We start from the raw sequence: 144,179 nt of genomic DNA, 5'->3' as shown, positions 1-144,179 counted from the left end.
ATCTTTTGAACCCTTGCTCTCCAGTGGGTTGCAGTGTTTTGCAAGGCCATGCAACCTTTAGTAGGTGTGGACTGTATGGTGATGTAGAACCCAAGGGCAGGCCTTTGAGGGTTATAATGCCATAATTCTGACTTCACCCTTCCTCTGCTTGTCTCTCTACTGCCGTGTGAACAAACCTCTACCTCCTGCTCTTGACATCAGAGATGGAACCTATGTGCCTTCCCTTACCTGCTTCCATGATGGACTGGAATCCCTCTGAAAGTGAAATAAAATAAACCTTCCCATTTTGATCCTGTTAGGCATACTGAAGTCACAATGTGAACGTTACTCATACAACGAGGTGGTAGTGGCACACATCTTTAATCCCAGAACTCAGGAGGCAGAGATAGGAGAGTTTGAGGCCAGCCTGGTCTATAGAGTGAGTTCCAGGATAGCCAAGGCTATCCAGAGAAACCCTGTCCTGAAAAAACAAACAAACAAAAACATGACTCATACAATCACTTTTCAAAGTTCTGGCAGTTTGAATTCCCATGCAACCTTAATGAGAGGAAACAATTCATCCTATAATGAACTCTAACCTGTTCTGCATGATTCTTTCCGCAAGCAGCCTCAAGGTGGAAGTGGCCGACAGAAATGCTTGCGTCCTGGTTCAGAATTGTAAGTGCTTTCTAACCTGTAAAAGGTTTTGTATTTGTCAGCTGTATGGTGGCCGGGGTTCTTCAGAAAACAGAGAATGAGGCTCCATGTGCAGACACTCCCAGTCTGTGAGGCCAGATGATAACTGAGAGTTTTTCACTATGCACAACCAGCCCTTGGCCCCAGGAGGGGATCAAGGAAAACATCCGATTCCCTTTTTAAAAATTAGCTTGATTGTGCAGCTGCTCAGTCTGCTTTTTCGCTGGGTGTGTGCTGAGGTCATACGTGTATATGTGGTGGCTTGCTTGCTTGCATGTGTCTGCACATGCCTGTGGAGGCCGGAGGACAACTTCAGGGGTCTGAGGCAGTTTGAATGAGAATGGCCCCCATAAGCTCACATATCTGAGTGCTTGGTCATCATAGAATGCACTACTTGAGAGGAACTAGGAGGTGTGAACTTGTTGGAGGAAGTGTGTCACGGGGGTGGGCTTCGGGGGTTTCAAAACCCCAAGCCAGGCCCAATGTCTCTCTCTTCCTACTGGATTCAGGTGCTTCTCCAGCACCATGTCTGCCTCCATGCCTCCACACTTCCCGGCATGATGATAATGCACTAAACCTCTGAACTGTAAGCAATCTCCAATCAAATGCTTTCTTTCATAAGTGTTGCTGTGGTCATGGTGTCTCTTCACAGCACTGGAACCCTAAGTAAGACAGTGTCATTTTACAGGAACTGTTCAACTTGTTTCTTGGCATGGGGTGTCTCACCAGTGTGAAGCTCACCCATTAGGCCAGCCTGGCTGGCCTGAGAGCCTCAGAGATCTTCCTGGATCCAGCTCCCCAGAACTGGGATTACAAGAATATGTCATCTTTGTAAATGTGAACTGGAGATGGATCCCAGGTTCTAAGGCTTGTGTTGCAAGCGTTTTATCAACAGAGGTACCTTTCTAGCCCTCATTTTTACAGCAATTATAGTCATCTATATCTCCCATATAGGATGTAAGGTGCAGGGACACCATAAATCCAGCAATGCCCATCAAGAAAATGCCTTGCAATCTTTTCTGCCCATATACATTGAAGATATATGTATTACAAAGATGAAGACTTTTTATTATCCTGTATTTTACTGAGAATCTGTCTGATCAAACTCGACCTCAGGCCTAGCCTCTGGATCTGAAATCCTGTCTCCTCCACATGACCTGCCGCTCACTGAAGACCTGATATGAAATCTTTCCACACAGCCGCTAGCATGCACAGGATAAGAAACAAGTCAGGTGGAAACCAGCCCAAGCCCAGATCCCTGGAGCCCTAGCAGACATATTTCAGCATGCTGGCTGCAATCCACAAATGTGACGTGTTCTTCGGGGTTCAATTAACCTCAGTGTTCCAATATAATAATGAGGCAATCAGAATGACAGCCTCCATCAGAGAGCCCAAGAAAGGGATGGGGAGACTAATTTCTGCAGGTTTCAAAGTGACATAAAGAACATTTATCATCTCAGCATCTGCCTCCCTGGTGAGTTGCCAAATCAAGTCAGCTGTAGCTGCTCATTCCACAAACTGAAGGCTCTTTGTGCCTCCTCACCACACACTCACCTGTGGTACACATGGCTTCTCATCTGTCTACTCTGCTGGTCACATTGATATGACAAGAGGGGTCTATGAGGCATTCTCAGTTCTCCGAATTCATGCCGGTTAGTTCTCGAGACAAGTATGTAAGTCTATATCAGTCCTGAATGAATAAATGATTTCCTCTCCCATTCCCACCTCTGTGGTCTCTTTCTTTTATAATTTTTCTTCCCCCTTAAGCTTGCCATAGTTCACTTGAACTTAACTTTAAATATATACACACATGTTTAAAGTGTGGGAGCAGAGACCATACAACTGCCTTTTAGACACACATAGGTGACACCAACCAGACACACCCACTCCTCACCCACTAAAGAAGGCCCTGGGGCTACTTGGAGTAAAACTATTCCAGTGACCTTTATTGAACATTCATTTTTTTTAATTAAAGGATTTATATTCACTAGCTCATTTAGTGTGAACAATAGCCTTATTTAGAAACTCTGGGCTTAGCACGTTGAACAACTTATTCAAGGTCACACAGAGGGGACTGAACCAGGAGTGGAGTTCAGATGTATCTGAATGGGATATTGTGTTTAAACAGCTCTTTGTGTTACCTGCTTGGAAGAGGCTTTGAGAGACTTCTTGGCTTCCTGGTCCTTCTGCAAGAGCTGTTTCCATGGTCTTCATCTTGCTATTCAGTAGCAGCATCTGAAACTTGATTTCTAGCCTCTTGGCTTCCATGCTCCCAGGTAGCTGCCTTCAGCAGCTGAAGGAACTGAGTCCAAGTTCCACCAACTATCGATCACTCAAAGCACCAAGAAATAAATTAACATGCAAATGCTTCTTCAGCCATCTACCCAGCTTTATCTGAGATGTGAGAAGTAAACCTAACCCTTAACTGGTGGTTCAGGAATTTCACAGGCACTGATGTTTGTAGAAGAACCCAAACACATTTTCTCTTGGCACTCAAAACCAGGTTCCAGATGGTAGAAGTGGATGAATAGCAATTACTTTTCATCAAGGACATTTGAAGATCATCTTTCTTTCCCCCACCATCTCAGTCATCTGTTTCTGAATTCCACTTTCTCTCAGGCTACAAAATAGCTAATAGACGAGCAAAATATACAGTTAGGGACAATTGACAAGATTTTCTCTCCTTTTATTTATTTGACAATTATTGACTGGATGTTTACAACCCTAGGCTAGATGCTAAAGAAAGGGATGGATCACACTTGGCATAGCTTCTCCCTCGAGGTGTTCAAGCCTAGAGAGAATGGGAAAGAATCAAATGATCTTACCAAGGACGACACAATCACATCACTGAGATTCCTGTAAGATATGGAAGCAGAGGGCCCAGTGAATGCACTCAAAGGGTCTAATGAAGATGTGGGCTGGGAAGACCTTCCTGGTGCCATGACTGTGAATGCATCCAGGACCACCTGGGTGAAGAGGAAATGGGGATACTTGTCAAACATGGGCAACACCAGTACGAAGATGTTACAAGTGATGGCAAGAACAGGAGCATCCACCCAGGCCAGAAATGTAAACATATGCAGAGGCAGGCAGATGTGTGAGTTTAAGGCCAGTCTGGACTATAGAGAGAGCTCCAGGACAGCCCTGGCTACACAGAGAAACCCTGTCTCGAAGAATTAAATATATAAATTTCATAAATAAATATAAAAACAATTGTCAGAGCATTGGAGATGCCCCAGTCAGTATAGAGCATTTCCTGCAAGCTTAAACACCTGAGTTCAAGTCCTAGAACCCACTTTTAAAAATCCAGGCTAGATGGTGTATGCTTCTAACCCCCATGCTGGGGAGGCAGAAACAGGAAAAGCTCTGGTGCCCAACAAACCTGCCTACTACGTCAGCTCCAGGAAATGAGAGGTCCTGTCTCAAAAACCAAAGTGGACTGATCCTGAGGAACAACACCAAAGGGTGTCTGTCCTCTGGCTTCCATGTACATGTGAGCACAAACCTGTGCACACAGAGAAGCATACACACACATGCTCACACATACATACACACATATACACACATACATGTAAGTCACGGCAGATGGACCTTGACTCTTACACATTCTGACTTGCATTCTGAAATCCAGGTATATATAACACCTCAGCCAGTGGCCAAAGACACAGTTCACTTAACTTCTGCCCCTGGGAATTGTGAGTCTTCCTACCTCCTCTCTCCACATATTAAACCTATTGATCCTCTCATTTCTCAGCATCAAGCCCTTCCCAGCTTCTATGTAGGAAGATTTTCCTACAGCAAAGGGCAGAGTCATGGTCAGCTGTACTGTCAGCAAAACCACGTCACACAGAAAACAACCAAACAGACCCGAGACCTAAAAGGAAGCACGGCTGGGGTTTTGTTTGTTTTGCTGGCTGAATGTTGGTTTGGGAGCTTTGTCCTTTCTCTTGGTTTTTATTTTTGTTTTCTGGTACAGCCTCAATTTATAGACCAAGCTGGCTTTGAAAGCAAAATCCTTCTGCCTTTAGCTTGTGTGCTGGGATTGCAGGCCTACACCACCATGTCCAGTTATAGTTTAGTAACCCTTCTGACACTGTAAATAGAAATGGTTCTGCAGTTTTGTTTTTATACATGGTCCAGAAAATACTTATTAGAGACAATACATCAATGTGGCCAATAAGCAAGGAGAGTCTCACTGCAAAGACGAGAGCTTCAGAACCGGGGAAGCTGGCATAGTAGGAAAAAAGCTGCACAAGAGCGATGACCTGGGTTCAGATCTCTAGCATCCACGTGTGTAATGGCAACATAATAATAATATAATAATAGAATCCCAAAGGTAAGCACATACTACAGGTAAGCACATCTCAGTGGGCCAGAAGTGGCACTGCCCACAGCAGGCTGAGCCCTTCCACATCAATCGACAATCAGAAAAAAAAAAAGCCCCACAGATTTGCCTACTCACCAATATAGTGGAAGCATTTGCTCAATTGAGGTTCCCTCTTGCCCTATGGTCCTAGCTTGTATCAAGTTGACACAAAAACTAGCCATCACAGGACTAGATTCAAGAAGGCAAAGAGTAAATACATACAATGAAAAAAGCAAACCCTTGAGCAGGCTATCAGAGTTATAAGCAATGAGAGGCCGTGCACTTTCAGAGACATATTTTTTATATAATACTCAAACTAGGATGCTTAAACAAAATCTAATCATGAGATAGGTAAGACAAAGCCTAAATTGGTAAATATTTAGTAAAAGAAGTGGCCTTCTTCAAAATTGTCCATATAAAAACAGCAAAGAAATCGTAAGGAATTGTGCTAAATTAATAATGAATATTAACACAAAGTACCAACACAATATGTATCCTGAGCCTGTACTACCACGGAAATGAGCCATATAGGACAATATTAAAACTCTCAGGGCAGGGCTCACTCAGCAAGATGGTTCAGCAGGTAAAGGCAGAAGCGTGAAGATCTGAGTTCAATCCCTGAGACCCACATGGTGAGAGAGGAAAAGCAGCTCCTTCAACTTGACCTCTGACCCCCACATATGTGCCATGATACACAGGCCTACATACTCGCTGAATAAATGAATGAATAATAAATAAAACATTTGAAAACACTGTGACACTCTATGTGAAATTGCATTACATAAAAGAATTTTGTCAAGGTTAAATCAGCTGAACCTGATCATTATGGTATGGTTATATGAGAGTCTCCTTGTTCTTGGAAATTTTACACTGAAATACTAAAAGGTAAAGCGGCTGATCAATGCAGTCTACCGTCAATTGGTTAAGTAAAAAGAGACACTTGGAAGTAATACACACACGTGAATAAGTGAAAAAAGTAGACGCTAACAACAGGATAGAGAAAATTCTTTCTTTGTACAAACGTTATATTTGGGGTTAAAAGTGAAAAGGGCTTCAACACACTATTGTAGCTCTTCTTTAAGCCTGAAGTTGTTTCATGCTAAAAATGAAATGCATGAGGTTCTGCAGTTAAGAGCACTGGCTGTTCTTGCAGAGGATCCGGGTCCAATTCCCAGCACTAACATAGCTGTTAATAGCCATATTCCAACAGAGTCATGTTTCAATGGATCTTCTGACCTCCAATGGGCAGCAGAACCAAATGTGGCAAATATACATGTAGACAAAACATTTATACATAAAAATAATTAAAAAATAAAAAGAGTATGACATATAAGATTATATAGGATGGATGGATGGATGGATGGATGGATGGATGGATGGATGGATGGATGGATTTGGAACAGGTGGGTAATTGTGTCAATGTGTGGGTGGATATGGGATAATATAATATAAATGGCTGGATGGATGATCTAGGATGGATGGGTATAAGGATAATACAGGATGAATAAGTGGAGTGAATTAAGAGTTTCTCCAATGTAAATCTTTCAGTTGTACTATCATGGACACACCTGCCATTTGGTTTTCTTTGCCCAGAACTTTGGCATCACTTCCAGCAAGGAAGTTAGAGACCATTTTTTTTTTTTTGCAGACTTTTCCATGTTCTTTCCTAGCTGATTATAGACTAGGAAAAAAGATTTTTGTCTCCAACATGTAGATAGCCCCAAGTAGAAGTGAGGAGAGACTTTATTTATTTAAAAAATGTAGTGGTCTGGCATGATTGCCAATTCTGACTTTAGACAAAACACGAGAGTCCTTTTCCACCCAGACAGTCCCCTGTGGAGAACAGAGGATAGACTAACAAACATCTAACAGTTACTCAAGCAGGAAGAGGAGGCAATAGGCTAAGAACATGTTTTCTGAAAGCGTAAAATGACAACCAGCCATCCGGAATGGAGACCGGTGTAGCCACAATTTCCAGTCCAGTATGACAGCTAATTGCAGACTTAGCATTTTGTTCATTCAAGGAAAACAACATCAAGCTCACCAAGTGGTTCCCACGGTCCACTCAGTATGAGCTGTCTGGTTTTTTGGACCAGTGGCAAAGAAGTCCATCAGCTGCCCGAGTGCACTGTCCCATCACGGGACTTTTCGTTCTAGTTATAAAATGAAACCTACAGGTTCCTGTGCTTCCACTCTTATTCCCCAACCTTAGCCCCTCCTGCGGTGACAGAGTTCATTTCCGGGTCTGTTTCCTTTCAGACTTTTCTTTTACATGCACGCAATCACGTATTTCTCATTTTAAAAACGAAACAAGGGCTGGAGAGATGGCTCAGAGGTTAAGAGCATTGCCTCCTCTTCCAAAGGTCCTGAGTTCAATTCCCAGCAACCCCATGGTGGCTCACAACCATCTGTAATGGGGTCTGGTGCCCTCTTCTGGCCTGCAGGCATACACACAGACAGAACATTGTACACATAATAATAAATAAATAAATAAATAAATAAATAAATAAATAAATAAGAAAAAAGATCAAGCTCAGGGAGACTTTATTTTTAATCAGTGCTCATAATGAGCTTTCCCCTGGACTAGGGCATGGCTCAGTGGGTGAAGTGTTTGCTGTGTAAGCGTGAGGACCTCAGTTTGGAGCCCGGATACATAAAAAGGCCGATAAAAAAAACTACATAAAAAGGCAGTACAGGTTAAACCCTCAGCTGGGTGGGGCAGAGACAAGTGGATTCCTTGAGGTCACTGGCTAGTCAGTCTAGCTGAAATGACAAGCCCCAGGTTCACTGAAAGACTCTGTCTAAAGAAAAAAATAAAGACATCCTGACATATACCTTTGGTATCTACATGTGTGTGCATGCATGTATGCTGTTACACATGCACGTGAACATACACACACATACACTTTCTATGATCATTCTCAGAGCCCTAGTTAGTTCATACTTTTCCATGGTTGCATAGTTAGAGACTCTGTCCCTTCCCCTCCACCCCTGTGTCATTTTAATATATCTTACCATCTCCCCCCCCCCCGCTTGCCCCCAGATTTTTTCAAGACCTGCCCTTGGGCCTCTGGACACATTTTTCTGAAAGCACCAAGAACTATTAGGAAACCCAACTTCTTGTCTCCAGTTGACACAGCTTGTACTCGAGCCACCAAAGGGATCGGGTAGATCTCAAGGCTTTATCTGAACACACACCCTGACTTCCCCTTCTGCCTTCATTTTCTGCATCCCTTTCCCTTTACTAGGTTGCCTAGAAACTCTTCCATAATGACCAGGTACACAGAAATTCTTATAGCAGGTGTGTCTGGGGAGATGACCCAAGACGTGTAATATTCCATGGTACAGAATGTACCGGACATGCCGTGATTTGCAGAACTGGTATCTTGTGAATGGTCTGTTTGCTTGTTTCTGGCTCTTGCCATGCTAGAGCGTGCTGGGCACACATCTGCACACAGTCCTCTATAAAAGAGTCCTTAATTGCACCCCCATCTTGGCCCCTCTAGTGAGCTGTATGGTCAAGTCAAGCTTGCCTTTCTGCTGTCATAGTTTCAAAGTAAGAATGCAAACACTGCTGCCAGGAACCCACTACCTTTATTAGCTACGGTGAAGAGAAATGAGTCAGTGTGCTCTGTTTATTTTTCCTGGAGTTAAGATCAAAAAGTCCAGCCCACGCAATTTCCCGAGCCACCCTGGTCTCGGATTCCTAGGTAATCAATGGTTATCACACACTCTAGACTCAACCGACTAGATCGTGCTGGAGTGGGCTGGAATATATGATCTGGCACACGTGTACATGTGTGTAGGTATGTGGGGAAGGCAGAGGACAGCTCCAGATGTCTTTGTCTTTCCTAGGGCACCATCCATTGTAATCTCTATGACAGGATTTCTCGCTGACATAGGGTCAACCAACTAAGCTAGGCTGGCGAGCCTGTGAGCCCAGAGATCCGCTGTCTCCTGCCCAGTACAAGGATTATGAGCATAAACCACCATACCTAGTTTTAAAAGGGGTTAGGGTCCTAGAGAAGGAACTCAGGTCTCATGGTTGCAGGGTAAGCAGTCACCAGTTTAGCCATCTCCCAGCCCCTAAAAAGGTTCAGTGTTTATTTTTGAAATGAGGAGTGGAGATGCATAGAAATCAACCAAGAACTGGGAAACCTCCGAAAACTATGGTTTCTCTTTGTCTCTCCTTCTGCTTCTGTCTTGCCACCAGGCTTCCTACACATGGGTCTTGGCAATCGGCCTTGTGCTCCCCTCCTTGTGGGCAGACAAGTGTGAGAAGCCTCCTCTAGCTACCGATTTCCACTCATGGAATAGGTTTCTTAGCGAAGTTTCAGGATTACGACAGCTTTGCCTGCATTAAACGTACCTGGGAGGAGAAACGCCTCGTCGTTGGCATTTTCCTTTCCAGGGCCAGGAATACATCTGCCCACGTACCTCACACAGCATCACGTGAGAGAAGAGGTGTGACAGTTGCCGTCCCTGACTCACACGGCAGTGTATCTGGGAGACAGACTCTGAGAAGGCATTACAAACCTGACGGCAATGCTATAACCCTGGGCCCAGTGGGGTCAGATGGAGACAGAATTTCCTCTGCATCTCATGCCCGACTTTTTCCTTTTCCAACCAGACATGGCAAAGACTGAAACAGATTGACTGACCTACATGTCTCATGGTCTCATAGAACTTCATCCCTTCCTATCATAAAAATAAGGGGGGGCTCAATTAGTACCTGGGACTTTATAGCCTCTGGTTTAAGAGAAATTGGGTCATGTCTTCCAGGAAAAGAAGAACTATATTCTCTCTAGAAAAGTATTACAGATGTGTGTCTGTGTGTCCATGTGTGTTCATGAGTGTGGACTCAGAGGAAAAAGGACAACCTTGAGTATCATCTAAATAGGAAGGCCTCCACCTCCTTTGACCTGAAGCTCACCAATTGGGTTAGACCGGATGACAGTAATCCCCGGATCCTCTTGTCTCTGCCTCCTTAGTTCTGAATTATAAGCACTGAGCACCCAGGCCCAGCACTTTCACATTGGTTCTGGAAACCACACTCAAGCCTTTGTGCTGACAAAAGAAGCCCTTTACAGACTGAGCCTCCCTCCCCAGCCCCAGCCTCCAGCACCGATACTGGCAATTAGGAAACAGAGTTCAAAGGTCACACATAGACCTTGGCCTCTTGAATTCAGAGGAGAGCCTGAGACTGAGTCATGATGAGGGGTAGTGAAAGACCAGCAATTTTTCTAAGTTTACAGGGCTCAGTCCGAACCAGCTCATTATTAGCAAGTCGGAGGCTGTAGCCTGCTTCTCTTACTCCTGGTCCTGGGGCTCTTTCCAGTAAACGCAGGAGCCAATGTTATTAGAAACACAGAGAGCACAGGAAGACAACAGACTAAATGTCAAGGCTGCCCTGCCATCCTTGCCAGCACCTTCTTTAATTATGTCCCTGCTGCCGCTGGACTGCTGGGGTCAGATTTGTCAACCGGGAGACCCTGAAGGAGAAGCAGGGGCACTGCCACGCGTGTTAGCATCAGAGCATCACCAGCATGACTGATGGAAAGAACGCAGTGTTCTCCACTCCCAAATGTACATCCCAGCAGGCTCAGGGCAAGGCCCGATCCATCAGTCACCACTGTAGCAGTCTTGGCAGGAGCTCGGACCCATGTGCACCCCTCCCTTCAGGTATCAGACTGTTGAAACAATGGACTCCAAGAACTTTACATTTCTCCATGAATCTCATGCTACGACCAGGAACAGTCCAGGACCTGGTGCCAGTCAGAGAGGCAGAATGTCACTCAGAAAGGATTTCACAGTCCCAGCAACTTGTCAGAACACCTTGTAAGAAAGACTAGGAGCTATGCTCATAATGGGTCCATATGGGCAGGACCATACTTGACCAGGACTGTTATATATATTTCTAGCCCTCTGCTGAGACCTAAATCTCATGTCAGGACTCTAGATACGGACTTCAAGGGTCATTTTATTTGCTCTTCTTCTCAGCGTCATCACACTGAATAAGGATTTTCTCTGCTTTTTGATAGTCTTTGTCTCTTGAAGACGACAGGCTGAGCCCGAGCTGTCAGGCCTAACAACTGTCAGACGCTAAGGGTTCTGGTAGCTATCATATGTTTGACTCGGCCAAGCTCTGGATGCTAAACAACTAAAGAATGACCCTTTGGGACCTGGGGAAGAGGTTTAGTAGGCAAAGTGTTCACTGCACAAGCATGAGGGGCTTAGTTCGATCCCACCACACAGGTAGATCCCTGGACAGCCTAGCTATACCACAAACTGCAATCACTGACTGCCCCCCCACTCCCGTCACTGGGCCGGGCAACCCTTCATTTCCTTTCTCATCACTACACCAGCAGTTAAGATGGGAGAAGGTAGAGAACACCCAGCTCGCGGCACAGAGCATCCCCAACACCTGCCTACTGATGCTACCACTTGGCCTGGATCCTACTCAGGCCCATTAGGGTACCATATCCCGCTGTCCAGGATGGCAAGACTGTTGACCATAACAGAACGTGTACCTCACTGGATAACCTCCTGATTACCACTAATGTTGCTTTCTAAGGCCAGTTTGGTTTTCTTGAAAAGACAGCAAGCTTATTTTCTGGCTTTCCACAGGGGGCCCAGCCTCAAGAGCAGATGTGTAAATGGAACTTGAAGTTCAAGTCTCCTTTAAAAGATGAGAGCCTAAGGTTTTTAAGCACACAACCGATGTAAATGCTCATACTATGAAAGATCCTGAGATACTTACAGAAAGCATGAAGGACCTCTAGCTAATGACTGCAGGGGGTGAGGAGTCAATTTCTTCAGGGTAAGTGGTCCGTGATTCAGTAAATAACCCCACGCTCTGCACGTACAAACAACCCTAACTAAACTTAGTAGATTATAAAATGAAGAAAAAAGAAATGAAATCAGGAAGAGGGGAGAAGAAGATTCAAATCCCAAAGGGTGTGGGACAGACATAACAGGGGAATGGTCACGAACGTCATCAAAATATATTACATACGTGTATGAGAGTAATGCACAGGATTATTTTAAAATACCCAGGGCTGATATTAAAATGGTCAACTTCTACAACACTAAATACATCTGCTGATAGCCTATATGTGCCTTCCCAGTCTTTTGCGTGTGCACTGCAAAGAAGCTGGAAGGATGTTATCTGCTCTGCAGTGGTATGTACTTCAGACGCTTTCAGGTTTGCACACGTGTGTCTGTTTCACTAGTTATAACGATAATAAACTTTCCATACTAAAATCACAATTTTTTCAGGTTTTTTTTTTCTTATAGCCCAGGCTACCCAAAAACTTGAAATCCTCCTGCTCCCTGCATCCCAAGGACTGGAGTTACAAGGATGTCCCACCCATATCTAGCTGTATTTTATTGTTGTTTGCTTGTTTTTTTTGGGGGGGGTTGTATTTTTTTTGGAGACAGAGTCCTATTTATTATGTAGTCCTAATTGTCCTGAAACTCACTCTGTAGACCAGCCTGATTGACACAGATCCGCCTGCCTCTGCCTCCTGGAAGCTGGGATTAAAGGCGTGTGTCACCGCACCTGGATTTATGCACCATATTCTTTAATCCAGTCCACATCAAGGACCATTTGAGGTGTTTCACATATATACTATATTTGTAAACCCAGACCTTGGGAGAAACACTAGAAGTTTGAGGCCAGCTTTGACTACATAGCAAGAAAGATTCTGTCTCTAATTAAAAAAAAAAAAAAAAAAAGCAAAGAAGGTTGCTAGAGCGATGACCTCAGCAGCACTGGGCACTGGGCTCATTTCCAGCCACCTCATAATGGCTCACAACTATTAGTAATTCCAGTTCCAAGAGACCCAGTGCTCACGGGCACCAGGCACACCTGTGGTGTACAGACATGCAGGTGGGCAAATCATCTATACACATGGCATAGATGAAATGTTTTTTACTTTAAAAACTTTCAAGTCATTTAAGATTTGTAGACTCAGATAACTCCAGAGGGGTGTACTCTTCCCAGGTGAGGGGAGTCAGGTGCTGTTCCCAGAGGCAATGCCCCATGGGATAGGTGTAGATGGCCAGGGCTACCACAGACTCAGAGAGAAGCTTTCTGGGAAGTAAGATCTTCCCACCCTCTCCCTGCCCTCTGAACATCTGGGATCTCCTCGTATTGACTTCAGTTTATGAAATATTAGCCCTGGAAGATACTTCAGGTTACTCCAGGGCAATGGCTGTTCACCTTCGTTGCATATTCAAATCACCTGGGGAACTTCTAAAAACACCCACGAAGCCGGAACAAAGGATCTACTAGACCAACCCCGACAGACTCCGTGGGGAAGGCTCACACTCTGGAAAGACCACAGATGACTCTGGAGTGTGACCAAAATGAAGAAGTAACTCAGGTCAACTCACTCCCGCCATTCCCCGAGGCCCCTTCTAGATTCCCTCTGTCACGTCCACAGCATGAAGCACAGTGCTTTCCAAGTAGCTGATAACCAGCAAATGTGCTAAGACATCCCCAGAGTCAGAGTTTAAGTAACAGACGAAATAATTTGTTGTTGGGTTTGTGTGTGTAGCTGTGTGTCTGTGTGTTGTTGTTGCTGTTTATTTTTGAGATAGAATCACTCCTCATCTCTGGCTGTCCTGAAACTCACTATGTAGACCAGGCTGGCCTCAAACTCACAAAGATCTGCCAGCTTCTGTTTCTCAAGCGCTGGGTTTAAAGGCTCACACCATTACAGCCAGTTGAAATTTAAAACAAAAACCTACAAGGTCTACACATCAAGAAAACAAAACTGCACATGTTGCAATCCCAGAACTCAGAAGGAGGCAGGAGGATTGCCAGGCGTTCCAGGCTAGGCAACAGAGTAAGACTGTCTCAAGACAATAATTAATAAATGAAAAATAAGTACATAAAATAAAAGGAGAGAATATAATTTCCAAACCAGAAAAGGTGACATCTTACACTTTTACATTGTCCTGGAATGTAAACTAGAAATGAATGATTCCCAGAGGATATTAAAAGAAGGAAGTCACAGACTGAGTGGAGCAGGAACACAGGGAAGGCCCTGGAGGAGAGGGACAAGCTAGATGTACAAAACTGTCACAATGAAACCCATTACTTCGTATGCCAATCTAATTTTTTAAATACATGAATAAACCTGAGGGTGTAGCTCAGTAGGTGAAGTACTTGCCTAGCATACACAAAGTTCTGGGTTCCATCATCAACACCCTATAAACCAGGGGAGGTGGTGCATGCCTCTAGTCCAAGTACTAGGGAGGTGGAGGCAGGAGAATCAGATATGAAAAGTCATCCAACATGATGAGTTTAAAGGCACCCCAGGGTCCGCGGGACCCCACCCCTACAACAACAATAATCAATAAATAAGTCTAAACAAAGAGGACAGTTCCCTAATCTCAGCAGACTCTGTTCCTTCAGGATTGCATTTTTGAAAACTTACTGACTAATCAAATCAGATCCAGCAAAACAGGGAAGACATCGACTTCATACTCCCCCAGTAGCTATGGTCACACGGTTTGTTTAGTGATGCACCTGCGATAACCTGTATGACCAGAAGCAACATTTTTTAAAGCCCTGAGCAAAGTCTTGTCACATCCTTAGATACAACAGGCTCGAGCAAGGGAGACGATTAGCTCATAAAGTTGCAGGGAACGTGGAACAAGGTGTTCCGAGACTAAAATACCTAGCGAGCAGCCAAATATTTATTATTATTCTTTCTCATTCTTTAAAGCCACTTCTTTCATCTCACAGGAAAGGCAAGGCAAGGTCATGAGAGATACCCCAAGGAAGAAGGGGATCTTGGGATTTGGTCTAGAAAGTGAAACGTCGCATGGGAGATGGAGAGGGAAGTGACCTGAAGCCAGTCTTTTCTCATACTGCAGGGAGAGCTGAACTCTTGAACCAAGTGCGTGTGTTTGCCTTTGTTTTGCCCTGGCCAGGGTTAGCCAAAAAGCTGTGGGCGGATGGATGTCCCTGCCTATTTCCTCCCTATTGTTTTCACAGAGCAACATCTTAGAAGGCTAATTGTTGGAGTCCTTTTCTCTCTTCCCCGACAAGAAGAGGGCTTTGTTGTGTGGTTAAAATCAGCCTGCCTGAGAGATGAAGTCTTCAGATGTGGGGTCATGATCTGGCTCTGCAAAGCAAAGAAATGTTGCTTCTTTTTAAGTTCGCTGACAGCGCTTCCTCCTCCAGGGGCTGAACTAAAGCTGTCCACCCCACACGAAGGCTGGCCACCATGAGGCGTGGCAGCGTTCAAACACCAGAAGTACGGGCTTGTCTAGGAAGCACAGAAGGAAGACTTGGTAGATCTTAGGATGGAGGAGGGAAGAAAAGAAAGGAGAGAAAGAGGGAGAAGTGGGGGGTACCCTGAAAGATAGATTGTCCTTCATGGGAGAGCTATATCAAGATAATTGATGGCACAGGGAGACAGGCAGCACCATGTTCGAATACATCTGTTGTGACATCTTCCATTAAATGAGTAAAGTCCAAGTTTGCCATGGCCTGTCTCTATAATTGCCTCAGCCCCCTACCTACTGTGGGACCTATGACGTTTCCATGTCTGTGCAACCAGATGTGTATCAGTCTTTGGGGTTCATCTGCAAATTGTTGCCATCCTAGGAGTTGGCACCCACCTTACAAAACTAACATGTTTCTCTGATCAGCAGCTGTCAAAACTGATTGTTCTAGGATTAAAGGATTATGTTCTGTGGTTTTCATTTGAACACAAACTGCTTCAGACTTTTCTTTGAGGAAAAACTGCCAAGCTTTCTTCATTAACGTACCATGACAAACTATTTATTTTTTTTAAGTCCCCTGAGATGGTGCAATGTTCTGGGAATCACTCCAAGACCAGGTCAGTGTGTGGAGTGGACACAGCAAGTTCCTTGTCCCTTTTTCCTTGTCCAAAGTCATTTAGTATGAACTGCGGATGTAGCTCAGTAAGTCAGTTCCTTGATTAACATTCTTGAAGCCCTGAGTTCGATTCCCAGCACAACATGAGTCCAGTGTGGTGGCTAATGCCTGAAGTCCTTGCAGTTGGAGATGCCAACAGGAGGCTCAGAAGCTCAACGTTGTCTTCAGCTAGTGAGTTGAAGGCCAGCCTGTGCTACCTCAGACACAGACTGAAAAAACCACGTTATCCTTGGACAACAGGCAGATCTGACTGATGTTAGACTAATGAGATAGGTATTGGCTTAGGGTTGTTGTTGCTGTAATGAAACACCATAACCAAAGCAGCTGCGAGAGGAAAAGGTTTATTTGGCTTACACTTCCACATTGCTGTTCATCACTGAAGGAAATCAGGACAGGAACTCAAACAGGGCAGCGGACCTGGAGGCAGGAGATGAGCAGAGACCATGGATGGGTCTCTTCACATGGCTTGCTCAGCTTGCTTTCTTATAGAACCCAGAACGACCAGCCCAGGGGTGGCTCTACTCGAAATGGGATGGACCCTCCCCCATCAATCACTAATTACAAAAATATCCTACAGCCAGATCATCATTTGAAGGCATTTTCTCAACTGAGGCTCCCTTCTTCCAGATGATTCTAGCTCTCTAGCTTATGTCGAGATGGAAAAAAAAAATACACAATTATTACAGATTACAGCTGACCCCAGCCAAAGGCCAGGAAGCAAATGCATATTTACTCTTTAAAAGAGAGATTTTTTAGCAACCTTGGGTCTAGCCAGGTGGACAGACACCATGGAAAAGCAACCATTTTCTCCGTCAAAGGGGAGAAAGAGGAGGCTGAAGAAATTTCATGGAGAGAATGAGAATCTGCTGTCCCATCATTGGGCGCTGTCTCCTCATTGGCCAATAGCTGTTGCGGCTCGGGGCACGGGACAGCTCCTGACCCATGGTGGGATACTGTTTCCAGGGAAGGTGCTCAACAAAAAGGGAGAGATCCAGAGTTGTCATTAAGTGACAGCCGCATACATCTGACCTGTTTCTTTGTGAGCCTTGGTTTCTCATCAGCAAAGGGAGACAGTTGCATTAAGAGATCTTGACGGTCTGATTTCCAGCCATCTGAACTTCTAGGACTAAGGAGCTCCTATGGTGAGTGTGGACATCTTACTGAGAGTTGATGCTTTTCTTCAAGCACGCTTCCTGATGATAAATAAGCCCAGCATGAAACCCCCGTGGGTGGCTCTAATTTTATTCTTCCAAGCCACACAGAAAAAGTACAGCCTTCTTATTTGTAAAAACAAGAGATTTCAAAATAAGTAATTTCTGAATGCTAAATTGCCCTAAGTAGTTAAACCTCATAAGCATAATATTTTATAGAAGTTTGCCATCTTATCTTTCTTGATGCATAAGCATCAGTTTTTTGTTTTTTTGTTTGTTTTGTTTTTTTGAGACAGGGTTTCTCTGTGGCTTTGGAGCCTGTCCTGGAACTAGCTCTGTAGACCAGGCTGGTCTCGAACTCACAGAGATCCCCCTGCCTCTGCCTCCCGAGTGCTGGGATTAAAGGCGTGCGCCACCACCGCCCGGCCATAAGCATCAGTTTTAAAGGCTTATATTAACCATAATATACAAATCAAATAAATGTATCAGGTACCACATAAACACACACACACACACATAAATACACACACAGAGTGGATACTTTGTTTCTACTCTCATTCATTTGGGGGAGTGGTCACATAGCCCAGGATGACCTTGAATTTCTGATCCTCTGGCTCCACCTTCTAAGTGCTAGGATTATAGGCATATACCACCATATCTGGTTTTATGAGGTTCTGGGGATCAAACCCACGCCAGGAAAGGACTCTCCCAAATGACCCACATCTCCAAGCCTTCTCCCGTCTCTTGCAAAAGTTCCTATTACTTAGGACAATAGCAGGATCTCCATAAATCCTGAATGAGTGAATCAGTAGACCTGAGGTAACCCAGCTCTTTGACTTCTTGGCAGTACCACTTTTGAGTGATGAAAGCTTCTCTCCTAGACTCACATGTCTTTGCTTAAACTGCCCTCTGCATCTTCTTCTTCAGTCCTAATCCCTTGTGAGCTCCTGACTTAAAGGACCAAGAATCGCTCGTCCAGATATGATAGAGCTAATTTATTCCTGTGTGAGAAGGCCGAGGTTCCCGACTGTACTGAAGTATGCTAACGAGTCCAGCCTGGCCCAGAACACCTGCTTTCACCCAGCCTTTCCTCGTTCTGTGCCCACAGTTGCGGGCCTGGTCAGAATCGGAACTCTGAAGACGAGTGAGCCATGGGGCTGGAGGAAGAACTGTGAAGAGCACACTCTTCTGGTCTCTCCCAGAAGACCCGGTTTGATTCCTACCATCCACAGCTGACAGCTGTCTGTAGCTCCAGTCCCAAGAGATCCAGTGCCTTCTGACTCGCTATATGCCTACTTACATACATACAGTGCACACACATTTGTGCAGGCAAACATTCTTACACATAAAATCTCGAAAAAAAATTTTTTAATGAGTAAGCCATAAATTGGTTCAGAAAGACCAGAATATCTGCAGCCATTCCCATCCACTTTGACCAAACCCATATTCCTGCGGCCTGTGGTGGGAAAGACATCTTGGTCTTTACTGACACTCCCTGCCCTATATTTGCCATGCCAAGAGTACCCACAGTCCTCCTGGGTGAATTACTACTTGCTCTGCGCTCCATACCTGAAGCCTGGAATGGCATAAACAGCTGAAAGAAACCCTCTTTTCCCTTCACAACCTTGGCTGTTGGCTTGAATATTTGCAGGGAATCAGCTAGTTGCCTACTTCTGACAAGGAAGTGCCACGTCTCTGCACATTTTCTGCCTCTAAGTTTTGGCACAATGACTTGCATGTCGCAGGCATTCCAAAGATACTTGCTGGTGGGGGACAGCCTCCCCAATCTCACTAGAATAACTAAAATTCACTCATCTAGACTGGGCAGTAACTGAGTCCGCAGGATGTGTGGGTGGGGGCAGTTACTTTTGTTTTTGTTTGAGACAATGTCTCACTACATGACCCAGGCTACCCTCTATCTAACTAGCTTGCCTCAGCCTCTCTTGTGCTGCGATTTCAGAGGTTTTCACTACATTTTGATGTTTTGTTATTTTTTAAAAGATTTTATGTGTGTGTGTGTGTGTGTGTTGTCTACATGTATACACATGCACCACCTGCATGCAGTGCCCATGGAGGTCTGAAGGGGGCGTCAGATCTCTTGAGTTACAGGCCCCAAAGAGCTACCCTGTGAGAACTGGGAATTAAACCCTGTGTCCTCTGGAAGAGCAGCAAGTTCTTAATAGCTGGGCCATTTCTCCAGCTTATTACTATGGCTTTAAACAACTGTTTTAGGGCATTTTAGTGAGACTATTTTTATGCCACCAGACCACCTCAACATCCAAGAGTGTCATAACAGAAGCACTGAAGGAAAGTCAAAGTGAGGCTTTGCTGTTGGCCCGTGGGTCCAAACAGAACTGGAGCAGTTGCTGTCACTCTGAGAGGTGACCACATACCCTAGTCAGGCTTTCTCAGTCAGGAATACACCTTAAATGCTGTGGATGGTGGAAGCTGAGATCCTGGAAGGCAGAAAGCCACGGAGCTGATTCGGGTACCAAAGAACCCATCAGCAAGAAAGAGTCACAAGTCCACAGTGACGTGCTTAATTCCTTTCCACTAACGAATAGAAAGATGAGACGATGTCCCTTAGGAAGAACTACAAGCGCTAGATGTAAAGAAAGGAAAAGGAAGCAGGGTGGTAGCGGCACACACCTTTAATCCCAGCACTCGAACAGAGGCAGGCGGATCTCTGTGAGTTCGAGGCCAGCCTGGTCTACAAGAGCTAGTTTCAGGACAGACAGGCTCCAAAGCTATAGAGAAACCCTGTCTCAAAAAAAAAAAATAGAAAAAGAAAAAGGAAACAGAAATCACTCAGAACACTATAATAAGAAGGTTCCTTCTTCCTGCTGCAGGAGCGAAGCTAACAGACATTCAAATCAGAGGGTGAGACATCAAGGAGTACAGGATATTTGGATATCCTCAAAGAAGACTCCTCTAAAATACGCACAACTGCAGTGGTTTTAAAAATATATCCACAGAGACAAACTGGTGGACATCTTTAATTCCAACAGCTGGGAAGTGTAGGCAGCAGGATGAGGAGTTTCAAGGCTAGCCTTAACTACGTAAGAAGCTTGGCGCTAGCCTGAGCTACATGAAACCCAGTCTCAAAAAAAAAAAGTGAATAAAATCCAGGCACACATTCTTTGCTACTGCCATATTCAGTCTTCAGATGGGAGAATTAATTGTTTTCTCCTTGACAATCAACTGAACTACACATGACTCGTTTCTAAAAAATGGGTGATCAGAGGGAAAATAAGGTAAAAACAATCAAAGTTCACACCAACCGTGAGGAGTTTGTCCCCCAAATATGACACCATAGGATGGCACGTCCCCTCTGTGGTAGTCTCCTCACCAAAATCTATACAACAGTATTTTGTCCCCACATGAGAAACTATGAGAAGCAAACTTGAACTGAGAAACCATATACGAAATGCCCGGCTGTTCTTCAGAGCAACAATGTCATGTAGGAGAAAAAAGACTGAGGAACTGTGGTCACATTTCTCGGGTTTCTGAAGAGAAGGGACAGCTCGGTCCTGGAACTGGAAAGCACAGAAAGAGGAAAAGCAAGGAAACCTGAATAAAGCTAGTGTTGGGAATAGGATTGCACTAATGTTAGCGCACAGTTTTGCGATACTCCTTTCTATAATGTATTACAGTACATGCAGGGGGCAGGCTATGCTGCAATTCATACTGTTTTACACTAATGTTAGCGCGCAGTTTTGCTGTACTCCTTTCTATAATGTATTACAGTGCATGCAGGGGGCTATGCTGCAATTCATACTGTTTTACACTAATGTTAGCGCGCAGTTTTGCGATACTCCTTTCTATAATGTATTACAGTGCATGCAGGGGGCAGGCTATGCTGCAATTCATACTGTTTTACACTAATGTTAGCGCGCAGTTTTGCGATACTCCTTTCTATAATGTATTACAGTGCATGCAGGGGGCAGGCTATGCTGCAATTCATACTGTTTTACAGCACTTCTGGAAAGCCACAATAATTTGAAAATAAGATTTTTAAAATACTGTTGGGGACTGCAGACCACCAGACACTGGATTTTCTGTAAACAACTTGTTTTCCTCTGCTCTGAGCAGCCTGCAGCTGCTCTGAGCACAAACCCTGATGGCAGGGGAGTAGTTTCTGGTGAGGCCTGCAGCTGACAATAAAGAGGGTATTCGTGGGGAATTCTAGGATGACCCGTGTCATTGTCTCACTGTCGCGCGTGTGTGTGTGTGTGTCTGTGTGTGTGTGTGTGTGTGTGTCTGTGTGTGTGTGTGTCTGTGTGTGTGTGTCTGTGTGTGTGTGTGTCTGTGTGTGTGTGTGTGTGTCTGTGTGTGTGTGTATGTCTGTGTGTGTGTGTGTCTGTGTGTGTGTGTGTGTCTGTGTGTGTGTGTCTGTGTGTGTGTGTGTCTGTGTGTGTGTCTGTGTGTGTGTGTCTGTGTGTGTCTGTGTGTGTCTGTGTGTGTGTGTATGTCTGTGTGTGTGTGTGTGTGTCTGTGTGTGTGTGTGTCTGTGTGTGTCTGTGTGTCTGTGTGTGTGTGTGTCTGTGTGTGTGTCTGTGTGTGTGTGTCTGTGTGTGTGTGTGTCTGTGTGTGTCTGTGTGTGTCTGTGTGTGTGTGTGTATGTCTGTGTGTGTGTGTCTGTGTGTGTGTGTGTGTGTGTCTGTGTGTCTGTGTGTGTGTATGTGTGTGTGTGTGTGTATGTCTGTGTGTGTGTCTGTGTGTGTGTGTGTCTGTGTGTGTGTGTTTGTGTGTGTGTGTGTGTGTGTGTGTGTGTGTGTCTGTGTGTCTGTGTGTGTTTAAATCTCCAGGCCTTTGCCCTGCCCGTGAATTGTCTCGTAGTGCAGCCGCCGCACTACAGGCGTTGTACCGTAATATACCTAGTAGCATGAACGAACGGTACAACTAACTAGTCGGATCCCTTTGTTTTCCACATTGACAATGCAGCGGTGAACTTGCGGGCCTGGGGCACATAGTAAGTTTGCTATCCTGTCTCAAAATAAAGCAAAACTGTAATATATTCGGTCTGAGTAGAAGATCAAGAAGGAATATTTATAATTATTTGAAATTCCTCCTTTTCCAACTGTCTGCAGGAGGCCAGGTCTTCTCCAGCTTCAGCCCCAACATTGATCAACACAGTGCAGACAAAATTAGTGTGAAAAAATACATCAGGGAGAGATTTACAAACATGTCTGTGATATTTCCCCCACATGTTTCTGTTTAGGAAATCATGGCTAGTTTCATAAAATTTGCATTTATAACACATGGTCATGAAAGACAAGAATTTATTTTCAAATAAAAATTAAGTAGATTTTCAATTGTCATTTTAATTTCATATGCACTAAATATAGAGATCTTCCACTTTGATTTAGTTCCTCAAGGTCTTTAATAGCCCTGAAGAGCGCAAGAGGGATTGGGGGTGGGGGGAAGTTCAGAGGAAGTGCCTACTCCATAAGCGTTAGGACCTGAGATCTGACCCCTGGCTCCAGATAAAAGGTAGGTGCAGAGATACATATTTGCAACCTCAGTGCTGGGACAGGAGGATTCCTGGAGCTCATTAACCAGCCAGTCTAGTCAAACCTATGTACTCCAGGTCCAGTGATGAAACGCCGTCTTCTAAGAGAAAGCTGGGTATGGCGGCTTTAACCCAGCTCTTGGAGACAGAGGCAAGTGGATCTCGGTGATTTCCAGGGAAGCCTGGCCTACACAGTGAGATCCTGTCTGAAAAAAATTAAGCAAAAAGGGAAGAAGGAAGAGGAGAAGAAGGAGAGGAGAGGAGAAGCCTGAAACAGAGAGCTATGTGAGGATGACATATGACCCACACATGTAACATCCATTTGAACATGCACATACAACACACAGTGTACAGAATCTGTATACCAAAAGTTCTAAGAATGGAGGCAATAGCCTTAGTGCTTCAGTTGCTCTCAATTAAACTATCTGGGCTTTGTCTTTAATAAAGAAGAGAAGACAAAGTCCCTGGGATTTATAGTGTTGGAATTAATAATGAAAGATTTGTCTCAGGGGGACTCTGACATTGGGAGCAATTCACTGTAGTTGGTCCTTCTGGGGTGAATGTGAGGTTTGTCTTTTTAAAAATCCAATTTTTATGAGTGAGGTAACCCAGACTCAGAAATACTATTATCACATGTACTCACTCATAAGTGGTTTTTAAACATAAAAAAAGAACACCAGCCCACAAATCACAATCCCAGAGAACCTAGACAACAATGAGGACTCTAAGAGAGACATACATAGATCTAATCTACATGGGAAGTAGAAAAAGACAAGATCTCCTGAGTAAATTGGGAGCATGGGGACTTTGGGAGAGGGTTGAAGGGAAGGGGAGAGGCAGGGAAGGGACCAGAGAAAATGTAGAGCTCAATAAAAATCAATTTAAAAAAGTTAAATTTTTATTACACTTCTGTATTTGTGTGTGTGTGTGTGTGTGTGTGTGTGTGTGTGAGAGAGAGAGAGAGAGAGAGAGAGAGAGAGAGAGAGAGAGAGAGAGAGTCGTGTGTGGAAACCAGAGAACCTGAAGAATCTGTTCTTTCTTTACACCATGTATGTCCTTGGTATGGAACTCAAGTCATCAGATTTGGTAGCAACTCCTTCACCCATTGCTGAATCTTTTTTATTTTTTATTTCTGCAAAACGGAGGAAGACTTTTCAAATATGGATGAAGTTCTCAGCCTGATTTAAGAAGGGGTTACTACAAAAGGTGAGGATACTCTTATACAGATGAACCCCTAAAAAGCATCCTAGAAAACCCAAGCCCCACGTGGAGGTATCAGAAAGGAGAAAACACCAGACATGGAGGGCAAACCTGAGCAAGCCCTTTCGCTTCACTTGCCATTAGCATTGATCTCTATCACCAGGCTGAGCCGTCAAACAGCTCAGCTCACACCAGCCTGCTCCCTGGATAGCTCTCTGGTAACCCAGTCAGACCACAGTAGCTTAAAGTGTTCTTCTGGAACATAGAGGCTATTTCTGCCTTTCTCAAACTGTTGAAACCATTTGTCCTTTGCATAAGCTTGTAATCGTGTCCCATGGGCAACCTTCTGCCAATAGAAAATCAAAACGGCCTCCACACCACACGCTAATGCTGACGGTTTCTCATGAGGCATTTTCTCATGAAGCTCGATTGCATGGGCCACCAGCTACCTGACTTCCCTGCCTGCAATCACCTCTCCTCATGCCTCAGAATGCTATTTCTTCACCCATAAATGCTCCTCCAAGCAGATAGGGTGTCTGCTTCCCATTGTCCACAATCTTTTTCACCTCAAGAAATAATAGATTCTTTCTCCTTGGGCTCATGCCAATGGCTGGCATACAGAAAGGGGCCGAACAGACTTGGGTCTGTAACACACTGGAGCACTGAGAACAGGTGACCTGGTCCCTGAGGTTACACGAGAGAACTGAATTACACCGCCGTTATGAAGAGTTCTTGGTCACTGGATTTCTCCGCAGCACCTGCTGCCACCACAAAAAGCCTGCTGCTGATGAAGGTGAAGTCGGCTCTCATCCCTGTGAGCTGGTGACTCATCGGGGCTGCCTAGCTGGCTGGGGTTTGCCTGGAAATACATCAGCCAGTCCGTCCGGGGATTTGCCACCAGATATGGCCAGATCACAAATAAAGCAGATCACAAATTCCACCTAGTTTCAAATGACATCTCTCAAGGGATAATTGTCTACCTTGGAACGAAAGCATTTGGCACATAGGATTAGGTTCTTAATTGTCATTCCAGGGCCACCCTCTGTGGGGAGATGCCCAAGAGCCTGTCATTCCTAAGATTCAGTCCTCTCTCTAAGTCTGAAAAATAACTTGATATTTTCTCCCCACTCCACTCCTCCCATATGCGGGGAGGATGGTTACCTGAACTTTGGAGGTATATCTGATCAGTGGCATTTAAATCAATATTAAAATAAAGTATTAAAGGAGGTCTGTTGAAGAATATTATTTTAAGGTGTGTTACTTTTGTTTAGGCTGCATTTGCTTAACTCTGTGAAGCTGTGTTACTGTGCCTGTCTAAAACACCTAATGATCTAATAAAGAATTGAATAGCCAAAAGTGAGGCAGGAGGGAGGAATAGGTGGGGCTGGCAGACAGAGATGACAAATAAGAAGAAAAACATCTGGGAATAAGAGAGGAAGGAGGAGGACTTCAGGAGCCAGCCATCCAGTCACCCAGCTACACAGCCAGACATGACGTAAGAAGGAAAGAAAAGGTATAGAGGAATAGGGAAAGATAAAAGTCTTGAGACCAAAGATAGATGGAATAATTTAAGCTAAGAAAAGCTGGTGAGAAACAAGTCAAGCTAAGGCCAGGCATTCATAACTAAGAATAAGCCTTCTGTGTGTGATTTATTTGGGAGCTGGGTGGTGAACCCCCAAAGAATCAAAAGACTAAAGAGCCAAAGAGTGAAACATTCAACAATAGAAGTCCTTGGATATCTGAGGAGAAGGTCAGGGCACAGTCTACTCGGACACAAGTTTAAGCCAATAATACTACACTCTAGTAGACAGTCGGTAACTACATTGAGTGTTCACGATCCTAGTGTAGCCCTGGGCCTTTTTCAGTGTGAACTTTGAAGCACAAAAGCCATGTCCTGGCTTAGCAAGAACAGTAAGTCAGAAGCAGAACTACAGAAGCCCAAAAGCAAGGCTTTTAGTACGTGTTGAGACTTTCTAGAACTATGGATTTTAATGGATCAGGTCTTTGTTTTTGTTTTGGCAGGTGATGCTGTCTATATGCTGAGTGTTATGACCTGAATGGTACTTCCATCATGGAGTCAGTTGTGCTAAGTTCTGGGGGGCCTATGAAAGTCTGAGAGCCTGTTGATACAGAGAAAGAAGGAGTGAACAGAAGATCAAGGTGTGGTGATACATAACCTAGAATCCCAGCATTCAAGAGGATTGTCATGAGTTTGATTTTGGCTTGGTTACATAGTCAGTTTGGGCCCAGTCTAGGTTTCAGTGTGAGATCCTGCCTAAAAGCAAAATTAAAATAAAAGACTAGATATAGAAATAGACAATAGTTCAGGGAGCAGATGGTGAGGTCTTAGATCAGTGGTTTTCAACCTGTAGGTCATGACCCCTTTGGGGGCGGGGGTTGAATGATCCTTTCACAGAGGTTACCTAAGACCATTGGAAAACACAGATATTTACATTACAATTCATAACAGTAGCAAAATTACAGTTATAAAATAGCAATGAAAATAGTTTTATGGTTGGTGGCCACCTCAACATGATTAGGTCACAGCCTTAGGAAGGCTGAGAATCGCTGTCTTAGATGAAAGCAATAACCTTTCTAATCATCTAATATGTGGAAGTGGGTCCACATAGGCTCTGGTTTTTTTGTTCATTCTGGTGTTTTGAAAAGGTTTATTGCAGCCCAGGTTAGTCTGAAACCCAGAGATGACCTTGAATTCCTAATCCTCCCACCTCTACCCCCTAGTTGCTGGGACTCCAGGGCTGCATCACCGTGCCTGGCTTCATTTAAGCAGCTGCAAAGTTGTCAACAAAACAGAACCTAGCAGAACCTGAGAGTTGAGCCTCCAGGGCATCCTATAAGGGTTGTGCTGATTATATTAATTGCTGTGGAAAGAACTTGACTGTGGGCAGAAACACTAGTTGAACAGGAGATCCTAGACTATATAAAGAACAACTGAATGTGTAAGCACGCATGTGTTTCTTTATTCTCTGCTTTCTGAACATTGATATGAGGTGACCGGATTGCTTCAAGCTCCTGGGGTCCTTTAGTTTCCTGCTATGAACCTTGAGCAATGAGCTGGAATAAACCCTGTTCCTCTGAAGTGACTTTTGTCAGGGTATTTTATCATGGCCACAGGAAAAGAAACTAAGACAACAGCCTTAATGAACTTGGAGAAGAATTGAAAATTGAGACATTGAAGAATAATCCCAAATTCCTGACCACTGACTGAAACAGAGTTTATGGATTCTCAGTGGAGATTGATTACTTATGTAGAAGACTCAAATTTCAGTCAAAAAGAATATATGTTATTATATTAATATAATAAGCTATAATCAATGTCTAGTATTATTTTCTTGAAGTCCCCTGAATTCTGAGCCTTTTCAAGCACTGATTATGCTTTTGTGAAACTCAGGAGTTTCTGTCCAGGAAATTCAAAACTGCTCAAAAAATAATTTTAAAGACAACTTAAAGAAAAATACTAGAACTGAGATTCCATCATATGCCTGTCAGAATGCCTAAGCTCAAAAACACAAGTGACAGCTTGTGCTGGAGCGGATATGGAACAAGAGGAGCACTCCTTCACTGCTGGTGGGGGTGCAAACTTGTACAACCACTTTGGGAATCAGTATGGCCGTTTTTCAGAAAACTCGGAATTGTTCTTCCTCAAGACCCAGCTATACCACTTTTGGGCATATACCCAAAGGATTCTCTACCATATCCCAAGGACACTTGTTCAACTATGCTCATAGCAGCTTTATTTGTAATAGCCAGAAACTGGAAACAAACTAGATGTCCATCAACTGAAGAACGGATAAAGAAAAATCTGGCAATTTACACAATGAAGTATTACTCACTTGTTAAAAACAATGACATCTTGAAATTTGCTGGCAAATGGATGGAACTAGAAAAGATCATCCTGAGTGAGGTAACCCAGACCCAGAAAGACAAACATGGTGTGTACTCACTTATAGGTCGATATTAGCCATATCGTAAAGGATAACCATGCTACAATCTGTACCAGGCTTTTGGGCCACCAACCAGCTCTCAAATCATGACATGGAGTCTTCTTATTAGTTACAAACGCTCAGCCTCACTTAGGCTCGTTTTGGGTTTTTTTTTTTTTAACCTGTTTCTCTTTATCTACCTTTTGCCTCAGGGGTTTTTTTTTTTAACCTTCTTTCTGTACGTCTTACATTAACTGCTTGTATCTGCTGGCTGGCGGCTACCTGGCCCTGGAAGTCTCCCTCATTCTCTCCTCTCTTCTTCTTCTCTTGTTCCTCTCTCTTTTGCCTAAATTTATCCTCCTATTTATTCTCTCTGCCCGCCAGCCTCACCTCTCCCTATTCTGCCTGGCTATTGACTATTCATCTTTTTATTAGACCAATAAGGTGTTTTAGGCAGGCAAAGTGAAACAGAATGCAACACATCTTTACACAATTAAGCACACATCTTTACATCATTAAACAAATGCAACATAAACAAATGTAACACACCTTTACACAAATAATAATATTCTACAACAACAACCCACATACCCAAAAAAGCTAAATAACAAATGTAAGTCCCGGTCTCTGGCCTCCATCTTTGGGGGCCCCGTCCCTGCCCACCCAGCTTTGACCCCTCCCTGGAGGAGTGTCAAAACAGCCCACCAAAATCTTGACCACTCCCCCAGTCTGTTTAAACTGCTTCCCTGGAAAGTTCCTTCATGGTCTTTCCCTGCCACCACCCTACCCCCCACCCCCCATCCCCTCCATCCCAACCCCCCCCCACCTCCATGGTCGTGTTCCGGGGCTTCCCAGTCCCCCTCAGGGCCATCTGAGAGAACAGAAATCCCATTAAACTTCGATATTTTTTTTTAATTTGGCTTGTTGTGATTTGGCTTGATTGAGATTTTTTTGCGTTGGGAGAGAGCTTGCATTAGGAAAATTTTTAACAACAAGGAAGGCTCAAGGGCAGGGAGGGGGGACACATGAATCTCACTGTGAAGGGGAACTAGAACAGACATCACAGTTGGACTGGGGGAGAGGTCTGAGGCAGGGCACATGGGAACAGAAGGGATCAGGTCAGGATAGAGGAAGAGAGTACTGGGAAAGACTACTGGGATCAGAGGCATCTCTGGGATGAGCTAAAAACCTAGTGCAATGGAAACTCCCAGGAATCTATGAGGGTGACCTTAGCTAAGGCTCCTAGCAATGGGGGATACAGAGCCTGAACCAGGCATCTCCTGCAGCCAGGCAAGACTTTCAGTTAGAGATTGGGACCCCAACCCAGCCACATAAACTCTGACCTCCAATTTGCCCTACCTGATATGCTGGGACAAAGGTGGTGCAGAAATCATGGGAGTGGCCAACCAATAACTGGTCCAGCTTGAGACCCATACGATGACACTGTCTGGAGAGCCAGGACCCAGAGGTTGAACATCCCAGAGACCTAGAATAGAACCAAACATGACTGGCAAAAGGGGGGGAGGGCTATGAAATGGTTCCAAATGATATTCTGCTATACTCAGGTGGTTGCCTAGCCCAATTGTCATCAGAGAGGCTCCACCCAGCAATTGATGGGAACAGATGCAGAGACCCACAGCCAGACATTAGGTGGACCTTGGGAAATCCTGTGGAAGAGGGGAAGGAAGGCTTACGGGAGCCAGAGGGTCCAAGGACACCATGGGGCGGGGGCACCGAAATAACTAACGTGGGCCCTTAAGGGACTCATGGGGTCTCACGGACCCTGAACTGCATGGGGCTGACCTCTGTCCTCTGGACATGTGTTGCAGTTGTGGGTCTTGGTCTTCTTGTGGGACTCCTGGCATTGGGAGGGGGAGGCTGTGTCTGGCTCTGTTGCCTGCTTTTGGGACCTTTTTCTCCTGCTGGGTTTCCTTATCCAGTCTTTTTTTTTCCACGTTTTTTTTTTTATTGAAAAAAAGGAAAAGAAGTTTCCGCCTCCTCCCAGCCTCCCATTTCCCTCCCCCTCCTCCCACCCTTCTCCCCCTCCCCCCACTCCTCTCCCCCTCCCTCTCCAGTTCAAAAAGCAGTCAGGGTTCCCTGCCCTGTGGAAAGTCCAAGGTCCTCCCCCCTCCGTCCATATCTAGGAAGGTGAACATCCAAACTGGCTAGGCTCCCACAAAGCCAGCACATTAAGTAGGATCAAAACCCTGTGCCCTCGTCCTTGGCTTCTCCCTATCATATGACAAGAGCATCTGTTCAACTATGTTCATAGCAGCATTGTTTCTAATAGCCAGAACCTGGAAACAACCTAGATGCCCTTCAATGGAAGAATGGATGAAGAAAGTGTGGAATATATACACATTAGAGTACTACGCTGCGGTAAAAAACAATGACTTCTCGAATTTTGCATGCAAATGAATGGAAATAGAAAACCTTATCCAGTCTTAAAGGAGAAGAGGTGCCTAGTCTTGCTGAAACTTGATATCCCATGGCTGATGGATACAGGAGGAAGGCCTGCACTTTTCTGAAGAGAAGAGAGAGGGAGTGGATGGGGGGAGTAAGAATGGAGGAAGGACTAGGAGGAGAGGAAGGAGAGAGTGGAACTGTGATGGAGCTGGGAAATTTTTAATTAATTGATTAATAATTAAAAAATTTAAAGAAAAGAAAAAGACTGGAAGAAAGCCAAATAGTGACATGTGCCTGTAGTTTCACATACTCAGAATGCCGAGGCAGGGGGATTACTAGAACTCAAGAGTTTGGGAAGAACTTAGAAACCAAGAGAGACTGTTCGTCCTGAGGGGCTGGAAGACGGTTTTATGCTTTGGGTTGTTTCAGCATTCTCTCTGCCAGAAAAGCATCTCTGGCCCACTGACTTCAAGATGCATGTGATAAGGAAACAGACATTGGAGGAGAGGGATGAGGTGGAGCTGTGTGGAAAGAAGAGGCACACTGGCCTTGCAAGAAACCATGTCCACACAGTGATGAGCTCCTCGAATGGAAGACAAGAGGTTGTTTTTGCACATTAGATCCTGCCTCTATCCTGGGTCCCCTAAACGGCTGACATTCATTGGCAAGAGAATCCAGTGAGTGTTTAGCAAATGTGTGTGTGTGTGTGTGTGTGTGTGTGTGTGTGTGTGTGTGTGTGAGAGAGAGAGAGAGAGAGAGAGAGACAGAGAGAGACAGAGAGACAGAGAGACAGAGACAGAGAGAGAGAGAGAGAGAGAGAGAGAGAGAGAGAGAGAGAGAGAGAGATACATGCTCGTGTTGTGGGGAGGGAACAGAGTTTGGCATCAAGTGTCTTCCTCAGTCTCCCCCCCCCCTTATTTTTTGAAGTGGGATCTGTTATTGAGCCTGAGGTTCACTGGTTCAGCTAGACTGACTGACTTTTGAGTCCATTTGTCCAGGCTCTTCTTATATAGACACTGGGGGTCCAAACTCCAGTTCTCAAGCTTGCACAACCAGCGTGTTACCAAATAAGTTATCTCTCCAGCTCATAGTCCATTTCCTTTTTGTTGCTGCTGTTTTGTTTTTTAACTTTGTGTATATCTCAGTGGGTTCTTTAAAAAGAATTTTTTTTTTACTGGTAATTGATCTACACCAAAAACTTTATCTGGGTGTGGTTGTGCATGCCTACAATCCCAACACTTAGGCTGAAGTGGGAGAATCACAAGTTTGAGACCAGCTGGGGTCACGTAAGGAAATTATTTCCACCTGCCAAAAGGTTTGCAGTCGTTCCTGGTACCACCACACTGTCTAAGGTGCCAAGTACACCCATCTCCTCCCAGACTTCCTTGTGCTCTTGGAGGGGGGGCAGGGGCTTTGCAAGACGTTCGCTTTGTTAGGATTTTCATGTGTGTATTAAGAAGTTCACCTGAACTTCTTAACATCTTCTTAACATATTTTAAAGTGCACGGTATGGGACTGGAGAGATGTCTCAGCGGTTAAGACTGTTCTTCCAGAGGTCCCAGGTTCAATACCCAACATCCACATGGTGGTTAACAACCAACTCCAACCCCAGTTCCAGTTCCTGGGGATCTAAAACCTCTTCTGACCTTCTCAGTCTCCTGTATACACATGGTGCACAGACATACACTCAGGCACATATACATACATAAAGTAAATAAATATAGTTAAAAAATAAAGTACTGGAATTTGTAGGCAAATAGGTGGAGCTAGAAAACATCCTATTGAGTGAGGTAACCCAGACCCAAAAAGACAATTATCATATGTACCCACTCATAAGTGGTTTTTAAACATAAAGCAAAGAAAACCAGCCCACAAATCACAATCCCAGAGAACCTAGACAACAATGAGGACCCTAAGAGAAACATACATAGATCTATTCTACATGGGAAGTAGAAAAAGACAAGATCTCCTGAGTAAATTGGGAGCATAGGGACCATGGGAGAGGGTTGAAGGGGAGGGGAGAGGAAGGGAGGGGAGCAGAGAAAAATATAGAGGTCAATCAAATAAATTTTTAAAAAAGTACACAATACTGTACCAACCATTGGCTTCAGAGACATCTTATACAGCAGCTCTCTAGAACTTTCTATCTTCTACAATAGAAATTTAACTCGACTGCCATAGTTCCCTACCCCCAGCTCTTGGCCATCAGGATTGTTATATGAACCAATGTTCTACGAATCACTCTAAATGCCTCATGGAGGTGAATATATTCCACTCTTTTTTTTATGAATTTGGTGCAACCCTCCACCCCCATGGCAGTGCGTGGCTTTGTGGAGCTTCTGCTGGTCTTGGAGCAGGCAGGCGGTCTGGGGACACAGGACTGGGGTTCGGGGCTGGCAGGTGGCCAGGGCCGCTGGCGGGACCGGGAACTGGGGAGTGGTGGGCAAGTGAGATGCAGGGTAAAGAGGGGCTGGAGGCCTAGTGGAAAGAACAAGAGTCCCTACCACTTAGAAGCAAAGGCGCGCTCGCTTGGACAGGGCGCGCACCGAGCTCTGCTCTATATATTCCGCTCTTACCTTATGTATAATGCTCATTCTGGACCGGTGATTGTCTACCAATCTCTCTCAAAATCACACAAGACTCCGCAAGTCCTCCTACAACACAGAATGCCTTGGCTCTTCACATTATAACTCTCAGCAGAGATTGGGGAGGTAGCTCAGTGGGTAAGGGTGATTGCTACACAAGCCTGAATACCTGAATTTAAATTCCCAGTCCCACATAAAAAAGCAGAGCACGCCACATGTGCCCTGTAATCCCAACACTGTACAGGGCAAAAAAAGGAGGCTCACTGGAGCTTGGTGGCTGCTACCCTATCTCCAGATTCAATGAGAGACCCTGGCTCAAGGAAACAAGGCAGAGTGATACAGCAGGACACCTAATGTGACCCTCTGACCTCTGTGCGCATGTACGTTACACCACACAAAATCATACACATAAATAAATACATACATAAATCTCCCTGGGTGAGATCTTGCCTGGCAACTGTGCTGTGCAACTCTGATTAAAAACAACTGAACTCAAACCGATGAGTTGTGGCATCTAACCACTCAGACATAATCCAGTTTGGCTGGGATCCCAGCAGAGAGGTCAAAAAGGCTGATCAGTGGGGACTGGCATAGTCAGGGCTGTCCCCAAGCAAGGCCCCAATAGCTATGGGGTAAAGCACTTTGTTCAAAGGACAAGGCACACATCAATCACCAGGGCAAATGAACAATGAATACTCTCACACACCCCCAGGGCAGAAACTCGTGTCCACAACTCGTAGCTGTGGCTGACAGAATAAGATGGGAAGGCTTCAGTGAGTCAGATGGAGTAAGCTCGTGGAGTAAGCATGGGGCTGCCTAGAAATGTTCATTGCAGGGAAATGAGTGAGTCTAGATGGTTTCCTGCCCCGAGCTCAGGAGAAACCTCAGGCGAGATTGCTGTCTCCTTGGGCTTTCCACCTCCCTTTCATCTCTTCACCGAGCACAGCTGAGACCACCTTTACCTGGACTTGTTTAACAGATCACTGGAAAACCTGGTCAACTATTTAAGGTAGTGGGGAGCATTGACTAGATCAGAATATCATATGACACACATTAATGTGTGTTTGTGGGATTTTAAAAATCGTATCAGCAGAAGGGTTGACGGGCAGGGTAGTGACATCTAAAGTGAGCTGCAGAAAAGATAGGAGCATCTCTGCATTCCCTGCACCCCTATACACTGGGTACCCTTGACCAGGAGTACAGTTGGGAACGGCTACAGAAACTGGAAAAACACTTCAAGATGGAGCCATACCCAGACCTCGAAGGGTCCTGGCCACCAGACTCAACCTGAAGGAGGAACAAGTTGAGACTTGGTTCATCCAGTGTTCCTTGAAGCAGGAGATGCGTCCTCACTTGGCTTTGTTACGGAAGTCTGGCCGCCATAACCTTTCTTCTGTTGCTTCCCTCAAAGCCAGCTGCTGTGGGACACCACATTGGCCGTTCAGGCTCATTCCCATCAATTCCTCGGAGTCCTCAACCTGCTGTGAGCACACTTGCTGACTCTGCCATCCAGAGAGTTTGTCGTCCCCCAGAGCCACTCCAAACCCCCTTGCCGCCTCCCGGCTTCACTGAACGCGCCAAAATGCTGGAGGCTTTCTAGAAACTGGGGGCTTATGAGAGCGGAGGGGTCCATTTGTAAACTCCTGGATGCCAAGACAGGGACAGAAATGACATGAAAGATGACAAAGCAGGAAGTCTCTGAGTCTCTAGGGGGCCTCTGGGAGACTCCACAGTGCCACACCCCACAGGGTCCCACCTCAGTGACTTCTGCCTCCTCTGGGCTGGGGGTTGTGGTTTTAATACTTTTAACACCCCTCAAAGGTTAACTGTATCCCAGCCTAGCTGTCAACTCAGTACATAGCTAGCATAGAATGATGTTGAACTTCTTGCCTCTACTTCCCAAGGGCTGGTTATAAGTCTGTACATGAGCATTTTCTTGCCTATGAGCATTGTTTTCTTTGACTTTCTTTTCCTGCCTACTAGTGCTTCTGAAATTGCTTTTTATGGACCTGTTTTGGGTTTTAGATCTGGGAGTGACAGGTTGATGTAGCTATTGATAAATAAAATTACTTTAAAAAAATAAAATAAATAAAAATCATATCAGACTATTGCTTGTTCTTTAATATTTTAATTGGCATGTATTCATAGTATATAGTCCTGGGTTGCACAAGGGCATTTTCATTTAAATGTATAATATACTTTGAGCATATTTCTCCCCTTACCCTCTCATTTTAAAGCTGTCACCTTCCCATTAGTTTTCTTTGTTTCCTTGAACAGTGTGACAATTAGTGTTGTCAAAGTGAAAGACTCTAGACTCACTTGGTAGATGATCCTCTGGAGATGTCTGCTAAGGGTTATCTTGGTTATGTAGGAAGATCCATTTTAATTGTGAGAAAAACCATTGCCTGGGCAAGGGATCCTAGATTAAATAAAGTGGAGAAAGCAAACCCAGTAAGCATCTGACTCTCCCTCTTGGCTACAGATACAATGTGACCAGCTCCCTCGAGCTCTGACCTGTGCAACACCCTGCTGTGGTGCACTGTAGCCTGGTTTGCTTTCTATTTCTTTGGTCTTTATGGCTGAAAAAAGAATTTCCAGGGGCTGGAGGGATGGCTCAGTGGTCAAGAGCATTGCCTGCTCTTCCAAAGGTCCTGAGTTCAATTCCCAGCAACCACATGGTGGCTCACAACCATCTGTAATGAGGTCTGGTGCCCTCTTCTGGCCTTCAGGAATATACACAGACAGAGTATTGTATACATAATAAATAAATAAATAAATTTCCAGTTTCTACAAAGCCATATTTTCTTTATCCATACCTCTAGGGGGGTATTGTTTATTCATTTTGACTTTTGTTAGACTCTCACTATATAGTCCAGGTCAGCCTCAAAATCATGATCCTCCTGCCTCAGACTCTCAAGTGCTGTGATTACAGGTATACTCCATCACACTTAGCATTTTTAAAATTTATGTTAAGCTGCATTTAATCAGGGAAAGAAGCATGCTAGAGATCAAACTTAGGGCCTTGCAGAAGCAAAGCAATCTTTTCATTCTCTCAGAAGATGACCTAAAAGATGGGACCAAATTACAAAGCTCTCTCCATCCCCTAGATCCAACACCGGGCTGCTTGGGAGTCAGAGAGCATGGAAGTCTACAGTGGTCTGTCCCATTACAGCTTCCAGACAACCCCAGGAGTCACTTCAGCATGAAGATGACCCAAGGTTCTCTTTGCTAGGGTTAGAAAAGTGGAAGGATTTAGACATCAGGGCAACTTCTGCGATGTGTACAGTTCAAAGTGGATGCTCATTCTCATTCTGTCTTAAACTTTCCTCAATCTGTAAAGAGCTTGACTCTTGGGAGGAAAACAAAACAAAACACCAAGCTCTTAACTTTTGACTATCAATAAGGACAAAAAAAGTTGCTGAAGTTTGAAAAGATCATTTATTTGGGGGAAGTGGGGCACAGGCACACTGACACAGCGTCTGTGGAAGCCAGAGGATTACTTGGTAGGAGCTGAGTTTCTTTCACCGTACAGGCCATAAAGCTTGATGGGAAGCATCAGTGGTCCAGCTCTGACCTAGCCTTCATGAATCCCTAAACTCAACCTCTAAATTCTAGAGGGACTGAGTCGGCTCAGTGAGGAAAGTGCTAGCTGCTCTCCTGTACCAACCTGAGTGCACATCACATTCCCAGACCCCACCGAAAGCTGAGTCTCAGCGCTCCTAGAGTGAGATAGGGGGTGGGGGGATGGGAATCCTAGGATTGTGGGTAGCTAGCTTAGCATACTCAGCAGCAATCAAGAGACTTTGTCTCAAGCAAGGTGGAAGGCAAGGATCAGCACCTGCAGTTGTCAGCTGACCTCTCCAGGTGGGCACTCACACGGAAACATAGGATTTTTTTTTAAATTGAGTCTAAGCTAGGTGTGGTGCTGTCTGCCTATAATCCCAACACTTGGGAGACCAAGACAGGAAGAAAGAAAAGGAAAAATAAACCAGCAGCAAAAGTCTATTAATTTAAAATTAACACGTTTTATTTATTTCCCAAATGTACAAACTTGACAATCTGTTGTGTCCTGTTTAAAGGAAAATAATCGGTGGTTCTGCAAGGAGCTGGCAGGTACAATGGCCATGAAGACACTTTGTGGCCGGCCAGGATGGCCGACTCATCCAGTAAAGGCACTGACAAGCCGACCACCCGGGTTCAGTCTCTGGAGGCTGGAAGAGACCGACTTCTGTCAAGTTTTCCTTTGACCTCTACATGTATGCATATGTGTGCGCGCGCGCACACACACACACACACACTCACACACACGCTGCTCAGAAGGAAAACTGACACTTGTGCCTGCAAAAGGCCCAGAAGTGAGTTTTGTTGGCATATCTCAACCCGGTTTTTATTATTCTAGCAACTGCAAAATATACAAATTTCTAAAAGGCGTATCTTGCTTAAAAGCTTGCATAGCTTCTTCCCAGGTCATGGAGAGACAAATACACACAGAACATGAAGAAGTCACCGATCACACACTAAAAGGCCCCAAACCAATGAACAATTAAACCCAATCTATGCAGCTTTCTATTTTTAGGCTCCCTTATACATATTAAATAAATAAATAGCACATCTGCTATCAAAATAATAAAAAAATAAATTTCAAGTATTACAAATGAAAATATCATTGGCGTGGTTCCAACAGTTTTTCTTCTCATAAATGAAGGGTGTTGCCCATGGTTGAAGGGAATGGGAGAAATTTATCCCCAAAACAAATATGCAAAGTTAAAAAACATTGGTCCCCATTTTATTTTGTTGCTTTGGGTGGAAGTGTGGAAGTTCGGTGAGTGACGCCACCCCGTCCATCCAGTCACTGCGTTTCAAATCAAGCTGTGTTCCACCCCCTTCAAGATCTCCTGAGCCCAATCTTATCCACCCCTTCACAGAAAGTAAAAACACACCGGGCAAAGCTTTCGCTTGATGTACTGACTTAGGTTAGTCACGGGTGACCACCCCTACCTGTCCCAGCCTCGAGAGTCTCTATGTTCTAAGAGTTAGTTCTGTAACTAGAGAGATGTGCTCAGAAGGGGACACCTAAGGAACTACCTCCAAGTGCAAAGTCACATTACCAGACATGGTGGCTCATGCTTATGACTCCAATGCTGGATTTGGGAACCTGAGACAGGCAGACTGCTAGAAGTTTGAGACTAGTTTGGGTTACACAGCTAAGATCCTGTCCACCTGCCAAATGCAACGCTGCAGGCCCCCAGGCCAAAGTATTACCTGCCTGTGCACACCCGGGCACAAGTCTGCACTACAGATATCCTTGTCAAGACTCACGTCACTAAGAGGAAACAGTTCACGTCTTATGTACATAGTCCTCTCTGGTGACCACAGATTTAAAGGGTAGTGGGCTGGACTGAGAACTTGAGTGGTTAGCTGTGAGAAGCACGAAATGACTTTGGAGCATCCAAAGCATGTCTTTGTGTCACCTCAGGACCTGTACCTGGGGAGGATAGGCTCCCAAGACTCACAGGCAGAAGGTGGGAAGGAAAGTAACCTTCAGCACCAGCTGTGGGGCATCCTTATAAAAGGCTCATTTGGGCAAAACCCACTGAGTTTCCAAACAGGCAGACAAAAACAATAGGTAGTTACATCAGCACTGCTTTCAACCCATGCAAAAATGTCACAGACATCATGAAGACGACAAGGACAATTTTCTATTCTTGGGAACTCCTTGAGATGCCTAGCAGGGTTGTATCAGGCATACAACAGACACTAGACCAAAACACGGAGACAGCTCTAGGAACAAGTGGCTTGGAACAAGCCTTACTTAGGCCACCATTCCTCTTGGAAACTGTGAGCAAAGTTGAAGACTCTGAGCCTTCCCATCTCACAGACACTCCGATCCCTCCCATTCAGCTGCTCCAAGCCTCCAAGGGCCAACACCCTGCCATCTTGGTTCCTGAAGTGAAGTGGGACTTTCAGGTCACACTTCTGTCTAAAAAGAAAAAGAAAAATGAAGGGAGGGAAGGAGGAAGGAAGGGAAAAAAAAGAGAGAGAAGAAGGGAGGAAGGGAAAGGAGAGAGGAAAAGAGAGAGGGAAGAAGGGAGGGAGGGAAGAAGAAAGGGAAAGGAAAGAAAGTGCAAAACAGCAAACAGCCAGCCACAGGATTTGCTCAGATGCCTCCAGGCCAAGGCTGGAGAACAGAAAGCCTAAGAGCCCAAGGGAAGAGGGAGTCCTGGTTCTTTTTTCAGCAAAATGCTTCCTTCCACACCGATGCAACCAGTGTGTCCCTTAAGTCGAGACCTAGAAGGCATGTGGATGCATGGAAGAGCCAGGGCACGTCACTGCCCAGCTGACCAGTGAGCCTCAGGAGAACAGCCACACCCGGTGCAGCATTTGTCCAAGTCCCTTATCTTTGAGGCCTCTTCCCAGGCCAAGATGTATAAAAGCCAGGAGAGTGTTTGAACATCCCTGAGCCTCTAGCATCTGGGGTCTAACTCACTCTGAACTTCAGGATTCTCTGCCAGTCTTGTCTCTCGGCTATCAACATGCCAGGCCAGCATCCAAAGAAACAAACCAGAACAGCATGGTGACATCCACTGAGAGGCCTGACCTCACCTCCTCTAGAACTACAGTCCTCCCCATTCTTCAGTCGGGTCTGTGAGGTCAGACACCCTGGAAGTCCCAGGAGAACAGAGTGTGGGGAGGGCTGCAGCTTTGCCATGGGAAGATGGGATCTGTCCAACTTCCTAGTTGTCTTTGCCACCCCAACATCTCAGGCGGTGTTGCTATTCTTCACCCAGCAGACAGACCTCCATTCTCCCCCAGTCCGGAAGTTCTTGGGATCGCTTGGCCTCAGGTAGATGAGCGGGCACAAGGCAGGCTGTAGAAATGGAACGGAACCCATGTTTCAGCTTCAGTGCTTCTGGGAAGAGTCAGTGCCGCTCCGGGGGCTCTTCATGTTCTGTTACCAGGAGAGAGAGGAAGGGAGGGTCAGGACCTGGTGCTCACTGTGCCGAAAGCAAAAGGCTCAAAGCCATGCCACAAGACACCTCCGCCCTCCATCCCCCGAAAGAACACACCCCTGGCAGAGGATAACCACAAACATGTGGAAGAGCCCAAGTAGGTCTCAGAACATGACAGAAAATACCCTAGGTTGCAGAAAGAAGCTAGAGACACAGGCCAGGCCTCTGCTTAGCACTGAGCTCTAGATTCCAGCCAGCAGGGCATGGAGAAGGACAGGCATGTTACTCGGGAGCCTGCTGCCACAGGCCTCAGTCAAGGCTGCTTAGAGAGGACAAGTGACCATGAGGCACAGATAGGAACGTCATGCACCCTTCGCTTTAGGAACTGGGGGCCACTCTCCATGCCACACAGCCCTCTCTCATTGGTCACAGCCAGGGCAAAATCAGCGGGGACTGTCTGGAACAGCAGGGCTGCTCTCTGGGATCAGTAAACAGAACCTTGCACTCAGCTACAAGGGGGAGGGGTGTCCCAAGTCTGGGCACAAAGCCCCACAGAATACAAGAGACAATGGCTGGCCGTTCAATGGAGGCCCAGCGGGGGCTGTATCACTAAAGTCTACTGGGTCTTGACCCGTGTACCCCTAGCAAGAAGTCTCATAAAACATTAGCTGGAATCAAGTTCCCTTTTAAAATGTTCTTCAGTCCCTTGCCTTGACTACTACCACTGGCCGGTAAGCATCTCTCCCTAAAACCCCCAGATCTAAGCCTTCAAAAAAGAAATGTCCAATAAAAGTATTCTGTCTGGGCCCTCCAAACTCCAGGGGTAGGATCACAGAGTGGTGGATTTCAGGTAGGCAGGAATGCAAGAACTACTCTCAGCCACAGAATGAAGGAGCCTAGTTGCAGATGTCAAGAGAAGGGACACTTAGTTCTGGTCTGCCCTAGGGTCACCACTCATCTGAGTGAGACTTGAGATCCAGGCAGCTGTGCCTTGTGTGAAACAGTTCCTTCTGGCAGGGCCCTGGACCACGTGTGTAGGAAGAGCCCTGGCCATGTAGTGGGCTCTAAGAGGGGAGGGGGTTACCACTTCACCTGCCACACCTCCAGTCAGGGGCCTCTAGCATTCACACATGATGACAATGTGACAATAACAAGAAGCCACATGGTGAGCCGTGTCCACATCACTCCCCCAGGGACCCCCGGCTTGGAACACACAGAGGCAGAGATGGAAGGACCCCACATCAATGGTGCTGCTTGAAAGACCACCCAGCACTGACACATGAGCCACAGGACTCCACAATGGCCAATCTGTGCACAGACCACAGTCCCCTTCGGCTGAAAGCCATGACCCAGATGCAGGAGGAAACAGAGGGACATGCACAGCTCCATTACCTTTCCCAGGTTAGTAAGGAGAAAACTTTGAAAAAATGTGACAGACACTTCGTCTTTCAAGCACAATGGGGGGAAAAAGAAAAAAAAAACAGGTTGGAAGGTTGGAAAAGGAGAAAGCAAAACCAATTTTAGTATTTTCTGTTTGGGTTTGAGATAAGGTCTATTTAGCCCAGGCTGGCCTGAGGCACTCTACGTAGAGTAGTTGCCCATCACCCATCAGGACCCTCCTAGGTGCCAAATTTTTGCTGTGAGTTGTATGCATATTTTTACCATGGAAGGTCCCTACAGGGTTGCAATCCCCATTTACAGATAAGGAAATTCAAGTCTTAAGACTGGTTTAACTTCCCTAATGTTCCAAAGGCTGTGGCAAAGTTGGTTTAGACTGGCTTTTAAAATAAATGCTGGAAGTCAGGTAAGTTGGTCCATGCATAGCTACAATTCAAGTCTCAGAGGGTGAGACAGGAGGATTGCTTTGAGTTTGAGGCCTCGGGTACACAGTAAATTCCAGGGTCATAGTTGTCTTATCTCAGTAAAAGAATAGTTGATTAATTTTGGTCACAGGATTGGGCTGGACTAGATTCTGGGTCTCGGGAATAGAATCTGACCCTACCTGGGGTGATGAGTCTTTAGGAGGAATCATTTTTGCTTAACTAAGGGATTCCAGTCAAAAGCACTATTAGATTCATCTTGGAGTGGACAAGCTGAGCCACAAGTTCCAACCCAAAGGTTCTGCAAGGAGAACCCTTGGTCCTCAAATTATAGACACTGGATGGTGGGTGATAGACATTGTTGCTTTCTGAGGGGAAAGTGGCAGCCAGGCCAATCCCCTCCGCTGGAAGTGGCTGCAAGAGAAGCTGTGGGAGCTAACCCACAGGCCAGCGGCTGCTCAATGTACCCTTCAGGTTTCAAGAACCAGAGAGATGCTGGGCAGCGGTGGCGCACGCCTTCAATCTCAGCACTCGGGAGGCAGAGACAGGTGATCTCTGTGAGTTCAAAACCAGCCTGATCTACAGAGTGAGTTCAAGGACAGGCTCCAAAGCTACTCAGAGAAACCCTGTCCTGAAAAACAACAAAAAACAAAAACAAACAAACAAACAACAACAACAAAACCCCAGAAGAATCAGAGAGAGAAAAACCATACCTAGGCCTTTGCAAGAAGCTAGCTTTCTGGGACACAAGGTCTCTTTGAGGCCTGCCTCTACTGCCTACCGGTTGGTGGGTGTGCAAGCAGGTCACTTGACCGTACTGTTAAACAGGAAAAGGATTGCCCTGCCAGTCTCTTATGTAAGGACAGAGATACAATGGCTGGGCCCTCCCGTTCTGTGGTTGCACAGCTCCAAGTGCCGGACCACTCCTCTTTCTCAAGCTTGACACAGCCGCAGTGGCGTCTGAGGATGCAGTGAAGCGGGATCATCAAGTAGTTTCTACATGGATGTCTCTCTAGAGCCTGTCCCCAGGTAGGACTGGCAGGCACACCTCCAGGCCATCACGGCAGGTCCCCATGTTTGGATATTAGGCTCCGGATAAATATTGCTTTCTGAATAAAAGGATGCTCCTCTGAGAGAGGGCAGGCAGGAAATGACAGCAAGGACTGGTTTCACTTTCCACCAAAAGCTGACCCCACCAGGGAAATCTGACATTACATAGGCCCCAGCCTGTGACCATTAAAGACAAAACCTAGAACCCCAAGAGGGACTGGGGAGTAGAACTCCGTGGCTGACAGTAGTGGGGTTTGCTGAACATTGTCAGTTTGGCTACAACACAACCCTTCTCTATCAACTTTGGGGATTCTCTCCTCCCATCTCTTTCTCTTCTGTGGACAGCCTCAGAGTCTATCCAAACTGTCTTCAGCCTAAATATTTCAACAGGCAGGACACAGACTGGCAAACAGGCAAGAGCAAATGCAAGCGACAGAATTATCGAGAAGGAAATACTTACAGACAGGCTTTCCCTAGCAAAGGCTGCAGGGAGACAAGGTAAGGAGAGAGAAAAAGTCAGTCAGGAGGCCAGATGGCAGCTGATGAGATGAGCCTACCCCCACACCTCCCATGTCTGACCCGGCCAATAGATCCCAGACATTTGTTTCTGAGGATCTGGCTATCCTGAAGGGCTATCCTAATAAATTCAGAGGCATCTGGGAAGTGGGGGATAAGACTGGACTCTTGCCAGCGTCCTCCTTAACCAGATCAGTGTAGCTCTGGATGTCCCTTGTCCCAGGCCCAGGTTAATCTCCTCAGGCCTCTGCAACAAAAGACTCCCACAATGCACCAGGACAAGTGGCATGGTGATGCAATTCAGTTCTGCTTGGCTATAACAGAAAACTCTCAGATCTAAAGGAATATCCACCAGAGTCTTCCCACCTAGTCCTGAGCCCATCTCCAAAGCTAAAGAGATTGAGCCTGGCCACTCAAATCTTACACCTGCCAGGCACGGCAGTGCACTTGGGAGCTGGAAGGAGGATCAGGAGTTTGAAATCATCCTCAACTCCATAGTGACTTTGAGGCCAATCTCTAAGCATCGTGAGAGACCCTGTTCTCCACAAAACAACAAAACCCTATGCTCGGGAGGCAGAGATAGGACGACCATAAACTTGAGACTACATAAAAGACAACGCCTGAACCAAGATCCTGTGGTCAGAGGGGGAGGGGGTATTTACACTCACATTAGTGGCAGAGCTACAACCCAAACCAGGTCTCCTGGTTCTCAGCAAATCTGTCATCTTACTGGACCCAAATCTTACTTCATGCCAGACCCCAATCACATGTACCACACCAATCACCTTGTCCAAGCCACTTTTTTTTGTTTGTTTGTTTTAATATTTATTTATTTATTATGTATACAATATTCTGTCTGTGTGTACGTCTGCAGGCCAGAAGAGGGCACCAGACCTCATTACAGATGGTTGTGAGCCACCATCTGGTTGCGGGAATTGAACTCAGGACCTCTGGAAGAGCAGACACTGCTCTTAACCACTGAGCCATCTCTCCAGCCCCTCCAAGCCACTTTTTGCGGGGTATATTATTCCCCAATTCCACAGATTAGGAAACCGAGGCCTGGGGTGGTTAAATGAACTTTGGAGGCCTCAGTGTTCTCTCCATACCACATCCCAGACCTCAGGAAGTCAAAGGAAGATCAGGGGTCAACAGTAGCGCTGGTAGGCAGCAGACATAGTGAGAGTTTGCCTAGCATGGAGATCAATTCAGCTAGGCATCGGGGCATGGTCTATATTTCATGTTTGCAAAGGTTCTTGGGTATCTGGTTTTCTGAAAATTTTCATGCTCAATGGCCAAACTCTTCCAGCCTTTGATCTTTTAAGCTAGCGAAATAGAAAATATTGTTGGGTTCTGTCTGTTTTCACTCTGATAATCTACCTGCTGTGTGAAAACGTGGCTATCCTGGCTGCCTGATTCTACGCATGTTATGTATACACAGACTGTGCATACGTGCACCATGTACAGGGATGCCGATGACCACAAGTATCACGTGAATGGACATTGAAGGACAATAGCAGATGTCAGTCCTCAGGAGTCTTCTACCTTTCCTTTAAAGGAGGTCTCTTACTGTCCTGGAATTTCACCGTGTAGGTCGGGCCAGCAGACCTGGGAGCCTCTAGGGATCCATCTGTTTCTGCTTCTCATGTCTACACCCGTGATTTTACAGGCACGCCCCTCCTCATTCAGCTTCCTCCCATCCACCGCCAGTGATTTTACAGGCATGCCCCTCCTCATTCAGCTTCCTCCCATCCACCGCCAGTGATTTTACAGGCACGTCCCTCCTCATTCAGCTTTTGCATGGGTTCTAGGGATCTGAACTTGGGTCTTCACAGTTGCATGCAAAGAGCTTTATCAATTTGCCTCTCCAGGTCTGGACTATTTCTGGTGGGGGGACAGTTTATGCTGGTTATGGAGAGGGGATAGGTTCTTCTATGGGACCTCAACTTTTTCTCTCCTAGAGGTGATTAGCTACGGGATAGGAAGACACGTACAGACTCCTGGATTGGGCATTGCTAAAGTACAGACTGTCCTAGAGGCAACTATTCACAAATATGCAGAACATTTTACAATTTCTTTTGCTCTGCCTGAGTCTGCTAATTAAAGGACAAAGACCATGACCTCAGAAAGGACAGACAGAGTCACTGTTGGCCAGGAAAGATCTTCAGAGAGGGCATCCCGCGTTCTGCCCACTGCATGGACACACACTACACACCCACAAACACAGTCTACTGCACATCACACATGCAGCCCACCCTAAACACAGGCACACATCCTCCCTCGCAAACGCAAACACAGTTCCCAGGTCTGGGGATCGTCTCCCCTGGAGGCAGTAATTAAAGCAGAATCACTGACTTGTCCAGGCAGCTGCGTGGGCACTTCCGGGGGCAGGCAGCTGGGCAGGGCAGCAGAGGTGGAAGCCACATGCTCCTCAAAGCTGTTGATGCGAGGCTTTTTGGTGGGCTCAGGGCTGGCTAGTGGGGTGACACTATTGCGTCTCATGAGCGGGTTAGGTCCCTTCTTTGCATCCTAAGCAGACAAAGACAAAAGAAAGAAGGCGACAGTTACAAGGAGTGGGGAGGGAGGTAGAAAAGCCACACATACACACACTCACACACACACTTCTTGCGGTTTGTAGGGGTACAACCAGAGGAACACCCAGGAGAGTGGCCTTGACCCTGAACTGTTGCTGGCACTGAACTTCTCGCTATGTGCAAAGCAGAGGAGGAAAAAAAATAATTACAACCACAGGAGAGAAGGGGGTCAAAATAAAGAACCTTATTCCCAGCTAACCCACCCACAGAGGGCCCAGGAGAGACGGTTGGCTCTGAGATCACAGGTGTGGGAGGGGGAAGATATGAGGGCCGACTGCCTTCCACCTGGGACTGCAGCACACACAAGCACCCATGAAATACACTGTGCTCCCCCAAACGGTACCCAGCCTCCATCTAGGAGGCAAAGCAGGTGACAGAAGGTGCAGGAAACAGACAGAGTCTGTCAGCCAGGATGAGATGTCAACCTTCCAACAAAGGATGGCAAGACAGGAAAGTAGGCTCCTGGGGTCCAGTGCATGGCCCACCACCTCAAAGCCCAGGACAGCTTCATCCCCAACACCAAGTAAGGAAGTATTCTGAGGCCCTTGGACCCCATCTCATGTTTAAGCCCAGTGTTGGGGTGTCCTCATTCAGCTAAAATGAGCACATCTTCCAGGTGCCTTGGCTGATAGGGGTGGGGCCAGGAGACAGGGCAAGGGAGCCCAGGGACACAGTCCTCTTCCAGTGAAGTCCACAGTGCAAGCTGGGCGGTGAACTGGCTGATACCCATGGACCCTTCCTACCAACGTCTGACGGCCAAGCTTCTTGGGAATGGGGAAGTCACCTGTTTTTCGGACTCCACAGACAGAAAGTCAAGTTCGGTGTAAGAGGAAGGTCTGACTACACTGGCAAAGTGTTGTATTTTGACAGCCTGCATAAAGCAAATTTAAACCCACTTTCACAACGCAGACCTGGACAGATACACAATCTGCCCAGTAAGGGATTCAACATGACCACACACACCCTCCCCGTCCCCCCCCCAAAAAAACTCAGACCTCCCTGACGTGGAACACAGTAACAGCCAGGCACTGAGTCTCCTGCAGACCACTGCTCAGCAGCCCTTAGGACTCCTATCCTCTAGCCTGGCCTAACTGTGAACGAAGTGCACACACATGGTGTTGCTGACCGGCTAATCCTGTTCGTGCCAGCCTCCTGGGGCTGTTGAGAAGGCAGCAACAGCTACGGCACTGGGGTCATGGTTGAGAGAAGGAACTAACTCCCTGTTTAACTCACTCTTCCCAGTCAAGCAGAAACAGGGGCAGAGAGAAAGTGTGGACAGAAAGAAAAGGAACCGATCCCATGAAGTCACAGGAAAGACAGGCTAGGAACAGAGGTATGGAGCATGGTAGCTGGCCAGTGGGCACCAAAGAAACTCAGTCAGAACCCTCCAGAAGAAAACTAGACCCAGGGTTTCCCAAGGGTCCCACACGCCGGAGCCTAACTCACCTCCGACCTCTCCCGGTGTGTGCTCACTGATTCCACATTCAAGTAGATGGACTCCACACGGCACCCTGAAGGTGAAAGACGGAGAAGACAGCTTCTGTTAAAGAGATCGTCCTCATCGGCAGCCCCACAGCCACCAGGAGCCTCAGGGTCAAGGCCCAGTAGGGGCTGCTACTCACCATACGCCACAGGTGTCAGTTTCAGGACCGTGTGAAGGGGACATTTCAGGTACGGCATCTCCTCTGAAACGAAACATAGGTTGTCATGTTAAATAAGAGACTTGACGTGAAGGGAGACATTCAGGGGCATCCCTAGGCTCACGGTGAGAGCCTCATGCCTAGCCCTGGGTCACATGGAGGCTTGAGGGTTCTCAGGCTGGTTTATGAAGTGATGAAGCCCACTGAGCATCACACTGTTCCGTAGGGAGCAGGTAGAGACCCCTTAGCAGGTTGTGAGGCAGATCTATATTTAGATACAAAGCAGAGAGGATGGGTCCCCTGCCACATGCACTCAAGGCCCATTTCCTTCTTCCTTCATTCCTGGGCATGGCTTGCCCTTAATACCTGCACTCTTGTCGAGGAAGTAGGCTAACAGGCAGCGTAGGACAGCCTGGTGACAGATGACCAACACATTCTCTTGGCGCTCTAATTCCATGATCACAGGCTCCAGGCGCTGGACCAGGTCCTGATAAGACTGAGAACGAAGGGATGGGATAGTACATTAGGGGAGGATAGGCAGGGAAGAATCCTGTAATCGCTCGCAGCCCATCCCCCCACCGCGCGCACACATCCACCCTTCTAAGTTTTCAGCTCTGCATGTAATGAACTACCATCCCAAAGAATCATGAGAGAAGCCTGCAATCCTGTCTGTCTGAGCTTCTTCCTCCTGAGCACTGGAGAAAGATCAGACTTTTGTCAGGCTATCATGGCGATTACTCAGGCAGCCATGAAAAGCAATGAAGTCCTGGCACATGCCACAACATGAGAGAATCTTGAAAATTTATATGTCAAGTGGAAGACACTAAGCATCACCATCTACATACACAGAATGGCTCCTCTTGTTCACCACCTAGCACAGGCAACTCTAGAGATGAGGAATTTGAGGTGAGCAGAGCTAGGAGACACTAGACTGACCACTAACACAGCTGCAGTTTCCTTTCGGATATGGCTGGTACGCATCTATATAATCCTCAGCACCCAGAAGGCTGAAGCAAAAGGACTGGCAGCAGCCCAAGGCAGCCTGGACTACACATTAAAGAATACTGTTTCAAACAACAGAAATGGAGCCAGGTGCGGTGGTGCACATCTGGAATGCCAGCACTGGGGGGGGGGGGGGGGGGGACTGCAAGCAAGGTCGGTCTGAGCTACACCACAAGTGCAAAGCTGCGACAGAAAAAAAGTAGCAGAAGTTCTTCCTTACACTGACTCTTCTGTGCCTTTCCTCCTTCTAACCAGAGTTACAGCGAGTGAAGACCAGAGAGAGATCAGAAAACAGCATGGTGGTCCACCAGGAATGGGAACTATGACAAAGGCTCAGAAGGACACCCACTAGGTGTCAACACAGCCACCTGGCTCAACGCCCAGAGTACCACATGGCTCAGCACACTTCATTCCAACTCAAGAGTAGCTGCCTGCTCAGTCATTCCTTCCACCGACATCGGTCCGGACCTGGCACAAGCCACCTAGCATGACATCCTCACAGCCAGCCTTCTATCATGTCTCCTGCCACCCAGGGGAAAGCTTGGTCTGGAGTGAATCACCTGCCATCCTCTTTGCTCTTTCCTGCATCATCACACACATCATCAGAGACAGATACCCAGACTTCTCATTATCCCGTGTGGGAGAAATACAACACGCTTCCCTTGGGGCTTTTTATGGGGTTCCCTCTAGTGAGCATTAAGACCAAAGTCATAGTAGAAATGAGCTCACAGAACTGGTGAGAGATGGGGTGGGTTGTAGAGGCCTTGTGGGGACTCACCTGGTCCTGCTGGGGCCCCCAAGGCCTTCTCTCAGCCACCTCCATACACAACACATCCAACAGCTCGTGACCATTATAAAGGCCAACAGACGCGCATGCGGGCCGTTCCTTGCTCACCTCGCCTGTGGGATATCGGTAGTAGTATTTGTCCTGTTCACGCAGAGCATACTCCTCAGGATAGGTGTCTCTGATCTCCTCATAGGTCAGTTCCTCACACACACCCTGTCAGAGAGACCAATATTCACACCAGGGAACTCACCCATAACGCCGCCTCAAATAAAGGGGGTCTCGGGAAGCCCCCAGGATTCCATAGCACCCTGGAGAGAACTTTCCACTCTTTGCCATGCCTCCCCACTGCCACATGGGCCTGGGACTCACAGCGTCAATCTCGTTGAGCGCCTTCCACTGCTCATAGGGAAGCCGCAGGGCCTCCGCGGTCTGGATGGTGCTTTTCAGCTGGCTTGTCCACACACGGAGGTCCTTCAGGTTCTGTTCCTCCACAAACTTGCTCAGGGCATTTGCAAACTGAGGAAATGAGGAGACAGGGGTCACCCCAACTCCAGGTCCTTCCATAGGTTATGTTATGTGGTCACCTGGGAGCCACCAAGGCCACCCAAACCTCCGGTGCCACTTAAACCTTATCAGAGTCCAAGAGGCCTGACTCTTATTTCCCCTTCCTAGTCCACACTCACATGTACACATACAGACACACGCAAATGCACCCAATACAGTAAGGCAAAAACAGCAAATAAGTAAATAAATGAACCACAACATCCTACCCTCCCAAAGAACCTCTATTCTACTGGTGGGAGCCAATCACCCAATCATCCTCCTGACTCCACTCAGTTCGTAGCCCATGTTTGTTTCTCTCCCCCCTACCTTCTTGCCTCTGCTGGACAGGCCCGAGTCGCCCCCGATCTTGCCCTGCAGGTTGTGCTCATTCTCCCCATGCCGACACAGGTAGATGGTGCGGGGCTGCACGTGGATGTTCATCAGGTAGTACACAATCCGGCTCTGGATGTGGTCCTGAACTCTGTTCACCAAGAACCTCCGGCCAACGTCAATCACTTTGATGAGCGACAAGTCCCTGCAAAGAAACATCATTGAGGACCACATTGAGGCCACCCTAGTTCACAGGACAGCACTCCTCACCCTAGGCCTAGCCAGCTTCTAGAATATTTGCTTCCTGGGGGCCCAGAGCAGGGACTGTTGTCTTCTCTAGGAGTCAGAGAGGAAATGAAGGCAACAGTTTCCATGGTCAGGCTGTTCAAGCCACGTAGTGCAACTGGACAGACAACTTCCCAGTGGTGCACAAGCATAAGTCTTATACATCAAGTTCAGGTGCACCTTCTTAAAAAGCTCTGCGTCTGTAATCCCATAGCTGGGGAGAAAGAGACAGGTTGTTGCCTGAAACCCACTTTTTTTGGCCAGTCAGCCTAGCCAAACCAGTGAGCTCCAGGTTCAGTGAGAGACTGTTCAAAAAGTAAGGCGGAGAGACTAGTGACATGGTTCCGAGTGAAGTCGCTTTGCCATCAAGTCTGATGGCATGGGTTTGATTCCCTAGGCTCACAAGGTAGGAGAGGAAAAGGCCTCTCAAAGGTTGTCCCCTGGCCTTCATGTGTGTATGCACGCACACACACAGGCACAAAGCACAAACACGAGCAAATAAATAAATGTATAGATGTTTAAAAAAAAGAAAAGCAAACCTAGCTGGCCATGGTGACACAGCTTTAATACCAGCGCTGGACAGACAGAGGTAGGCAGACCTGTGACTCTACATAACTAGTTCCAGCCCAGTCTGGGCTATGGTGAGATCCAATCAAAACAAACAAACACCTAGTATATATCTTTTTAAGGTAAAACAGTCGAAGAAGACACTTTCATACATTAATACTATTTTGGAGGAAAATGGGGTTGAGACCGGGTTTCCCTGTGTAGCCCTGGCTGTCCTGGAACTCATTTTGTAGACCAGGCTGGCCTTGACCTCACAGAGATCTGCCTGCCTCTGCCTCCAAGTGCTAGGATAAAAGGTGTGCGCCACCACCACCTGGCCTATACATTTATACTTTTAAAGACTTCTTGTTTTATTATTTTTAATTATATATATATATATGTATGTATATATGTATGTATGTATGTATATGTGCATGCATAAGTGCAGGAACCTGGAGGCCAGAGGCATCTGACCCCCTGCAGCTGGAATTACAATTGGTTGTGAGCTGCCTGATGTGGCTGCTGGGAACAGAACTCCAGCCATGGGGAGAAGCAGTACTGCTGAGCTATCCCTTATTCTGAACCTGCCCATCCACCACTCTCTCCCTCTAAATGTCCCCATCTCACGTGTTTTATTATCAGTGCAGACCTGTATGCACCATCCACTGGGTCATGGACAACTTAGCAGCAGTCATGCCCCCAAAGAAGAGGGACCCTCCCTCCTTCAGCCGCCAACTGCCAATAGCTCCATCACCAAAAGGCGTGGCCTCAGGGACCCTCCAAAAGCCATTTTCAGAATTTACAAACACATTTGGGAGCTGTTCTATGGGAACCTCAAGAAGATATTTCAAGCCCCTTGTGGACAATTGAGGGTGGCAGCCTCTGGAAATCACCTGTCATATTTATCAGGGTCAAGAGGCTGGTAACTGGCTTCATAGCAATTGATTCTCTTCATGAAGTCGTCCATGGCTTCTGCCGAGTTGCAGTCTTTGTAATCCGGGCTGGAGATTTTAACTTCCTGTAACATCACCAAGAGCAGCTGATGAATCATACTGGAAGGCTTTCTGCTTAGTTAAGTCAGATGTGGACTTTCAAACAGGAAAAGCCCAGAAATTCTCAGAATAAAGATTATCCTACCCAGTGTCTCAGAGGGAAAAAAAAGAGTGTGGGTTAGGAGGTTTGACTCATGGCCTTGTGGTTACATAAGACGGATGCCCGTGAAAGACAGACACGGGATACCCACAGAGACCCCATAAGGGACACATTTGGACCATACACTGAGGCAGGTCAGTCCAATAGCTGAGTCAGCCTGGCCCTCAATTCAGCAGAACCCCAGAGGCACACCAAGAGCAGGCCTTTGGTTAGAAAAGGCACAGTAAGTGTTGCTCTTGGGGAGGTCTCTCCAACCGTCCCAACAGAAGCAGCATCCTCCTGGGCTGGTCTCTGTGATGACACCGAACTAGACCTGGTGCCTCTACCTTTTTGGAGCTGCCTTTCTTGGACAAGGAGTCTCCTATAATTGGACAATTATGCCGAGAAACCCAGGTAGATGGGAAGGAAACTCTGATGGATTTTCGTCTTTTGAGACAGGGTCTTACTATCTAGCCCTGACTGGGATGAACCTTGCTATGTAAAGTCGGATGGCTTCAAACATTCCTAAAAAACCCCCTACCTTTCTCTGTCCATTAAGTGCTGGAATTATTTAAACAGGCACCATCATGCCTGCCCTCAGAATTGCTTTTAATCTTGTGATTCCACAACTAGAAGGCAGAGAGGGGGATGGAAAGGCCTGGAGATTCCCAGCGTTTTTGCTTCTGGTTTTCTTTTGTTTACTTGCTTTGAGACAGGCTCCTTTGTTCCCCAGGTTTCCCTTAAAAGCACTATGCAGCCAAGAATGATCTTGAACTTCTGATCCTCCTGCCTCCACCTCCTGAATGCTGAGATTCCAAGTATTTACTCCCATATCCAATTTATGTAGTGCAGGTGTCTGACCCTATGGCTTTGTATGTGGTAGACAAGCAGCCTACCAACAGCCCAACATCACAAACACAGTAGCCTAAAATCTGAATGTATTTGATGCTGCCAAATGGCACACAAAAAAATAGCTATAAAGGTCAGTTGTATATTATGTGAATTGTACAATAAAAACATAAATATAGGTTGCAAAGCCCTGAACCTAATCTGCAAAACTTTTGGTTTAATCAGAGAAAGATTTTCTGAATACAGAGGATCAGGGCCAACAGCTATGTGAATGGATAGAAAGCTACTACTAAGACAGCTCCTAAGTACGGGAATGACGACACCGTGGGGAAAATGATTTCACAGCTGCTTCACTATCAAGCAGAGTGGAGAAAACAAAACCAAAGAAAAACAGCGAAGCCCTCCCTCTGTGAGCACAGCCCTTCCTCAAGCTTTGAGCCTCCAGACCCGCTCCTCCTGAAGTGTGAGCTTGTTCCTTAGAAATGCTTGCAGACACCCCCACCATCTTGAAGAAAAAGACCAATGAAAGATGCTATAGATACTTAGCATCCCTTTAAAGGTAAGGTATATTTTGGGCAAGGTACACCTGTACCTTGGGCAGTGGTACACACCTGTAATTCCAGAACTCAGGAAAGAGGAAGCAGGCTGCCCTGAGTTCAAGGCCAGCCTGGGTTACACAGTGAGATCTCATCCCCAAATAATAAATAAATAAGCAAATGTATATGCAGTCACACCACCTGCCTCCCCTACCTATGAAAAACTTGTCTTCCTTATTAAATATGTCCTATTCCAATATGATTAACCTGGAAACCAGAAGTGATGCTCACACCCATAATCCCAGCACTGGAGGATCAGTGCAGGGGCCTCAAATTCCAAGATCAGCCTGGGATACACAGTGTCCAGGACAGCCTGGACTACAGTGTGGGAATCCTGCCTCAAACACACAGCAACAACAATAACGTTGAAAAGGAAACGATCTAAAAACATAAGAAGCTGTGAGTTCGTGAAGCGGCTCAGATGGCTACATTCTTACTGTGACATGTGTGCCCACCCCACCATGCACATACACGCATGTGCGCGCACACACATGCACACACAAAACTAACCTGTGAAAACATCTTTATAATACTCATTTCTCTTTGTGGTCTATTGCTATCAAGTAACACTAAGGCTTAATCAAATAATGGTGCCATTGACCTTGACTTATTTGGACAAGCTATCCTTGGCACAATAGAGTTGAGAGAGAGGGGTGCATCACTACACCGTTTCTGCCCAAATTCAGGAACTCTGTCTTTGGCATACTGAGCCTCGGAGGCTTTGGCCTACATAAAAGCATCGTTCCCTACCAGGGACCTGGAAAGCAAAAGTGAACATCTGGATGGCCTCCGCTGTACGATGGGATGAGCTGCCCATCATCCCTGGCTACTCCACCATCACTCGGTTTCTGCCACCAGGTGAATCTACTTCCTGTCTATCTCCTTTATCTACCATGTCCCAATCAAGACATACACCTGCTGTATGTCCTCAAAGTCCTTAGGAATGGATGACCCATAAGAGCGTGTCCAGGTCACAGCCTGTGCTGTGCTAAGTTAATATCCCCCATGTACTTCTGCCATCCCAGTATCCTCCTGAAGACACTCAACCACACATGGAGCAGGGTGGTCTGCTTCTCCGGGTTTAGTTCCTGTCCAGTCCTTGACCAAGACTGCAAATGGCCTCCCAGTATAATGACAATATACAAACAGGGCTTCCTAATTATCTTACCATGATGTTGGAGGCCACAACAGTAGGGTCGTCACATATGGACTCAATGAAAAATACCTGGAGGAAGGAAGCGAGGCAGACATGTAAAAACAACCCACGAAAGGCCAACCTGGATGTCACTGTGACACAAGAAAGGAAAACAACAGGAAAAGGATGGGACTGGGGAGATGCAAAGTGAGCCAGACTCAGACTCATGCTGCCATCTATATGCAAAACCTAGATTTAAATGTGTGGGGGGGGTATCATGACCGAAGACTAAAGGGAGGGGTGAGGAACGATAGGCATGGAATACATGTACCCTGAAAGCAGAATCCTAGGGGCTATTTGGGAAGCAGAAGAGGACCAGTAAATCAGTAAAAGTGGGTGGGGGGGGCGAGAGAAGAAGGGAGGGCAAATAGGAACAAAGTATAATGATGCCCATGTATGAAATGTCTCAGCAAAACCCATGATTTTGTGCTTTAGAACCAGAAGCTCTTGTCCCTGTTTGTTAACCAAAATATTCATAAGGAGGAAGAGAAGAACTGGGAAAGTATTACTCCATAAAACGTCAACTTTGCATGGCCACGGCCTTCACCCTCCGCCAGAGAGGGAGGGCGGGCTTCACTGTCCCTAGGCATCCTGCCACAAGGACGACCTTGTTTAAGGCAGTAAAATGTGGACAACGATGAGTGGAAGCTCACACCTGCACTCCCGATACTTAGCAGACGGAGGCAGGAGGATTGCTGTGAGTCTGAAGGCAGCCTGGGCTACGGAGTGTCTTTCAACAAACCTGGGCCACAGAGTGAGACCCTGCCTCAACAACAGCTCAAGACAGAAAGAGGCTAAAGCCAGAGTCAGATAATCAGCAGCTCCCAAGGTGTTTTCCACTCGGCATTTGCTGGGGGAGGCAAGTTTGGCTCACCTTGAAGTCATTTTCTTTGGCAAAATGAAGGATCATGTGTCTCCTCTCTCTAGTGGTGTTGGTAGCATCAAAAACCTGATAGAGAAAAAGGCAGCTCAGAAAAACCAAAAATGATTCTTACCTAAACCACAAGGAATTCAATCTGTTGTTTCCAGAAATAAGCCCCAAATTCCTCCCTCTAGACAGGGTGTCCTATCCCCTAACCCTCCATAATGCTCCCTCCTCATTCTTTGCCCTCAGCTCTCCAGCAAAGCAGGGAAACTGGGGAACTAGCAAGCAGTTACATACAATGAGGGACCAAGCAATGGCCCCTCACTGCTGTGGCTGGAAGCATCACAGTAGAGGTGGTACCCAGATGCCCACTGCACAGGTGAGTGACAAAGCTACATCCCAACATCCATCACAAGATAGACTCCTGAGCTGCTTCGGGCCACTTGTTCCCTCAGCCCTTAAAGCCATTCTACAGTAGCTCTCCATACTGCTAGAGCCCCCGAGGACAGAGGTGCCTGGGCCCCCCAGACTTACTGCAATCTGGCCTCCTTCCTTTGTCAGGTAACTTTTGACATCTCTCAAGGCAGCTAAGGCACACTGTCTGCAAACACACAGGAGGGAAAGCACTGGTCAGAGCAGGTCCAGCCGAGCAGTCACATCCCTTGTTGATACACACTGATGTTCCCGTTCCAAGCAGCTCACTGCTAACCAGGCCTCTTTAGATCTGGAGCCCTTGACCTGGGGACCAGCATAAACACCGACCTCCACACAGTTGAGGGAGGCAGTCATCATACCTGGCTTCACGGTGGGATCAATTTCCCTGAGAAATGTTTGTATTTGTGGATTGTTTTGTTTTGTTTTCAGACAAGACCGACTCCAGCTACGCTGCCCAGGCTGGCATTCAACTCCGTAGCCAAGCTGGCCTCAAACTCCCAACAATCCTCTCACCTTAGCCCCTCCAGTGTGGAGATTCCAGGCACCAGATACCATTCATGGCCTTCTTCTTTTTTTTTTTTTTAATGGTTTAACCTTTTGCTCTTTGTCTTTCTTCTGTGGTTCTGGGAACTAAAATCAAGGCCTTTGAACATGCCAAACAAGTGTTCTACGATGAACAACTCCAGCCCCCTTTTCATTTTAGTTTGAGATAGGATCTCACTAAGTTATCCAGTCTGACTTTGAACCTACTCAGTAGCTGAGGCTGGCCTACAACTTGCTGACTTCCTGCCTTAATCTCCAAAATTCTGGGATTATAGAAACAGTGAACCATGCTCTGCTTAAAAATTAAACCTAGGAGCTTTAAAGAACTGGTACCAAGGGCAAGAGATCTAGCTTACTTGAGAGAATGCTTGCCAAATATGCATAAAGCCACAGGTTCAGTCCTTAGCACTGTATAAAATCAGGTTTGGTGACACAGTCTATAATCCTCATACAGGGGAGCGGAAGCCAGAGGACCAGAAGTTCATCCTCAGCTACACAGAAAGCTCAAGGCCAGCCTCGGCTACATAAGGCCCTATCTCAAAAATTAGTAATAAAAATAAAAATCAGTGCTAGGCAGACAGGGCGCTAAATACTCTTATAATAGCTGTACTGCAGAGGCTAAGGCGGGAAGACAGATCGCATGTAAGGCCAATCCGAGCTATAAAAGGTAGTGCCAAGCCATCCAGGATTCTATAACAAGACCCTAACTTAAAACAAAACTAATAACAGTACTAGTAAAATAAAGACGGATGCCAGAGCACACACACAGAGCCTCACTGGGCCATGCCTAGGGCTGGGCCTGGCACCAGAGACTGGGACCTCTTTGATTCCAGCACCTGCAGAACTGAAAAGCACCACCCTGTCACCTGCAGCTTAAGAAATCTTTTGCAAATGCAAACTGATGGTTTCCAAAGAAAGGGGTTTTGTTCACTCCTGGTGCTTGGCTGCTGCTGAACCGCCTCAGGAAGGCTCAGTTCCTACTCCTGGGAGCAGTTCAAAGCAGCCAGTCGTAGAGAGGCCAAGAGAGTTGTCCTACTACTAGCTCGGTCTAATGGCCACCAGCAAAGAGCCAGCGTGCAGACTGGCCTTTTCTTCCTCTTACAGAACCTGGCTTTACAACAAAGGAAGCCACTGGGTGGGAAGAGAGCTCAGATCATAGTACAACCTGAGTTGGATTCTCAGAACCTACATGGAGAAGGAGGAGGGAGAAAAGGAAGCAGCGGATGCTGTGTTGGGGGTGTGCCAGGGAGGTGGAGAACCCTAGGGTTCACCGGCAGCAAGCCAGTCTAGACTACTTGTTAAGTTCTACAGTGACAGACCCTACCTCTCCAGAGAGGTCTGCAGAGCTGTTTCAGTTTTGTAAAGCACTGCTGGTTACATGTGCACAAGGACATGAGTTTCCATCTCCAGCACTCATCGAAACGCCCCACATGACGCCACTTTCTGTAACCCTAGAACTGGTCCCCAGAGCTCACTGGCCAGCCAGGCTAGTGCCAGGTTCCTCAACAGCCTCTGTCTAAGGGCTGGAGAGAGGACTGCAGTTAGGAAGACTTGTTGCTTTTCCAGGACCCGGGTCTGATTCTCAGCACTCACCTGGAACACTACAACCTCCTGCAACTCCAGCACCAGGGGATCTGAAGCCCTCTTCTGGCCTCCCCAGGCACCAGGCACTAACAACATACATGCTGGCAAAAACCCACACACATAAAACAATTGTTTAAAGAGACCCTGTCTCAGAAGACAGAGGAGTAATAGAGGAATTTATCTGGCGTCCTTAAGCTTCCACACACGTGGACACACATACACACTCACACTCACCTACATGTATTATTTTATTATAAAGTGGACAGTGCCCAAAGAACACGCAAGCTCCTCCTCAGGCCTCCACACAAGCATACACACACATATACACACACACACACATACACACGCATGCACACACACGCGCACACACACACACACACGCATACACACACGCACACACACACGCATACACACACGCACACACATGCACGCACACACATGCATGCACACACATGCACGCACACACATGCATGCACACACATGCACGCACACACACACACGCACACACACACACACGGGAAACCCACGGCAGCTCAGGCTTACTTTCGGACTCTCATGGCTTCCTCGTTGTCAGGGCGGAAGAAGTTGTAAGAGCTGAACTGCTTCACGGCCTCACGTCGATACTCTCCCACATTGAACACTGGACAGGAAAGACAAGGACAGTCCTGGATAAGCCATCAGGAACAAACGGCTTCTCAGTCAATACCTATCTGGATAAGTAATCTCATATGCAAACAGTGTGGACATCCCAGTCCAGGCTTGTCATCCCCAGGTCACAGTCTGGGAAACAAGGCCCAGACCAAAGGATAGCACCCATGACTCTTGCTGTACCAGAAGTGTCTCCTAGGGACCAGATCCCGATCCCATCTCCCAGGGTCCTCAACCAGAAACAGACTCCGAGAACAGTCAGAATCCAGGAAAAAAAAAAAAAGGTACTGTAGGAATCAGGAAGTCAGTCACTCAGCTGTTAGAGTCCTGTCTAGCATGGATGAAACTCTGGGCTGGATCCCAGCACCAACCAAAAGCATTGGTCATGGTGATACATAACTGTAATCCCAGCACAGAGATGTAGACAGGGGGATCAGAAGTTCAGTGGCTTCTGATATAGTATAGCTCATTGGAGACCACTGAGATGTGAAACACTGTCAGAGACAGGCAGACAGAAAGACAGACTGACAGATACACAGATAAGACAAGACAGGCTGGAGCGTTAGCTCAGCAGTTAAGAGCACATGCTGCTCTACAAAGGATGAGGGTTCAGTTCCCAGCACATGGAGGTTCACAGCCATCTATAACTGCAGTGCCATGGGATCTGACTCCTTCTTCTGACTGTCTGGGGCATGGGGCACACATGTACTGTGTGTGTGTGCACGCGCGCACGCGTGTGTGTTTCCACGTGCACAATCAAAGCACCCAGACATATAAAATAATGAAATAAATAAATGTTAAGACAAATAAGGTATCCAAACATAAGTGGGTCTCACTGAACAACCAGCCTTGCCTACTTGCTGAGCTACTAACTCTAAATTACCCCTGCCATGTCTAAATTAGCCATGTTCCTGCTGACACACCTTTGATGATGAGACCATATTTAATAGTTACTGCTTAACCTATGTAGACCTAGAGTCAAGCACCAGTATTAAAAAGCAGAAATCTCAGCCCAGTGAGGGATGCTAATCCCTCTCCTCAGGACACTTCCCATTTAGTTGGGAAGACAGGGCAGGGGTGTAAACAAATATCATCGATAGCATTCAGCGTGAAGCTGGGAAGAATGGCCACCCAAAGAAGGCTACAGTGACATGTGATGGGACTTTCCAAGAAAAACCATCCACAGAGCATGAGGTCACCACAGGGAGCTTGAAGAAGGTGAAGGTGAACTGAGCTACAGGACTGGGAAACAGGATCAGACTCCATGACCCAGGACAGTTACGCCTGTGAGTGGCCACCCGGAGAGTACCAGCTGTTGGCCTCGCGTCCTGGCTTACCTTTTGTGGGAACACCTATCCAGTTGAGGTAGCGAGTCAGCTTCTTGGAGATGTAAGTCTTACCCCGGGCTGGGAGGCCTACCATCACAATCACCGTTGGGGAGTTGGTCAACTTCGGCCCACAGGCTGCAAAGACCAAGTGAAGAGTCATCAATCAAAAAGCAAAAGTTAATGCCAGAGTCCTCTGCCTAAAGACAGATTTTTGAAGAATGGGACCAAAGTTGGGTATGGTGGCACGTGTCAATAATTCCAGTCCTTGGGAGACAGAGGCAAGAGGATTGAGTGGTCAAGGTGATCTTGAACATAGCTGAGTTCAAAGTCAGCTTGGGCTACACAGAGTTAGTTCCAGGCCAGCCTGGGCAACAATGTGAAACTATTCTTAAAGAAACAAAAAAAAGAATAACTCTCAAGTTATGAAGTCATTCCACATCCCAAAGTCTTTGCCATCTGATGACCCAATGGGACTGCACACTTCACCCCACCCCCCACCCCCCACCCCCCCAGTGACCACATCCCTTGACCTTGTAGTTTAGTTTCACTTCTCAGGCAATATTTGGCAATGGCAGTTCCAAACAGAAGACACAATCAGATATGCAGGTACTGAGCCCCAGACGGTGATTCAAGGATGCGACCCTAATACCAGGAAGGGTAGAATTAGGGGAAGATGGTTTTCTAATTCAATTGTAAATTGAACAAACGGGTGGAAAGCAAACAGAGGGGAGCCCCAGAAACCAAGAGAGAAACTCCACAGACTTTCTTGAAGAAAAAAAGAATTAAACAGTAAGAATATATCAAGTAAAAGTGGGTCAGGGACACAGAATGCTAGGACCCTGGCTGGGCACCATGCCTGTGCCTCTCACATCCTCCCTGACCACCCCCCTCCATCCTGCTGCCAGGGATCTGATGGATGCCAGGTTCAGAGGGTCGCCTGAGTCTGCCAGTCAGAGGGTTCTAAGTAAGCTAGTCACTAAGTCCCAGGCAGGCTCTCCAGAGATACTCTTGCCTGTGATAAATGAGTGCCCCATATATCCTCAGAATCTCAATAAGACAGAACACCGGGGACAGAGGTTTTCAGAAAGCAGCCAAAAGAATCCCGCTAGACAAACTAAAGTTCCGGTATTTCCTTGGCTGTCTCTTTGCCACTGAGACTCTTGGGCGACTCCTGCATCCTGGCGACAAGTAAGCTTACAAGCCAAAGAGGCTGTCTGCCAACTCTAACCCAGCTGGCCTTCTCCCGTCCCAGACACAGGCTGCACAGCCTGCAGGAAAAAGAGATGAGAGTCATGCCACCAATCTAGACAGATGTCAGATTTAGACAGAGGCTCATGGGAACTACAGGCAAAGGGGGACACTAAGGTGGATTTTTTTGCTTCCAGAACTGCAGACTAGGGTCTGAGTAGAAACAACAGGACAAGCAGAGGTGAGTGATCTCTTTGATAGTGGGGACCTGGGTGAGGAGTGTGAGGCTATCTAGACAAGGAATTCAGAAGCCAAAGACAGCCTTAGAGACATTCCCCATGAATGAATTCCAGTGACCCTGGAAAGAACAGTTACCTAGAAGACAGATGCTCCTGCCCCTCCAGCCAATGGCCCCTTCTCCCACCCTGATGACCCTGCTGAAGCATTGCTACCGAAAGCACCCAGAGATGCCTGGAAACAGGCACCCATACATGCATGTATACATGGGCAGTTTCTGTTGGAACTGTGTCAGGGATGCAGAGGCGGAAGCCGGCTGAGTTATCAGATCAGGGATTAAGTCTATCTACTAATCGCAGGAACAAACCTCCAACAATAGACACTTTGGAAGAGAAAAGGCAATACCGTAGACTCAGCAGAGTGCTGCTGGGTTTCAAGAGCAAATAAACCTAGATCACTCTTAGTTGACAAAGCAAAAGCCATTCTTCCTACTGCCCAAAGCTGAGGCACTCAGAGGAGCTGCCAGACCAAGTGTAGCTTCGTCACCCAGACATCTGTGCGTGGAAAGATTGTACAAATCTTTCCAGATGAATCTAGTATCCCCCTCACAGCCCTTTTTCAGCTTATAACCCAGTTCAAGGGTCTCGCTGAACATACAATGTCCTGCCCCTTGCCCCGGGTTCTTTTCTTCATAAACATTTTTACCATTGAGAAAGAGACACCAGGGCTGGAGAGATGGCTCAGTGGTTTAGAGCACTGGCTGCTCTTCTAGAGGTCCTGAGTTCAATTCCAAGCACCCACATGGTGGCTCATAACCATCTATAATGAAATCTGGCACCCTCTTCTGGACTGCAGGCATACAGACAGAGAGAACACTGTATATATAATAAATAAATAAATCTTTAGAGAGAGAGAGACAGACAGACAGAGAGAGAGAGACAGACAGACAGACAGACAGACAGACAGACTAAAGTCAGGTGGTAGTGGTGGTGGCAGCAGCAGGGTAAGCCTTTAATCACAGCACTCGGGAGGCAGAGACAGGCAGATCTCTGTGAGTTCCAGTACAAGCTCCAGTGCTACACAGAGAAACTCTGTCTTGAAAAACAAACAAAAAAAAGAAAAAAAGAAAAAGAAAGAAAAGAAACACCAGCCATGACCCCTCATCCTCCATCTCACAACACTCCCTGGATCCAATCCTTAACATTGCTATTTCTTCCCAACAAACTCAATTTATTGAGTTCAACATAAGATTTCCTAAGACAAACATGTCTCCTTTCCTTTCATATAAATGTTCAATGTTTTGCTCTGTGTTTTTTGAGATAGGGTTTCTCTGTCTAGTTCTGGGTGTCTTGGAACTCCCTCTGTAGATCAGGCTGGCCTTGAACTCTCGGAGATCTGCCTACCTCTGCCTCCCAAGTGCTGGGATTAAAGGTGAGTCACCACCACCCAGTTAATGTTCAATGTTTCATACCAGATTTTTTTTTAGCAACAAATCTAGGTATTAACTTAAATACGGATAAAGGAATGCACAGATGTTCTGTTAAAGTGTGATGATGGTTGATCGTCATTTGTCAACTGGACTAGATGGAAACACACCCCTAGGGTATCTATGAGAATGCCTCCAGACTGGGTTAACCAAGGTGGGAAGACTCACTCTAACTGTGGATGGCACCATTCTACGGGTGTGGTAGGCCTGAATAAAGAGGAAAAGAGCTGAACACCAACTTTCAAATCTCTCTGCTTCCAGCCTGCGGATGCAGAGATCAACAGCCTCACATTCCACTACTTTCCAGCCATAATGGACTAGATCCTCAAATTAGTCAAAATAAATACTTCCTTCCAGAAGTCCCTTCGGTCACAGCAATGAGAACAATAACCAATATATGAGGGGAAAACCCATTGTCTAACGAGAGCTAGGCCCTGTGGCAGTTTGGGAAGATTCATACTAAAAGTATTGCCCATAGTTTAAGGCCATGGTTCCTTAAGTAAGACTCACAAAAAGCCACCCTATGAACCACCACATAACTCACCTGAAACGGCTGCTATGTATATGCCTGGCTGGGCATCAACAGATAGAATTCTGTAAGATGTTGAATACCATGCCCATTTTCCTTCACATGCAGTCTATTCTAAATCCTAACCAAAGATAAACTGGTATCTTACTCCCATGTATCTGGGAAAAAAAAAAGTTGAGGACTGGCAAGATGGCTTTGCTTGCCTCTCAAGTCCAAGGATTAAGTTCCATCTCTAGAACCCACTTAAGAATAGGAGAGAAGCAACTCCACAGAGCTGTCCTCTTCTGATCGTCCCCGTGGCATGTGCCACCCTCCTCATCAGAGTAAGTAAGTATTTTTAAAGGAGATGTTCTTTGTAGCTGTTGTTTAAAGTAACTCTGTGTAATCAGTCTTAATGTCCCTTTGCTGCATTAGTGATGGGATCTTTGTACCTACATAGATTATAACCCAGGCCACCCATCACACTGCCCAAGGCTGGGATAGCTCACAGCCCAGATACACTACATATACAAAAACGTAATCTTCTTGAAACTGAGGAAACTAAGGTTCCAAGCAGGTAGCGGCACCCAACTATGTAGCAGGCTACAGATATTCAGTGGAGGTAACAGGAAAGGCAGCTCTTGCTAGTAGAACTGAAGATCACCTAAGCTAATTTGCAAATACAGTCAAGTCTCTCTGAATTGTGGTTTAAACTGACAGAAACTTCCAGTTTTGTAAGAAGCATTCATCACAATGTTGGTAAAGAAACTTGGCACTGAATTACTGTGCTTCACGGGCAAACATACTCAGTTTGTTTTAAATTTCAAGACAAGCTATGGAGACCAGGCTAGCTTTGAATTCAGAGATCTGCTTGCCTGTTTAATCCCATCTGAGTTGAGGCCTGCCCAGTCTACAAAGTTCCAGGCCAGCTAGGGCACAGAGAAACCTTGTCTCCAAAAAAGAAAAAGAAGTCCACAAGATTCCCAATGTCAACACAAAAGCCATTTTTCTCTAGTGCAGTGAGGAACAAATTGAGTATAGGAAAGATAGGACTTAAAACACGGATATGTAGTAAACACCATGGCTGTAGATATTCGCATGTGAAGGGATGTGTCTGAGGCTATACCCCAGTGTCACATGGAAGAATTCCAGAAGCTGGTGAACTGGTCACCTTAATCCGTCAGCTTTAGACCCACACACCTCAAGCTCTAAATGGCTCTGACAGCAATTGTTGGCAAATCTCTCAACTCCGTGACAGACGTGCAAGCTCACGGAATCTAATGATCAGGTTCTGAAGCCTGGAGGAGGGGCACAGAGCTGCACTGTGATGTCTCTCAATATTGCTACAGTCAGCCCCACTGAGCTTAGGGTCCTTGCAAAAGTTGCCATGGTTCCGGAAGACCCAAACAAGGGAAGAACACGCACACATGCAACTCCCGGCTTTATATATACATATGAAGCCAATCATTGTTTTGGGTGACCAAGTCCTGTCCAAAAATGTGTTACAATTTTCCTTATTAAAAAGGCCAGAAGGGCCAGGCGGTGGTGGCAAACACCTAATCTCAGCTCTCAGGAATCAGAGGCAGGCAGATCTCTGAGTTGAAGGCCAGCCTGGTCTACAGAGTGAGTTCCAGGACAGGCTCCAAAGCTACTGAGAGAAACCCTGTCTCAGGCAGGGGGGTGGGGGGCTGGTGAGGGGGTGGGTCCAGTGGTTTAAATTCGGTCTTGACCAACTTTTCCTGGTTTGTTGTTGTTGTTTACTTATTTATTTATTGGGTAGAGCCTCACTCTGCAGTCCGGGTTCATGGTTCTCTTAACCTCCTCAGTTAACCGGCTACAGCGCAATGCGATTATAGGTGTACCACCAGGTTTGGCTATTCCCTGGAGCTTTTTTATAAAGGCAGCCCCAGTGCATAAACATGTCTGACAGGGTTTAGGAAAGAAGACCTGCCAAGCCCTTGCCCCTGACTTCCTTGTTAAAAGAGAACAGGAGCCCTGCTTAGGAACGGGTTCCACCAACGCCCTCGGGTCCAGCAGAGAAGACCTGCTGGAGGTGTCTCACACTGCACCACGGGGAAGCTGGGCTCAGGTCGGCAGGGAAGCTGGTGACTCAGGCATTCAATGCTCCAAAAGAGCTGTCATGTCCTGTGATGACCATCTATCCTGTGAAACGTGGCAGTGGAGAAGCCTACCCTGAAGTCCGGCGCTCAAGTGTCCCCAAGGTGACAGGAAACCACCTCCTGGCTTTGTCACTGGATTCCATGCTTACAACTCAAGCTACAAACGTGGTCTGAGCTTCATGCCCGCTAGGCAGCTCACTTCTGTCTACCCCCATGGGCTCCTGGGCGTGCTGCCTAGAAGGAACACATCGCCTTAGAGCAATTCCATCCGTCTCTCCAGCGGTACCTTTCCCAAGCTAGGGATGGAATTGAACGAAACCTTCCCAAATCGTTTACCGACAGCAACAGGTGGGTCACGAAGACAAACCGCCAGCAAATTCCGTGCTCCGGGTAAATGAGCGCACCTGTGAAACACCACCAGCGTGTAGTCAGCAAACGCATAGACCATCCCTGAAACCAAGAGCCTGCAATCCGCCGCAGTGAGGGTGAATATGGGAATAGACGGAGGTACAGAGAGATACGAGGGAGGGAGGGAGAGTGAGAGAGAATGAACCTGAGGAGAGCCCAAGAAAAGGGGCGGTGGCGACGGCGGCCGAGCCCCAGGTGCAGTCGGGGCGCCGGGTCTTAGCCTCTGGGAGGCGCTGGCATCATGATCTCAGGCCAGGCCAGGCACACTGGAGGTTTCCAGAACCACAGCGCCCCTGCAGCTCAGCCCGGGAGACGCAGCCCGCCGCCACCCCCGCCTCGCCCGGCCAACCGGCACGAGTGCGCTTCCCGCAGAGGGGAACCGGCACAAAGCCGCTGCACACACAATGGCCGGGATCTGCACGCGGCGCTGTCTGCAACCTAGCCCCCCGCGCAGCTGCACTCACTTCTGGGCAACGAGGGTCGGTGATCGACAGGCACCCAGATCTTCTGCACTCGGCTCTGAGTCAGTTCCAAAGGCATTTTCGTAGCTGCACTCGGCGACCCGACACCCCAGGAGAAGAGACTCCGACTTGGGGAGAAGAGTAGTTGCAGATCCCCCCGGAACAAAGGACAGGAAGGGTGCGTCCGCCTGCACGCGGCTGGGCGCTCCCTTGCGCTGCTTTGAAAAATGTGCTTTGTGCGAAGTCTTGGAGGATCGCCTGAGCGGAGACACGAGACGGATGAGATCGGCGCGGGCTGGCGGCGGCGCGCAATGCTGGCTGACTGGTCGGCTCTGTTCAGAAGTTCAGGGATGCTCCAGCACAGTGACAGCCGCGCTCCCGCCACCCAGCACTGCCACTTGCTCCTCTTCTGCTCAATCGGGATGCCACACGCACCGCCCGGCCTTTTAAGATCTGACCGGTAACGCGGCGCGTCAGCCTCGGGGCGGGCCGCATTCTTTGCGTCCCAGCCCCCTTTCACGTGGAGAGAAGGGTGGGCAAGGCCAAGAAATAGCCTGCTGCTGCCCTCTGCGGGCAGGCGAGGGCAGCACGCTCGGCTCCTGCAACCCAGTCTGGCTCTCTAGCCCTCTTTTACTTCGCTAAGCCTATCCCCTAAGGGCATCTCTAGATGCTGTTTTAAAAGGTATTTTCCCAGTTCGGCCTTTCAAGCAGTGGGGCCCCAATAGCGAGCATCACAGTTCCAAGCTTTGGGGTCGGCACAGTCCAAGAGAAAACCCAGGTCGGATCTATTAACACCTGTGCGTCATCACCCACTACGCCCTCTGCCACTGCTGTCACTGCCACCTTCGGGATGGCACTTTTTTTTTCTGAATGTCCTAGAAACCTAAGGTTGGGCAGTGTTGTCACCCCTCACCTAGTCCCGCATTACTAGGCACTTGGAGAGAGCAAAAAAGTAAAGGAGGTTCAATAGAAACGGAACTTTGGGGTAGAGGGGAGGAGTTGGTATTTTCAGTTTCCCTTTCTACATAGACCTTTATCTCTGCAAGTAATGAATAAAACGTGGAGCCCATTCCCACCTTCACTACCGGACTATAAGCCCCGAGGCTTATAGTCGTTAGGTGACGAGATCCTAAACTCATGTCACTTCCTCCGGTACACACTGCCACTTTTAGTTTGATGTGAACATGCCCCCACTTCCTTTCCCGATATTCGCACTTTGCATAGGCTGGCGATACAGGAGAGGCAGTCACTGAACTGCAAGAAGCCATTGATTCAGCAACAGTCTGGGGGTCCTTTGGCGGGGAAGCATGGCACTTTAAATGTGTCTTCAGCGAGTGAAGCCTCTGCACAGAAAGCACTGCCCTGCCCTGCCCAGCGGCGAGCTGTACACGTCGCGATGAAGCTGGGCTGTGATTGGAGGCGCTCGCGGAACCCCACACTGCAGTGGAAAAGTCTGCGCAGAGGCTGCCACACGTCGCGCACGTCCTGCATGCTCTGCTGGGAGGGCGCCGGCTCCCAGGCGGCGGGCGCAGCTGCTCTGCTCCCAACCCAGCCTGCCCCGCCCGGGACCTCCGCCTTCTCCAGAAGCCTGGAGAGCCCAGGAGACCTGGTGCACAGAGTCGCCCACCTGGCTAGTAGACCCTGGAGACCTTCGGGCTCTGACCCCCATTCCCGCACCCCACCCTTCCCTGCCACCCTCCTCAGAGCCTGCCCCCACTCTCAGGACAGCTTTGCTGACCGTCTGGTGTCTGTGTTCTGCATTTGAACTTGTTTTTCTGCAGTGAGAGCAAATGCCAGAGGTGACACCCTAGAATGCCCAAGGGTGAGTCCCGCTCCACTCCTGAAATCAGAGTGGACTGACTCGACAAGGAAAACATCGAGTGTACGTGTCTCTTGGAAGGGTCCCCCTCACTGGGTTGGCAGGGTGCGGAGCGGGAAGCGGGACGTAGGGGCGAGGGCGTGGGGGGGGGGTGGATAGGTGAAGGTGCATCCCTGCCAGGAGACACCCTGCACCTTTCCTGCTCCCCAGCAACCACAGTGCACCTGGACACATGTTCAAATTCCCACTGGTTTTGTTTGTTTTCTTTGTTTGAGACGGGGCTTTCCTATATAATTCAGGCCGGCCTAGAGCTTGCTCCTTCTCAGCCTGGTATTACAGGCCGGTGCCATGCCCGTGGCTGCCCACTTGAGATTCTGCAGACACCTACAAGCCAGTCCAGTTGTCAGAAGGCATTCCTTCACTTCAAAGCTTAGGAAGAGATTGCTGGGAGTTCATGGCGAACAGGGTGGGAATAGCACCACTAGAGATCAATCTTTATTTATACCTTTCATCGTTTGCTTAAATTTATTTTTCTTCTTTTTATTATTATTTTTATTAATTTATTTTACATCCCCTCCCTTCTCTCCTCCCACTCCTCCCCGTCACCACCCCCCCATCCACCCCTCCTCCAAAACGGCTCAGAAAGGAGCAGGCCTCCCATGGGCATCAGCAAAGCAGGGCATATCAAGCGGCCATAAGACCAGCACCTTCCCATGTATAGATGCTGGGCAAGGCAACCCAGCGTGAGAAATAGGTTCCCAAGAGCCAGTCAAAGCATCAGGGACAGCCCCTGTTCCTAATGCTGGGAGTCCCACACACAGAACAAGCTACACACCTGTCACATATCTGCAGAGGTCCCAGGTCAGTCCCATGAAAGCTCCCTGGTTGTTGGTTCAGATTCCATGAGTTCCCAGGAGCCACAACTATTGGTTTCTGTTTTCCTGAGACGCTCCTCACCCCACTTTTCCTATACTTCCTCCCCTTCTCCTCAGCAGGACTCCCCTATCACAAGGTTTGGTCATGGGTCTCTGAATCTGCCTCCATCAGTCACTGGATGAAGGATCTCCAATGACAACCAAGATCTTCACCAACTCCACATCTGACAGAAGGCTGGTCTCTAAAATAGATAAAGAACTCAAGAAACTAGACATCAAAGAACTAAGTCATCCAATTAAAAAATGGAGTACTGACCTAAACAGAATTCTCAACAGAGCATCTCAAATGGCAGAGAATCACTTAAAGAAATGTTCACCATCCTCTGACAACAGGAAAATGCAAATTAAAACAACTAAAATTACATCTTACACCTGTCGGAATGGCTAGGATCAAAAACACAAATGACAGCTCGTGCTGGAATGGATGTGGAGGAAGGGGAACACAAACTTGTACAGCCAATTTTGGAAATCAATATGGCTGTTTCTCAGAAAATTGGGACTCAGCAATACTCTTGGGCATATACCCAAAGGATACTCAATCATACTACAAGGACACTTGCTTAACTATGTTCACAGCAGCTTTATTTGTCATAGCCAGAACCTGGAAGCAGCCTAGATGCCACCTCAACCGAAGAATGGATAAAGAAAATGTGGTACATTTACACAATGGAGAATTACTCAGCTGTTAGAAACAATGACATCAGGAAATTTGAAGGCAGATGAATGAACTAGAAAAAAAAAAATCCTGAGTGAGGTAACCCAGACCCAGAAAGACAAACATGGTACGGACTCGCTCATAGATGGATATTAGGTATAATAATTAGGTATAAAATAAAGGATAATCATGCTACAATCCACAGACCCGGAGAAGCTAGGTAACAAGGAAGGGCCCAAGGTGGAACACATGAATCTCCCTGGGGAGGGGAACTAGAGGAGATACCCTGGTTAGACTTGGGGCCGAACTTGAGGGATCGCATTGGTGGGGTGGGCAGAGGAGGACAGTGCTGAAAGAGATGGCAGAAAAAGGGGGGCTTTACAGAGTCAGGTAGAAGCCTGAAGCAAGGGAAACTTCCATGAGTCTGCAAGGATGACCCCAGTAGTGGATGCCAACCCTGAACTGGCCCTCCCCTGTGATCAGACTGGTGACGAAGGAGATGTTAAATCTCTTGACTTAAGGTCAGCTCTCAAGGCAGGAGACAGTTAAGCATTCTCAAATGGTGCATGTTCCCTGCCCAGGTACCAACAATGCAGTGGGTGTCCAGAACAAAGACCAAGTTCTCCAGTCACCATTGCTATCAGAGAGGCAAGGGGAAGTTGACTTAACCCCCATAGGATTCCAGATATCTAGGTGTAGATGGAACATGAAGGACACAGCTGAATTCAGTCAGCTTGTAAGCACGGGTAAATGAGCGTCCTCATGGGAGGTAAAATTGCTTCAATATGATAGATACTCCTTAGGAACAACCGGCTGCAACTACATCCAAAAATGCCTCCTTAGGCTTGCTGTTTAGTCTTCCTCCTGCCTCCTCCTGGTCTGCTAATACACCCTTATCTTTAGCTCAGATGTGGTCCCCTGGGGCTTCTCTAACTCTCACATCTCCAGGGTGGATATTATGAATTCAGCCCTTTAGAAGAGGCTGCCAAGAATCTGAACATTCTTCAAGGTTGGCATTCTTAAAGTCAGGCGACTCCAATTGGTAGAACTGATTGACAATTTCCCTTGGACTCTTAAGTTACAATCTGGACCCCCACGAAAGCCAAAAGAAACTACTGAACAATCTAGTTCACATTCCACAGCCTGCCACCCCTTGTTTATGGGAAGGAATAAAGGGGAGATTGGAGATTAGAAAGGTCAAGGAATCAAGCCAAAGACCAAGAAAGGAAGAAGTTAGGAAGACCGTGTGTTTGTGGCTGGTTTGTTCTGTTTTAGAAACAGGGTCTCATATAACCTGGGCTGTCCTTAAACTCCATATTTAGCCAAGAAATTACAAGCACGAACTATCGTGCTTGGTTTATTTGGTGTTGAGAACCAAATCCAGGATTTTAGGCATACTAGGCAAACACTCCATCAACTGAGCTACATCTCCAGCCCTGTGAGTGTGTGAGAGTGTGTGTGTGTGTGTGTGTGTGTGTGTGTGTGTGTGTCTGTGTGTGTGTCTGTGTGTGTGTCTGTGTCTGTGTAAAATGATCACATACTTGGCACAGAAGCAGAGAGCTTCACAGGTGGTCGGTCACATTACAGACCTACCACAACCCAGGGTGTTGAGTACAACCCTAAACAAGGGAAGACTGGACTATTTGTTATTCAGTCCTTTCACCTGGACCAGTTAAGCTGTTGGCATGAAAGAAGAGAAAGGCCTCATCGTGTAAATGAGACATTAGCATAGCAAGTACCTAAAATGATATTCTCATACTCACAAGCCACCCCACACCTGCTGGAGAGCTCGATGTGTGAAGTCGGTGAGCCGGGTCTAGTTAAGCAAAAAGGCCTTGGAAGTACTTTTTCTCCATGACCTTTGTTCCCATTCTCTGACCAGTGTCACCTAACCCTTACCAGTGCTGCCAAACTGTGTCTATCAACAGCAACAAGCAACTCTATTTCCTTGCTCTTGCACCAACTGCTTAGAGTTAAATGTTTAAACCACACTGGTGCCTACACCTACTCCCCAGGGAAGGAAGGATGGAGGGAACAAGCTCCGGCAGGCTGTGAGCAATCTCATGTTGCTAATTAGACCCAAAGTGTCATTATTTGCTTGCTTGAAAGATCCCACGTATGAGAGGGTGAAGCAAGACATCAAGTAAACAGCAAAACCAAACCTTTGTGTCACCTCCCCTCATCCAAAGATGAGGGAAGGTGACTTTTTGTTTGCTTTGTTTTTCAAGACAGGGTTTTTTTCTGTTAACAGCCCTGGCTGTCCTGAACCCCCTTTGTAGACCAGGCTGGCCTCAAATTTACAGAGCTCCTCCTGCCAGGTGACTTTTATTAAAGAAATATTTGTGACTTGTATACGAATGGAAATAGAGATTGGAGGCTAGCTGCACAGATGACATAAGAGGTTCCCGAATCCAGTTCATAGGTTATGTGCTTAAATATATTCAAAACCTGGAAGTTGTCAGGCATGAGGAACCACTACTGTTATCCCAGCACTCAAGGAGGGGGAGACTGGAGCAGAAAGTTTCCCTACACGTGTAGTGGCATCTGCCTGTACTCCCAGCCCTTGGGAGGAAAAGAAAATCGGATCTCCGTGAGTTCAAGGTCAGCCTGGACTAGGTAGCCAGTTCCAGGAAAGTCAGGGTTATGTAGTGAGATCCTGTCTCAGAAAAGAAAAGAAAAGAAAAGAAAAGAAAACGAAGATCTCCTTAGGCTATATGGACGTCCAAGGCCAGATGGGCTACTCTGAGACCCTGTTTCAAAAATGTGTGTGGGGTGTGGGGAGCACACTAAGATTTCCACCACATTTAGAGGAGAAATGTACACAGAGACATAGACAGAGGTGGATGGGCAATAAGAATCTTTTTTTTTCCATGAACCTAAAACTGCACTGAGAGAAAAATCCATTTTGAAAAAGGGATTCCTTATTTTTGCATGTCATTACTTTTTTCTCTTATCTGGATTAACTGTTGCATTATTAGAGAGTGAAGAAGGTCTACTGTGGTCACATCCTGGCTGTGGATGAATCAACTCAGATTGTGCAATTTACACAAGTCCACTCAGTGGGTGAGCACTTGCCAACCTGTCGGGGAGGAGGGGCAACCAAACTTCCAACAAGTTTCCTGGTCCAATCAATGTTCCCTTGTTCTTATTGTTATTGGGGGGGGGGGTTGGTGTTGGTGGTGGGTGGGTTATTTGGGAGAGGGCTGTTGGTTGTTTGCTCTTTTTTTTTTTTGAGTGTTTGTTTTGTTGTTATTTGTGACAGTTCTTACTCTGTAGTCCAGGCCATGCTGATCCTCCTGCCCCAACTTTCCAAGTGCTAAAATTATAAGAGCGTCTATGCCTGGCTTTTGTTGTTTATATTTGTTTTATTTTGGTGGTGTTTTTAATTTTTTGTCGTTGATATTCTATAAAAGGTTTTAGATTATTTTATATATGTATGAGTTCCTTGTATGTATGTACATATGTATGTCTGTATGCATGCATGTTATGCACCATATGTGCTCCTATTGCCCTTGAAGGTTAGAAGAAGGCTATGGATCCCCTGTGACTGCGTTACAGATGGCTGTGAGCCACCCTGTGGGTTCCGAAAACTGAACCCATGTCCTCTGTAAGAACAACAAGTGCTCTTAACCCTTGAGCCAACTCTCCGGCCTAAATATTCTTGTTTTGTGAGACCGTATCTCACTATGTAGCGCAAGCAAGCATGAATCTCACTCTTCTCCTGCCTTGGCTTTCTGAGAGCTGGTTTACAGGTCTTTGCCCACACTTCACACCTCTCTGCTATACTGTTATTCATTTACTTATTTGGAGTTCTTAGAGAAGGCTCCTATAGACTGGGCTGGCCTTGAACTCTCTCTATATCCTAAGAATGACACTGAATGAACGACCCCCCCTCCCTCTCCCTCTCCTTCTCTCTCCTTTCTTAATTTATGTGTATGAGTATTTTGCCTGCATGTATGGCTGTATATCAATGTACATAGTAACCACAGAGTTCAAAAAAGGTGCTGGGTCCCCTGGAACTGGAGTCACAGATGGCTGTTAGTTATATACAGGTGGGCTGGAGAGATGGCTCAGCAGTTAAGAGCATTGCCTGCTCTTCCAAAGGTCCTGAGTTCAATTCCCAGTAACCACATGGTGGCTCACAACCATCTGTAATAAGGTCTGGTGCCCTCTTCTGGCCTGCAGGCAAACACACAAACAGAATATTGTATACATAATAAATAAATAAAATATTTTTAAAAAATAGTTATATACAGGGGTACTAGGAACCCTTAACCACTTAACCACTGAGCCATCTCCAGCCCTGACACAGGACTCCTGGTTCTACTGCCACTACCTCCTAAGTACAAGGATTACAGGCATATGCCTCCATGTCTAGTTTAGGTGGTGCTTAAGGCTGAACCCAAGACTTCATGCACAGAACACGAACTCTCTACCAACTGAGCTACATCCCCAGGGCCTGGGCATTGTTTTACATTTTGAAATTAGCTCGTGAGATGCAGCACAGACTAGCCTTGAATTCAAGGTCCTGTCTCAGCCCCCTGAATTGTTGTAATGACAGACACGGACCACCATGCCAGGCAGGATCCTGTCTTTTTTAACGACATTCTGCGTAGTCCATGCTACTAAAGCTTTCTGTAGGTGTTGTGTGTGCTCCTTCATACATCACTGAGAATGTTTTTAAACCCTCTGCCAGCCTCTTCAGCCCGTCAAGACACAGAGATCTGTGTTAAGGGTTAGCTAGGTGGTGGAGTATGCCTTTGATGTCTTTAAGCACTCGGGAGGCAGAGGCAGGAGGATCTCTAAGTTCTAGGCCAGAGACTATACAGAGAAACGCTGTCTTGAACTGTTGCTCCCTGAAAACAAAGGTATTATACCTTCAGAATATTCATGATTTTCCAAAATGCAATGTTCTACAATTCAAATAGCAGTACTAGGCCAAGGTCAATTTCACTTTGATATTATACTAGAGCTACATAAGATGTCTCAATCAGAAGAAGGTGAACACAAAAAGGTCATGGTACTTCATATGTTCTGCAAACACTTGTGAGTCTCTAGTTATTTCAAACAAAGACATACATATATGGTGTTTCCCTTTATATTTTTGACAGGGTCTGACTATGTAGACCAGGCTGGCCTGGAACTCAGCCTACCTCTGCCTCCTGAGGGCTGGCATCAAAGGCACGCACTACCATGCCTTGGTAACAGCTAAAATTATTTCATGTTTGTCAATGAGTAATAACTCATTTTGTTTAAACCCCAGGGAGAAAGCACATAGTTGTGTGGATTCTGACACTGAGAGGTTGGACTTTGACAGGATGTTAGTGAAGAATTCCGTGGTGCCAGGGGTGGTGGCACACATCTGTAATATCAGCATTCCATAGTGAAATCACGAGGGTCAGGAGTTCGAGCCTGACTTCAGATAAACAAACGCTGTGTGATGGTGACTGCATGTGTTGACCACAGCATTGGTTTTTCCAAAGGACATGTATGGACGTGGGTGGGTGGGTAGGTGGGTGGGTGGGTAGAGTTTGCATCGATGTTGATGCTACACCTGAAGAAATCCAGGTGCAGTGTGACAGTTTCCACCAAGGTGAAAACATCCAGTCCTGCAGAGGAGCTCCTTCAGCAGGCAGAGAAACAACTAAAACAATACCTTCAAGACTCCCTGAAACCCATCGGATTCACTGTTCCCTGATACCAGAGGAAACAGAGCCCAACTGCAAAGAAGGTTCTCAGACAAGCTGTGCTGCAAAAGTAAATAAATAAATAAATAAGACTCTGGGAGGAGAAAAATCTGCAAAGAAGACTCAGAAAGAAACCAGACCAGTTGCCTGGAAGAAGCAGAAACCAGCCAAGCTTCCTAAAAAACGATTTAGACCAACTAAGTACCTGAAAAGAACACTCTCCAGTTTGTCGAGCTGCCTGCAGGCTGTGCAGTGTGCTCCAGGTTCTCAGCTTTGTGAGCTGTAACCCACGCTGGGGTGGACCTTAGTGATGCTGCTGTTTTTAACTTGTTTCTGTTCCTGTAACCCCTCCCCCACGTTCCTGTAAGTAACCCCAATATAACTCATTAGTTCACCAAGTTGGACTTTGGTGGGATCAGTACTTTGGTTTATTATGGGGAAGTTCTTTATCTGGGGTAAAAATTTGTGTATTGTGTCTCCTCAGGAAAAGCTTTGCCACCCAACACCAAGACAGAGTGAAGGGTGGGTACTAGTTGGGGAGAGGATGGTTGAGTTTGAGGTAGATCTTCTAAGACAATCTGTGGCTCTTCCCCTAGTCTTCCCCTCTAAGAGCAAGCTTAAAAACGAGATGGTCAGAGAGGACTCTAAGAGGTGCACATGGGACATGGCTCACAAGGTGGGCAACCAAGTTTGAGGGTGTGCTTCAGTTGGCAGGGTGCTTATCTAACATGCAGAAAGCCCTAGTTGCAACCCCCAGCACCATATAAAGAAGATGTAGTGTATGCCTGTAATCTCAGTACTGGGGAGGTGAGAGCAGGAGGATCAGGAGTCTAAGGCCACCCTGAGCTGTACAGTAAGCTTAAAGCTAACCAGGGTTACAGGAGACCATGATGCAAAAAACAACAATGATATTATCTAGGCATGATGGTGAGTGTCTGTAATCCTAGCATGCAGGAGGCTGAGGCAAGAGAACAGTGAATTCAAGGCCAGGCTGAACTAAGCAGCGAGACTCCCCAGGCAGCAGGCACACACCGTAATTCCAGTACTTGAAAAGGTCAGGATCAGAAGATCAAGGACTGGTGGTTTGAATAAGGATGCCCCCCGCATAGGCTCCTGTATTTGAATGCTTAGTCATCAGGGAGCGGCACTACTTGAGAAGAACTAGGAGGTGTGGCCTTTGGAGGGGTGGGCTTTGAGGTGCCGAAACCTTAAGCAAGGCCCAGTGGCTCTCTCTGTTGCTTGTGGATCCGGCTGTAGGACTCTCAGCTACTTCTCTAGCACCATGTCTGCCCGTGTGCTGCCATGCTTTTGCCACGATAATAATGGACTAAACCTCTGGAACTGTAAGCCAGCCCCAATTAAATACTTTCTCTTATAAGAGTTGCTATGGTCATAGTGTCTCTTCACAGTTACAGAACACTGACCAAGACAAGACAACACAGTGAATTTGAGGCCAGGCAGGGCTACATGAGACCCTTTCTCAAAGCAATAACAATAAAAATTCTGCTGCAACGGGAAACAATTATAGGTATGTGTGGTGTCTTATGCTTGTAACCCCAGAATTGGAGAGGCTGAGGCAAGAGGGTCACTATGAGTTTCAGGCCAGTCTGGGCTACAGTGGGACTTTGCCTTCAGAAAGAAGAGGAAAAGGCAGGGAAGAAGGAAGCTACAATGAGAAGGAGAAGGGGAAACAATTCCAAGTAGTAAGTCTTGCAGGTTAAGATACTTTACGATTATGATCCAGCCTAAGGTCATGGCCAAAGCTTGGCCAGCAGGCATGGAAGAGCAAAGAAGAAACTATGCCTGATACCAGGTTAGTGAGACAGCTCAGCCAGCAGGTGACACCTGGCTGGCGAGAGCACCGACTCTATGCTCCTGGTCCTGAATCTGCGCTGGGAGAACCAACTCTAGAAGTTGCCTTCTGACCTACACACACACACACACACACACACACACACACACACACACACACACACACACACACAGACACACATTCTCACTCTCGGTGCATGAGTGCAGACTGGGGTGGGGGAAGTCACAGTCAAGTCTATTAAAGTTGCTAACGTTACCAGGCTTGGGGAAACCATGACCTGCAAAACAGCCCACCTTCTGCTGAGTAGGGAAAAGTGAGTTCCAGCACTGCTCAGAGGGACTGGCAGTGAGAGAGCAGTGGAGGGCAGTGTCGCAAGGCCTGCCTGCCTGTGCCTGTGGTGCAAACACGTGCTGTGGCGCAACTCCCAGCTGACAAACAGGGCTGGCGCCCTTCCCCTGCTCTTCCCCCTGTACAATTCTTACTTCTCCCAATGGAAAACAGCCTAAAAATAGAGCTGGATCATGAAGAAAAAAAAAACCTGCAGGTTTTGGAAAGCAAAACTAACTAGATGGTGGAAAACCGACTCCAGCTGGGTTGTATTAATGCGTAATGTTTAGAGTAGAGAGTAGGGCTTGGGACAGTCTGGAGCAGCTAGAGATAAGAAAGAGCCCGTTCAATCCTGATGATGACTTTTAAAGGGAGTGTTAAAAAAAATCAGTATCTCTCCAGAGCAGAGCTATCAGGTTGTTCCCCGTGAGAAACAGATAAAAAAACTAGATATAAGATACAAACATGTGACTCAGTTGGTTGAGTGTTTTCCTGGCATGCACAAAGCCCTGGTGTTCTACCTGTAGATGCTGGCCAGGGTGATACATGCTCGTGATCCTAGCATTGGAAGGTGGAGACGAGAGAATCAGAAGTTCGTCACCCTTGGCTACATTGCAAACTTGGTAACTCACACCTCTAATCCTGCCGGTTAGAAAGATCTCCATGAGTTTGGGATTGGTACGGGCTACACAGAGAGTTTCAGGTTAGCCTGGGCTCCAGAGTGAGACCCTGTCTCAACACATCACTTCCCCAAAGAGTAAGACTATAGCTAAAATAGCAACCTCTTACAAAGACTCAAGGTCTTATCTTTTCACACGTGGAAGTCAGAGAGGAACATTTGGGAGTGGGCTCTGTTCTCCCACCACCGATTCCAGGGATTGATCTGAGGCCATCAGACTTGTATCAAGTGCTTTTACCTGATGACCTATATCACCAGCCCCAAGGAGTTGTGCCCATTGTTTTGTGCCATGGCCAGAAAGGAAGTGCTAGCTAGATGGTACAAAGAAAAATGTATTTGGGAGAGGAGCAGCAGTGGGCTGGAGAGATGTCAAGCATCTACCCTATCACCATCACCGTGACACCCACATCACAAATACAACAGCTGGAAGTCAAAGCAGCCGGTCTCCAACCAGTCCTGCAAATGAGGGAATCTCAACCTCTCACCAGTTCTATGACCTGAACAAGACAAATCTCTGCTCTCAAGAATTCTTTTGTCTTGGAATCCATGAGTGCAATCCAGAGTGAGTCCAGATATAAAACTGCGGACTGGGTACGCAGTGACTGTGTTCGCCACTTTGCATCTCTGTGGCAAAACACCAGACACAAACAACACAAAAGGGGAGGGCTTATTTTAGCTTCTGTTTCCAGATCAGCCAGACCCGTTGCCTAATAGGACCCGCTGGTCCTAATGAGACAGTGTCAGGAGTGAAAAGATGCAGGGTAGCAGGACGGCTCACCCCACGACTGATAGAAAGGAGACAAAGAGAGTGATAAACAGACACAGAGAGATCAGAGAGACAGAGATACGATGGGGATTGGAGATAAGATTAGACATTATTCCCCATGATCTCCTTCCTCCTACCAGGCCCTACCTCCTAATTCTCCATTAATGGATTCTGAATCTATTCTATTGATAGTGTCAGAGCCCTCAGTTCCAATCATCTGAAAAAAGTTGTTAACACGGGAGCTTTAGTAGGAAACTGTAGATTTACACACAACAGTAACACAACTGACTACTTGGTAGTCAGGGTACAGAAGTCACTGGGCAAGACCTTCCTTTGACAAGTCCTTTGAAAAGCAATGACTGAAGCCATCCTTACTAGTAGGTAGGAATTCACAGAGGAAGACATGGGGTTCAAACCGCACATAGAAATAGCACAGTTTCCATGTCTAATTTTTAAACTTTATTTTAGCTTTCTCGGACAAGATCTCATCATGTAGCCAAGGTTGGTCTTGAACTCCAGATCATCTTGCCTCCACTTTCCAAGTGCTGGGATCACATTCCCTGATTTAGCTGTTTTCCTGTTACCAAAAGCAACAGGACGAAAACAACCTAAGGAAGAAAATCATATTCTGGCTCAGCGTCCAAGGATACAATCCGCAACACACAACAAAAAGAATGGAGGTGGGATGTGTCCCAGTGGGAGAGCACTTACCTAGTAAGCACACAGCCCTTGGTTTGACCTCAAGGAAGGGGAGGGAGGGAGGGAAGAAAGGAAGGAGGCTGGGAGAAAGGTATTTGCTATTTGCACATTCATTTTCAAAGCACCATTACACAGCTCTTACATATGAATAGCAAAGAGGCAGAGACAGCTAGTATTCACTGAAGGATGAATAAACAAATAAGACATGATATGTGGAGAGTGTTGACCATTACTCATCCCACAAAAGAATATAGATAAGCCTCCAGAATAGTAGGCTAAGCAAAATAAGCTAATCACAAGTGTGTATGTGCCTCTGTGTGTGTGTGTGTGTGTCTGTGTGTCTGTGTGCGTGTGTATGATTCCACTTATCTGAGATATTTAAGCAGTTTGATTCATTAAGGCAAAAGGTAGACTAGAATGAAGAATGCCAGTATCTGAGAGAGGAGGGAAAATGAAGGGAGACTCTCAGTTTTGCAAGATGAGAACATTCTGAAACTCCTCTGCACAATGAGGTAAATATACTCAAGCCCACTGACACGAACACTTGGAAATGTTAAAGGGGACACTCTGTCACATGTTTTCACCACAAAATAAGACTTTGAAAATTACTTTTAAAAATATATGGCAATACTCTTCAAATCCAACGAAGGGTGTGAGACACACACACAAGGGAGGAAAGATAGTTCTGCAAGAAGACGCAAGGTCCCCAAAAGCATGATCCTGGATAGAAGTCCCACGTCTGCTGAAATGTGTTTGCCTTCTATAAACACAGAACAATGATCTGACACCGGAAACTTCAGCAGTCTACCTGTGAGATAAGGGCTCTGGGTGAAGTCATTTCCTGGTTTTTATTTGTTTTTGCTTGGTCTCACTTTTGGTTTTGGATTTCGGTTTTGGTTTTGTGAGACGGGATCTTACTTTATAGCCTGGGCTGGCCTAGAACCCAGCACATAGATCAGGCTGGCATTGAACTCTCAGCAATCTTACCTATCTTCAAACTCCAAAGTGATGGGATTTCAGGTGTGAGCTCCCATGCTCAACCCTCTCCTTGTTCTGAAGAAATATGCTCGGAAATGTTTAGAGGCAGAGGACAGGTGGACAGACAAAAAGACAGACAACATCAAAAAGTAAGAGCAGAGTGCTAATATTTGTAGAATCTGGGTAAAGGCTATTGGAAATACTTAGCCCTGTTTTGCAACATTTTCAGTAAATCTGAAATTATTACAAAATGGAAAGTCAAAATTTGAAAATGTTAAAGTTCACGTGGATCACAAAATGTCAGAAGCTCCATTGATATTCCCCTCAAAAGGCTCTTCCTCCACTTGGAATACCCTCCATCTAGTCAGAATTCTTATGGCTCACGAATAAACAATAAACAGAGATCTCTCTGATGAAGCATGTGATCCCAGGCACCTGCCTGTCATCTCAGCACTTGGTAGGCTGCGACAGAAGGATTGCTATGAGCTTATGCTGCTTAGTTTAAACTGTCAAACAGACAGAACCATCTGAGGGGAGAGTTCTAGGAATTATCTAGATCAGGTTTGCCTGGGTATGACTGGGGGGACTGACTGATTGTTAATGAACAGAGGAAGATGCAGCCCCTTTGTGGGCTGCACCAATCCCCTACACAGAGGGTCCATAACAATGCAAGACAGGAGCAATCCAGCTGAGAGCAAGCAAGGATCCGCTCACTTATTCTCTCTGCTCTTGGCTGTAGATACGATGCTTTAATTCTTGCCTTAACTTCCCTCGCAATGATTAACCGTAACCTGGCCCCATAAGCCAAAGAAACCCTTCCTTCTTTAAGTTGCTCTTTGGCCAAGATATTGTATAGCAACAACAGAAATGCAAGTAGAACAGAATTTAAATTCATCCTGGGCTTAGGAGTAAGTTTCGAGATAGCTATGTCTAAATCAAAACCAAGCAAGACCAGGGCTGTATTTCAACTGATAGAGTGCTCGAATGCATACACAAAGCCCCAGAGTTCTGTTTCCAGCACCGTACGGTAGTGCAGGTCTGTAATTTCAGCACTCAGAATTCCAGGCCTAAGAATCAGGAAGTCAAGGCTAATCTGGGCTACAGGAGACCATGTTTAAGAAAAACAAAACAGGGCTGGAGAGATGGCTCAGCAGTTAAGAGCATTGCCTGCTCTTCCAAAGGTCCTGAGTTCAATTCCCAGCAACCATATGGTGGCTCATAACCATCTGTAATGAGGTCTGGTGCCCTCTTCAGGCCTTCAGGCATACACGCAGAAAGAATATTATATACATAATAAATAAATAAATATTTTTTTAAAAAAACAACAATGATAACAACAACAAAAAAAACAGAACGAAACAACTGAGTCTATAGCTTAATGTTAGAGCAGCTGGTTAGCATGGGATCAATTCTTAACACTAAAAACAAAATGTGACAGATAACGATTAATACACTTAATTGGACTTGGCATTTGCTGGCAGCAATAAATAAAAGACCTTCGATGAGTGAAACTGGTGATGTCTACTTCTACCACAGTGGCAGGAAACTTGTCCTATCCCACCATCCACTGACCATCGGACCACACCATAACACTGGGTAGCATACATGACAGGCCATCTGGCCATCAGTGGAAGCAGAAGAAGACAAAGATAAAGCACTTGCTCCTTCATGTGATGGCAACTCTCCCCAAATCCATGAAACGCTTTCACATTCAATTCCCAGGCCAGACTGAGTCACAGCCCACACCTATCTGCAAATAAGGGAACAAAAGCCACCTCTTAGCTGGTCCACTGCCCAGAATTCTTCTACTGCGGAAGAGGAGGAGAATGGATGCTGAGTGAATAATGCTCGCAGTCTCTTTCAGTATCACTTTCCTATAAGACAGTGTTTAACAAACACCAAAAGAAAGTCTTTTTAAGGCTCACTCCACAAGATGGAACCCATATCTGACCCTGCTCCAGTACCCAAGAACCTACGACTAGATAGGCCAGGGGTTTGGAGGGGGAGCCCAATTCTCTGCTAAAGAAACACAGCAATAAATAAATAAACTATGTCCTAGTGACATAGTGCTATACCCATAGAGCACTGCCTCACTCAGCCCCCATCAGAGGAGCTTCATGCAGTAGATGGGAACTAACAGACACCAGTGACCGAAAAATGTAGAGACTGAAAGATTTTGGAACACTCAGTCCTAAATGGGATGTTGTCATCTGAGTCTCTTTCGGGGCTCAAGATCTACCTAGAAGAGGATGTAGAAAGATGCTAAGAGCCAGAGGTGATGGGTGACCACTCCAGAGAAGCAGAATCTCCCAGACACAAGAGGACCGATGCGCATGTGCACTCACAGAGACTGGGGCAGCTTTCACAGGTCTGCAGAGGTTGAAGACAGGCGGGGTCCCAGCCCAGAGAGGGGGAAGTGGACATGGGTCCCCGCCCCTAATCAAGACACTATATGCAACTGATACCCACTGGCAAAGGAAAAATCCGTTTCTTCCTATGGACTCTTGCTGGGTACATTAGCCACACTTCAGGGCAGGCCCATTGCCGAGAAGTAATTGGCCAACACAAAATGAACTCAGTGATGTTGGGTGGGGGTGGCACACACCTTTAATCCCAGCACTAGGGAGGCAGGAGCAGGTGAATCTCTGAATTTGAGGTCAGCCTGGTTTACAGTCCCAGGACAGCCAGGGATACACAGAGAAACCCTGTCTTGAAAAACCAAAGGGGGAAAAATGAAGTCAGTGGTATGTTTGTAGACTTTTGTCTCATTTTGCTTCATTTGGGCACTTTTTGTCTTATTGATCTGTTATTTTTATTTGTGTGTGTGTGTGTAAGGAAGGAAGGAAGGAAGGAAGGAAGGAAGGAAGGAAGGAAGGAAGGAAGGAAGGAAGGAAGGAAGGAAGGAAGGAAGGAAGGAAGGAAGGAAGGAAAGTCTTTTAGCCAGATACCAGGTGGTGTATGCTGGAAATCTCAGCACTCCAAAGGCTGAGGCAAGAGAACTGTCAAAAGTCCAAGGCCACCTTGGACGACACACTGAGTTCTGGTTCAGCCTGGGCTACAGAGTAAGACCCTGTTTCAAAAACTAAAACAAAATAAAAACCAAAGGCAATGGGGCTGGGGAGGTGGCTCAGTTTGTAGGATGTTTGTCCAGCAGGCTTGAAGCCTTGGGTTCACTCTCCAGTACTGCATCAACTGGACGTGATGGTTTACACCTGTCTGCATCCCAGCACTGGACAGGTAGAGTCAGGAAGACCAGAAGTTCAAGGTCATCTTCAGCTACACAGTGATCTAGAACCCAGCCTCGACTACATACTAGATTCTGAGACCAGTCTGGGCTACAGTGCTGGGACTCAAGAATGAATAAACTAATCAATTAACAACTGGAGAAAGGAAGGAAGCCACTGCTGATGTAGTACAAGGAAGCAAGAATGAGCTGAGGGAGTTGTTGGGGCTGGGGAGTGACCACCACAGTCCATACTGCAGAAGTCAGAGGGCAACTTTCAAGAACCATTGTCTCCTTTCACCAGGTAGATCTAGGGATTGGACTCAGGTAGTCAGGCTTGAGGGCAAAAGCCTTTACCAAATCATCTATTTTGTTGGCTTAGGGATTACTTTCTTTTTCAGACAGTGAACTTATATTCACTACACAGCTATACAGACAAAGTTAGACTTGAATGCCTGGTCCTCCTCCATCCACCTCTGAAGTACTGAGAGAGTGAACATGGGTCACCCCCAGTGCACATCATGCAGCTTCGGTTTGGGGTTTGTTTTTTGTTCGTTTGTTTGTTTGTTGCCTTTTTTTGTTCAGGGAGGGTTTGGTTTTTCGAGGCAGGGTTTCTCTGTATAAGAGCTCTGGCTGTCTTAGAAAGAACTGGCTTTGAACTTAGAGAAATTGATATGCCTCTGCCTTCCAAGTGCTGGGATTAAAGGCATGCTCCACCGCCACCCATCACCATGCAGTTTCCTGGCTGAGCTCTGAAACCCACCATAGGTCCAGTGACAAGAGACCGATGATAGAGAAGACCACAGAAAGCATAGGCGCCACTGCCCCACCCCTGTGCTGGCTTCTACTTCTCTATTTCATCCTTCCCAGTTCTCTGGGCTGTTTTGTATGCACATGAGGGACTTTTGTTTGTTGTTTACTTTAAGATGAAAAATTACTTTAAAATCTAAAAGACTATTGAATTGGCATTTGTATTCAGGCACGTTTTAGCTATGTAGTCCCTGGCTGGTCTGGAGCTCACCGTGTACCTCAGGCTGGCCTCAGACTGTTGATCTTTCTGACTCAGCCTCCCAATTTGAATTATAAATGTGGGAACTGGGGAAATGGTGCAGTGGATAAGAGCACTTGCTGAGTCAGCCTGGGGATGTGAGATCAAATCCCAGTATCCACATAAAAAGCAGAGTGTAGCCCAAACAGTGACAGGGAGGTGAAGACAGAGGACCACTGGGGCTTTCTGCCTGGCAGCCTACCTCCAGGTTCAGTGAGAGACCAGATCTCTAGGGAATAAAGCAGAGTGACTGAGCCAGGTGCAACTGCACATACAATACACATACCCATACACACCTATACACACCTATACACACAGATACACCCCCCCTCACACACACACACACACTCGATGAATTACAAGTGTATGTAATTATGGTCATTTTTACCATATTTTGACTTAGATTTTGCTGTTGTTGTTATTGTTTTGTTTTCCAGTGTTGGAGTTGAAATCCAAGGCCTTGCACCTGCTAGGCGAAGCCACCCCGTTGCTCTCCAATCTTGGTCAACGAATGCTTTCAGAAAACAACCTGAGCCCCACTCCTGTTAAATCATCTCCGACTGATAAACATCTTGGGAGAAAGCCCCACATAACACTTAAGAAAGCAGACGTGCCTGCCGCCTGAGGAGCAGCCTACCTGGATGCCTCTGGAGTGGATTCCTGAGGGGGCTAGCAGTTGTCTCCATAATCCTCTCCCAAACACTGGCAGACTCAACGGAAGTATGGGAAGAACTGAGAGGCCTTGTAGGCTGCTGATGGTGATGTGTCCACAGATCACCCCCAAAGCCATAGGTGATCTCCAGTCATCTGAGTTGTCACAAGAGACCTGCAGGAAGCAAGACTTTGGCCTCCTGGCTATTTAATCACATTTGATGCTGTTCTAGTCTCAATATGTTGAGAGCTATCCGGGTGGTTGGTGCACTCCAGGTAACCAGTAGGCTGAGGCAGGAAGATTGCTGTGAGTTGAAGGCCAGCCTGGGCTACATAATAAGACCCAGTTTCAAAAATCCAAACAAGGAGGGCAGGAGGTATAAATCAGTTTGTGGAGTACTTCTTAGCAGGCACAAAGTGCTGTGTTCAATCCCCACCGTACAAATCAGGCATGGTGGTCCAGACCCGTAAGCCACCTCAGTCATGCTCAGCTCAAGGCCACCCTAAACTACGGGAGATTCTGTCTGAAAAGGAAAAATGTTTTTCTTTTTGGTTTGATTTTGAGAACTAAAACTGAGTTGACCTGTGAGAAGACTAGACACATTCTTAGGGTACTAAGTTCCTTGGGAGTTTCCAGAGAAACTGCCCGCTGCCAGCCCTACTGGAAATCCCCAAGAGGAAATGTAGGTATGGCTAAAAAGGACACAGTCTCCTAAGCAAGGAGTTGTCTGAGCATGTGTCTGGTATACAGATGTGTGTGTGCTGCAATTCCACACTCAGAACCTGAGACACCAGCGGGTCCGGCTGCACCTGCTACAAAGCAAGTGGGGTCTCTGGAGAGTTTGGAAATTCATGGTACCAGCTGTATCCTCTGTCCTCCTACCCTAGCCCCAGACTCCTGACCTGACGGCAAACTTCACGCCGACTTGGACATGATCCAGTTAAGTCAGACGGACATCTCTCCCCCAGACCAAGGCTCTCAGTTTTGGCTTGCGGCAGCAGAAACATAGCAGAAACAAGGCCCGGATGGGTACGTGTTGCATCATACAACCAAGGCTGAGTTTCTGGGCTCCAGACTGGCAATTACTGCTCTGCCTCCCACTGTGCTTCCAAGTGGAACACAGAGCCATGGCGTAGAATCCTAGCCTGTGAGAACCTGGGGAAGCGAAGGTCTGTTCCTTAGGAGATTCCTAGTTATCCCTGCTGGAGCGCTAAGACAGACAGGCTGCCAACTGCGCCATCCCCCTCCACCCTGCTCCTGTCCAGCACTGGATACAAAGCAGCTTGTTTCTGACCATTGGCTGCCCTTCCTTTCTTCACCATGAGTCTCAGTCCCCGACCTACCTGCCACTAGGGTGCAGACGTTGGGAGTTTCAGTCTGTATACAGGGGGAAGTGAGCAGGTACACATGCATGTGTGCTGGGAATGGAGAAACACAAAGATGAGGGAGAAAGAGTGAGGACTGGCTGGTCTCTGGCCAGAGTCAACATCCTTGAAGGAAGAAGATGGAGCAAAAGCAAGATGTGTGGAAGCTAGAAACTAAGAACCAAGACTGGCTTTGCTTATTTGCTTGGTTTGATTGTTTGTTTTTTGTTTAAGACGGGGTCTCTCTATTAAGCCTTGGCTGTCTTAGAAAGGAACTATATTGACCGGGATGACCTAGAATTTGTGGCAATCCTCCTGCCTCTGCTTCCCTAGTGCTGGGATTATAGACGCACTAGCATACTTAGCTAGGACTCCAAACTCATCTTCCATTTTGCTGGGATTCTTGTTATGGGTGAACATGCAGGCATAACATGTATTGTTATAACCATCTTTAAGCACACATCCAAAAGGTATTGAGTATATTCACATTTTTTCTGCAACAACCACCTCCACCACCCATCTCTGGAACATTTCCTATTCCCCAACTGAAACTGTCTTCAGTCCAATACTACACCCCTAGCCCTGCCCCTTGCAGCCCTGATGTGATGGCTAGGCTTCATTATCAATTTGACTGGCTTTGGAATCACCATGGAGACACTGTGAGGATATTTCCCAAAAGGTTTAACAGGGGAGGGAAACCATCCTAGTGTAAGTGGCTCCATCTCCATGGACTGAGGTTCTAAACTGAATAAAAAATGGAAATTAAGTCAATAGTAAGCATCCACCTCCCTCTGCTGAAATATGACCAACCCACCATGGCCTTCTCTCCTCCAACTGTGAGTGAGAATAAACCCTTTCTTGCTTATTTTGCTCTTGTCATTTAGCACAGCAATGAGAAAAGCACCTGGTAAAGCCTGACCTCCTGCCTCCCTCCCGAGAGTCATGATCAGAGACATACCATTAGAACGTCAAGAGGCTCATTTCTGCCCCCAGTTCTAGGGATGGAACCCAGGGCCTCCAGAGTACTTCTCAGAATTCCTTGCAGCTGAATATGTATATCCTGTTCTCGAGATGGTCACATGCCTGGCTGTCACTCCAGTGACTTAGCAGTTATCTCAGGACTTATAAATCTAGAACAAACACTGGGTTTGAGCACTCTGCCCCTTGACGCCAGCACCTTTGATTGGCTCTGGACTTCTATGTAGAGGAGGATTCTGAGCCTCTATGTTCTGGTAGCCTGCTCTGTGTGCTTGTGCCCTACATAGCTAGATTTCTGATCCTTCTACCTTCGCCTCCTGAGTGTCGCGATGACAAGCGTGTGTCAGTATGCCCAGTTAATGCAGTTCTTGGGATTTAACTGGAGTCTTCGTGTATGCTGACGAGCCCTCTACCATCTGAGCTCTATTACCAGCCCTGCTGGCCCGCTCTCTACATGTTCAGACAACAGTATCTCTGCCTGTCGCCCTCAGTGGCCTTTGCTCCGTCATCTGCCTCCGTAGAGTGCAGAGTGGAAGTCTGGGGATGGGTTCTTTCTCTTCTCCCTCTTGCAGCCCCTATGCTGGTCTTCACAGCAGTCCTTAATTGTACCCATGGATGGTAACTTCCTCCTACTTGCTCTCTAGGTATTTACCAGGGAATTTTCCAGCATTCTCTTGCCCTTCGTCCTATCTCTTACAGACATGAGTTTTTTCAGAACAGAAGGGAACAAATCTGATTTGTATATCAGAAAGGTACGTTTTGTTTCTTTCACAAAAGGAGGAGGAGGGCCAGACTGGCCTGTACCTTTTACATATCCTGCTGCCAACACCTCCCAGTTGCTAAATTATTAGGTATTTTTACATCTTAAAATAAGATGACGCCAGCAACAGTGTAATTCCCTACACTTGAGTGAGTTCTGCATTCAACACTTAGTCCTCTCTCCACTGCAACAATTGCAGACGCTTCTAGGCACACAGGATGCTGCATAGCCTACGGGAGTGGCTGAGATTGTTGCCATGGAGAGGGGGTTAACATGGCATGCGGTGGCAGCATGACTGAGAGATAAAGTCAGGCAGAGGTAAAGTCTTGCAAATATAATCTTGCACTTGAGAGGCTGAGGCAGAAGAGTTCAAGACCAGCCTGAGTCATATAATGAGACCCTGTCTAGACCCAATCTACAATATAAAACTTATATCCAGCACTGATGTCAGGTCAAGGAACCTGTGGCTAGACAGGTCATAGGCCCTAGGGAAGAACCTACTGGCAAATGAACACAGTATTAAACTGGCTCCTATACTCATAGATTAGTGTATTTCTCAACTCTCATAAGAGAAGACTCTTTGTAGTGGATGGTGATTAATACAGATTCACAATATGTGAGCACAGAAAATAAGAGACTAGAAGGCTCACTCCTAAAATGTAAGACATATATATCACCTACCTCCTCCAAAGGTTTGGGAATCTTTGCAGAAGAGGGATCGGAAAGACTCTGTGAGCCAGAGGCAGTGGAAGACACAGGGACACAGTGTTCTGGGACACAACAGGGCAACTGCACGCATGAATTCACAGCAGCTGAGACGCATGTCCAAGACCCTCACAAGCTCAAGCAAAACCAAATCCCAGCATGGAGAAGGAATGAGAGCCTGAAATCCCACCTTATATAAAGAGCTATTGGCAACCGGAGCTTCCAGGAGAGGGAAAATCCATTTTCCTTAAGGGCAAGGCTCCTGGTAGGTTGACCATGTTCGAGCCGAAGGATATAATTCAAGAGGATATGGGCAGCACCGACTGTACTCCATGTATTAAAAAACAAACAAACAAAAAACAGAAGACAAACACAAAGATGGATGAGAAGAGGCAAAAGTGGATTTGAGGGGAGTGGGAGAGGGTAGATATGATCAAAGTACATCTCATATATGACATTCTCAAAGAGCTGATAAAGAATGAGAAAAAAAAAACAAATTAACCAGAAAGAAGGGAAAGGGAGAGGGGCTGGGAAATGAAATGCTGAGATGTCTCAATTTCCTAGGAATTATGACCACATGAAGAGCAGCCTGTAGCTTTCTCCTCTCTAGAAAGACACATTATGCCTGGGAAACCAAAGAGATGCAGCTGGCACGTGCACAGAACACACAGAGAAGCTGAGCCAAGGTTACCCTTAATTCCTAATCCTCCTGCCTCCACTTCCCAAGTGCGGGATTACAGGCACACACAACCACGCCCTGCTTTGTTTCTTTCTTCCCTCTGTTGTTCCTGTTCGCTGTTGGTTTGCCTTTGGTTTGTTTGCTTCTTCTTTTTGGAGGGTTTTGTGACATAATCTGAACTTTGTAGCACAGACTGGCCTTTAAGTCACAGCAATTCTGCCTGAGCCTCCAAATGTCGGTATCACATGCCTGAGCCACCATATCCAGCTTCAGGCTTCTGCTGTTGTCCATGTCTGCAGGGAACCCAAGATCCTAGGTTGGAAAACAAGCCCAACAAGGCCAAGGTCTTGGCTGGCAAGCCACAGATACCTCTAGGCCAACGGATCTGGGAGATGAGCCCAGGGTGCGGAATCCCACACCCGGCAGAACTTGAGCTGGATGCCGGGTGTCCCCTGCCACCTGGTGTGATATCCTCAGCCAGGTGCATCCAGCATTGTGAGGCAGAGGGAAATCGAACTTGTTTATTATTTACTGACGGTGGCTTTTCTAAGAACCCTGACGCTGAATTAAGAAACAAGTTAAGGGGAGACAGGGCAGGCCAGCCAAGTGTCAACTTCCTCTTGTAAACAGGTCTCGGAGAGAAAAACAACCTGCCTAGTGATGTGTTAGGTCAGAATGAACCCTCACTTTAGAAATGAGAATGTTAGGAGCAGAGGGATCACCAGAAAAATGGCACTTTGGAGAAAAGTCAACCTGGGGAAGTCTGGGGCTTTTTCCTGAACATTCTTAAAGTCATTAAATCTTAGCTCATAAGCTTCTTTTATAAATTATCTATATTCTACTGTCTCCAAACTAATCGGCTTTTTATTTTTTGTTTTTGTTTGGTTTTTCGAGACAAGGTTTCTCTGTGTAGCCTTTGCTGTCCTGGAACTCGCTCTGTAGAGCAGGCTGGTCTTGAACACACAGAGCTCCTCCTGCCTCTGTCTCCTGCTGGCGTGGGTGTGCCACCACCACTTGGCACTCTGATGGTTTTTTAAATAAGGTCTCACTTTGAAGCCCAGAGTGGACTTGAACTCACAATCATATTCCACCTCAGGCTCCCAGGTGTCTATTCACCTTAACTCCTCACCCCAGGTTTCCCATCACATTCCCTACGGCCTCTCTAATTCTTCTCTGTGCGTGCAATCTAAGTTCCTGAGACCATTTACAGCCCTGCCCTCTCCTTCTCTTCCCCTGGAAGCTACCGATGGCTCCCTGCTGCCTCCAAGACCAACATGGAACTTCAGTATTCATCAAACGGCCTCTACAGGGGATGCTTAAGCCGGCTTTCCTATACTCTCTCCCCATTCCTTATTTCATTTTATTTTTGAGACAGAGCCTCCCTTTGTAGTCCCGACTGAGAATGCTTTCCCTCTACCTGAGTAGTCAAGGAAGGCTTCCTGGGGGATGTTCTGCGAGGTGAGGTGGGAAGGGCAGAGTGAGAAGAAGCATGGCGTAGGTTTTTTTTTTTAAGAATTTTTTTTATTTATTATGTGTACAGAATTCTATCTGCATGTTTGCCTGCAGGCCAGAAGAGGGCACCAGATCTTATTACAGATGGTTGTAAGCCACCATGTGGTTGCTGGGAATTGAACTCAGGACCTTTGCAAGTGCAGGCAGTGCTCTTAACCGCTGAGCCATCTCTCCAGCCCCCGATGGCATAGGTTTTGTCCCTTGCAAAACCCTCAAGGTAATGTCAGGATCGTGGGAATAGCTGTAGTGGATAATGTCAGGATCGTGGGAATAGCTGTAGTGGGTAATGTCAGGATCGTGGAATAGCTGTAGTGGGTAATGTCAGGATCGTGGAATAGCTGTAGTGGGTAATGTCAGGATCGTGGGAATAGCTGTAGTGGGTAATGTCAGGATCGTGGGAATAGCTGTAGTGGGTAATGTCAGGATCGTGGAATAGCTGTAGTGGGTAATGTCAGGATCGTGGAATAGCTGTGGTGGGTAATGTCAGGATCGTGGAATAGCTGTAGTGGGTAATGTCAGGATCGTGGGAATAGCTGTAGTGGGTAATGTCAGGATCGTGGAATAGCTGTAGTGGGTAATGTCAGGATCGTGGAATAGCTGTAGTGGACAGTGACTAGTGAAACTGAGCGTCTCAGTGAGGCTGAACAGGTAGGGACAGGAGCTTGTTGCACTGGCTTGTTTTAGGGAGACCAGACACATGTATCCCAACATCACTGTCACACCATGGAGATCTATAGATCAATTTCTCCAGTGCCCAACACCTTTGCCCTTTATTTATTTATTTGCAACATGGCCTCACTCTCCCAGACTGGGTTCAAACTCACTATGAGGACTGTGGTGGTTTGAATAAGACTGGCCCCCATGGGCTTAGATATTTGAATGCTTAAACACCAGGAAGTGGCACTATCTGAGAAAGATCTGGGGGTGTGCTCTTATTGGAAGAGGTATTTCACTGGGCGTGGGCTTGCTTTAAAGTTTCAAACGCCCATGCCAGGTCCAGTGTCTATCTATGTCTGTCTTGCCCATCTGTCTATCTTGTCTCTCCCTCTGCTTACGGATCACAATGTAACTCTTAGCTACTACTCCACCTCCACATGTACCAGAATGGTAATGGACTAAGCCTCTGAAACTGTAAGCAAGCCACTGATGAAATGTTTTGTTTTTTTAAAATAAAAATTACCTTGGTCACGGTGACTCTTCACAACAATAGAACAGTGACTAAGACAACTGTAAACTTTTATCCTCCTGCCTCCACTTTCCAAATGCTGAGGTCATATGCATGTCTATTCAATGCCGGGGATGGAATTCGCAGCTCTATGTTAGACAGATATCAAGGGAGTTACCTTTCCTCCAGCCCCTACCTCAGCTTTTTAGATGAATGAATGTTTTCATCCTGCTTTCTACAGACCACAAGGAGACGTCAAGAGAACAGCTTGTGGTTTAATATCTGAGCAGGTGACTCATGGTGTAATATCTCTGATCCCTTCACTTTTTGCTCCAATACAATGTGCTAGAAATTGGGCTTCTCAGGGCTTGACCACAAAGGAGTCCATTTCCATTGTCTCCTAGGTCTCTTGAGGGAGCTGAGAAACCTGTTGGTAGAGGAACTGTCAGGTCTGCCTGGTGGCAAAACACATCACCAGAGCATTCAGGTATGCCTGGGGTATGCCTTCAACTGGACGATATTAACACAGAAGGGAAGAGTCACAGCTCCCAAATCCAGGATGTGCCAAGCTAGGTAAACCAGGGATTGGCGAGGGATGAAGGCAATGCGCTGAGATTTTCCTGGTGCTTTGTCAGGCCTGCCAGCATTCTTTCCAGCCAGTGTGGAAGCCACACTGAGATAAGACCGTTTATCAGTAAATCCCTTGGAACTTCACAAGTCTTTTATTATCTTAAGGGGTCATCAAGATGTCAGTGTGCTTTTCCCAGGCAGAAAAAGAGTAGAGGAGAAAGGCCTGAGGGCCCTGTGGACTGCAGGGCAGGTCTTCTCAGGACTAACTCCAACTACTAGAAAAAGAGTAGAGGAGAAAGGCCTGAGGGCCCTGTGGACTGCAGGGCAGGTCTTCTCAGGACTAACTCCAACTACTAGAAAAAGAGTAGAGGAGAAAGGCCTGAGGGCCCTGTGGACTGCAGGGCAGGTCTTCTCAGGACTAACTCCAACTACTAGCAGCCCCATCCTCATACACATACTTTTTTTAAAAAAATGGGAGAACAGTATCTCATACAGCCAGGCTATCCTCAAACTCATTATATAGATGAAGATGACCTTGAACTTCTGACCTTACTACTTCCACACCCTGACTCTGGGATACAGCCCTCAGCCCCTTCACCCAGCTTATGTGCTGGGAATGGAACCCAGACATTCGACCAACTGAGTTATATCCCCAGGCCTGGTTTTGTTAGTTTTTGATTATTGTTTGTAAAACAAGGCCTCGCTATATACCTCTGGTTGGCCTGAAACTTGCTATGTAGGCCAGGCTGGCCTTACAGAGCTCCATCTGCCTCTACCTCCCAAGTACTGGGACTAAAGTCATGCCCAAACAGGCTTTGAGTTCAACACGAAACCAAGCCTGTCCTTAAACTTCTAAGTGCTGGGAGTCCAGGCCTGAAGAACCCACCCCAGAGCAGTGGGTGTCCTGCTCTACCCCTCCGTACCTTAGTACTGTGAAATAGGTCTCGACCGGCAGCCAGAGGCCTCAGCAACCCTCTGTCTCCACGCCCCACAGCACTGAAGTTACAGGCGCCCTGGAGGCTCGCCTCTGTTTATGGGTTCTAGCACTACCAATTCAGGTCCTCATGCTTGTTCCCAGCTCCACCAACCCCTTAAAAAGAACAGATTTTGGAAGACCAACACCCAAAATCTGAAGAATTCCCTTTGCAAGCTCCATACTTTGGGGTCCATCACCAAGGAAATCCTCAGAGAACAAGCCTTAGCTAAGCCCAGACTTACTCAGCTCAAAACGGATTGAAGAAGGCTGCCACTCCTGTGGACATATTTCACTCCGGAAAGAACAAGGACACTCAGAGCTTTTGGGTTTTGTGTATTTAAAGGTAGTTAATAATTGCATCAATAAAAAATCTGAACACTCTAATTAAAAGACATAAATTTGAACAAGACATGGTGGCAACAAGCCTGTAATCTCAGCAGTGAGAAACCAAGACAGAAGGAATTGCACATTGAAGGCCAACTTTTGAGACGTAGTGAGTTCTGGGCCACCAGCCTAATTACACAGTCAAAAAAGACTCTATCTCAAAACAAATTTTAAAACAAGTTTTAATAACAAGTCTAACTATATAAGACATACTTCAGATATGAAGAGATAGTTTTTGCAATTAAAAAAAAAGATGAAAAATGCCACGTAACACTAAGCAACAGAAAAAGGAGTCACTACATAAACAGCAAAGAAAATTTCAGAAGGATATCTACCAGTTCAAAGAGGCAGACTTCATGGTAAGTGGCTGCCTGGACCTTCATCTGTTACTATGATAAAACACTCAGACCGAAAGCAGCCTAGGGGAGAAAAGGATTTATTTGGCTTATACCTCCTATGACAATCTATCACTGAGAGCAATCAGGGCAGGAACTTGAAACAGAAACCATGGAGGAACACTGCTTGCTGGCTTGCTCACAAGTTCACACACAGATAGCTTTCTTATAGTCCAGGATGCCTGGCCTACAGGATGGTGCCGCCCACGGTGGTTTAGACCCTCCTTTACCAATTAACAATCAAGGCAATTCCCCAGGGACATCCCCACAAGCTGGTCTATCAGTCTCTCAATTGAGACCCCCTTCTCAGATAACTCCAGCCTGTGTCTTCTGAAGATCTAACAGTTTACTAACATAAGTAATTGAAATTATCTTTACTCAATTTCAGATGTTTTAGCATTTCTGTTTTGGTTTCACTGAGCCTGTTTCTGATGCTTACACATTGACTTCTAACTAGCGCCCCACCCCCACCCCACCCCAGTCTTTGTCATTTCACCTAACAGGGCTTAGTCTGGACATCCTCACCAGTAAATCTTCTTAAACATCCCTTGAGGGTGATGAAATCCTAAGAATCCCCAAGCTTACCCCACCACAGCACCCAAGAGTCTAGTGAGTTTATTCATCTCTTCCCCTCCAGAGATCGTGAGTTCCTTACAGCCAAGGTTGGTATCATACTCATCAGTGAATTATTTTTCTTTTTCTGACAGGGGCTTACTATATATTCCAGGTTGGCTTTGAACTTTTAAACCTCTTGCCTCAGTCTTTTGAGTGCTGTGCCAATTCTCGTCTCAAAATTCTCTTCTTATTTGTATTTTTAATTTTTTTAATCTATTTGTTTTTATTTTTTAGTGTGTGTGTGTGTGTGTGTGTGTGTGTGTTGCACATGTTGAGGTCAACACTCAAGTGTTGGTCCTTGCTGTTATGGTAAAAATAAAATCCTGTGGATCCCCGAGTGGCCCGCGGGACACGAGGGCCAGCAGGTCCCAGATGGGAGCCGTGGTGGGTGAAAGACAGAGATGTTCCATGCAGAGAAAGTGGGTATTTATTTAGTGGGTTATGGAGGGGTAAGGGAAAAGGGGTAAGGGGAGAAGGGAGAAGATCAGAGAGAGAGGCAGAGGGAGAGAGAGACAGAGAGACAGAGGTGGGGAGCAGAGAGGAGCAGTTACCTCTTTGGGAGAGAGACGGAAGGGAAAGGACTCAGGCTGGAAGCAGAAGAAAGATCTGCTTGCCTCAGTGGATGGAGGAGAGGGAGTGGGCAGGGCTTGTCTCTTAAAGGGACAGGACAGATGATTACACTTGCCTTCCATCTTGATTCTTTTGTTTGTTTGGTTTTGGGTCAGGTTCCCATCCTACAACCTAAGCAAGCATTAAACTCATGAAAATCCTCCTCCTTCTATCTCCTCCATGCCTGGATTAGAAATTTTAAGACAATACTGGACTGGACATATTGTATGTAACTGATGAGTTAGAGTTTAAATCTCCAAATGACAAGCCTTGTAGCAGTATCCCCAGAGAGATGCCTATCCACCTAGGCTAGGTATTCTAGCTTGTGCCTCTAATCCTAGCACAGAAACAGAGGCGGGCAGATCTCTGAGTGAGTCCTGGTTTATACAGAGAGTTCTAAATCAGCCATGGCTACAGAGTGAGACCCAGGTTTTTGTTTTTGTTTTTTAAAAAAAGGGAAGGGGAACAAAGCTAGAGTGTACGTGCTCCTAACAACCCAAGTTCCATCTCAGGATTCCACTTGGCAGAAGAAAAGACCCAACTCCCCCAAGCTATCCTCTGATTTCCACATGAGCACTTTGGTATGTGCATGCCTACACACACACACACACACACACACACCACAGACATACATACATGCATACACACATGCATGCACATACATGCATGCACACACTGAGGGATACTCACAATTAATTAAAACAGACTGAGCAGCTGGTTGTGGTGGTACATGGTAGGATTTGGTGAAGGAGGCAGAGGCAGGAGGATCATGAGTTCAAGGCCTATTAAAAAAATAAAATAGACTGATCAGTGATCAACAGACTGGTGCCTGTCTGTGTCTAACAGTTTCTTCTGAGACTGAAACAATGAGCTCCTTAAGTAGCGAGGTAAACAAGTACAAACTCCCTGAAACTGACCAGGTTCACTAGGCCCCACCATGCCAGAGTAAGCAGAGCTCTGCTGCAAAGAAGACTCTCAGACCAGACCCGATGCCTAGAAGAAGCAAAAAGCAGCCCGGCCTGGAGGAGACTAGACCAAATGGGGCAACTAGAAAACACTGTCCGACCTGCTGAGCTGCCTGCAGGCCGTGCAGTGTGCTTCAGGTGTCTCAGCCCTTGTGAGCTGTCACAGGATGGCTAGCTCTGAAGATGCAGCTGTCTTAGAGTCACTTCTGCCCCTGGAAGTCACCCCCAGCCATTCTCCTGTAAGTAACCCCAATAAAACTCTTGATTCGCCATGCTGGACTGTGGTGGCATCAGTACTTTGGTCTGTCGTGGGTTCCCTTTCTGGGGTGACTAGATGAGTGTGTTTTGTCTTCCCACAAGAAGTCGCATCACACAACACGGTTAGATAAGTTGCTTACACATTCAGTATCTCAGTATCATTTGAAAAGCAGTAATGAATAAGCCTTGCCTCCTGGATATGAAGAAACGGTGCTTGTACGTACTCCTAATGTCAGTGCCATAGGAAGCCATGGGCATCTTACTGTCTTCTCACACTTGCTGATTCTGAGGCAGAGGGGGAGAATGAGGCTTCCAAACAGACTCAGTACAGACTGGTAAGGGGAACACCATTTTGTTCCTGACTTCTTTATTTCTACTCCAAGGAGACAGCCCATGCCCACCTCCTTCCCCTCACTACAGCGGAGTTCAGTTCTTTGACTGCATGAGCAGGGCCCTTTCCCTCTGCTGCAATGGGCTACAGAAACCATTTGGACCATGACGCAAAGCAACATTGGGAAATACATGACCTATCCTCGGTGGGAACAGTCCTAGCAAATGTGCTGATGACTTCCCAGAGTGAGCAAGCAGGGACTTCCTTGCAGCCTCAAATACAGAACCGCAGCGTTCCAGCTGACAGCACAGCATCTGTCCCTGACACCCAGTGGTTTTGGGTTTCCCTCAATGACTCAGACATGGCAAAAGGGGCAAAGGCACCCAACTCAAGCTTTCTGAGTCAGCCTTCCAACGTTTGCAATTCTGGGCTCCAGCCAGACGTGGAACACTAGCAGTTGAAATGATAGACAAGTGGCTTCCAGGCATCCAGATCTGGAAGTGCTGGCTTATCTCTGCTATCTCATTCCTGCTTTGAACGGGGCTCGCGGATTCTTGCTGATAACAAATTATTACCTCCTCTAAGATGTGTGGTACCACACTGAGTGATTGTGTACGCAACAAAGCTCACATTTGGAAAAGAACAAATTTAAGAAGGTGAGTTAAGGGTAAGGCTAGCACATTCCCATAATGTCAGAACTCAGACACTGCAGCAGATGAATCGTGAGTTCCAGGATAGCCTGGGCTACACATCTAGTTCCAGGACATCCAGGAGACCCTGTCTTAAAAAACAAAACACAAAAACAAAAACGTATGGGGGGTGGTGGTACACTTCTGATCTCCGTACTCCGGAGGCAAAGCAGGCAGATCCCTGAGTTTGAGGCCAGCCTGGTCTATAGAGTGAGTTCCAGAACAGCTAAAACTAAACAAGGAAACCCTGTCTCAAAAAACCAAAAACATAAATAAAAAAACAACAACAACAAAAAGAAGTCTTATGACAGCCTGTATGTGACCCCAGTTCTGGGGGAGCTGGTGCCTTCTTCCAGCTTCTATACATATAGACACAGAGACACATACTAAAAGAAATGTTTTTAGACAGGGTTTCTCTATGTACCCCTGGTTGTCCCAGAACTCACACATAGACCAGGCTGACCTTAAACTGGAGAGATCTGGCTATTTCTGCATTCAGATCAAAGTGATATGCCACGATGCCCAGCTTTTAAAAAAAAAAAAATTAAGAGAAAAATAAACACACAAGAAAAAAATGCTGAGGCAGGAGCAATGATATGAGTTGGAGAAAAACCAAGAAAATAGTAAGTTCCAGTCCAGTCTGGGCTACCTGAGCCCTGTCTCAAAAAACATCGACCCCAAACCAAGCAAACAAAATACAGCAGAGGAATGGGAAGGGTTTAGAAGGTGGCAAGGCTAACTTTAGCTGCTCTCTGATTCCGAGACCATCCAACGACCTAGTAAGTCACTCACAACACCATGACAACAGAGCCTTCCTGCGTGCCTTTGGGAATGCCACATCCGGTCTTGAGCCCAATATATATTTCTGGAGCTGTGGTACATAAGGCTCTTTTGCTTAAAAGCAAAATCATAGATCCCAGTGAAGAGGTGCCTTCCTATAATCCTCGCATTCAGGAGGCTGAGGCAGGAGGATTACTGAGCGGGCAAGGTTGCCTGGGTTCATACACAGTACAAGGCTGGCTTGGGAGACACAGCAAGACCCTGTCTCAAACAAACAAACAAACAGAAAAACCATAATCTTAACATTCTAGGTCTGGAACCTGAAAGAGACTGGGAAAGCCTCAAGGAAACACACATGCAAGGGAAAAAAATGTACACTTGAGAGGCAAGCAGGGACAGTTTCTCCTCTGGTCTCTGCCCCTCCTGCTCAGAAACTGGGATTTTTTTCTAAGCATGAATATTGAAAGGTGCCAAATGTTTAGGTGACTGTGGTGGTTTGAGTGTAATTGGCCCCGTAATCTCATAGGGAGTGGCACTATCAGGAGGTGTAGCCTTGTTTGGGTGGGCATGGCCTTGTTGGAGGAAGTGTGTCACTGTAGGGGCAGGCTTTGAGGTTTCCTGTGCTCAGGATACCACCCAGTGTCTCAGTTGACTTCCTGTTGCCTGCAAGATGTAGGACTCTCAGCTACTACTCCAGCACCACCTCTGCCTTCACACTGCCATGCTCCCCACCATGATGATAATGGACTGAACCTCTGAAACTGTAAGCCATCCCCCATTAAATGTTTTCCTTTATAAGAGTTGCTGTGGTCATAGTGTCTCTGCACAGCAATAAAAATCCTATGACAGTGACTTTTTTGTTTTTGAGACACAGCCTCACTGTGTAGCTCTGGCTGGCCTGGAACTCACTATTTAGACCAGGCTGGCCTTAAACACACAGAGATCCACCTGTATCTATCTTCCTGGTGTTGGGATTAAAGGTGTCTGTCACTACACGTAAATGTTTGTTTCTGAAACAGGGTCTCATTCTCCTCTGGCTCGCCCCAAACACTCTAGATATTTGAGGATGACTGGAACACCTGGTCGTCCAGAGTGCTGAGATTACAGACATGTGCCCCCACTCCCAGGTATTGCAGTGCTAGGGCTGTGGGCCAGGGCTTCTTGAATGCAAGTACTCTAGCGACTGAGCTACATCCCCAATAAGATTCCACGGTATCTATAAGTCTTTCTACAGATCCCCGCAGTTCCCGCCTCTCTTCTCCTCACCGCAACTCCAAGTCACCAGTCAGAGGTTTCACTCACTCCCAATAAAAGCAAATCTCTCAAGCAAAGGAGGTCTACTCTGTATTCAGTGATGATACCAGCCTCCTTGACTCCCAATGACGTCATGGTGATTTAGTGTTGAGCTGCCTATACCCCTCCACTCACTAAGAGGATCCTGCTCTACTTGTAACCTAGAGACCCATTAACTTTTCCAGGTTCAAGGGTAAGAATGGAAAATATGTTCTCCCTAAGGCCCAGCCAATGCCCAGCAGGTCAACACTACTTCTGGTGCTCTTAAAAACAAAACCAAGCCGGGCGATGGTGGCGCACGCCTTTAATCCCAGCACTCGGGAGGCAGAGGCAGGCGGATCTCTGTGAGTTCGAGACCAGCCTAGTCTACCGAGCTAGCTCCAGGACAGGCTCCAAAGCCACAGAGAAACCTTGTCTCGAAAAACCAAAAAAAAAAAAAAAAAACCCAAAACAAACAAATGTCTCTCTACTGAAGAGGCATTTCTGCCTCGCTCCCTTCTCCTCCCTTCTCCCTTTGCCCCTCCCCTTCTCTCTCTCTTTCTGCTTCTCTCTCCCTTCTCCCCTTGCCCTTCCCCCTTCTCTCTCTCTTTCTGCTTCTCTCTCCCTTCTCCCCTTCCCCCCTTTCCCTTTCCCCTCCATAACCCAGTAAATAAATATCCAACCTCACTCTGCATGGCGTGCCTATCCATCTTGGTCTCTTACCCACCACATGGCTCCCTGCCTAGGCTCCCTGCCTGGGACTTGCTGCTCTCGGTCACCTGCCTGCCACACAGCTCCCTGCCTGGGAACCACTGCCCAGAGTGGGGCCATGAGGGGACCTGAAGCATTTTATTTAAACCATTAGATGTGTTGCACACTGATGGAGGAGGGTCATATGTCTATTGGTTAATAAAGAAACTGCCTTGGCCCTTTTGATAGGACAGCAGCTTAGATAGGCAGAGTAGACAGAACAGAATGCTGGGAGAAAGAAAGCCGAGTCAGGCAGTCGCCATGATTCTCCCACTCCAGGTTAAGATCTTTCCTGGTAAGCCAGCTCGTGGTGCTACACAGAATATTAGAAATGGGTTAGATCAATATGTAAGAGCTAGCCAATAAGAGGTTATAACTAATGGGCCAGGCAGTGTTTAAAAGAATACAGTTTCCGTGTAATTATTTTGCATAAAGCTAGCCGGGTGGCGGGAGGTGGCCCGCTGCTCCTCACTACAGCACACCTTTAATGCCAGCAAAGACAGGCAGATCTCTGTAAATTCAAACCAGCCTGGTCAACGGGGTGAGTTTCAACACAACCAAGTATATACAGAGAAACTCTGTCTTGACAAAAGAAAAAAAACAACAAAAACAAAAACGGTAGTCAGTGTAGAGAGCCGACCAGGTATGAATGCTGCCTCAGGTAAACCTTTCTAAAAAAAAAAAAAAAACAAAGGGTGTACACCTTTAATCCCAACACTCAGGAGGCAGAGGCAGGCAGATTTCTATGAGTTCAGGGCCAGCCTGGTCTATAAGAGCTAGTTCCAGGACAGGCTCCAAAGCTACAGAGAAACCCTGTTTCAGGGGAAAAAAAATACAACAACCACAACAAAAACAAACCAAACAAACTTTAAAAAAAAACTCTGGTATTATCAGAATGGATTCTTAATTATTTAAAAGTCTGGGCTACATGAGTACCTGTCTCAAAACTAAAGAAGGAAAAAAATTATCTAAAACATTTGGCACCTCTACAGGTTCATGTTAAATTCTGTAGCCCAGGCTAGCCTGGGATTCACACTGTGTAGCCCAGTCTGGCCTCATCTCATAACAATCCTTCTGTTTCTGACTTTTGAGACCATGGGTAACATGTATACATCTTTTTAAGACAAGGTTTCATGTATCCCAGACTAGTCTCTAATTTGCTATGAAGCCAAGACTGGCCTTGAACTCCTGATCCTCCTGTGAGCTGCTAGGATTATACATGCATACCATCCTACCTAGACATCCCTTCAAGTCTGAAATATCACACAACCTAAAGACCACAGAGCTGAATCAGACCCTCGTGACCTTGTAGGGCACTAGACTTGGTGTTGCCTTCCAGGTACCATAATCTCAGGCCAAAATCACTCCTTCTGTCCCAGGTCTTCCAGATTTCATTAGCTGTGTGGAGGGGAAGGGGTAGAAAACTAAAGCTAGGGGTAGCGAAAACAGTGAACAACTGTGGGTATCAAGATCCTGTCGTATTTGTTCAACCCATATACTGGATCATTCTCTCAGTAAGTATAAGGACAAGGACCTGAGAAGCCACCGCAGAAGGGGGCTGTCACTGGTGAGATGGGAACAGGGCATCCCTTCTTAGCACTGGGCAGTCCATTTCCACCTGCAAATGAATCAGCAACATAGCTCAAGAGGGCTGGACAAACCTTGCCGTCCAAAGTGATAAATCAATGCAGAAACCCTCCTGGCAATATTGCTCTTTGCAAAGTCATCTCTTCTGTAAAGATAGATGCTTTATGAAGACACAAAGGCTTAAGGTATAGAAGAGGAAAACTGAGTCTTAGCCACCCATCCCTCATTAATGAACATGAACATCTAGCTGCAGCTGGTTCCTGGACAGAAGTCTATACTTTTTCTGTTACAGACCTCATTTTTGCCTCTTAGAAATTTACACCCAAGACCAGTGAAACCTTCTGTTTACACAGGCTTCCAAATACTAGTAGATAGAAGTCATCGGCCTCCCCTCTCCTGTCCTGAGTCAAGCATCCTCAGTGCTTACAAGGAAGCCTCACATGACATTTCCACCCTCACCAACTCAGCAACTCTTCCTGTCCTCTTAGCTCAATGCTGTGTGTAATCACAAACACAAAACATTCTAGGTCCTATGGGCCTATAGGGTTAGGTAAGGGGCATTCTCGGGGTTCAGAGCTGATGTCCTACCAGAGATAACTTTGACCTTGTCGTTTCCGGACCAAAGCGAACATTGATGGTGGTGGTCGGGGACTGTTTTCCTACAGCGGTTTCCGTGGGTTATTTACACAAATGTCCTGCAGAACATTGCGTCCATGATCAGAGGGGTTGGCACGCGTTTCTGCCAAGCAATTGTACTACTGTCTACGATTAAAAAACATGCTGTGCTCTTAGGCAATCGCCCAAATTCAAGATTTCAAAATTAATTAATTCAAGGGGGCGGCGTGGTTTTATTTTTTATGCTGTTGTTTTCTTTACTGAAGATCTCTCCCGGTAACTGTTTTCCTCCTGTGAGGTTTGCACGCCCACCCCGGCCACACCCAGCTCCGGAGGATTCCTCTAGTTATTTACAAAGCGCTGCCGCTCCCAGGGCTTCTCGGAAAACTCGTTTTGCCAGGAAAGCGACCCAGCCTGCCAGTGGCGGCGGGAAGCCCCTGGGCTACAAGCCCTTCGTCCAACCCGGCAGCGCACAGATACGTGCGTGCGACTGCTGAGCGCCCCGCGGGGCACGTGAACTAAGCGTGCGGCTCGGCCCCGGACGGGAGGGGCGTGCGCTGACCAGCTCGTGGGCTGTGGGTCGTGAGCCGCAGCCAATCCACGCGGCCCTGCCTCTAGGCCACGCCCTGTCTCCGCCAGCTGCTGGGAGTCCCAGGCTGACCTCTCCGGGATGCTGGGGCCAGCGACGCTCTCTGCCTAGGCTGCGCAGTGGTACCCAGCGCTTTTCTGGGTACGAATATGGTGGAGGACAGAGTCCCTGTCTCTCTGTGTGAGATCTCTGAGACCGGGTTCCTCCCCTTCCCCAGGCTAGGACGTCCGGTTCTCCCGGGTCCTCTTCGCTGGTAACCACTTCAGGACAGAAGCCTTCTTCATCGCTCCCACCCCCACACCGACTCTCAGAAAACGTAGGCAGACTAAAAACGTTCCAAGCGTTGACATGCAGTCTACAGCGGTGTTTGTTTTGTTTTTGGCGGCAGAGTTACTTTTTGAACCAGACATGCCTTTAATCCCAACACTCTAAGCGGCAGAAGCAGGTGGATTTCTAGGAGTTCAAAGCCAACCTCGTCTACATAGGGAGCTCCAGACAAGCCAGGTGGTGAGACCCTGTCTAAATAAATAAATAAACAAGTAAGTAAATGAACTTAATTTTTGGAAGCCAGATGTAGTGGTAGTCCACAACTGTAAGACCACCACTTAGGAGGTGGAGGCAGGAAGATGAGAAGTTCAGAATCATACTACAGTGAGTTAGAAGCCGGTCTGAGCTACATGACTCTCCATCTCAAAAATTAAAAAAAAAAAAATGAGGTTTTTAATTCTTAGTGGACATACAAAATAATGGGTTTCATTGTAACATTTTCATACATATATGTCATTGGGCCTTGCTATTATTTTTATCTTCATGGGCAGGATCTTGCTATATAGCCCAGGCTGGCCTTCTGTACTTTGTTTTTATTATTATCTTCATGCAAGGAAGAAAAGGATCTTGCTATGTAGCCCAGGCTGGCCTCCAAACAAAAGTTTTCCTGCTTTAGCCTCTTTGGAGCTGGATTATAGATGTGCACCTCCATGCCCAGATACAAAAATTACCTTCTGTTTTTTAAAGTAGCATATGCTAACTTGGGCAAGAACAACATCAAATATTTGTGTTGATATTTCCTTCTCAACTTGCCTATCTGTGCAGATACTTTATGAGGCCCTGGGAGCTCTGGTATTTGACCTCATCAATTGCCCTTTACAAAATGCCATTGCTCCTGGGGGGGTCATCTGATGTTATCATTAGGGATTTTATTTTCCTAATTAAAGCAGTCAGAATCTGGTCACGGTGGTTTTGATGGCCTTGAACATACAAGTAATCCTCCTGCCTCAGACTCCTGAATGCTGGGATTACATGTATTAGCAGCCATGAGATAGGCAAGTTTAGAAGGAAATAACACCAGGCATATTCGATGCTCTTTCAACCATTGCACATCTAAAATCGTTGTTTGGAAGACAGCATCCTTCATCTATACCAGAAGCCTGATGCAATCTCATAGACTCTAACCTACAGCTAATCCTGAAACCCAGAAATAAATGCTATTGCCTAACAAAAGTCAGATTAGCCTGGAACTTGCTATGGAGCCCAGGCAGGCTTTGAACTTACAGAAATCCTCCTGCCTCATCTTCTTGAGTGCTGAGGTTACAGGTATGGGCCACCCTACCCAGATCACACAGCATGACTTTTAATTTTTTGAGCATTTCATATATTGGTCATTCTGATCTCTATTTACTCTCAGCTCCTCCAAAGGTATAGCCTGGCATGGAACTTGTGATTTCTGTCATGCCTTTGCCTCCTTGGCATATCCTACTGGCATACACCATCAGACTTGGGAAATAGTTTTTGTTTTGTTTTTAACTTTTACGTATGTATAGGGGCAGGGGACCTGTGCCTAAAGGCACAGGAGGCCAGAGGACAACTTTCTGGATCCATTCTCTCCTACTATGCGGGTGTCAGGGGTCCAACGCAGGTCATCAGACTTTGCAGCGAGCCTTAACCCACAGAGCCACCTCACCAGCCTACAGCCTGCTCTTTAAAAGGTCTTAGCAGTCATCCAGTTCCTTCTAACCGAAGCCAGGAAGAAGTATACAGCCACAGAATTTAAAAAATGACTGTCTCAGCTAAAAACTTGGTGTAAATTCCTCCTTTTTTTCCTCTTTTGGCTTAATGAATATCATTTATTCAGTATGAAATCTTTATACTATATGTTCCACATGTTAAGAATAAATGTACATTAAATCTTAAAAAAAAAAAGACTGTCTCCTTGCTCAGTTTCCTAACACTGCAGTTGTTACTGATGGGGATTCTTTCTGAAGTGGGCATCTGGTTGCTGTATAAGGTTAGAGAATAAATTAGTTTTCTATAAAGCACTAGAGACCAAGTGACCCATTTCTCAGCCTAATGAGTTAATACAAAAAGAGCTTCCATATAAACCAGCATCTGAAAAACGTGATCTCAGCTAGAAATGGACTCCCTCTGGCCTTCCTCGGTGACATCTCAGCTACAGGAAATGGCATGACAACAGCCAGTCGGACTCCTGGCAAAGTGCACACTGACTTTCTTTTAAGAGGGTTATTTTGTCACTGTTGTTTGAAACAGTCTCACAGCGTAGCTCTGGCTGACCTGGAACTCTCTGTGTAGAGCAGGCTGGTCTTGAACTCCTAGAGATCTGCCGCTAAAGATGTGTGACACCCTGCACAGCCGCTACTATAAGGCAATTATGAGGCAACAAATTGCGTAAAAAAAAACCAACTCTTATTTTTATTTTGTTGTTTATTTCTTTATATATTTGTATGTGTTTGGGCACATGTACCAATGTCAAAGAGGACATCAGGTGTTCTCTTGTCACACTCTACCTTATTCCCTTGAGACAGGGTTGTCTCTGAACTGGAGACCTGCTGGCAGACGGTCTCTGCTCTCCACAGCACTGGGGTCACAGGTGCCCATGACCACACCTAACTCTTTATGTAGGTGCCAGAGCTATCGGAAGATTCCCTATGCTTGTGCGGCCAGCATGCTCACTCACTAAGTCATCTCTTCAGTCACTCTTTTGATTTTCTTCTATTAAGTCTGGGGGGGGGGATTTTTTCTCCTTTGTCATATCTTCTGTCATTTTGATCCTACAATCCAAAGCTATGGAATTAACTTGGATTCTTCTTTTTTATTGTTCAAACACAGAGGTTTCAAAGTCCATTTCTGTAGGATGTGGCCACCTAGGGGTAGCCCGTGGGTTAGCTGGTTATAGATTGCAGTTATGTGCTGCTGGTTTGCCTGGGACTGAAAGTTTGATGGAACTTACGGTTTCTGATAGGAGGGAAATCCAACACAAATTAGAATGAGTTGGTCACTCGGTTTGGAGGTGAACCTGGGAGACTTGCAACTAGGTTGAGCTGGTGCTAGAATCATGGCTTGGGTTTCTCCCTTCTTTTCAGAGTTTATACAAATGCAGGGAAGGACTGGCTATTGGCAACTGACTACTGTATTCTCAAAAGTACCCAGAAAATGGGAACACTAAATGCTGTACTCCTTTCTTGCAAGATGGCATTTGTAGTGCATGGAAGTACACCACAGAGAGACTTCTAGAACTCTTAGTAGTGATCCTTAGCCCCCAGTATGGAGAGGTTCTTCTCTTTTCCTTTTTCTGCAGCACCTGAGAGCATGGCAAATGGGAAGTGCTGGACCACAGCCAGGTGGGCGTGGGTGGGTGGTGTTGGTGTTTCCTTCAAAATCTCATTTCTGTTTGGTTTTTATTGTTTTGGGGTAGTTATGTTTTGTTTGGGAACCAGGGCATCTCACATGCTAGATAACTGTTGAGCTACATCCCCAGCACTCCCAATGGTGTTTTCTTTCAAGACACAGTATCACTGTGTGGTCCTAGAAGTGTTGATCCTCCTGCCTCAACCTCCCAAGTGATGAACGCGAAGGGGCTCTAAATTCTGGGCTTAGAACCTCAGTTTCTTCTTGGTTAAGACAGGGTCTCAAACTGGAGTCTTATGGTGCCCTCCAAACTCACCACCTAAGCTAGCCTCAACTCAGAAAACCTCCTACCTCAGCCTCTTGAGTGCTAGGATTACAGGCCTGAGATATCATGCTTTTGTTGTTATTGCTTGTTTTTGTTTTTGAGAGAGGGTCTCTAATACCCCAGGCTAACCTTGAATCCATTATGGTTGAGATTGACCTTGAACTCCTCATCTCCCTGCCTCTGTCTTCCAAATGCTAGGCTTCAGGCATTCGTCACCTTATCCAGCTAGTTTCTTCTTTAAAAGGTTAGGTAAGGACTTAGTGCAGTGGTCAGTGGTTAAACCACTTACTTCACACACATACAAGAAATATGCAGCATCCACAGAAATACCTGGTGTGCATGGTAGCATATCTGTAATTCCAGCCTGCAAAGGCTCAGACAGAGAATCCCCAAAGCAAACTGACTATTGAGAGCAGCCTTACCAGAGGGCTCTGGGTTTGACTGACAGACCCTGCCTCAATGAGTAAGGTGGAGTAATCGAGGAAGATTCCTGACATCACCCTTAGGCCCTCACATACATGTTTGTAGACAAGCATACATGCCTGCACACATGTGCACCAACACGTATGCAAACACACATGCACACATACCCCACACGTATACACATGGAAAGAATAAAAAGATATCAACAAAAGAAGTCTACAGGGTGACTGATTCAAAAGTTTAATAATTCTCTCTGGAAGGCTATTTGCTGAATCTCGATCCTTTTGAAGCTGAAGCTAAATTGCTACTCAGGCAGGTTATACCGACCTCGTGTGGGCTGTTCAAAACATCAAACACAGGACCTCAGAGGCACAGCCGCTCAGACAGGTCATGGTGACCTCACACAGGTGACCGAAGGCAACCCCAGAGATGGCCTGAAGACAGCAGGCACCTCTGTTGTAATGAAGACTTCACTTAGCACACTGAAGTCTACCACCTTAACTCTAGTGCAGCTGCTAAAGAAGGAATCAGTGGCCCCAACAGCTCTGAAGTTCAGGTAGGAGGCAGTTGTGGGAGACACTGGTGATTCACTTGCTCTCGCCCACATCAGATCCATCAACAGAGTGCTGCTATCTCCGGCCTAAGCCACCGTCTGCTTGCTGCATTGTGCCTGAAACTCCTACCTGACTGAACGGCTTCACCCCTGACTCCACGATTACTTCTCGGGAAAGTGTTTACTGACTGAATGTGTATTTACAACATCGAGTGCATCCTGCTGCCTTAGTTCTCCTGCTATGAAGAGACACCACGACCAAGGCGACTCTTACAAAAGAAAGCATTTACTGGAGGCTTGCTTACAGTTTCAGAGGATTGGTCCATTATCATCATGGTGGGAAGCAGAAAGGCATAGCGCTGGAGCAGTAGCTGAGAGCTTTACATCCTAATCCACAGGTGGTAGGCAGAAAAAGAGGGGGGGGAGAGAGAGAGAGAGAGAGAGAGAGCTGGGAGAGAGAGAGAAAGAAAGAGAGGGAGGGAAAGGGAGGGAGGGAGGGAGAGAGAAGGAGAGAGAGAGACTGGGCCTGAGGAAAGCTTTTGAAACCCACCCCCAGCAACACACCTCCTCCAACAAAGCCACACCTCCCCAATTTTTCCCAAGCAGTTATCAGCTGGGGACTAAGCATACAAGTATGTAAGCCTACAAGGGCTATTTTCATTTAAACCATCACAGCTGCCTTCACTCAAACCATCCGAGGCATTCATATCTCCATGTATACAAAGGTGAAGGTTTTACTGTGGCCATAGTGAACCTATGGATGCCGCCCACTGCCTTCTGAGCCCCCCCCCCCCGCCCCTGCTCTGCTCCCATTTCCTCTATAACAGTAGCTCTAGCTCCTCGGTGCTTAGCTGCCCACCCCGGCCACTGCTTGGTGCTTCCCCATTTGCTACACATCCTGGTCTTATCATGACCTCTCCTTCCTCCCTGTCTCTGTCCACTTGTCACCCAGCGAGCGGCCTCCATACATTTCTCCCCTTCACGTCTCTGTCCACTCATCACCCAGCGGCCTCCGTCCTCCCCTCCCTGTCTCTGTCCACTCATCACCCAGCGGCCTCCGTCCTCCCCTCCCTGTCTCTGTCCACTTGTCACCCAGCGGTCTCCGTCCTCCCCTCCCTGTCTCTGTCCACTTGTCATCCAGCGGCCTCCGTCCTCCCCTCCCTGTCTCTGTCCACTCATCACCCAGCGGTCTCCGTCCTCCCCTCCCTGTCTCTGTCCACTTGTCACCCAGCGGCCTCCGTCCTCCCCTCCCTGTCTCTGTCCACTCATCACCCAGCGGCCTCCGTCCTCCCCTCCCTGTCTCTGTCCACTCATCACCCAGCGGCCTCCGTCCTCCCCTCCCTGTCTCTGTCCACTCATCACCCAGCGGCCTCCGTCCTCCCCTCCCTGTCTCTGTCCACTTGTCACCCAGCGGCCTCCCTACATTCCTTTCTCTTCCTGCTTTACTTTCTCTCTAGCACTTACACATGTTGGACACACTCAGTGTTCATGTTCTTCTGGTTTTCTTGTGGATCTTGTTCCCACTCCAACTCTGTCATGGTGTCAGCTCCACAGGCACGACTTCTGTCTGCTATACGTCACCGTTGAACCCTCACTGTTGACACTCAGACTTGGTTCATTAGTCATTCGGTATGTGAGTCAACTTTCCGTCTCCATGACAAAATGCATAGGTCCATCAACTTATGAGTGTATTATAAATTGACTTTTAAAATTTGTGTATGTGCACGTGTGTGGTGTGTGTGCATGCATGCCTGTGGAGGCCAGAAGAGGGTGATGGATCTCTTGGAGCTGGAGTTGCAGGTAGTTGTGAGCTGCCTGAAATGGATGCAGGGAATGGAACTCTGGTCTTCTGGAAGAGCAACAAGTGATCTTAGCCACTAAGCCTCTTCTCTAACCTAACCCCACCCAACCTGTTCAACTCCCACCCCTACCTCCCCCTACATTCACAAGGAGAAAAAGTTTACTTTGGTTTCAGATTATATGTCTTGGCTCTGTTGCTTTCTTGCTGGTCCTGTGGCTCACCTCATGGTAACCAGAAAGCAAAGAGAGGAGGTGGAAGAAGCTGAGGTTCCCATATCCCCTTCAAGGGTGTGCCCTCAGTGACTTAACTTCCTGCCATTAAGACCCACACCTTTGGGGCTGGAGAGATGGCTCAGTGGTTAAGAGGACTGGCTGCTCTTCCAGAGGACCGGGGTTCAATTCCCAGCGCCCACATGGCAGCTCACAACTGTGTGTAACTCCAAACATGCAGGCCAAACACAAATGCATGTAAAAAAATAGTAATAATTAAAAGACCCACACCTTTGTGCCACATTGCACTAGCACCACAAGGTGGGGACTCAGCCTTCAAAACATGGGCATTAGTGGAACATTTACTTTGGACTACATAGAACTCTCTACGGTGCCTAAGCCATACCCAGAACTTTAGCTGCAAGGAAGCTGGACGCTGGGGTAGGGAGGCTGATACTTCCGGCCTCTGCAGATAAGCTGGCTCAAAGAGTGACCTCAAAATGATGAATTACAGACCATTATGGCCTTGGAGTGAATTTACTGAAGCAAAACCAGTGTCTTTGTCAATGAAATGGAACACACCAGAAAATAGCAGGGTGTGCTGCACATATAGCCTGAGGACAAGCTGTTTCAGGAAACATCTTCCCAAATCAGCAAACAAAACTATTCATCAGAACTCCTGGGGCATCAAGCTTTCTTAAAAGTTTTGCAGTGAGAGGGAGAGATGGCTCAGAAGTACAGAGTGATCCTTCCAAAGGGTCTATGTTCAATATGCAGCATCCATAGCTGCTCACCGCCTGCTGTAACTCCAGCCCCAGGGCTCTGATGCCCTCTTCTGGCCTCCTGGTATACTTTCAATCTCATGCACATACCCACATACAGAGACACATAATGTAAAATGTGGTGGCAGGTTCGTTTAATCCCAGCACTTGGAAGACAGAAGGAGGAGTTCAAGGCCAGGCTAGTGTACGTAGCAAACGAGTTCCAGGCCAGCCAGGGTGACACAGTAAGACCCTATCTCAAAAACAAAACAACACACACACACACACACAAGGCAGGAAAGTCAGCTGATTGGTAAAGAGCTACCCACAATGGGCCTAACAGCCATCTGTAACTCCAGTCCCAGAGGTCCAACGACCTCTACTGACCTCCGCAGGCAATGCACACACATGGTGTTTTAAAATTTAAATTGCAGGAGCTGGAGAGGTGGCTTAGTGGGTAAGAATACTGGCTGATCTTCCAGAGGACCCGGATTTGGTTTCCAGAATCCACGTGGCAACTCATAACTTTGTAACTCCAGTCCACATGGGTCTGACATGCTCTTCTAGCCTCTTTGGGCACTCTCTGCACATAGCACACAGATGTACATGTATGCAAAATCCCTAAAATAAAAATAAATAACATCTCAACAAAATGTTTTTTTTAATTAAATTGCCAGGCATGGTGATAAAAGTCTTTAATTCTAGCACTTGGAAGACAAAGGGAGGCAGATTTCTGTTAGTTCAAGGACAGCCTGGTCTACACAGTGAGTTCCAGAAAAGACAAAGCTATGTAAAGACTCCATCTCAAAAAATTTTAACATAAATGAGTGAATCTTAAGAATCTCTTTTTCTTCAGACAGGGTCTCATTATGTATCCTTGACTGGTTTGGAACTTACAGAGATCCACTTCCCTCTGCCTCCCAAGTGCTGGAATTAAAGGCATGTGCCACCACACCTGGCCTTTAAAATGGTCTTGAAAAGCTTTGCAGTAAGATGAATCTAATGGCACAGGCCTATGATATCAGCTTTGATGGAAGGCTGAAGCAGAAAGAACAAAGCCTGCCCCACCTATAGAATGAGTTGAAAGGCAACTTAATGGAATTGTCGCAAGAATTTTAAGAGTAAAAATGAGAACTGGAGATGCGTTCAGTAGCAGAATGCTTTTTTAAATATTTATTTATTTATTATGTATACAATATTCTGTCTGTGTGTATGCCTGCAGGCCAGAAGAAGGCACCAGACCCCATTACATATGGTTGTGAGCCACCATATGGTTGCTGGGAATTAAACTCAGGACCTTTGAAAGAGTAGGCAATGTTCTTAACCTCTGAGCCCCAGAATGCTTTTTCAGCATGCTTGAGGACCTGGGTTCTATTCCTAGCACCACCAAAACTGAAAAAGGAAAGGAAAGAAGAAGGAAGAAGAAAAGAAAAGTCTTCACAGACCTCGAAAGAACCATACTCAACTTCATATGGAAAAGCAAAAAACCCAGGATAGCCAAAACAAACCTGTACAATAAAAGAACTTCTGGAGGCATCACAATCCCTGACTTCAAACTCTACTACAGAGCTACAGTACTGAAAACAGCCTGGTACTGGCATAAGAACAGACAGGAGGACCAATGGAACCGAATAGAAGACCCGGATATCAATCCACCCTCCTTCAAACACCTGATTTTTGACAAAAAAGCAGAAAATATCAAAGGGAAAACAGAAAGCATATTTAACAAGTGGTGCTGGCATAACTGTATTTCAACATGTAGAAGAACGAAAATACATCCATATCTATCATCATGCACAAAACTCAAGTCCAAATGAATCAAAGACCTCAACATAAAGCCAGCTACACTGAACCTTATAGAAGAGAAAGTGGGAAGTACACTTGAATGCATTGGTACAGGAGACCATTTCCTAAATATAACCCCAGCAGCACAGACACTGAGAGAAACAATTAATAAATGGGACCTCCTAAAACTGAAAAGCTTCTGTAAAGCAAAGGATACAGTCAAAATGACAGCCTACAGAATGGGAAAAGATCTTCACTAACCCCACATCAGACAGAGGTCTGGTCTCCAAAATATACAAAGAACTCAAGAAATTGGTCATCAAAAGAACACATAATCCAATAAAGAAAAAACGGAGTACAGACCTAAACAGGGAACTCTCAACAGAGGAATCTACAATGGCTGAAAGGCACTTAAGGAAATGTTCAACATCCTTAGTCATCAGAGAAATGCAAATCAAAACAACTCTGAGATTCCATCCTACACCTGTAAGAATGGCCAAGATCAAAATCACTGATGACAACTGATGCTGGAGAGGTTGTAGGGAAAAGGGAACACTCCTGCATTGCTGGTGGGAACGCAAGCTAGTACAGCCCCTTTGAGTGTCAGTGTGGTGATTTCTCAGAAAATTAGGAAACCTTCCTCAAGATCAAGTAATATCACTTTTGGGTATATATCCAAAGGATGTTCAATCATGCCACAAAGACATGTGCTCAACTATGTTCATAGCAGGATTGTTTGTCATAGCCAGAACCTGAAAACAACCTAAATGCCCCTCGACCAAAGAATGGATAAGGAAAACGTGGTACATTTACGCAATGGAGTACTACACAGCAGAAAAAGTAACATCTTGAATTTCGCAGGAAAATGGATGGAGCTAGAAAACATTATTTTGAGTGAGGTAGCCCAGACACCGAAAGACAATTATCACATGTACTCACTCATAGGTGGTTTTTAAACATAAAGCAAAGAAAACCAGCCTACAATCCACAATCCCAGAGAACTAAGACAATAATAAGGATACTAAGAGACTTACATAGATCTAATCTACATGGGAAGTAGAAAAAGACAAGATCTCCTGAGTAAACTGGGAGCATGGGGATTTGGGGGGAAGATTGAAGGGGAGAAGGGAGAGGCAGGGAGGGGAGCAGAGAAAAATGTAGAGCTCAATAAAAAAATTAATAAAAAAAATATGGACACTTCCATGCAAAAAAGAAAGAAAGAAAAGAGAAAAGAAAAGAAAGGAAGAAAAAGTTTCGCAGTAAAATTGGGCATGGTGACACACACCTCTGACTTCAGTACTTGGAGAGGAGGTAGGAGTTCAGGCCCGCCCTCGCTACAAATTGAGTTTGTGAACAACGAGGGTTACATAAGACACTGACTGAATTAATTCTGCGTGCAGTTTTGTCCTCCAGCTACAGTGCCCACTGATCTAAGTTGGCATCTGGCTCCCAGCAGGCACAGATCTCAGTACAAAGGGCAGCCTTTCTCTGGAGCCGGTATCTTTCTCAAACCCACGGCAGACCTTCACTTTCTCTCTTCCGGTTTCAAAGTCCATGCTTCCTTTGAGGTATCTTCCCAACTTCCCCTTTGCCTCCCACTAACTGATTAACCCTTTTATAGGTGCAGTACCACAGGGTTGGCGGAAGCAGCCCCAGGGAGAGACTGTAGAGAAAAGCCCCACACCAACGCCTCTACAGCAGCCAGCTTAAAAGCATTTTGCTATCTCAATGTCTGCATCAGGCACTTGAGACTGGAAAATCCTCCTCCAGACAGGATCAAAACAATTTCCCGCCTACAAAAACAGAGGTGGAGGTTGTTTGCTGAGTGGTCCGTGAGGAGGGCTTCTGAAACAAGTTGAAGATGGAGCTCTGGGAGAGGGCAGGGTAACCCTAAGCCTGTCTACTCCTCTGAAGTTCTTCCCCTAAAAGTTGAGACACCCTGGAGCCAAGCGTGCTTGCTTAGTTCCTGAGACACACCCCCGGAATGGGGGGGGGGGTGTATATACAGTTACTGGGCAACAGGAAGACGGACAGTGCTCAGCAGGGCGGAGCTGTTCCTCCTCAGCCTCTTGTTGTCTCATCGTTGCTTTCTCCCCATTCCATTTTGGACAGAAGGGGGTTAGCTTCTTGGGTTTTGAGATAGGGTCTCCTGTAACCCATGCTAGTCTCAAATTCTCTATGAAGGCTGGGGACACCGTGTGGCACTCCTTTAATCCCAGAATTTGGGAGACAGAGGCAGGCAGATCTCTTTGAATTCAAAGCCAGACTGATCTACATAGTGAGTCTCTAGACAGCATGGGTTATACAGAAAGATTGTCTCAAATGATGATGATGAGGAGGAGGAGGAGGAAGAGGAGGAGGAGGAGGAGGAGGAGGAGGAGGAGGAGGAGGAGGAGGAGGAGGAGGAGGAGGAGGAGGAGGACCCTCACGTGTAGCCAAGGATGACCTTGAACTCCTGACCCTCCTGAGCTGGGATAAATGTACACCACCACTCTCAGATTATGAAGCACTGGGGATTGAACCCACAACTTGGTGCATACTGAACAAGAATTCTAACACCTGAGCTACATTCTCACCCTTAGTCCTAAGCAGGAAATTTTAGGTTATCAATTTCTCCTCAGGACAAGAAATGGTGAGCAGTTTTGTCTTCTTTTTCATTTTCTGTAGATTTCAAGTTGCCTGCCATTGGGCATATAAAGAAAACACGAGGGCTTCTAACTTTTTAGCCAAATGTAAAAATGCGTAGTCATTTTCTCCCTAGACTGCAGGAGGGACTTGAACAAAGACTTTAGGCCAGGGGAAGCCTATCAAAGGGCGCTTTGTCCTCAAGCTACCTGAAGCAACAACAGACCTGTTACAGAGGACAGCCTGATCTGAGAGCCAGAGAGTCGCAGGCAGACTCAGTGAAGGAATAAAGTACATTCATGATGTAAACTTCAGTTCTCAAGTCAAAGGAAGACACCAGAGTCAGGGCCTTTCGGATGACACTCGGCTGAACACTTGGCTTCTCCCCTACAGATGCTGACAGACATCCAGCACAAAGCCTTTGGAGGACAAAAGTGCAAATGGACTCTCTCCACTCCCCCACCTGTCTCAAGTAGCTCAGTCCACTGTTGAACTCTTCTTGTTGCCAAGGATGACCTTAAACTCCTGACCCTCCTGCTTTCCTCCGCTCTGCTGGGACAGATAAGCACCAACTCACTTAGTACTGTGGTGAAAACCCAGGACTCTGGGCACGCTATCCAAGCACAATAGCAACTGAGCTGCTTTACCCACCGAGCCCCTCCCTTCTCTCTTGCCTTCAGTTTAGCCACGAAGCTCTAAAGGCCAAACACTTGGTGTCTATGTGTGACACAGCTCTAAGCAACTGGAAAACTCTGACCTCAGAATCAGGACTGGGAGAACATTAATTCACTTCCTTCTTTCACAGATAGGTAAGTAAGTGGAGTCCAGTGATCTCAGTGGCTTCCTTGAAGTCACCCAAACAGTGCCTGATTGAGGTGACCTGTCAGGGTTTAGGTTCCTAGCTCCTGGTTGTTCCACGGCTTCTTCCTGCATAAGTGACTCTCAGAGTCACCTCACAGGAGCACAAGAGACTGCAACTTATTGACAGACTGAATGTGTGGTTCCTACAGGTGGTCACTCAGGAACCCTTATGGCAGAGGATTGGGTTAGTAGATGGTTGTAACATACATGAAGCTACTGCGTTCCCTCAGACCACACAGCTCCTGTAGAATGGCAAGCAAGAGGAAAGTCTTCGCCTGCCTGCTTCTGCTCTCGCTTTTCTTGTATGACATCTGTGATTGTTTGAGATTTCTTTCCCCGCTGTTAATTTTGGGGGCAGTCTCACGTACCCCAGGCTGGTCTTGAACTTGATGTATAGTCAAGGATAGCGTTGAACTATTTTCCAAATGCTAGGATTATAGACACTGGTTTATGTGTCTGGGGATAAACCCAGGGTTTCATGCATGCTCTTAAGTACTGTTTCAGCTGAACTACATCCCCTGTACCATGATACATGCGTGGAGGTGAGAGGACAAATTGTGCAGGCAATCTTCCTGTGGATCCCAAGGATCAAAATCAGGTTGTCGGGTTTGGTGGCAAGTACTATTGCCCACTGAGCCATCTCCCCAGCCCCTATAAATACGAAGGAGGACAGAAAGATACAGAGTAAGGGGCATCCGTGGCAGACACTGAGGCAACAGTGAGACTGTGGGTAGCTATGCCGAGTGCTGGGATGGAGTGGAAGAAGGGGCTCTCCCCTAGGGTGTTCTGGTGGCTTGAAACAGTGAAACGAAGACTCAGTTCACAGCATCTTGGAAATTTCAAACCCACAATCCCCCGGGATTCACGAGCAGTTGGAATTTTAACTTTCTACAAGAAGAAAACATACTTGAATGAGTTCTAAGATGTGGTGTATCTAACCTGTGGCCCAGGTTCCCCATGCAGCCAAGGGATAGCTATGAATGGATCTGAGCACAGAATCTTAAACTAACTGAAAACATTGCGAGATTTCTTGTGGTGTTTATTTATTTTCATAATTTGATTATGTGGTTCTCAAATGTGAACTTTGTAGATGACAGTGGTGTTGGTGGTACATAGTTGTGACCCCAGGGCTGTGGGAGCAGAGACAAGCAGATCTCTGGGGCTTACTGGCCAACCAGACATAGCAGACTTAGAGAGTTACAGGCTATTGAGAAACCATTTCAAAAATGAAGATGGTCAGCACCTGAGGAGGGACACTGAACATACTCTCCAGTTTTCATACATTCCTGCACACAAGCCCACACATGCACATACAAGTACACACACACACACACACACACACACACACACACAAGTCTAGGGCGCTCAATCCATACCCAGAAGGCTCTTGGGAATCAAAGAAGCAGAGAATTCCCTGAATGCAGCCTGCTAAGGAGCCCCAAGTGGAGGACAGCACAGGGCACTGCACTGGAGTCCAGGATCCAATGAGAGTATCAACAGTTAACTCCCCTCCTTCCTTAAGGATGTCTTGGGACTTGCTCTTTGTACCATATTAGGAAGAGAGGGCAGGGGCCTGAATTGGGACCACAAGCACCTCTCATGGGCTGGCACAGATCTCTCACATGTGCAGAGAGACCCAACATCTGATGCTGTTTCTCTACTTCTCTATAGAGAGAACTTGGTTGTTAATGGAGGCTTGGTGCATCACTTGGGTCTGCCTGACACCACACATCACACCATGCCATGGCACACCAAACCATGCCATGGCATACCAGATCAGACCATGCCAGGCCACACCACACAACATGTGACAGTTCCGGCCCATGTTGAAAAGGCAGACTACAAAGGTCTCCGCCCCAGCTCTGTTCCTCACATAGTTTACTGTGAGACTTTTAGCATGTTACTTAACCCTTCCCAGCCTCTTTTCACTTATCTTCCAACCAGTCATGCTAACATCAGGTATCTGTGAGAGTGAACATAGGGATCATGAACTCACACAAAGCACCTTACAATTAGTTCCCAGCACTTGGAAAGAAGCTGGAAGAATTTGGCCAGGGAGGGAGGATTGTTTTATTTACTTTGTTTTTATTTGTTTGTTTCTGGAGGAGTTTGAACTTGACTACTTTTGTGGTTTTTAAAATCTACTTATTTTCTTTCTTTTTAGTTTGGTTTTGGTTTTAAACTTTGTGAGATGGGGTCTCTTACATGGCCCAGGCTGTAACTGGATACGCAGCAGAGGACAATCTCTTCCTCTGGAGTATTGGGCTGCAGGAGTAAATCACATGGCCAGCCTTTGGTTTTGTTTGTGAGGGGTGGCCACAGTTCCTTCTCCTCCTCCTTTTTCTTCTTCTCCTCCTCCTTTTGAGGCCAGGTCTCTCTGGAACCCTGGATCTCTGGCTGTCCAGGAACTCACTATGTAGACCAGGCTGGCCTCGAACTCACAGAGATCTGCCTGCCTCTGCCTCTCTGTATGCACCACCATTTCTGGAAGCATTCTAATTTTTAAGAGGATTTGCTTAGCATCCTTGTTTGTGTGAGTTTATGTGCAGGAGCCCAGAGAGCCCAGGAGAGGCATCAGAACCTGGAACTTGAGTTACAGCGTGGGTGCTAAGGATTGAACTTCAGTTGTCTGAGAGGAGTAAATGCTTCTAATGACCCAGCCACCGCTCCAGCCCTTAACTCTAATTAGTGTGCGTGTGTGCAGAGTGTGTGAGTCTTTCTCTGTGGATGTGTGTGGTGCATATGTGTGATGTGATTTCAGGACAACTTTCTGAAGTCACTTTTCTCTTTCTACCTTTATATACACAGGTTCTGGAGTTCAAACTCAGGCCACCAAGCTTGTGTGGCAAGGACCCCTATGCACTGAGCCATCTCCATGGCTCTGGGTTTTGTTTTTATTTGGTGGGGGGAGAGCTGTGATTGTTTGTTTTCTGTTTTGGCAGAGTCTCTCGATGTAGCCTAGGCTTACCTTGAACTTCACTAATTAGCCCTCATTGACCTCAAACTGGTCAGGAATCCTCCAGCCTCTGTCTCTTGTGCGCTAGAGATTATAGCCATGAGCTACTGCTGTGTCTAGCATTTATGACTTGTTTTTATGATGCTGCGGCTCTAACTGCAGCCTCAGGCATACAGGCAAGTGTCCTACCAGTGAGCTAGTCCCCAGCCCGTCATTGCTGTTGGAACTTTCTCCTGCTGTTTATTGTCCTTTCTGATGAAGGGCCCATGCAAGAACACTTGAAACACTATTTTTTGACGGACACTCGTCCTGAAAGGAACCTCAGAAATTTAGTCAAGAGCCCAGGCTTTAGACCAGTGGTTCTCAGGTTGTATTGAAATACAGCAGCCTTTCAATAGTTCCCCATGTTGTAGGGACCCCCAAACATAAAATTATTTCATTGCTACTTTATAACTGGAATTTGCTACTGCTAGAAATGGTAATGTAAATATCTGATATGTGGTCCAAGGGGTCACAACCCACAAGTTGAGAACCAGTGCTCTAGACTAAGCCATACTCTGTCGTCTATGAAACTCGATTATTTTCCCCCCTTTCTCCCCCTCCCCCATTTCTCCCTCTCTGTGGTGCTGAGGATGGAACCCCAGAACCCAGAGCTTTTTACATGTGAGACAAACACTCTCCTGCTGAGCTATAACCATCCTCCTCATACTGGAAGACCCAGGCGTTGAGGTGCCAAGTTCTTGTGGAAGTCCCACCTCAACCTCCCTCCACAGTGGCTCCCTGGCTTAACCACAGCTTTCTCGACTTCCTCCCTGGGTCTAGCTGACATGTTTCCTGTCCCCCTTTCTGTTTTCTCAAATCTCGTGTTTCCTAACTTCTCCTTACTCACTCAAGCCAACCTTAAGCCAGGTCCTCTTTCTTCAATCAGCCCTGGGACTGAAGATCTTCCCTCGCCACAGCCGCGGTCACCCTGGAGACCAGTCAGGGACAAGATGCCTAGCCGATCGATGCCAGCATCCTGCTTCCCTGGCAGTCACTTATTGCCTGGGCCTCAGAGAGTATGAGGGGCATTGCCCTTCCCACTCACTCTGCCCATATTACAAATGTCAAAGCAACAACAACGACACCAAAAACAAGTGCCCTACCCCTGCAGTCCGCAGCAGAAAGGTGAGATGCTAGCTCCACGATAGCACACCCAGTGAGAGGCTGTCTTCACCCCTCGCAGCTGGCCAGGCCACAGCTCTGTCTGCCCACAGCGCTCTCTGTCCAGAGTCTCATTTCCTTAGCAGGCATGGGATGGGGGTGGAGGGCTTTCATCCTTAAAAAATCAAAAACTCAGAACTGGCTCTCTGCTCAGGCTTCTTCTGGTTTTACTTATTTGATTTTCGGAACATTAGAGGCGGTGTTAGAGAAGGAAGGGGAAGAAAGTGCCACTACTTTCTTTGCTCTTAGTTTGTTCTGAGACAGGGCCTCACGTAATCCAGGCTGCCCTCAAACTTGCTAAAATCCCGGTCTTGCTTCCCAAGGCTTGGAATTGTAGGATTGCACCACCGTGCACAGTTTTGATTCTATGAGACAGGGTCTTGCTATGTAACTCAGTCTGGCCTTGAATTCCCAAAGGTTTGCCAGCTCAGCCTCCTGAGAATGGAGCTTACAGACATTTGCCACCACACCGCATTTTGTGTTCAGAATTTTCCTCCTCCTCCTCCTCTTCCTTCTATGGGGTTTCAGACAGCTCAGGCTAGGAAGGATGTTCTTGTATGGTCCTCCACTTTTCCAGTGCTGGGATTACAGGTGTGTACTGCCATTCGGTTTTTGTACTACTGGAGCTTGGACCCAGGGTCTAGTGTGTGTTGTGCACGAATTCTACCAACAGAGCCAGAATCATAGCCCTGTGCCAACCTCTGACCTTCTCATCTTGACACTTGCTCGATAGCATAGGAGGGGAACTCCAGGGAGGGAGCCCCGTATCTAACTGTTCCCAGGTATTACCTGGAAAATGCTGGCACATGGTTTCAAGGACAAATGGATGACTTGGCATGCTATCGCTCACCTTTGCCCTAATGGAATTCAGGAGCTGTTACTGAGTGCTTCCTGCAAGTGAGGCAGGACCTAAGGTTGATATGTACGGTCCCAACAAACCTGCTATCCACCACTGGGCACATCCACCCTGCACTACAGCCAGGTAGGTTAATCTGCATGGGCAGTATCTACTCCATCCTGCTCCTGGCTTCATAGCTGCCAATGCCGTGAGAACAGAGACACAGGAAAACGGGATCTCTCGGCAGCCCACCAGATGCCGGCATCCTCCACAGATGCTGGCATCCTCCACAGAGGCCAGGGCTTCAGTCAGACAGCCACTCTGCCCCCTCAGCCTCTTGGGCCTGAGGTAGATACCCAGCATTCTCGCTAATCTCTGGGGGCTTCCTATGTCCTGCCCAATCTTTCAGCTTCAACGAACTCTTCTCAGCTTACCTGATATGTTTCCTCCAGATTCCAACAGTGCTGGTCCCAGGCCTTACGATTGCCAAGACATAAGAAGAGGGCCAGGAATATAGCTCGGCAGGTAAAAGTACTTTACCGCACAAGCTTGAAGACCTGAGCTAAATCCCTAGAACGCACAGGAGAAGGAGAACCAGCTCTGAAAGCTGCCCTCTGACCTCAATATGCTCACACTCGTGCACACCCGTCAGACACAAACAAACACAATAATAATAAATAAACACTAAAGACAGAAGTACATCAAAAAAAATAGGTTTAGCAACTAGCCTCTGGCTCACCGAGAAAGCCTCCTTCATCCATCAGATTGCACTTGGTTTAGGGTGGAAAACAGCAAAGATTTTTTCATATCTTAACTTTAGCTATACTCTGAATAGCTGATATGTTCAGATGGCTCAAAATTAAAAAAAAATATAGATACATGTGTATACATATGCCCTCCCACCTCTGCCCAAGATTGGAATGGGAAATAGTGGTCCCTTTCATAACTCACCATGTCACAGAGAATGACTCATCAGGATGCCAACCCAAACCACACCTAGGCTCCCAGCGGTTCCTACTTGCTGGGTTGCTGCCAACAAACCTGCTAAGTTTGTAACTTAGGACCGGCGGGGTGGCTCAATGGGTAACAGCCAAACTTGACAACCCGAGTTCAACCCCCAGGACTCACATGGTGGACAGAGAACTGATTCCTGAGATGACATCTACACGTGTGCCACGGTGTGTATGTATATTCCCATACACAAACAAACGAACAAATAAATAAAATTTTAAGCTCACAACTTAACATACAAGGAAGTTCTGCCTCAGACTCAAAGTCCACCAGAATCTATGCCTTGGCTCAAATCCAAGCATCTGGGAGATCCAGACAGCATGGCCTCCAAACAGTTTCTCACACACTAGAACCTTCAGAAAGAAACCACGGAATGGGAAAGCGAAGCTTCTTCAGATTAACACTAGGAACAAAAGTAGAGCCTAATTTGGTAAGCAGTTGACAAATAGCTTCCCTTTATAATCTAATAATGCCCTAAATAACTTAATCTTTTAACATAAATAAATATGTAAATAAACAATTACAGGCAGGGAAAAACAGCCCAGGCCTGCGGAACCCAGCATTTGGGTGGTGGGAAGATTAGTTCAAGGCCAGTTTCTGATCAAGTGTGAGGCCAGCCTGAGCTATAAGCTATCCTATCTTTAAAAATCTCTACCTCCCAAGGGCTAGGAAAATGAGCATGTACTACCACGGCAAGCTATAAAGCAAAATCTTATTTTAAAGTCACCGAGAGTCAGGTATGGTCGCTCTTGCCTTTAATTACGGCACTTGGGAGGCAGAAGCAGGTGGATAGTGAGTTTCAGACCAACCTGGTGTACATATTGAGCTCCTGGCCAGCCAAGAAAGACTACATAGTGAGACCCTATCTCAACCCACCACTCTACCCCGACTTCCTCCAACCCCCTCTCACTCCGCCAAATATAAAATTATTGAACAACCTAATTATTTCATCTTCTCAGCACTGTGATGGCTAACGGACCCCCTTGCCTTCTTGCAGTTTGCCCACCAGAGACCATAAGCTCATAAACATGAGAGAAGTAACTGTGATCAATGACTCTTCACACCACAGTTAATGAGATGAGATGGGAACTCTGACACCCTCAGGACAGACAGTTCGGGGACAGAGTGGTCACATTATCCATGGAACAACAGAGACCCTGAGGACAGTGACTGTGGGCTTAGTCCATGGTCAGCTGACCAGAGAGCATTTATCACCACCCCCACCCCCACCACCCCACCACCCCACCACCCTCACCCCGGCTTTCTGACCGAGCTCTCTCATTTGCATATCTCCAGCAGCAGAGGCGTGTGAGCCAGCTCTCTTCCCTGCTGGGAGCTGGGAATGGTACCTTAGCTTGCTTATGAGGGACAAAGGCCACCATAGCCTCCCAGCAACCACAAAAAGAACCTGCCCATTCACCTGAATGATGAAAGAAGAGAAGCTTGGCAAGAAAGGTGGGTAGAGGCAGCTGGGAGAGCCACACTCCTTAGTCTCAACACCTGGAGAGCCAGGCTTTCTTTAGGTCTCTACCCACAAGTCCACTGCCCAGTGGGAGAGCCTTAGGCGGTTTTTTGTTTGTCTTGAGCAAGGTCTCCAGTGGCCCAACGGGCCTCCCACTTGCTTTGAAGTTTAGAATGGCCTTAAACTTTTGATCTTCCTGCCACCATCCCTCCCCCACCTGCCCAAACACTGCGATTACAAGCACGTGCCACCAAGTCCTGCTGAGCCTCCGGGCTCTCCTGATACCTCTCAACACAAACAAAAACGTAGAGGCCAGAATCTACACCTCTGCTGCTCCCACTTCCATTCAAGGCTTCGACTTGACCATCGTGCCCCGAGTCCAGCCCAGCTCTAAGCAGTGGCTTGGAGCGACACTAGACCTTCATAGCCCTGCCTGTAAAATGGGACCAAATACTCTGACGACCCCCGCAGTGTGCCATGGGAATCGGCCGGCCTGCAGGGCAGAACGCCAAGCCAAGGTGATGCAGCAGTGGCAGTGGGCAGATCCTGCAAAGCCTAGACGGGCACTGCGTGTGTGCCAGACCGACCTCAGCGGACCACCGGTTCGCTTCTGTTATACTCGCCTGCCGGTCCTCCCACAGACTGCTCTCTTCCTGTGCCCATTTTGCCGCGGAGGAAACTGAAAGTGCGGGGTAAAAATGACTTCCCCGGGGTGACAATGCAGACGCAGGGCTAGCATGGGATCTGCCGTGCATACGACGCGGCCTCCCCCGCTCTGCAGTCGCCCTCCTATGCGTCCCAGGCTGCTGAGCTCAGGCCAACGGAATGACCCAAGTTTCCCAGAAACAAACCCTAAAATTCCCGGTTCGGTGTTCTGTCTGCATCCCGGAGTTGGGACGCAGTAGGATCCTTGGGTTAGCTAGAAGTACAAGCACTGCGCTATCCGCCTCCCAGCCTAGCGGGGGGTTCCCGCATCCACGTGGTGTAGCGGCGGACACTACGAGACTGAAGGGGACAGTGCAGGACTGGCGGGTGCAGCGCAGAGCGAAGGGGCGTAACGCGCGGCAGGATGGCCAGTGCGGGAAGGGAGGAGGCAAGGCGGAACCCCTGAGGGGACAAGGGTCTCCGCACCTGCGGAGAAACCGGGACCTCCTACCTTTCCTGAAGGGCATCGCGTCGGGGACGCCGCGCGGGGGACTGGCCCGCGACACCTGGGCAGGCGGACGTCCAAGTGGCAGCCCCGAGGCTCGGGGCGGCCTGCGGGCGATGGGGCCGGCGAGGGAGGGGAAAGGGACATATTTGGTCACAGCCTGGCACGTCACGGCGCGGAGGAGGCCCCGCCGCGGAGCAGGAAGCGCGGGAGTCGCGTCACCCGTGCGCTCTGAGCGCCTGCAGGCGGCGGCCCGGAGCCCGGGGTGGGCGACCAGGTCCCGCCCTGAGCCTAGAGTCTTGAAGGTGAAGCCTGGCTGTGCAGATGCCAAGCATGGAGGAAAACCATCTAGAAGTGGGTGAAAATTAGCTCATCCATCAGCTCCTTCGGGGGGTGTAGAGAAGGAATGAACTTGGAGGAATTTTATCTTCTTTTGCCTTAATGAAGTTGGGGCGTTCAAATGGCTGACTGACTTGTATAGGCACTAAATACAGGCTGAGAGGAGCCGCCTAGGAAAACTCATGTTTAACAGTATTCGTGCTAAGCTAGTTTCGCACCTACACCAAGGCATACCTGATGAGAGTGTTCATCTTTAAATCCACAGGGGTGAATGGTTTGTTTCCCCAGAGTCTGAAACAGCTCGTCGCCCACAGTTTGATAATCTGTCCACAGAGTGTCGCTTAGGGAACCAGAAGGAGGAGGCGGCAGCTTTCTTCAGGCTGGATAGTTGGTTGATCCAAATGTCCCAAAGCAGGATCCTCTTTTTGATTAATTAAGGCTTTCACTAACTAATCAAGCCTAATATAGTGTTTTCAGGCTGGTAATTAATTAAACCTAATACTTGAGACCCGGAGGCAGGACCACTGTCCCTTCTAGGTCAGCCTGGCCTACACGGTCAAACCTCATAAAGCCAACAAACAAGGAAAAAAGAAAGAATAAAAAAAATTCTCAGTTTGGAGCTGGAGAGATGGCTCAGCGGTTAAGAGCATTGCCTGCTCTTCCAAAGGTCCTGAGTTCAATTCCCGGCAACCACATGGTGGCTCACAACCATCTGTAATGAGGTCTGGTGCCCTCTTCTGGCCTGCAGGCATACATGCAGACAGAATATTGGATACATAATAAGTAAATAAATAAATATTTTTAAAAAATTAAAAAAAATTCTCAGTTTGTAGTCAAAGCACATAGAAAGCTGGGGATTGCTTGAGTCCAGGAGTTCAAAACCAGCCTGTGAGACACTCCGAGACCTTAAAAAGTTCGTTTCTGTCTAAGGAAACAGCATACTTTCTCTCTCCTTCCTTCCTCCCTCTATTCCTTTTACTGTTTTTGTTTAAGGTCGGTCCTCACAAGTCACAAGCTGGCTTTAAATTCTCTAGTAGACAAGGCTTGGCCTTGAACTCTTGGTCCTGTTGTCTCACACTCCCGAAAACATTCCAGGGATGCACCACCATGCCTTGCTGGAACAAGTTATTCTGTGTTGCACTCTGAAGAAAGCAAGAGTCACGGAACTTCTAGTATTTAAAACATTCATTCAAATGACAAGAGGCTGGCTCTCCACGCAATGGACAGACCTGTCCAGGTGAGCTGAACATTCCAATAGTTTGGGAGTGTGGGGGGAGTGAGTGTGGGGATGTCCTTCCTGTCTTCCTTTCTTCTTCTTAGTAGAATCAGTGTCTCAGTCCGCTATGGTTTACAAGTTCTAGCTGAAACTCCATCCTTCATTTTGAAGAAAGGCAAAGCCATAGAGAAGGAAGTCACTGTCCTGAGGTCTATCTCACTGCTTTGCAAGGTAGGTGAATCAGGGTCAAATTTGAGTCCTGTACTACTTTTTTCAACTAAATCTTTAAAATAAAAGCTGTTCACTCCCAAAGGCTTTACCATCTGCCACCTTTATGTCCCCAAATTGCTCCTAACATCTCCTCCACTATTGAGGAAGAGGTGGGAAGGATGCAAGAGGATGGGGAAGGACACTGTGAAACACTGCCTTAAGGACACAACAGGGCTCGTAAACTCAGGAACTCACTACAGCTGTGGTTACCTGCCCAGCAGGGACCCAAGTGCCAGCCCAGCTGGGATGACATCACACTCAGACCCTGCGCCTTCATGAGGAGTTTACTGGCCGCTGAGAGTTGCTTGGGGAGGGAGAATCATTCTATCTGGGGGCATGTCACTGGTGGGGTTCCTAGACTCTGGGGGGATAGTCCCACATCTATGCACACACGGGCAGCACTAGCTGGACTTAGTGGGTTATCAGAAGAAGAAAAGAGATGGATGGGGAGGAGGATGTGTAGTGGGGATAAAGTGGGAGTCGGAGGGTGGAAATGACACTAGATGTGATCGTATTTCATTGTTCAAGAATAACGAAAAGTGTAAATACTGAGAGACCGTGCCGCCAAGCATGCTTTCCCCCAGCTGGCTTTGTGTACACCTCTGCCTCTCTATAATCTGCTACATCCTACACAGAAGAACATATCGGGAAGGCAAAAAGAAAGGTTGGCCTAAGCGATCATTAAATCTGCTTATAGTTCAACTTACAGGGAAAAGACACAGTGTAGGCCAGCTCCTAGGAGTAATAAAGGCATCATGTTTAAAGAAGACCCGAGTAAAGCTCGCACATCCAAACTGCTAGAGCAGTGACATCAGCGAGCCACCTGTACCCATCGGGAAAGACAAAGCAAGACAAAGCCCTGCTGCCTGGCAAGAGCTCGATACATAGTGTTTACAGCTATGCCGGCTGTCCCAGGAGAATTTAACATCTCTTCGAGACAGGATCTCCAGCACGAGGGAGCCTTCAACTTCCTATGTGATTGAGGATAATCTTGAACTTCTGACCTTCTTGCCTCCACCTCCCAAGTGTTGGAATTATAGGTATGTCCTCCCATGCCTAGTTTATGTGGTGCTGGGAGTCAAGTCCAAGGCTTCCTACATGCTAGTCTAGCTTTCTATCAACTGTGCTACACCTCCGGCCCTAGTGGATACTCATACAGACTAGACAGAAGCTGGACAGAAAAAAACAGAAAGAGTTAAAAATGGACTTTAAAAGACAATGGGGTCCACTTTTATTTTATTTTTCGATAGCAGCACAGACATAGTTTTTTTTTATTTAACTTTATTTTATGTGCATTGGTGTGAAGGTGTCAGATCCTTTTCAGACAGTTGTGAGCTGCCATGTGGGTGCTGGGAATTGAACCCGGGTCCCCTGGAAGAGCAATCAATGCTCTTAACCGCTAAGCCATCTTTCTAGCCCCTCCACTTTTATTTTAAAGACTGTGTGTTGAATTTTCCAGATCCCAGGAGTAAAACAGGTGACATACAACATGGAGACCTCAGTCATCCCACAAAACTGAGTCAACCGTACACTTAAGGTTACAATGGCCAAACTGTGTCAAAAAGCTCATAAAAACTGATTAAAATTTCTACCTCTTGCCAGGCGGTGGTGGCACATGCCTTTAATCCCAGCACTCAGAAGGCAGAGGCAGGCAGATCTCTGAGTTCCAGGCCAGCCTGGTCTACGACGTGAATTCCAGGACAGCCAGGGCTGTTAAACAGAGAAATCTTGTCTTGAAAAACAAACAAACAAGTAAGTAGAATGCTGTTTGGAAGGTCCTTCCACAGAGAACAAATTCTAAGCACATGCTGATGTCCAGGGCAGTTACACAGAAAAACCTTGTCTTGAAAACCAAAGCAGGCCCGGCGATGGTGGCGCATGCCTTTAATCCCAGCACTAGGGAGGCAGAGGCAGGCGGATCTCTGTGAGTTCGAGACCAGCCTGGTCTACAGAGCTAGTTCCAGGACAGGCTCCAAAGCCACAGAGAAACCCTGTCTCGAAAAACCAAAAAAAAAAAAAAAAAAAAAGAAAGAAAGAATACTTCCACAGAGAACGAGCTCTGAAACACGTGCTGATATGGAAACTGAGCCAGCAAGGAAGCAGACTCAACTTAGGACAAAGGTGGCTTCCAGCCTAAGGGCCTGAATTCAGTCACAGCATCCACATTCCAGATGGAGAAAACAAATTCCCGAAAGTCCTCTGCCTTTCACACGCGTGCCAAGGGACGCATGCCCACATACCTACACGTATACAGATAAATATGTGTAACTTCAACAAAACAAGTAAGTTACATTCAATTAATTATGAAGGCACAAGGCCCTCCCCTCCACTGCTAAGTAGCTTCAGAGAAATGATGTCTATCCTGATCCCCTCAAGAATGAGGAGTGAGTCTCAAATGGAGGTCTGTCAGCAGCTGCATGAGACAGGCACCTGTAAAGGCAAAGTCTTACCTTCAAAGTACTTTTTCCCATCTAGAACTTTACAGTTTGAGTTGCACATGCCGGTAGGGGCACTGTCTGCCATCTTTACTATGTGAGCTAAGTAAGCATGACCAGATGAGCTCCTGTCTGCCAGAATAGGTTTTCAAATATCCCTGCTAGACCATAAGCTCAAAATGTGCATCTATGATGTTCCCTGATTGAACTATGACCTTTGGGAGCATGCACAGGACTGAGCCTCTCATGAAGTACTTTCTTGAACATGTGTGCGCCTTGGATAAACCTCCCCACCTGTTTTGTTTGAGGAGCATGTTGCTCCAGGAAAAGTTCCTGCACTTGCCTTACTACTGCAGGTAATGAATCTTTCTCTGCTCTCACTTTTCCTTCCAACTTGCTTGGCTTTGAACAATCATTGTATTCAGCTGTGAAACTTTCTGAGCTAACAGCAAAGGGATCTTGCCTGAGAACAGGTCGGATGAGCTGTCTGACCACTGTTGTTAGAAGCATGGACCCCAGTCTGTCTCAGGAGTAGAGGCTGAGGTTTATAGGAGAGATCCAGCTTCCATGCTGTGAGTGACTGTCTACTCCCTCTGACCTTTTTCCCTGCTGGGAAGTGGAGGTGGACTTAGCCTCATGGACTTGGTTGTCACTGACGACAACTTCATCTCTGGCCAGTTGATCCAGATAAAGAGTATGTCAAGAACCGGAAAGTTAGCCGGGCGCGGTGGCGCACGCCCGTAGTCCCAGCTACTCGGGAGGCTGAGACGGGAGGATCGCTTGAGTCCAGGAGTTCTGGGCTGTAGTGCGCTATGCCGATCGGGTGTCCGCACTAAGTTTGGCATCAATATGGTGACCTCCTGGGAGCGGGGGACCACCAGGTTGCCTAAGGAGGGGTGAACCGGCCCAGGTCGGAAACGGAGCAGGTCAAAACTCCCGTGCTGATCAATAGTGGGATCGCGCCTGTGAATAGCCACTGCACTCCAGCCTGGGCAACACAGCGAGACCCCGTCTCTTAAAAAAAAAAAAAAAAAGAACCGGAAAGTTGGCCCAGTGGGTAAAAGCACCTGCTACCAGCCCTGACTTCCAGGGTTGGATGTCTGCCCCATTGGTAGAAGGAGGGGACTGACTTTCACAAGTTTTCCACTGACCTCCACACACACACACACACACACACACATGCACACTCACATACACACACACACACAAATGTTTTTTAAAAGAGTATGTCAGACAGACTGTTGTGGGGTATCCACCAGAGAAGACTGCTTGGACAGGGTTTAAGTCAAGAGAAAGTCTTTATTAGCCCACCAGCAACAATACTGGGTGTTCAGGATCCTAATGTTGCTCCAAGCCTTTCTCAGGGTGAGCTTTTAAGCACAAAAGCATGTCCTGCATTGACATACTTCAGTTAACAAGAACAATTAGCCAGACGTGGAACTACAGGAGTCAAAAAGGAAGGCTATAGTACAGTTAGAGACATCCCCAGAACTATGGAGTTTGATGGATTAGGTCTTCTTTGTTTTGGTGGTGGTTCTGTCTCTGTGCTTTGTTTTACAGCCTGAGTGGCATTTCCATCATGGAGCCAGTTGTGCTAAGGTCTGGGGGCCGGCTACACAGAATGCACACATCAGGTGTGTGATCCCAGTTGCCGTAGTAGAGCCAGAGCAGGTGTCTGCTGAGATGGCCATTCCTCCAGTTGGCACCTCTACCCCAGTGAACCCATTCATTAGGCTACATTGCTGATGGGCACACTGTAAGGCATACATAGAGTATTTGGTCTTTCATCTAAGTTTTCAGCCTAGGCCTTCAGTTTGATGAGGGTCACTTCTAAGCCAATGAGATTGCCGATGGCTGGAAAGATATGAGTAGGGGATTGGTACCCTCAGTCCAAGTCCCTGGAAAGAGCAGTTGATCACCTATGATGAATGCTTTGATCAACTATGGCTATGTAAGAAAGCTTCCATTTAAACAATTTAGGATAAAATTCCGTTTGATTCCAGTTGGTAAGCCCAGAGGACAGAGAAGTTCCGTGCCCCACCCACACTTAGTTATCCTTATCCAACTCCCAGCGGTCACTCCTAACTCAAACCTTTCATAATAAAACGTTGTGCTACCAAGTAAATGGCCATCTCCGGTTCTGAGTTATTCTAGTGGGTAACTGAACATGAAAATGAAGGCAGGGTTTAAGAAGAGAGAGACATCTGATTTTTTTTTAATTTTTTTGGTTTTTTGAGACAAGGTTTCTCTGTAGCTTTGGATCCTGTCCTGGAACTAGCTTTTATAGAACAGGCTGGCCTCAAACTCACAGAGATCTGCCTGCCTCTGCCTCCCGAGTGCTGGGATTAAAGGCGTGCACCACCGCCCGGCAGGACATCTGATTTTATAGCCACTTTGGACAGAAGTGTCAGTAGGCTGGGCACTCAACACTCTGCTTTCTTTTCTTTTTACATTTATTTCACTTGTGTTTGTGTGTATGCGTGTGGGCACACACCTGCCACAAACATATGGAGGTCAGAGGATGCCTTGTGGGAGTTGGCTCTCTCATTTCCACATGGGGGGCCCACGGATCAAATTCAAGTCATCAGGCTAGATACCACTGCCCCAAATACTTTAAAGTTCTTTAAATTGTTTTATTCTATATATGTGGGTGTTCTGCCTACATGTGTGTCTGTATAGCGCCTTTGTAAAGCGCCAGAAGAGAAACATCAGTTTCCTGAACTACAGATGGTTGTGAGCTGTCATGTAGATTCTGGGAGTTGGATTCAGGTCCTCTGGAAAAGCAGCCAGTGCTCTTAACCACTGAGCCATCTCTCTGGTTATCCCTTTCTCTAATACTTTCTTGGGTCTTATGCTCAGCCTTCAAACCGTGGCTTCTGATCCTAACTTCGAGTATCATCAGAATTGGACAAGATCGTAGGACGACCATCTGGCATCCGGAAAGTTGGAGGCTGAGTTCTTGGAAGGGAAACCCCCACACAATTAGTACCCCTATCTCTCTCCTTTGCTTGTTTAGTTGGGAACAGAAGACAAAAAACACGGCAGCTGGCTTTGTTCCATTCCATGTTCAAATAACAGACAGCACCCTCTGATTTTAGTTGTTGTTTAATAATCCTGGGAACACTTGCTCTTTTGCTACCAATTGGAATCGGTTGGCAATGTTTCATAAAAGCATGCTTCTGGTATGTCCTTGAAGAAAGCATCAAGACACCTGCTAGGAGGGGCTGGTTTAGAAAACACCCAGTGAGGGCTGGGGATGGAGCTCTATTGGAAGAGTGCCTGCCCTGCACGCACAGATCCTGGGGTTAGATCCCTACTCATTTAAAACAAATGAACAAAGGACAACAACCCAAACAGGGTGTTCAATGCCTGTAATCCTAGCATTCCCTGGGCAGGAACAGGACAACAGAAGATCAAGGTCATTCTTGGCTACACAGTGAGTTCAAGGTCAACCTAGCTAGAGGGACAGCCAGAAAGAAACAGAGGAAGGAGAAGAAAAGAGAAAGAGGGGGAGGGAGTGAAACTCCCAATGATGGGATGGGCCAGTGTAGGGTGAACCTATTGGGCCTTCCAGAGTGGAAAGACAGTTAGCTTGGTCAGCATTGGAGGAAGGCAGCAGAGGTATGAACATAGTCTCTGATGATTTTCAGACACCGAGAATGGATTCGAAACCATTTTTAATTGAAACTATGTCCTCAGGCCTTGACAATCTAGTATGAGTCAGAGAATGGAATTTCATCATTACTCACTGAGATGTCAATCATGCCACTGCCACATCTGCCCTGTCTAATGCTTATCGATCCGAAGACGGCGCTGCTTCCCGGGGCGACCTTGACTCAGCACAGCAGTGTTTTAAAAATCTAACCTAATTGCCAGGGATCTCGAGGAGACAGGGCTGGGCTCCAGGCTTCTTCCGCCCTTTCTCCCTCTATCACTGCAGAATTGTCACCTTAGGTGAGATGATTTGTGCCCTGAGGGCTATAATTTTTTGTTTTGTTTTGAGACGCAGTCCAGGCTTCTCTAACTTGCTTCATAGCAAGGATGACCTTGAATTTCTAATCCTCCTCTCCACCTCTTGAATACTGGGGTGACAGGCAAGTGCCAGACACCCTGTTTATTCACTGTTGGGATTAAGTTTGCACAGCCTAGGCAAGCCTCTACCGATTGAGCAACACCTCTAGTCTTCAGTGTTTTTGTGTTTGTTTTCGCTGTTGTTATTTTAAGACAGGGCCTTATCATGCAAACTGGGCTGGCCTCAAACTTGTGACCCTCCTTCTCCTCCAGCCTCCCAAGTGCTGGGATTGTAGGCCACAGTTACCAAACCCAGCTCCCAGGAGGTCCTGAGGTTGGAGGATCTCAGTCTGGGTGGACATTTAAATTAATTCTCTAAAGGTAGCTGGAATCCCCACCCCTCCAGCAATCCACATTCCTGGCTTTCAGGGAAGGTCTAGCTGTTAACACAGCTGTTTCTAGGCCTCACAGAACTGGAGGAAAACCCGGGTTCTTGATCACCTGTCTAAAGCACCCCTCACTGGGGTAGACTAATCCACACAACAGATCACAGCTCCTATTTGTTTGGACAAAACAGAAGCACCTCATTTCCCTCACCCTTGCTTTCCTGTGCTGTCAAACTGACGCCACCCCGGAAGTTGTGTCTCTTGCCACGTGGTTTTCTGGTTCCAAGGGTCAGGTATTGAGTTCATCCAGGGTTTTACATTTGGCTTCTTCTAGAGAAAAACATGCTTTAATGGACTCAGCATTTCCCTCAACATTTTTTTTTTCATTTTAGACAGAGCCTCTAGCCCCCAATTCATTTCTGCCTCCTGCACTGAAGCTGACTTTGGATCTTCTTGCCTCCACCTCCCAAGTGCAGGCATGGGTAAACTATACCAAGTTGATGAGGTGCTGGGGATGGAGCCCAGGGCTTTGTACGTGCCTAGCCAACACTCTGCCAACTGAGCTATAATCCCCAGTTTACCCTCAGGCATTTTTCCTCTTAACTCTCCAGCCCTCAGCCTCAGAAAATCTTAAAGTCAACTGTTGCTTAACTGACTTTAATCACATCTGCAAACCCCTTCAGGTTAGCTGATTTGGGTAACTGTATGCAAGGGCTGGAAATGCGGAGTTCCTATTAGAATTCTAACCTCTTCTGATGGTGATTTATGAAGACAGTCAGCTAGCTCTCAATTGGCCGCTAGTTTACACTGGGAGGGAATGGGCCTTAGGCAGCAGTGGCTTGTGGGCGTCCTCAGTCAGCCTGACCTGGCTTCACAGAAAGCATATCCCTTCTCTCTCAAATAATCCTCCTGGTTAATTCAAACCCTAAGCCTGGGCTAGTGGCACATATCTGTAATACTCAGGGGCTCATGAGTTTGAGGGCAGCCTGGGCTACATAGCAAATTCAGGGTCTGTTTGGGATACATGTCAAGACTCTTGCCTTAGTAAATCAATTTATCCATATTATATCCATCCATCCATATCAATTTTTATGTACATCCCTGACTGGAGGAATTCAATTAGTTTTCCTTTCTCCCCTCTGCTGAAGTTTCAGAAGTCAGGATTTGTTCTTTAGAGACAGATTCTTATTTTTTTTTTTTTTAGATTTATTTACTTCTGCATATGTATTTGTGCCTGCCATGAGTTTCTGTGCAACACATACATGCAGGGAGCCCTGGCAGCTGGAGGGTCACTGGAGGTGGGTGCTGGGAACTGAATGAATGAAGATCCTGCAGGTGCAACCTAACCACGTGCTCCTGGGAATGCGTGCCCCTGGACCAATACCTGCCTCAGAAAGAAAGAGCACCTCCAGAAAGTTCTTACCGACAGGGCTTACCTGGCACCTCGAGATCTCACCAAACAGAAGGATGGGGCCCCGGTAAAGATGAGCCACGGAGAGGGGCAGGGCACACACAACTCAGGGCTGCACTTTGTCTACTCTCAGGAAACCCTCCTTAGGTCAGAAGGCCCCAGGTTTTCTCTTTTTCTTTCTTATTTATGAATTAATATCTGAGATATAAAAACATAAAATTGCACGCATTAGTGGGGTCACCTGATGTCTTGACCCACACATGCAGAATGTGAGGCTTTTTGGGGAGAATGCCCGGCTATTTCGAAATTGCTGGCAATCCTTCTGCCTTGGCCTTCAGTGTGTTAGGATTACAGACATCCACTTCTATGTCTGGGCACTCCTTTTCCTTCTCCCCCTACCCCACCAACTCTCTTTCTTTCCCCCTCCCCATCTCTCCCTCCCTTTATTGTTATTGTAAAACAGGGTCCTAACTATGAGCAGTTGGTTGGCTTGGAACTCACTATGTAGACCAGGTTGGCCTAGGATTCACATAGATCTACCTGCCTCTGCCTCCTTGCTGGGATCAAAGGCTTGGGCTGCTGCGCCCAGCCACTTATCCCGTCTTTGTGATGAAAACTTTTATGAGAGGTACAGTCATTGTTACTGTACTGATGGAACCACAGACCAGACCTCTTTCTCTGTCTACTATTTTCCTGTTGATGAGCCCATCTCTCCCCATCCCTTCCCCTATGGCTGGAAAGAATTCGGTTGTGGATGTGGACCACATCTTCAGTATCTGCTCACCAGTTGACAAGTTGTTCCCATTCATGTCACCAGGAAACAGGACTGCGGAGAACACTGGAGAGCGAGTGCGGCTGTCTCTTCTACTTATTCAAGGGTGTGAGAGATGGCTCTGTGGTTAAGAGAATTTGCTGTTCTTCTAAAGGACCCAAATTGTATTCCTGGTACCCACGTGGTGACTCACAACTGTCTGTAACTCGTGGATGCAGGCAAACATTCACATTCATAAAATAAAAAATAAATAAATCTTTAAAAAAAATTAAAACACACTGATTTCAACTAGCTGTAGTGACATGTGCCTGTAACCACAGCACTGGAGGTGCTGGCAGGAGGAAAAGGAGTTTGAAACTATCTTTGGCTGCTTACTGAGTCCAAGGCTAGCATGGGCTACATGGGACCCTATTCCAAAAAAACGAAACAAAACCATTATCAAGATCTAGGAGTGGTGCTACGTGTTTTCAATTGGGAGGTGGAAACAGGTGGATCTCTGTGAGTTGAAGGCCAACCTGGTCCACATACTGAGTTCCAGGCCAGCCAGGGCTACGGAGTGAGATCCTGTCTTTACAAAAAAATCATCAACAACAAAAAATAACAATACTAGCCGGGCGATGGTGGCGCACACCTTTAATCCCAGCACTCGGGAGGCAGAGGCAGGCGGATCTCTGTGAGTTCGAGACCAGCCTGGTCTACAGAGCTAGTTCCAGGACAGGCTCCAAAGCCACAGAGAAACCCTGTCTCGAAAAACCAAAAAACAAAAAGCAAAAACAAAAAATAACAATACTGATTTCAACAGGGCCTAGTAGATCTATTATCCTGATACTCGGGAAGCTGATGCAGGAGGATCACTAAGAGTTTGAGGTTAGTCTTGACCACAGCTTAGTTGGTAAAGTGCTTACCTAGCATCCCCCAAACTCAATATCACATCAGTGGAACATGGTAGCACCGGCCTGCTGGCCAGCATTTGGGAAGTAGAGGCAGGAGGATCAGAAGTTCAAAGTCATCTTCAGTTACATAAGGAATCTGAGGCCAGGCTGCGTCCCTATCTAACACAGCAGAAACAACAAACAAAATAATAAATGATGCATACGTACTGCTCTCATTTTCACTGAATAGATACACTTGGAGTGGGGATACTGGACCAGATGGCATGTCTATTAGTTTATACACTGTAGTCCATTATGGCCGACTCCTAGGCCCACTGACAGCACAGAAGGGCTTCCCTGTAGTAATATGGGCAGCGGCAGGGTTGCGTCCCCAAACACCCCAGCCGCCTGCCCGGCTCGGCTAGCTTATGCCCCGAAATAATTACACAGACACTGTATTCTTTTAAACACTGCTTTGGCCCTTAGCTCTAGCCCTTACTGGCTAATTCTCACATATTAATTTAGCCCATTTCTAATCATCTGTGTAGCGCCCCTAGGTGCGCTTACCGGGAAGATTCTAGCCTAAGTCCATCCTGGGTTGGAGCTTCATAGCGTGCGTCTTCCCTGGAGCAGGTAGCATGGCGTCTCTCCTGAGGCATCTGCTCCGGAGGAGAGGAGAGCTGCGGAGTCTGACCTCACTTCCTCTTCCTTCCAGCGTTCTGTTCTGTTTACTCCACCCACCTAAGGGTGGGCCTATCAAATGGGCCTAGCAGTTTCTTTATTGCTTAGCCAAAGATCACAACAGATTGATATGACACTCCCACATCACTTCCCCTTTTTCTGTTTAAACAAAAAAGGCTTTAACTTTAACATAGCAAAATTACATATAACAAAACAGTTATCAAGTAAAAGTTACATCAGAAACATTTATACATATAACAAAATTGACTGTAAATCTCTATCAATAAAGCAAAATCTATACTAATGCAAATTATTCATGTCTATATCATATCCCCCTTTAAATGTAAAAGAATATTTATAAACTATATTTGGGAACATGGGCGCAGTTTTTTCTCTCCAAACTGCTTCCTGCTGAATGGGGGCGTCGTTAATTAGGTCTTTCATGGTATAACCTGTGTGCTAGTTTCATCTCAGTTGGCAGTTGGGCGAAATAATTTTCTGAAGATGTTCTCAGCAACCCTTCAGGAGGACGTGGTCCCTCATACCAAATTGGAATAGAAGAAATGAACAGGGTCTCAGCTTCTGTGAAAACAAAAGAAGACTCTCTCCAAAGCATCATATCCTTAGACCCAAATTCTGAAATCGTAATACCCTTATATCCATTCTGGTTCCACTTGGCAGCCCATATAATGAAATGTCTCTCTGTACTTAGCTCCTTCACAGTCAAAAATTTTAAAGAAAACACAATGTACATAATCCAGACTCTCTGTGAATTTTCCATCTTTACGCGGCTTATTTTTATTTATATCTATAACTATCTGTACTCTGTCTCTTTAAAGACTTTACTTTTTTTTTTAAACCATTAACTTTATTCTCTATATTCTTTTTCTTCTCTCTCCCAAGCCTACGTACATTTATCCAACAGTGTGACTCATTTCGTGGTCTGAATCTGTCCTATTGTGAATCTGCAAATTTTTACTATCCAGGAGCACTTTTGATTTGCGCCTTTAAATCACTAGATGCTTAAGAATCTAAGCTGTGACATTCCTAAGTTAACTTTTTGCTTTTTGAGCGTACATCTGTAGACCAGGCTGTCTTTGAACTCTCGGAGATCCGCCTGTCTCTGCCTCCCAGGCATTGGGATTAAAGGTGTTTGCTACTACACCTTGAACTCACAGAGATCTGTTTGTCTCTGCCTTTTAGGCACTGGGATTAAAGGCGTGTGCTACCACACCTTGAAGTCACAGAGGTCTATCTCCCTCTGCCTCCCAAGTGTTGGGATTAAAGGTGTGTACTACGACACACAACAACTCGCTTCCTTTTTTTTTTGTTTTTTGCTTTAAGAACTTCAACTTTCAGCTTGCATATATTTTTAACACACTTTAAACCATTCAGAAATTTTCTCTGTCTTTGAATCTCTCTTTACTGTATATCTCTTTTTCTGACCACAAGAGCCTTTAATTTGCCAAGCAATATCAGTAGGACTAAAGGCGTGGCTTTGCCAGCTAGATCCAGTCCATTCCTTAGCTTTCCAGCCTCATGGCTGAGGTATTGGCTGCAAGGTCCCTGCCAGCCAGCAAGCTACAACAGACAACACTCAAGTCCTCTCTCAGTAGCCGGCCCTCCTGCCTCAAACAGTCAGAGTTTGCCCTGGCAGGATGGCCCAGAAAGCCGGCATTTTTAAACAGCGCAGCTTTTTTCCTGCTACGGCTGAAAACCGAAAAGCATGCGTTCAGCTTTTCGTCAACACCATTTAAGTGTTTCGTGGCAGGACCTCTTAATGAGCTGCAGGGTTTGCAGCTGAAGCTGAGTCAGGAAGCCTCTCTTAGATGAGGCGCTTGCTTGCCTCTAGCAAGCAGAGTAGACCAGAGAAATTGTCACAATCAAGAAAACATGCTTTACTCTTTCCCAAGCTTTCTCAGGCTTTCAGTGGGTTCAGTTAGCCACACGTCTGGGCGTCATTTGTAGTAATATGGGCGGCGGCAGGGTTGCGTCCCCAAACACCCCAGCCGCCTGCCCTGCCCGGCTAGCTTATGCCCCGAAATAATTACACAGACACTGTATTCTTTTAAACACTGCTTTGGCCCTTAGCTCTAGCCCTTACTGGCTAATTCTCACATATTAATTTAGCCCATTTCTAATCATCTGTGTAGCGCCCCTAGGTGCGCTTACCGGGAAGATTCTAGCCTAAGTCCATCCTGGGTTGGAGCTTCATAGCGTGCGTCTTCCCTGGAGCAGGTAGCATGGCGTCTCTCCTGAGGCATCTGCTCCGGAGGAGAGGAGAGCTGCGGAGTCTGACCTCACTTCCTCTTCCTCCCAGCGTTCTGTTCTGTTTACTCCACCCACCTAAGGGTGGGCCTATCAAATGGGCCTAGCAGTTTCTTTATTGCTTAGCCAAAGATCACAACAGATTGATATGACACTCCCACATCACTTCCCTGTCTCTCCATCTTCACAGGCACGTATAGAACAGTCACTCAGACTGGGGTGAGGTGGTGCCTCCTAGTGGCCTCGAGTTTCTTCCTAAGGTGATGTTGAACATGGCACATCTATTTGTGGGCCCTCTGTTCTCTTCTGAGAAGTGATTACTTAATTTTACTGTCCACTGTTGGGTGGTGGACTGCTTGCTTGATTGCTTTTGCTGTTAAGTTTTATATATTCAGATACCTACTTCCTGATGAGATGTCATTTGCACTGCTTCCTCTCATTGCGTAGCTTGACTCTTGGCTGTGTTCTTTGCCGTGTGATATTACAGGGAGATTTCACAGGGTTTCTTTTATAGCATCCCGACAACTGTATAAAATTATTAGTGTGTGTATGTGTGTGTGTGCGTGCGCGCGTGCGTGTGTGTGTTCACTGCGATAAGAATCCCTCGGAGCTTTGGCAAGGGCTCCCCACTGCACTGGAGCGCCCCACTACATCCTCTACATTCTTTTCCTTTTGAAATTTTGAAACAGGCACGTGGTAAGTCACTCAGGCAGGCTTTGAACTCCTGATCCTTCTGCAGCGGCTCTCGAGTGCCTAGGATTACAAGTCTGCCCCATGAAGCCTGGCCCCAGCAAACTTTTGATTCAGAGGGAAGACTTCATCCTACTTTCCCTGACAAGAGAACTGGCCTCTACTGGGGAGTGACTTGACCTGGATATTAAGCCAGACAAGGGTTTACGAGAGTCCCACATCTCTCTGCTTGCTTGCTGTTAGGTACCACAGCATCCTTCTCTGGGGCACCTTGTCCTCTCCTCCAGCCACATGCCAAAATAAAGACGTCAACAGTCTTTTGGGGTTAGTTCCCCTGGGAACCCAGAGCCTTCAGTCTTAGCAAATTGAGTCTTAATGACCTATTTACAGCTAAGGAGCCCAGCTGCCTTTTTCCCAGAATTCAGGCTCGCCATCTCTGGGCTGGAGAGGCTGCTCCTCTCTGCTGTGTGGCTTCCTAGAATGGGATGCTGCCTTCTGGAAGGGGAGGAAAACAGCTCTGGAGGCTTCACGTCATCACCTCGTCACTTCCACGAGGAAAAGGCAATTCTTTATTGTGAAGCTTCACCCCACCCGTAATAAGGACACTTCAGTGACCAATCTGGCTGACAGATAAAAACCAGACATATGTCTGTCATCCCAAGACTCAGCAGGTAGAATCCAGAGGATCAGGAGTTCAGGACTAATCTGGGTGCCATGAGAATGGCCCAAAACAAAACAGAAAGAAAGCAAGAGAACCAAGCCAGTGTGGGGAAAGATTGTGACCAAGTCCATTCTGCTGATAAGATCAGTATGCCCAGGCTGGAGAGATGACTCAGAGGTTAAGAGCATTGTCTGCTCTTCCAAAGGGCCTGAGTTCAATTCCCAGCAACCCCATGGTGGATCACAACCATCTGTAATGAGGTCTGGTGCCCTCTTCTGGCCTGCAGGCATACACATAGAAAGAATACTGTATACTAAATAAATAAATAAGTAAATAAATAAATATTAAAGAAAAAGATCAGTATGCCCTAGGGCAGCGTTTTTCAACCTGTGGGTAACAAGCCCTTTGGGATCAGATGACCCTTTCATAGGTTGCCTTAGATCATCAGAAAACACATAAATTTACATCATAATTCATAACAATAGCAATAACATATAATAATAATAACATATAATAACAATAACAATAGTAATGAAACCAATTTTATGTGGGGGTCAGCACAACATAAGGCATTGTATTAAAGGCTGGCAGCATTAAGAAGGTTGAGAACCACTGTCCAAGGGGGTATTGCTGCAACTTCTGCTGTGGTCACTTCTTCCTAAACTTACCAGTGTTTATTTCCCTGTAAGATGCAAAGAATACTTGTCACTGGCCACATGTCATGAGCAGGTTATTTTAAAAACACCTAAATAGGTTAATTGTAATTTTCATTATAGTGGAGGGTGGCCTTCATGTAGACAAGCCTGCTCAGGATGAGTTCATCCAGTTACTGTTCACGTTATTCAAATTCAATGCAGTGATCATTTTAAGCCTTTAGAGCTGACTTAAACTCCATGTTTCTACCTCGACTAGAACTAACTTGATTAGAAAACGGAAAAATTTTAGGGTTAGGGATATCTCTCGGAGGTAGTATATTTCATAAGCTCCACCCCCAGGACATTAAAAACAACTTTAAGAGTCACTGCTGAGAGAGACTGGCACTATGCAGAAATGAACTTTCCAGCTTTATTGAAAGTCTGCATCAGTTACCCCCATTATATATTTTAAATTATGATCATAAGACCTTCCATTGCATACCCAAGGTCTCTCTTTCTCTCTCTCTCTCTCTCTCTCTCTCTCTCTCTCTCTCTCTCTCTCCCCACCTCCCCACCACTCAGTTGACCAGGCCTGCCTCAAACTCACAGAGATTCCCTACCTCTGCTTCCCAAGTGTTGGGGTTAAAGGTGTGTGCTACCATCATCCGCTACAACTTCTTAAAATGCTAGACGCACACACACGTAATCTAAATTTCGCCTTCAAATATCAAAACTATGATTGTCCTTCCACGTTAAAGGAAATATTTCCAGGGTCAAAAGCAGCTCTTGACCCAATAAAGAAACAAGGACGAGACGGGGATGCAGCTCAGCGGCGGAGCACGTGTCTAGGACGTGTTAGGCCCTGGCTTGAGTCCCTAGTACCGTTAAAAAGAAGAGGAGGGGAGGAAGCAAAGCAGGTGAGGCGGCACATGACAGCACTCTGGAGGTCCTGGCAAGTCACCCTGCATGTTGAGACTGCAAGGCCGTCTGGGCTACCTGAGACACGGTTTCAAGACACCGAAAAAGAAAAGAATCCGATATGACAAGAAAGCTGCGGGTCCTGTCCGAGGACTGAGTTTCTTATATATTAGAAGACCCCCGATCAGGCCGTGTGAGGAGTTCTTATTACAGTGGAGAAACCCCAGCTACTTCCAGAGCCTCCTGACCTTCATTCATATCCCGAGGCGGGCTGACTTCACCAGGCACTAGGTCAGGTCTTGGCAAGTATGGGTTGTGCCTGGATGCAGACTACAAGCAATGAACTTTTGCCTTCCTTCATATCCCGAGGCTGGCTGACTTCACCGGGCACTAGGTCAGGTATTAAGTCAGTGTAGGTTGTGCCTGGATACACATGACAAGCGATGAACGGTTGACAGCAACTCTCTGAGAGCACATGAGGGTGAGGGCTCACACTGAACCGTGCTTGCTTGCCACAGGGCTATCTCAGTGCCCAAACACCTCTCTCCAGTACAGTAGCTATGGACCTATAATAAAGTCTGGCATAATTAAGTCTTTGCCAAAATTCTAGGTAAGCTGAATTATGTCTAAATATCCTCCTATTTTGACCTGGAATTAAGACTTTTCCTCACTGACTGTACTGACTGGAGCAGGCACAGTTCAACTTCCCCATTCCCAACCCCTTTTCACCTGAGAAATCCTCACACAACTCCAGATATACAGGTATAGAAAATATGGATAT

At 46.7% G+C, this 144,179-nt stretch overlaps 2 protein-coding genes across 12 annotated transcripts; one reads left to right on the top strand and one right to left on the bottom strand.

The window, feature by feature from the left end:
- The first annotated feature begins 32,484 nt into the window (after positions 1-32,484).
- Positions 32,485-34,257, top strand: LOC142849074 (homeobox protein Crxos-like). Its single transcript, XM_075971186.1, is given in 3 exon segments — positions 32,485-32,611; positions 33,894-34,013; positions 34,016-34,257. Coding segments are annotated over 3 exon segments (489 nt in total).
- A 2,505-nt stretch (positions 34,258-36,762) lies between these two features.
- Pfkfb3 (6-phosphofructo-2-kinase/fructose-2,6-biphosphatase 3) lies at positions 36,763-125,968 on the bottom strand. 11 transcript variants are annotated; one of them, XM_075970336.1, is made up of 18 exons: positions 125,840-125,968; positions 60,001-60,126; positions 58,559-58,655; positions 55,988-56,054; positions 55,463-55,537; positions 54,562-54,618; positions 51,711-51,835; positions 49,984-50,191; positions 49,483-49,629; positions 49,222-49,326; positions 47,691-47,820; positions 47,307-47,369; positions 47,131-47,195; positions 46,469-46,555; positions 45,446-45,619; positions 43,038-43,060; positions 41,100-41,152; positions 36,763-39,706 (listed from the first exon to the last, which is right to left on the bottom strand). In XM_075970336.1, exons 1-17 carry the CDS (start codon positions 125,853-125,855, stop codon positions 41,110-41,112), a joined length of 1,608 nt encoding a protein of 535 aa, XP_075826451.1. In that variant the 5' UTR covers positions 125,856-125,968; the 3' UTR covers positions 36,763-39,706; positions 41,100-41,109. The 11 variants fall into 11 exon arrangements, with proteins under 11 accessions (XP_075826451.1, XP_075826442.1, XP_075826444.1 ...); XM_075970327.1 differs by lacking the exon at positions 125,840-125,968 and adding an exon at positions 66,403-66,847; XM_075970329.1 differs by lacking the exon at positions 41,100-41,152 and having other exon boundaries at positions 125,840-125,957.
- Positions 125,969-144,179: the final 18,211 nt, after the last annotated feature.

Source organism: Microtus pennsylvanicus, chromosome 4 (genome assembly GCF_037038515.1).
Source record: "Microtus pennsylvanicus isolate mMicPen1 chromosome 4, mMicPen1.hap1, whole genome shotgun sequence".
Classification (NCBI taxonomy): domain Eukaryota; kingdom Metazoa; phylum Chordata; class Mammalia; order Rodentia; family Cricetidae; genus Microtus; species Microtus pennsylvanicus.
Note: the sequence above shows the minus strand (reverse complement) of the source record. Positions and strands in the feature narration are given on the sequence as shown.

Bases quoted from the DNA above. Each gene is read 5' to 3' on its own strand.
- Pfkfb3 (XM_075970327.1), bottom strand. From the start codon at position 66,478: ATGCCTTTGGAACTGACTCAGAGCCGAGTGCAGAAGATCTGGGTGCCT. The intron at 58,656-60,000 runs GTAAGCCAGGAC...TTTCCTGTCCAG, and splicing joins GATAGGTGTTCCCACAAAAG to TGTTCAATGTGGGAGAGTAT. The intron at 47,196-47,306 runs GTGAGTAGCAGC...TTTCACCTTCAG, and splicing joins ACTGACACCTGTGGCGTATG to GGTGCCGTGTGGAGTCCATC.